Source organism: Pituophis catenifer, unplaced genomic scaffold, assembly GCF_029215685.1.
Source record: "Pituophis catenifer annectens isolate HBS135680 unplaced genomic scaffold, rPitCat1.0.hap2 SCAF_1, whole genome shotgun sequence".
Lineage (NCBI taxonomy): Eukaryota > Metazoa > Chordata > Lepidosauria > Squamata > Colubridae > Pituophis > Pituophis catenifer.
In genome coordinates, this window is record NW_027256881.1 from 297,535,958 (window position 1) to 297,672,144 (window position 136,187).

At 38.3% G+C, this 136,187-nt stretch overlaps 3 protein-coding genes across 5 annotated transcripts; 2 read left to right on the forward strand and 1 right to left on the reverse strand.

Moving 5' to 3' along the window:
- Window positions 1-24,502: 24,502 nt before the first annotated feature.
- AREL1 (apoptosis resistant E3 ubiquitin protein ligase 1) lies at window positions 24,503-47,319 on the reverse strand. The gene is made up of 20 exons (XM_070940806.1): window positions 47,109-47,319; window positions 41,638-41,837; window positions 40,879-40,938; window positions 39,217-39,446; window positions 38,384-38,621; window positions 36,499-36,668; window positions 36,239-36,419; window positions 34,824-35,071; window positions 34,409-34,486; window positions 33,862-34,003; window positions 32,923-33,044; window positions 31,996-32,071; window positions 30,325-30,434; window positions 29,832-30,011; window positions 29,586-29,711; window positions 29,152-29,281; window positions 28,903-28,961; window positions 27,891-27,980; window positions 27,342-27,517; window positions 24,503-27,129 (listed from the first exon to the last, which is right to left on the reverse strand). The coding sequence occupies exons 3-20, from the start codon at window positions 40,892-40,894 to the stop codon at window positions 27,027-27,029; spliced, it is 2,475 nt and encodes an 824-aa protein (XP_070796907.1). The 5' UTR covers window positions 40,895-40,938; window positions 41,638-41,837; window positions 47,109-47,319; the 3' UTR covers window positions 24,503-27,026.
- Window positions 47,320-47,414: 95 nt separating this feature from the next.
- Window positions 47,415-57,707, forward strand: FCF1 (FCF1 rRNA-processing protein). The gene is made up of 8 exons (XM_070940820.1): window positions 47,415-47,706; window positions 51,010-51,077; window positions 51,247-51,318; window positions 53,039-53,187; window positions 54,270-54,342; window positions 55,304-55,391; window positions 55,644-55,738; window positions 56,929-57,707. The coding sequence occupies exons 1-8, from the start codon at window positions 47,704-47,706 to the stop codon at window positions 56,975-56,977; spliced, it is 597 nt and encodes a 198-aa protein (XP_070796921.1). The 5' UTR covers window positions 47,415-47,703; the 3' UTR covers window positions 56,978-57,707.
- Window positions 57,708-60,026: 2,319 nt separating this feature from the next.
- On the forward strand, window positions 60,027-121,048 carry YLPM1 (YLP motif containing 1). 3 transcript variants are annotated; one of them, XM_070940833.1, is made up of 22 exons: window positions 60,029-61,074; window positions 67,053-67,283; window positions 67,729-67,923; window positions 68,720-69,999; window positions 73,461-75,950; window positions 77,077-77,262; window positions 79,220-79,340; window positions 88,719-89,400; window positions 90,038-90,130; window positions 90,799-90,976; window positions 91,218-91,351; window positions 94,142-94,296; window positions 96,036-96,098; window positions 96,448-96,567; window positions 98,336-98,512; window positions 101,221-101,304; window positions 102,449-102,532; window positions 103,204-103,287; window positions 111,485-111,536; window positions 117,630-117,760; window positions 120,222-120,402; window positions 120,655-121,048. In XM_070940833.1, exons 1-21 carry the CDS (start codon window positions 60,073-60,075, stop codon window positions 120,366-120,368), a joined length of 7,689 nt encoding a protein of 2,562 aa, XP_070796934.1. In that variant the 5' UTR covers window positions 60,029-60,072; the 3' UTR covers window positions 120,369-120,402; window positions 120,655-121,048. The 3 variants fall into 3 exon arrangements, with proteins under 3 accessions (XP_070796952.1, XP_070796934.1, XP_070796943.1); XM_070940842.1 differs by lacking the exon at window positions 77,077-77,262; XM_070940851.1 differs by lacking the exons at window positions 111,485-111,536; window positions 120,655-121,048 and having other exon boundaries at window positions 60,027-61,074; window positions 120,222-120,311.
- The last annotated feature ends 15,139 nt before the right edge of the window (window positions 121,049-136,187 follow it).

The window sequence follows — 136,187 nt, forward strand, 5'->3', positions numbered from 1 at the left end:
GAGAAAAGTTCCTTAAAGCACAATACAATACACAGAATGCATTCAAAAACATAACACATATTCAAACAATTCAACCCTTCCCACTGCCTCATTAAGTCACAACTGCCTTGCCAAAAATAAAAATTAAAAAGTTTCTCCTCCTCCTCATTTTGGCTCTGTTGGATTCCTCTTGGATTCCTCTTGAATTTCTTTCTCTTTGTAGTTGGTGCTGCCAGAATCTTGTCGGTTCTGCTTCTATGTCAACCACTGTCCACTCTCAGCTGTCATGCCACACAGGGTTTTCTTCTCTCAGTCTTGGTCCTCCCCCAGCAACACATATTGGGCAATGCTCACTGATAAAACATCCTAGTCTAAATCCAAAACCTTTCCTTATAACCCTAACCTGTCTGTTCTCCTATGATTTCTTCCTTTTACTTCTCGTAAGTACCGTGTTTCCACGAAAATAAGACCCTGTCTTATATTTTTTTGAACTTGGCCTTATTGCCATGAGCTCAAAAGCCTGATTGGGTTTATTATCAGGGGATGTTTTATTTTGGGGAAAACAGGGTACTTCCTCTACCTTTCCCTTAACTTGAATGCTTCGTCTCTTATTTCCCTTTTTCAGTGATACATCACTCACACTGTAAAGCTTTGACTTCTTATACTCTCTTTATCTCTTGAAGCTGCCCCTTTTTCTAGATTAACCATTTTTTTCTCTCTCCTTTCCCATTCAGCACTTCCAGACTAATTTGTTTCTCTCCTTTCTCCCCCGTGTCTTACCAAATATCTTGCACGCACAGCTTCATAAAATCTTCTGAATTTTCACTTCTTTCAAATTGAGGGGATAAGTTGCTTGAAAGTTTCACATGATCTGCCAACAGCTCCTTTATTTCTTTCCGGAATGTATTTACCTCTAGCTCCTTCTAATTCACCTTATTATGCAAGGATTTGGTCTCTTCTATTCCTGATTCCTACCACTTACAAACCTGTAAAGCACCCCAGTTAATTTCTTTGCTTCTCATGGAGAATCTCCTGCCAATTTACATCACCCCTATATATTTCCAAGTTCTCTGAAATACTGGACAACCATTTGTAGTTTTTGGTTTATTTGTTTCCTTGAGTCCTATGGAAATGGGTAGTATATAGTGCTGTGTAATAAATATATCTGTAGACAATGAGGGAAATAGTTTTACCTCATTTGCACTTTTTTGGCAAAATAAGAATCTTAGCCCCTTCATAAAATGTGAAAGGTTAAGTGAGACTTTAATGCACTACTTCTGACTATGTGGAGTTGCACCAACATAGGATAAAAAACATTAATTTTTAGAGTCCTGGGACAGTTTTAGTAATACATGTACCGTTTGTTTGTTTGTTTGTTTGTTTGTTTGTTTGTTTGTTTGTTTAAATTTGTCAAACAAAAATGAAAACAAGAATAAACGGTTTCTGGAATGTAGGATACATTTAGGATACAAATACAGAATTTAGGATACAAATACATTTCTGGAATGTAGGAACCTTTAGGCTCCTACATCTCATCTCAATCTGGAATCTTTGACTTGTTTTAAAAAAAAGATAGTAAATAAACAGATGGTAGATAGTAAAAGAAAGATGGTAATTAAGAATGACAATACACAATGACAATACACTTGAGGTATGGCAGGAACAAGATAAAAGCTGAGTCAAGATTCAGATCACAAGTATGTACAACTGCAATGCTAATTGAAACCCCATGTAAGGGAAGAGATTAACAAACCACTTTAAATCTCTGACTACCCAAATTATAGCACTGTTATTCCATTGTTCTCCAATTTGACCTCTTACAAATATTTTGGATTACAAGCCCCAGAAATTTGGCCATGCTGGGAATTATAGTGGATTTTCCTCCACCACTACCACCTAAAAAAAAAAAGGAGGAGAGGGTGCAAGAAATAGAAAACCTGTCAGTTTGACATCCATATTGGCATGTTCCTTGAGCAAATTATTAAACAGTATGTTGGTGAACAGTGGGATAGGAATGCAACAATTAGCAAGAACCAGCATGGGTTTATAACAAACAAGTCATGCCAGAATAATCTTATTTCATTTTTTTTTAAAGAGTAACTGGTTTAAGAGATCAGGGAGATGCAATTGAAATGACAAAGACTGTTCATTATATTATCATTAATAAAACAGATATATATTAGATTAATTCATAATTAGTTGAAGTAACCCCATCCATAGAACACTCATAAATGGTTCCATATCAGCATGGTTGGCAGCATTGAGCGTAGTCCCAAGGCCTTTTGTCCTAGGTTCTGAGCTATTCAAATTTTTTATTCATGATCTGGTTATCAGATTTGCAGATGGACAAAATAAGGAGTTAATAGACTTCACACATCTGTCTCTAGGACCACCAGAGATGGGGGCCCCAGAGGGTTGGAGCAATAAGCAAGTATACAAGGAGATAGATAGCATGGATGTTGATATTGGGGATGGAGCCAGCCAGAATAACTCTGATTTAACTTCCATGTGTTAGTTAATATGCGAAGGCTTTTCTGAACATAACAATTCTTATAAGAATCCAGTCCTATGTTATGGCCATAAAATAGAGTGAGATGAAGCTTTCTGCTGAAGTGTTTTGTTTTGGTTTTTTGTCAATGGGATGAAGGACTAAGGAAAAACACCTGCCACTATTTTTGGCTCTTCTGCTAGCAAAATTATACATTTTATAGTTACTGCTAACATGTTCATGTTATTATTTCTTCTAGTCCTATTCAGCCAGTATTAACTTGTTGGAGATGCAGTATTAATGCAGGCCCCATGTATTAACCACACCAAGGACCTTCTCTTTAATATTTCTTCATCTTTGCTCTGATTTGCCACAGACTGGTATTCTAAATTATTTATTTATTTATTTATTTATTATTTTTATTTTTTTAAAAAAATTTATACCACCTCCTCTCCCGAAGAACTCGGGGCGGTGAACAGCCAAAATTAAAAACACACAATACAAACATTAAAATGCTATGAAACAAAATTAAATTGATCATTTGGCTTCCCCAATTTAAAAACCCCTTACCCATAAAATTCCCCAATTAAAAGATGTTTAACCCAGCCTGGCTTGCTGAAATAAAAAAGTCTTCAGGGCCCGGCGGAAGGTACAGAGGACTGGGATCAGTCGTATCCCTGGGGGTAGCTCGTTCCAGAGGGCGGGTGCCCCCACAGAGAAGGCTCTTCCCCGGGGGGTCACCAGCCGACATTGCCTGACCGACGGCACCCTGAGGAGACCCTCTCTGTGGGAGCGTATTGGCCGGTGGGAGGTTATCGGTGGCAGAAGGTGGTCTTGTAAATAACCGGGCCCTAAGCCATACTAAAGAACCTAGGGAAGTCTGCATAGAGAAAAGAGGCAAATTATCAAATAAAGAGATAGAATGAGAGTTATTGGAATTAGAGTTCTTCTAAGATAGAAACAGCAGTTATCGGAGCCAAGAAATCTGAAGAAAATGGAATAAATATGACTGCATAAAGCAAGTTTGGTGATCAATGGCATGGCTTGATATAATTGTGATTATTTAATTCTCTTTCCTAGAGCTCAAAAGACATTTATACACAGATGCCGCAAGGCTGCCTTTAGGGAACATTTCAAGAGGCACTTGGTAGTCTTCATACCATCTCTAGTAACTCAAGGAGATATGTCATCAAATCTCAGAGGCAAATCCAGGTTAACCCAGCCTTGGAAATAGCAGACCCAGAAAATCAGCCATGGGTCACTGACAGTCTGCTGTCAAAACAAGGAGTGTGAAAAGCTTTCCAGCTATTCCCAGTTTACAAATTGGGTTCTGTTTAATATTTATTCTGCTTTCATTTAAAATGGACAACTCAAAGACACAGTGAGGGACAAAGGTAAAGGCCAACTCTATGGGTCTTCCCAGGTCAGATGTTTGGGGAATAGTGTGGTCTCAACATACACACTCATATTAACAATAATTTGGAGGACCACACACCGTGAAGGCTGATGTTCACCTCTGTGTGTAAATATATGAACATAAATAAGACAAACTTGGGGTAGAGCTAGGGTTTATAGAATAATTGCACTCAAAAGTGCCAAGGCTGTAAAAAAAGAGATCTACAGAGAGGGGATTCTGTGGCTTTTAACAACAGGTTCAAGTCCATGGATATTAATCACATTAATCTTATTCATCTGTTACTATACCAAACTAAAAATATTTACTATACTACTAAAATTATTTATAATATATAATTTTTAATAATAATAATATATATACTGATGCATACCATGCACTGGTCTTCATCCCCTTCCTTATTCTCATACACACACACACACACCTTAATCAGAGTCAAGAATAAGTTTTATATATGGAAGAAAACAATAGATACGGTAGACATAATCTTCTATCAGTTGGTCTGGTCATTAGTGAATTTGTGTATCAACAAATATATTTGGTTGCAAAGTTCTAGTCAAAGTAGTTACTGATGCAGCTCTGTTCTACTAAACTATTCAATGGCACCATAGAAAATGAGAGAGGTCAACAAATCTGAAGCAAAACAGTAAAAATGTAGAAAAAATTACTGTATATGCAAGGAATGACCAAAAGCAGTAAGGGAGAAAATTGTATAATTTGGGGGATTTGGAGTTAGTAACCATTTAGAATGGTGGGTTTTCTTTAATTAATTGTTTTATTTAAAGGTGTGAGAGAATTTAACTGACCACAATTAGCAAGAAAGAAGAAGAAAATAAAAGCTGCCTCTCATCAGACATTGGGACTGCAGGCTTAGCCCTACCATGCTCAAAAAGTGTCATGTTACTTTCTCTTATACAAATAATTGACAGTCGTTCACAACTTTAGAAAAGTGGACATTGTAATGTGGACAAAACCTACATCAATCTCTGTCTAATAAGTGGGTTAACCTCCTTTAAAAGAGATTCTCCAGCTCAGTTTGTAATGTGTATCTAAAGGATTTAACAATGTGTTGTATTTGCAGGAGTTCTATTACTTTATACAGACTTTCTTTCAAAGCTTCCCCCCAGGCACACTAGTTTGCTAGTTGAGATTAAAGATCAAAGTGACAGTGGGCTAAGTCTCTGCCATATGCAGAATGATTCCTGGATCATCATAGAAGGAGTTGGAAATCTGCAGGCCAGAAAAATATAAATTACACAGACATTTGCTTAAAGCACAAAGATAAATACAGAATTTCAAGGTGGTCCTTTTTTTGACAGAGTGGACTGTTGTATAATCCACTGGTGAACTAAAGTAATCTTTTACATACTTCCAGATGCTCTGGGATGAGAAAAAAGTCTACCAAATTATTAGAAGATGATGTGTATGTATTTAAATCATCCTGCACTTCCTGCCTAAGCAATCTGGCAAGAATACTTTGCAAGTATATGGATACTGAAATCATCCAGGGGAGAAAACAAAACAAATGTCACAGAATGCTACCGGTGATATTGGCTTATCTCTCTGTATACTAGAAAAACAATCGTCTCTGATTTTATTTGGAAACAGTGTTGGTTTCATCAGAGATCCTGTCCCATCTCCTAACGTTTTGATTTATTTCAAATAGTTTTTCTACAGGTTTTTCCCGGCTATTTTATCAGCAAAAACAGCCATTTCCAAGGTTATGTGAGATGCATTCTTTAGGATTGGAGATGAGGGGATCATCTGGTGGGTAAAGAGGACTATAAAGAAGAAGATGGTACAATGAATCCACCAGGAGACAATGTAGCAAACCATGGGGCCGTGTCTCATCTTGTAAGGACAAAGCAGACAAAGCTGCTGGAAAGAATATTATACTGGGAAAATGTTTGTCTGCCAGGGAAGACCCTGGAAACAATCCACCCTAAAGAGGTTAGGAGAGGAATGTTGAACTCCTGGGAGCTTTTGTATGGACCTTCTTTCTCCACCCCACCCCCGCCCGAGCACAAGACTCCTCCAGGCTTCCAAAGGAGTTCAATCTCCCTATGCTGCTGGGAAAGGGGAAACCATATTTAATACAATAGAATTCTACACAATACACATTTCTAATTCCCTTTCATGAACAGAAGGAAAGGTCTGACCCCAACAGCAAGAGGGAACACAATGATGGCCACTATAGCTTCATTGACCAGAGAAGTCCCATAGGTGAATCCATTCTATTGGGAACTCACAAAGACATTAAGGAGATAAAAGCTGGGCCTGATGGGAAAGTATTCTAGAAGAGCCTCACAAAAATAAGACTCAGGACTGGTATTCAGTCCCACGGCTTGCACTGAAACATAATGAAGTCTGAATCAAGTCCAACTTTGATCGATGTGACAAAATAAGACAAACACTGATGTGTTTCACTGATAAATATCTATGATCTGTATTGTGTTTTAACATGGTTATTGAACTCTGTCTGTAGAACTGAGCCCATTTGGTAGATCTGTGAATGATATACCTGCTTTCTTCTTAATGCAGAGACTCTGGGGTATTTATAAAAAGCTTTTTATACAAACTATGACTGGTCACATTTTCATGCCTTATTTTAAAATATATCTATTTCTTAATTTAATATTGATAAAAAACCAAAACACCCTATCATGGCACCTATAAGTAGATGTAGCATAATGGAAGCCCGTGGGAGTGAGGAGGCATATTGAACCACAAAAGTCCTACTACTGCTGTGTTGCAACACTGCCATTTTCTTTTTTCTTTTTTAAATGATCTTTATTAGTTATTTATAAATAAAAAAACATATACTATAATTATCAAATTGATATAAGTTATATATGTATAGACAACACAACACATAAAGACAACTACAAGGAAGGACTAACCGGGAATCGTAACGATCCCCCAAATATCTATTCATAGTTACATCCCGGTAAATCTTTTTGTTCAGATAACATTGACTGTTTTAAATACCAAACGCCATCTAATTATAAAATATATATTTAATACTATATTATTTACTCTATATTTGTCCTTTTCTTTATCCATATATATCAGCGTTCCCAGTTGCTGTAGTATATGGATTCTTTTTTCTCTCTTAGGATATATGTTAGTTTGTCCAATATGGCACAATTCAATATCTTATTTATTATAAGTTGATCTGATGGTGTATTTGCATTTTTCCATTGCTGGGCAAGTGCCATCCTTGCTGCTGTTGTAATATGGATGAATAAGTGCCAATCTTGTTTGCCCACGTCTTTTAGTTTAATTCCAAGTAAGTAAGAATCTGGAATTAGAGGGAAGCTTGCACCTGTTATCTTGTTCAACCATTTTTGAATCTTTTCCCAAAACTTCCTAATCTGAGGGCAGGTCCACCACTGGTGAAAAAAAACACTGCCACTTTCATTACATACTTGTCTCCCCAGAATGCATATGATTGTTTCATTACACAAACTAGTTAATATCATCAGTGACTAGCACTTATAATGTTATCTAGTTTGGGTAATGAAATGTCTGAAAGAAACAACCAATTTCAAAGAGCACCAAGGACCCCTCATTTCAACACTGAACTACAAATATTCTCCTTTTAATGGTGTATATATGATGAGTGGAACTGGGAATGAAACTGTACATCCTGGAAAAACCATATCATTTTTATTATCCTGCAGAAAGGAAAGGAGAATTAAAGATTGCAAAGTGGACAGAATAATGTATATACAGGCAATACTCAAAGATCAGGGCTGTCAAACTCATGGGCCGGATGCATCATGTGCTGGCCATACCCACCCCCGGTTTAGTGAAGGGGGGGAAAGTCCCGATACGTCACATGACACCACCATGACAATGCATGTTTGACATCCCTGTCATAGATGATAAACCAGGATTTTAAGCCCATGGTTTATGAGGTTATACATACTTCAAAAATGATTTGGAAGAAAAGCTTCAGACTTTGTGCCAACACAGCATCTCTCTGCTATTCAATAAAGTAGCCCAACATTTTTTCAGGATCTGGCATAAGCCTGAAAAGAAGATGCCACTGTTTCAAGAGTTAAATTAATCTGAATGGCTGAATCTCTTGAAGCATCATTGAATAAGGAAACAAAGTTGCTTTCATATAATATTAAGCATAGGGGAGAGGTTAACAATATCAGGCATAGTCAAAAACAAGCAAATTGCATTGTAGCTAGCATTGTACGTGATATTGATCCAAATGAATAGAGATGGAAATCATATAAAAACGTTATCTATGGGGACATGATATAATTTAACATCCAGATCTCTCTATTCTGAGAATTTAAGAGAAGATGGACTGTATATATACAATTCTGATAGATTCTATATATTCCTGTCTGAAATTCCACTGAGCACCAGGATCTGGATAGCTCCTAAAGCTGATGGACTTTACATAGCACTCCGTGGCCCTGATAGAGGGTAAGAAACCTACAGAAAAAATATTTGGCCATGTATATATGGCGAATCCTAAAGAGGATGAAATTGCTTCCTGATAGCTAATCTGGCGGTTTTGTAGTTGCAAAACAGAGTCATTATTATTACAGAGTTATTGCATTTATACCACAGCACCAGACAGTACAATAAGATTAGTCTTCCTTGTGGCCCCTTCCTTGTGAAGAGTTACTTCAGGAGCTCAATCCCCACAATTCCCAGTAGCAGAAATTATACTTTTTTTTTCAACTTTATATTTTCCCTTTGTATGGCTCTCGTGTTATTTTCATCTCCCAATTTCTCTGGTTTCAATTACTTTTGAAATGCTGATGCCAATTCAAACATGGCATAATCCTGACTGTTCTTTCAATATAAGTTCTGGCTTTTCAGATGTAATTTAGGAGATGTATGGCTGGAGTGGGGCTACCAGATCTGGATTGCAAAAATCCATTTAGCAGATCTTCCAAATGTTTGCAGCCCAGATATGGTAGATCTACTTCAGGGTAATAAACTCTTGTTAATGTAGTGTGTTAGCTTCTAACAATAATCCATACTTAGAAAGGATTTCAAATCATATCTGCTGAGTTCAGCATCTGATCTCATTTCTTTCTTGCTCAGGTGCAAAATAGCATGTTTTTAAACAAACATTTTGCAACAGTGAAGTTCTGTGGAGCTTTTGGACACCAGTTCCATACTAGAAGGCACTCTTGGTTTATTACCCCTCTTGAAATTCCCAGCATGTTGGTAAAGAGAAATTCCCAGCATGTTGGCTTGATTTAACAGACCATCACAAGGTGTGCATCAGTGCCTAGTTGCTTGAAGTTTTGATTCCTGCTTCTTTCATTTTGGGTTCATAAGGGGCAAGGAAATGTGTTGATTCCAATGTAATGAAAAAGATTATCCCCTTTCCATCATTTCATCTGCTGCTGTATCTCATTACCCTGGTGAGGGGGCCTTAGATAAAAACTCTGGTTATGTACTTGTTGGCATAATGTGAAGTTTTCAGTACAGAAGGAATTGATTGCCATATGTTTTACCAGATTGCAAGCAGGACATTGAGTAATGATTTCATATGCTCCTATTGACCAGCTGAACAGGGGAAACTGACCGGCTCATTAGTTTTATGGAGATATTAAAGAAGTAGACTTGTTCTGCAAGTATGTCTAGATTGAGATTGATGATGGAGTGAAAGTCGTTGATGGTTGTTGAAGTCATAATGGAATCTGATGAGAGATTCATTTCCATGTGTCTAGATGATGAAAATGTCATAATCTGAGAGGCTTTAGGAAGCGAGAATTAAGAAAGTGTTGTTCTGGATCAGCCATGAAGATGTTGGTACATTTAGGACCTGTACATATTGTTTCCAAAAAGTGAAATAATGTTATCATCATTACCACTACATATAATTCACTCTGTCCCACCCCCCTGTAATCACTGTTACGTTCTGGGTGAAGAATGGAGGTGAGGCCAGAGTGATTTCTAACAGCTCTTTATTCAATACTGCCTGCGAGGCAACTGTTGCTCCCTGGCTGACACAGCTCCTTTTATAAGGAAGCTGATCAGCCCACAATCAATCAGGAGAGAATGTTTTCCCACTCCAACAGAGGACCAGACTGAGAACTTCAACTGACAACTATATATAATACATAACAATCACCCTCAGAGATCACAAGCTTCTGGTCTTTTAAATTCTTAATTGTGCTATAAAATTCAAGTTTTTTTTTTTTTTTTTTTTTATTAAATTTCTATACCGCCCTACTCCCGAAGGACTCAGGGCGGTGCACAGCCATGAAGTAAAACACATAAATATACAAAATTTAAAATCGAATAAAACGGATTAAATAAATTTGGCTGAATTAATACCCATTTAAAAATACCCATTTTAAAATCCATTAAAATTTAGAATTTACATTTAAAAGGGAGAAGATTTAGGCGAGGCCAGCTTGATGAAATAAAAGTGTCTTCAACTCGCGGCGGAAGGTGCGCAGATCCGGAATCCTCCGTATCTCTGGGGGGAGCTCATTCCAGATCGTCGGTGCCCCCACAGAGAAGGCTCTCCCCCTAGGGGACGACAGCCGACATTGTTTGGCCGATGGCACCTGGAGGAGCCCCTCTCTGTGGGAGCGTACTGGTCGGTGGGAGGCTGATGATGGTAGTAGGCGGTCCCGTAAGTAACCAGGTCCCAAGCCATGGAGCGCTTTAAAGGTGGTAACCAGAACCTTGAAGCGCACCCGGAAGACCACCGGGAGCCAGTGCAGCTCACGCAGGAGAGGTGTTACATGGGAGCTCCATGTTGCTCCCATAACCACCCGCGCGGCCGCACTCTGCGCCAGTTGGAGCCTCCGGGTGCACCTCAAGGGGAGCCCCATGTAGAGAGCATTACAATAGTCCAGACGAGAGGTGACGAGGGCATGAGTGACTGTGCGTAACGAGTCCCGATCTAGAAAGGGACGCAACTGGCGAATCAGGCGAACCTGATGAAAAATCCTCCCGGTCACGGCCGTCAAGTGCTCTTCTAAAGACAGCCGTGAGTCCAGGAGGACGCCCAAGTTACGAGCCCTTTCCGTGGGGGCCAATGATTCGCCCCCAATAGCCAGCGATGGCACCAGCTGACTATATCGGGACGTCGGAAACCACAGCCACTCGGTCTTGGATGGGTTGAGCCTGAGCCCGTTTCTCCCCATCCAGATCCGTACGGCCTCCAGGCACTGGGACATCACTTCAAGGGCATCGTTGGGGTGGTCCGGGGTGGAGATGTACAGCTGGGTGTCATCAGCGTACAGATGGTACTTCACCCCGAAACCACGGATGATCTCGCCCAGCGGCTTTACATAAATGTTGAACAGAAGGGGCGAGAGAACCGATCCCTGCGGCACCCCACATATAAGGGGCCTCGGGGTCGATCTCTGCCCCCCTGTCAACACAGACTGCGACCGGTCAGAGAGAAAGGAGGAGAACCACCGTAAAACGGTGCCTCCCACCCCCAACCCTTCCAGCCGGTGCAGCATGATACCATGGTCGATGGTATCAAAAGCCGCTGAGAGGTCTAACAGGACCAGGACAGAGGAACAACCCCTGTCCCGAGCCCTCCAGAGATCATCAACCAACGCGACCAATGCCGTTTCCGTGCTGTACCCAGGCCTGAAGCCCGACTGGAACGGATCTAGATACGACGCTTCATCCAGGTACTGGGGTAGCTGTCGCGCAACCACACTCTCAACAACCTTCGCAACGAAGCAAAGGTTGGAGACTGGACGATAATTAGCCAATACTGCCGGGTCCAGGGAAGGCTTCTTGAGGAGAGGCCTTACCACCGCCTCTTTCAAGGCGGCGGGAAAGACACCCTCACCCAACGAAGCATTTATAATCCCCTGGAGCCAGCCTCGCGTCACCTCCTGGGAAGCCAGCACTAACCAGGAGGGACACGGGTCCAACAAACATGTGGTCGCGTTCAATCTACCCAGAATCCTGTCCACGTCATCTGGGGTCACAGGATCAAACTCATCCCAGATAACAGTCTCAAGACCTGTCTCCGTCACCCTCGCTGGATCTATCCCGTCGGAGTCCAGACCTGCCCGAATCTGAGTGATTTTGTCATACAGATACTGAACAAAATCCTCGGCTCTTCCCTCCAAGGGGTCCTCCCGCGCTTCCTGGTGGAGCAGGGAGCGGGTCACCCTAAACAGGGTGGCCGGGCGATTATCTGATGACGCAATAAGAGCAGTAAAGTGAGTACACTTTGCTGCTTTTATCGCCACTAGGTAACTCCTAATATGAGATCTTACCAGTGTTCGGTCAGATTCAGAAAGACTAGCCCTCCAACAGCTCTCTAGGCGTCTTTTCCGGCGCTTCATCTCCCTCAGCTCCTCGGTGAACCAAGGAGCCAGGTGAGATCGGCGCCGGGTCAGAGGCCGCAAAGGCACGACTCGATCCAGGGCTCCAGCCGCCGCCCTATCCCAGGCGGCCACTAGGTCCCCAGATGAGGCGTGAGCCAGAACCTCCGGGATTGGCCCAAGCTCCATCTGGAACCTATCAGGTTCCATCAGGCGCCTGGGGCGGTACCATCTTACCGGTTCCGCCTCCCTGCGGCGGGGTGCTGCGGTTCGAAGGTCAAGGCGAAGGAGCGAGTGATCTGACCATGACAAGGGCTCGATGACTATATCCCCTATCTCGAGATCACTCAACCACTGTCCAGAGACAAAAACCAAGTCCAGTGTGTTTCCCCCGGTGTGCGTAGGGCCATGAATTAGTTGGGTCAGGTCCATGGCCATCATGGAAGCCATGAACTCCCGAGCCACCTCAGACGCCTCACCCACGGATGGCAGGTTGAAATCCCCCATGACCATAAGTCTGGGGGTATCAACCGCCACCGCGGCAATAACGTTGAGTAGCTCGGGCAGGGCTGCCGCCACGTGGCAGGGAGCCAGGTACGTGATCAGCAAACCCATCTGAACCCCGTGGCCCCACTTCACAAGGAGGGACTCACAACCAGCTGTCTGAGGTACAGTGGTCTCCCTCGGCCTAAGGCCTTCTTTAATAATAACCGCTACTCCCCCCGCCCCTCCCCTGTGACCTTGGCTGATGGAATGCGTGGAAACCTGGTGGGCACATTTCTACCAGAGGGACCCCTCCCTCTGGGCCCAACCAGGTCTCCGTAATACCCGCCAGGTCCGCTCCCCCCTCGTAAACAAGATCACAGATGAGGGGGGCTTTATTTACTACAGACCTGGCGTTGCACAACATCAGACGAAGGCCCGGGCCCTGAAGGTCTGTACTACCTGGAGAACGGGTGGAGCCTTGGGGGCCGGAGCACTCTACCGCTTGAAGACAGCGGGTGCGTGCTCCCTTAACATGATATGGCCCCCTGCTCCCGCCATATCTACCCCTCCCACACACAGTACCGATGGTGAAAGCATAGTCTGGACCAGCTCGACCCCCTCCGGATCCCCTACCACCCCCGCCGAACGTCCTGGCCAAGCCCGACTCTCCCCCTAGTGGGTTATCCCCCAAACCCACAATCCTAATTCCAATCCCACCCCCCCTCCCCCCTCCCAGAACCCCTTAAAAGTTTAAACAAGGACAATTTTAAAAAACCCCGCAACCCCCTCTTTGCGGCATGCCACCTCTCGGGACTCCAGAGCCCGTCATCGAGGTAGGCTCTTGATAGAATGGAGGGCCAAGCCTGCGAGAGGGGGGAGTCTCGCAGACCAAGAAGCTCCGCTGCTGAGTACATTAATCATAATGGGTAACACGACCATATCCTGAGGGTGTATATAAAGGACCAAGGAGAAGACAAAGGAATGGGGGATCTCAAAGACATATTTGCAGGACCAAGTCCCCTGTCCCCTCACAACAGAGGACATAGTCCAAAGCCAGGACGACCACAGTTCCAAGGGGGAAATAGATCTAACCACCCTCTCACGGTGGTTAGGTCAGCTGGACAACCCCCTCTTGTGGTGGGGTGGCAGTAATGAACCGATGCATATAGACAGCGTCCGGGGGTCAGGTCCAGAAATCGCCCTCTCACGGCGTTTTGTCCGGTGGTAAAGACCGATGGTAAAGTCCCCTCGCTGGTAAAGTCCCCTCGCTGATAAAGTGCATATGTGTAGAAAGCTGGTAAAGTGCATATATGTAGAAAGCGTCCCGGTTCAGCTCTCTGTAGGTGAAGTCCCATTACAGGCTTCTGAGTTGTAAACACCCAAAATCCAAACTAAAACACTTTTAAATGTTAATGAAAGGCATGTATGATATACCAATGCAAAGCCCAATTAAGTTTTGCAGGCAGTATAAGAAGGAGATTGAATATCATGCAATAAAGTGCCAATAGTTCATATCTTTCAAAACAAGCAATAGGCCTGTGTGCTCCAGTAATGGTGAGCAGGAATGAACAAGGCATTAACAGGGCACTGGAGGGCCAAAATTATCCAGTCCTATCTGAGTCGAGAAGAGTGCCAAGGTCACAAATGAGAGCGCTGGGAAGAACTGTGTGAGATTTGTGATGCTTGTTTTCCATCATATATGTGAGAAAGGGCAAGAAGTAGAAGAGATGCATTTACAGTACAGTGAAACCTTGCTTTTATGAATTAATTGGAGGGAGTCCATTATTAAAAAATGTTCATTAAATTGTAGAGTACAAAATTGCAGCAATTTTATACCATTAGCATGACATCGTCACTAACATAATTATACAAAGGTACATTGATGCAAATGACATATTTTGTGAAAAATTAATGCAAATTACATTTATGTGATATTACATTACCTGAAGTGACATATTTCAGCAGGATTCAGCTCTCTGTAGGTGAAGTCCCATTACAGGCTTCTGAGTTGTAAACACCCAAAATCCAAACTAAAACACTTTTAAAACCTCTACCATAATTACTCTTTAATTTATAAATGTAACCTAGAAAGTGAAAGACATCTGATTCTGGCCACAGCTGTTACTATCACAGCTATCTTACATTTAACAGCAAGTTCAGTCTAGTGACCTTGGAGCAAAGAACTTCTAGAGCCAAATGCTGGTGCAATTGTAAGAATTATAATTATAATGGTGAAATTTCCTGTGCAAAATTACCTACATGGACAGATGCCTTGGCCATAGAAAATGAGTTAAGGATTAAATCAATCTCATTATGATTTAATCGGTCTCTTACTATATTCTCTTTTATCAAGAAATCTACCAAACAAGGGACAAGATTTAGATTTTCATAATGAGTGACTAAAACATATTTGTTCGTATGTGTTTGTGTATACATATACACCAGGGGTGGGTTCTACTTACCTTTACTACTGGTTCACAACGGGGCATGCTCAGAAGCGTTCTGATGATGATGGGGTTGGTGGGCAGAGCCTCCTGCTGGTTTTACTACCGGTTCTATAGAACCGGTGTGAACTGGGGGCAACCCACCACTGATATACACACATTTTTATTAAAATATATATAATTTCCAATGAAGTAATTAAAACAAAACTAGTTTTACTCTAGGCCTGTTAATTTATTTATTGTTATAAACCAGTGATGGCAAACCTATGGCACGCGTGCCACAGGTGGCACGCATAGCCATATCAGTGGGCATGGCAGCTCAGCTCTGGTGCGCATGCGCGCACTGGCCAGCTGTTTTTCGGTCCTTCTGGAGGCTCTGGAGGCTAGGGACAGCAAAAAACATCACTTCCTGTCCCACCGGGAGTTGGGAAATGGGCCATTTCAGGCCTCCAGAGGGCCTCCGAGAAAGTGGGGAAAGCTGTTTTCGCCCTCCCCAGATGCATAGAGAGGATCTGGAGCCAGGTGAGAAAGAAAAACAGGCCTACCAGACCATCGCGAGCCAGGAGCGGGGCGGAGGGGGGTTGCGCATGCATGCGCAGGACGGGGCGCATAAAAATATGGTTGTGGACACGCATGCATGCGAACCTCCCCCATCCCCCCCCCTTCCTGGCACGCGATGGCAAAAAGGTTAGCCATCACTGTTATAAACTATTTCAAGCATCTGCAAATTTTAAAGCAGTGGATACACTTATACAATTTTGCACTATGTAGTAAGTATCAAGAAATAAAAACTTTAAAACTTGAATTAACAAATTATCAAAACATTACAAGAATTTTGTATGAAATGTAATTTATTGTCCATTTTTAAAGACTTAAAACCATTGTAATATAGCAAATTAAGTACTTTCCTCTTTTTAGCTGCCAGATTAACTAGCATAAAACACTGAAAAATTAAAGTGCTTAATTTTTTGGATTAAAGGCATTTAGGGATAAGAAAACGCACAGGCTAAAAATGAACACAATGACTTTTGAAATCTATAATAAAGAAAAACTATTCAAATCTAATAATCATTTCTTAGATCATTAACAATTATTTTTTAGCAAAATATCTTTGTATGAACAGATGTCTTTGACAGAAATATTGAATAAAAATGTTATCTCCCATTTCTCTATAAGAAAGAACAGTATATATCTGTGCGTGTATTCACCTATATACATTTCCATATCAAGTTTTTATTTGATTTTGTTCTTCATTCATTTTCTCTTTTTTTTCTTATTGTATTTCCTTCCTTAATTTTCAATGTGCTTTTGCTTCAATGAAAAGCAATAAATATTAAACATTAAAGAATTATGTAAGAAGTGGTCAAAATTGCAAGATATTTTTTTTTTTGCAAGAATATATCCAAATCTCTCAAGAGCTCTCTCTCTCTCTCTCTCTCTCTCTCTTTCTCTCTCAAGATTTCTTCCTTTTAAATTTTTAGTAGTGAACAAGCGTCATCTAGTGGTTATATGAATGCCATAGCATCCACAGACATTATACAGTATTATCCCCAGGTTATTCCATTTCTATCATCAAAGAAAGTTTATGTGAAAGCTGCTAGTTCAAAATATTCTCTCTTTCCAAGCCAGTGTACTGCTACTAAGGTATCTATCTATCTATCTATCTATCTATCTATCTATCTATCTATCTATCTATCTATCTATCTATCTGCCACCCATCTCGCAGTTCAGGTGATTCTAAAGTGGTTTACATCAAGATAAAACAAACATTCAATGGTTGTAAATGTAAAAATGGATTAAAATCACAAAAATTAAAACAAGCTTTAAAAAACCCAAAGGGTTTGGAGTGGAGAGGTGGGATGCTTCCTCTATTAGTTTACTAACCAACTCCAGTCAATAGCTTCTCCTTCAGGACCCCATGCCACTTGGCATACTCAGATTTTAAGGCTTTTCCCGAAGGCTAAAAGAATGGGGGCCGATCTTACCTTCCGAGGCAAGATATTCCAAGGGGCTGGAGCAGTGGCACAGAAGGCTCTTCTCCTGGATCCCACCCAGTGGTGAAATCCAATTTTTTTTACTACCAGTTCTGTGGGCATGGTTTGGTGGGAGTGGTGTGGCTTGGTGGGCATGGCTTGGTGGGTGTGGCAGGGGAAGGAGACTGCAAAAACTCCATTCCCACCCCACCAGGGAAAGGATATTGCAAAATCTCCATTCCCACCCCACTCTGGGGCCAGCCAGAGGTGGTATTTGCCGGTTCTCCGAACTATTCAAAATTTCCGCTACCAGTTCTCCAGAACCTGTCAGAACCTGCTGGATTTATCCCTGATCCCACCAGTCAAAATTCCTTCGCTGATGAGATCCACAGTATGCCCTTTAATAAGCAATATGTAGGAATATTCACTTTGTTTGATTGTTCTTTAATACCAGCTCAAGAAAAGTTGCTAATATCTGCAGTCTATCTGATAGAGGTATCTACATAAAACACATTCATATAACCTAAGTCAATCCAGTAGCAGAAGAAACAGGAATAACAGTTTTGTGGCAGGAATTAATGCTCAGCATATTTGATGGCTTAATTATTAGTTCTGATGCTGAAGTCAGAGAAGTAAAATTACATCTAATTATATACTGGTTGGATTGACACATTGGTTTTAGCCTTATGTAATGTAATTTGGCTAGGTAGGATCTATGGACCCTGCCATGAATCATTAAGCAAACTGTCTTAGCATAATTTGTTATTCTAGCAATAAGAGAAATAATTGGGAAAATTTTTAAAGTTCATATTCCTAACTGGTCCAGTTCTAAAATTGTCCCATCATTAATCACAATTAGGTCTATTTTCTTATTATCATTTCTATTGGGAAGAAAATTGTTTACTTATAACTGCTAGATTAATGGTTTTGATATTTTTTTTCAGGAAATACTGAAGCTCACTGAAAGCTGATTACACCCAAGGAAAACAATAATGGCAGGCAAGTATATCCAAAATAAAACCTTCCTGCAAATAACTGAAATATACCGAACAATGGGGTTTAGCTTCAGTTTCTATTAATCAGTGATAAGAACAGTATTCCAAATAAACAAAACCAGTGTTTTAAAACATGCTCCACTGCCTTCCTCAATATTCAAGGATTCAGTAGTTCAATCCTTAGGTTACAATCACTCATTCAGCAGCACTGAAAAAAAGGGATGTGTGATTGATCCTTAAAGCTCTGGCTATTGCAGCACACCTATGGTCACAATTGTGATACAGGTGTTTGGCAACTGATTGATTCAGGTGCTTGGCATTTGCAGTGTCTGGCAGTTATGCAATCACCATTTTTGACCTTCCCTGTTGATTTCCTACAAGCAATGTTAGCACAGAAGCCGACAGGAAAGTTTGTAAATTGTTCCTGTAAGTCACTCCCACTACTTTTTCTCCTAAGAAGTCCTGCCAAGAATCTCATACTCCATAGCAGTCTCCTGCCTGCCTACACTGCGTAGCACCCACCAGCCTGCAGCAACTCCCATCACCCTGGAATGTCTGCCAGTCTACCCATGCTACATATCTGCCCATGATATCCACCAACACCCCATCCCACTCCATAGTGCCCACCATGGCCCCCACTGGCCTATCCATAGGCCCCACCAACCCTTTGTACTCTGTAGCACCCACCTACAATGCCACACCTCCCAGTCCTTTCCTGGGACTCCTGGCTCTTTCCAGTTAATAGGCCTGGGGTTACAATGGCAACTAGAACTGCCAGGTTTGTTGTGGCTAAACGATGTGGTTACATCAGTGGTGGGTTTCAAAAATTTTTTACTACCGGTTCTATGGGTGTGGCTTGGTGGGTGTGGCAGGGGAAGGATACTGTAAAATCTCCATTTCCTCCTAATCAGCTGGGAATTGGGAGGCAGAGAATGGATGGGGGCAGGGGCAGTCAGAATTTTTACTACTGGTTCTCCGAACTACTCAAATTTCCACTACCGGTTCTCCAGAACTGGCCAGAACCTGCTGAAACCCACCTCTGGGTTACATGATATCATGCTTTATAACTGCATCACACAGCAACACAAATTCCAGTTCCAATTGTTGTTGTAACCTGAGACTACCTGTAGACAAATCAACATAAATCATAAGACAGAGCATTTGAATACTGTTTTTCAGTGATGGATGCAGTGGTGGCATATTTTTTTTCCTGAAAGTAACTTTTGCTTTGCAGATTGCCAGTGTAAAAAAGCAGGAAGACATCACTGAGCTTATGAAAAGATGTTGCAGAAGTAAATCCCAACTCTTGAGTAAAGGCGAATTCAAACTCTATTGTTTTGCGAAAGCTGGGTCAGAATTCCAGGAGTTGTGCGATACATATATCCTATGGAAACACAGTAACTCATAGATGTTTAGCCTTATTCCAAGCTCAAAAATAACCAGCCAAGGAACATGCAAGCGCCACCAATGCTTAGTCCAAGATAAAATTAGAACTCAGAAGAACTTATGACCTGGCCAGACTTTCTTGAATTGTTTTGTCTGAAATTTAAATTTACAAAATGAAAAGGGCTCTTTATAAGCTTTATTATGTAATCCTACCTACCAATTCTGTGCAGCTAGAGTATAAACCGTTTCCTTATATGAGCATGATTATAAAACATAATTCCACAAGTATGTGGGCAGCAGTACAGTTTAATATGTTCTAGTTTAGATGCATCATAACCTTGGCTACGTTTAAAATACCAGAGGCCTGGTATTTCATGTGACCTTGATAAATGCACAAAGCTGGCAGTTCCTCTTACAGCCCTCCTCACGATCTTTTCTGTTATTGGTTTTAGATAATTCCCCTAAATTAATTTAAAGGATGGCTTTAACAAAACCTGCAAACCACTTTACCACTCAGTGATGCTATTTTCATAATAGAAATTATTTTTATTTATTAAATTTGTTAATTAATTAAGCAGAAGATGAGGATTCAGAGAAGCAGAAATTCAAACTATATTAGAAAAGTCCTTCATTTTTCATCTACTTAGCATATTAGTGTAATTTAGGTCATTATTTAGAACCATGGATTCTGTAACCCAAAAGGAAATCTTCAACTTTATTCTTCTAAATATTTTCCTATGCAGGAAGTTAGCACCCACCTCTCTCCTAGGAAAATGAGATATTTTGGGAAATATTAAAAGGGCAGAATATTTCCCCTAAAAGGGAGGCAGAAACTCAGCCAACCCCCCACCCCTTTGTTAATGGGCCATTAAGGCCTGGGCCCGTCTATTCTACATAACTAAGATCTACCTCCTTCAAGCAGAGCCATAATAGGAATTGCCCAAAGCCCCTTTATTACATCATCACCCAGCAAGGCTCAACCAAGCTTGGGACTCAAGACACAACCTACAGAGTTGCCTCTGCATGGTGCCATGGGAATCTTGACAACCAGAATACAAGCTCAAATTCAAAGCCCAACAGAGGGTATAAATCAATCTCTCTCTCTCTCTCTCTCTCTCTCTCTCTCTCTCTCTCTCTCTCTCTCTTTCTAAACAGTCTCCATGTTTCCAGTGTCTTTTTCGCCACTTGGAACTGACCCCAGATGGACATTTCTTCCAACATCTACATTGAACGATGAAGTGCTTGCAAGAGAGGAAATTTAAAACCCACTTTATAAGACAGTATGTTAGCAGCCACTCCTAGGGGAAAAGTAATCAGTTATCCTGGGAGGGAAAAAGTTTCTCACTAAGTCTACATTGCTTTCTTGATCTGACATAGACACTCTTCATTGGCAAAGTACTGTAGGGAAGAAAATTGCTCCAAGTGTCCCAACCATCTGTAACTGATTTAGTAGTTGGGAACAAAATGAGGAACAAAACCTCAGAGAGGTCACCGACGCTTCCTAAGTCATAACAGGATGTCTTTTTTTCCACTGCTTTAAGTCCAAGACATGTGTTTGTCTTTTGTGATTATGTTCTTCAGGACTGAGTTCCATTTGCATTTATTTTCATCCTCATCTTAAATTACAGAGATCCGTAGCATTTTATCTTCAGAATTAGTTTACACTGCTTGCTAGATTTCCATATTCAGGGACATCCACAGGGAGGGTCAAAAAGTCACGTGGTGGAAGCTCCAACTTTTTTTACATTTATTGTACACACTTTGTCCTACTAAATTAGACTGTGGAATGTTGTTGTTTAAACAACTTGGAGATTCGTTTTATTTTCAGAAGGCCTGCGTTTAGCTGTGCTTTAGACAGAGAAAACATACATACAAGTGTTGATAAGATGACTCCTAAAATACATCTCCTTCTTGGATTGCAGTGATCTCTAGGGTCAAACAACTCCACACAAGCTCTATTTAAATGTAATCCTAAAGCTCTTCTTTAGCATACTGCATAACCCAAAGCAAGCTTCACACAATTTCTGATCAGCCCTTGACACAACTGCTGGTCAAAGACTTCTTTTCAGTTTTTATAATCACACTTTAGTTTCTTTTAAATTCTAAGTTGTGATTGATATCTTTTTCAGTTTATTAAAATAAGGCAGTTTTGCTCATCAGCCAGAAACTGCCTTGCTTCTGTTAAAATGAAGGATATGTATCAAAGTTCAAGCCAACCATTACACTTTATTTTTTTATTATTTTTAAAAATCATACTATGTTGAAGATGTTGTTAAAACAAATGATATTACAACTTAACCACACTCACTCATACTTGGATACGGCCCCACTCTTTTAAAACAAAACCAAGAGAAATGCATGCTTCCAATCTGCTTCACTGTGGAAGTGCCATGGATGTTTGAACAACCTAAGTTTGGATTGCAATAGTAAATATATTGTAAAAACTGCATAAACTTTGGAGGGATCAAACATCCAGTGCCACATCTTTTCCCTGTGGTTTGAATAGAAATAGCCTTGGCAACCTTTATGGTTACCATAAATGTTAACTTTATTGTAAAATTTACGATTCCTTTTTTTTTACTGTATAAGCAAGAAAACATAATATATTATGGCTATGCAAGGCATTTATCAGAGTTGCTTCACACAGCACGTGTGGAAATACCTCTTTGAAGCAATAAAGCATCTGTGTCTCTTGCTTTAAAAGCTATCGTGTCATCATACACACGTATATCCTCAGACAATTACTGTCACTAAAATATGCGAATGCATACACATGGAGAGAGCGGGAATAACTTTTGAAGCAGCCAAACAAGCCTTCCGACAGCTCTAATTCTTCAGCCATAACCTGTATGGGAGAGAGTTGATTTGATGTAATGGATATGGCACCAGGCAGCAATTCTTATGACACACCAAGCCAATAGGGTGGACTTTGGGCCACTCTCTCTTGGTCCTAGGAAGGAGGTAATGACAAGGCACTTCTGAAAACATTACAAAAAAAACTGCAGGGGAGGGGAAGAGGGAAGAGGGAAGAGGGGAGAAGGAAATGAAATAATGAAATGAAATGAAATGAAATGAAAGGAAAGGAAAGGAAAGGAAAGGAAAGGAAAGGAAAGGAAAGGAAAGGAAAGGAAAGGAAAGGAAAGGAAAGGAAAGGAAAGGAAAGGAAAGGAAAGGAAAGGAAAGGAAAGGAAAGGTCATGTAGAGTCCCCTTAAGGAAGCATTGAGAATCACAATTCACATTTATAATCTCAAATACTGGACGGAATAGAAGCTATTTTAGATTATTGAGACTTTTGCTTGCACCACTTTGATCAGGCAATAATTTTAAAGTACTGATCTCTCCCTAGTGGCTATACTGCTGTCCATAAGTCTTCCAACAAAGCTAGCAATAAAATGCCTTCTGGAATTACCTCAGAATATTTCCTGTAAATAACTTAATGGGATGAAATCTGCTCCATAATTATTACATAAAGATTCTCATTATTCTATAATCCCAATTCAGTCTGTAGAGCAAACGGTGTTGTAACATTACAGGTGGCCCTCAAGTAGCAATAACAATTGGGATGGCAACTCATTCATTAAGCAAAACAGTTGTAAATGAAACTGTGACTCTGCTTACCATCTTACTTCACCTTTTATCACCTGCAAAGATGATAAATATAAGGATTGGTTGTAAAATTACTTTTTTAATCAGTTGCAGCTGCAAATGATTGTTAAATGAGGCAGTTACTAAACAAAGATTACCTATAACACATCGCATTTGTTCTTATTTAAGAGACTGATTTTTGTGTTAAATACTGTAAAAGGCCCATGTAGAAGTTTATTGTTACTTTTAAATAGACCCTATTAGCTATTGTTGGACTCCCAACAGTTTTATCTGTAACTGAGTTTAACATCATTCCCAGCACCTACCAAAAGGGTACAAAATAATTTGCTATCTTAACTTTTGTATGATTCTTCATCAGAGGAGATAAAGAAAATGAAAAAGCAAAACTTAGGCCATGAGCTTTATCCATGAAATGGAAAGACAGCCTGAAGATAGAGATTGTAGCCTACCTGCCCTTATTTATGGGAGGTATTATTGTCACTGGGTTACACCTGGTATTTATAACAAAAGTGATGGTGTGCCCTTTTCTAAATAGTGAACACACAAAGAATGCCATTTTCATTCTGTTTCCTCTTGAAAATAGTGGATTTTTGTCCTTAGGATCCAACATTGATATAATTTTTAGATATTTTTAATAACAATGTTTTGAATTGAAGCATAAATAGCAATAATAGCAAGAGCTTTTATTAATGCCATTTATTGGTTTGGTTTTTATGAGTATTTGTTTTATTGTGTTTACTGTAAACTACTTAGAATCTTATGATCAGGCAGCATATACATGTTGGTAAATGAAATAAACAAAAAATATACTACTATTATTACTCAAAAATGATAATTTTGTTTCATCAAATACAGTTCCAAAATAAATAGAACTCATTTTTCATTATGAAAAATCAACTGCATGTTAAATTATCTAAACAATCTACACATTCCTGATTAAAACACATTGTAATCTCTCTGGTTATGATCTTAAGGAAATGAGATTCATTTTTAATCATAAAAGTAACTTAATTTTAGCATAATGACAGTAAATTATCCAGTACATGTTGAGATGTCAATTAATATGAACTCAATTAAATGAAACCTAGATCAGTGTCAGACAAGGAACTTGTACATTTCCTAGAAGGGGTGACAAATGCATGGTTGACTGTTACTTTACTTGTGAAGTCCAGAACAGGGGTGTCACACTCGCAGGCTGCGAGCCGGATGCGTCACATGCTGGTTCCACCCCCGCCCAGTTTAGTGAAGGGGAAAAAAATCCTGATACGTCATGTGACGACGCGAGTTTGACACCCCTGGTCTAGAATTATATTACAGATATTAGCAAACCAAAGTATGAATGAAGAAATACCTAAGAAAGTATCTTCCCTACCCACCTGCTCACACATATTCTACTTCATTATTTAAAGCATCCTGTCTTAGAAAAAGTGACAGACAAATCATATTTCAAATATTTTATTTATTGTACAAACTATTTACATTAGAGACTTACATAATCTTGCTGAATCCTACCTGAAACTGGCCACTGGGAACTGGCCCTGACCAAGCTAAAGTAACAGGCCTTGATATTAAAGCATGCAAGATAGTCTCATATGTAGGGTATCCTATGGTATCCAATCCAAGAGACAGAGATCTATAGGAGCCTATATCACAAGCTAAATCTCTATCCCTGGAATTATTCCATATTAGGTGAAACAAACAAGGACCAAAGAAACATAAAACTTATTCAGCACTCACATGTGTGTGCACACACACTAGAGTTGGTTACAGCACAGCCTGCAGCATGACACACAAAAAGAACTGGAGTATTATAACTGGTTTAGGGAAGAATTAAGCAGCAAGGATTTAGGAAAACGCACTGAAACTATAAAGTACTGGAACAAATGTGACCCTGTTAATTAAGGGAATTCTGAGACTATATTTTTAGCTAAGAACAAGGGGCATCTACCACTGTTTTGACTCTGCTTACGTAAAAAGAAAATCCTTGGCTTCTGCAAAGAGGCAAGAGTGCCAAAAGCATTTATTAATAGAGTGGTTTCAAACAGAAGATGTCTGCTGAATATCCAGCCACTCAATCCTCAATTTAAAAAACAACAACTGAGCTCTAAAGAAGAAAAAAGAGGATTCCTGAGGAAAATGTAGCAGAGCCAGCCTCCAGCCATGCCGGAGAATGCCCTTGGGAGGTCAATGGAGCAAAAAAAAAGACTGGAACAGCATCAAGAAACACCCCACCCTCTAAATCATCACCTGGCTGAGCTATGCAGCATAGACTTTGTTTGGTCCCCTGATGAGCAGTGGCAATGAATGTTTCAAGGCATTTACAAGCCTTAATTGCACTGACCAAAGAATTTATTCTTAATACAATCAAGATGGTACCTACATGCTTTTTTTAAAAAAAAAAAAAGCAATTACTTAAAGGAGAAAAAATGGCTGCCAATGGAGAAAAATACAGTGTTGGTCTCTAAGAATGCCTCCCAAGGAAGGGATCCCTGAATTATTTCAATACTCAATAGTCCAACATTTTTGGCAAAATAATGGCTTGAATTTCTTTATAAATGCAATACACATTCAAACGAAGAAAAAGTTAACAATATTTAATGAGGCAGATTTGCAAACTGTCTTTTTATAATTTGCAAATGATTCTATTGATGATGGAGAAGTAAACCACAATATTAAATAGTATCATAAGATATACCTATTCTTCTCCAGAAAATTAGAGCCTCAGTGTGTAGCAGAATGACTTATTTAGTAGGTAATGACACTATAATCTCTAGTCATTGGTATCTGTCTCCTCTGACCAAGATAAATGCACTTTAGGTGCCAACAAAATACTCAGCTTTATTATCCAATCAGATTTTGGCTTTGTTGACAAAACTTGGTTGAGCTGCCAGCTGGGACCCCTCAATTCCCACTCATTATTGCCAAGGAAATGGGAGTGCTAAAAGTGTTGTAATTGAAAAATCAATAACGTAGGACAACTCACACAGCTGTCCACTTCTAGTTCAAACAGTAGTCCACTGTGTTGCCTTGCAAGCCCACTTCCTCCATGTCAATAATAAACAGCTTCAATATCAGCTCCTAAAAATATCATGGAATGCTTCTGATGCAGAACACAGAAAAGAAAAATGCTGGAATAACTGCCTTGTTTAACTGCCTGACTCAAGACAAAGAAATAAAATTTTTGCTACCATTACCTGAACAGAGGTTGCTAACAAGAGGCTCCCCAGAGTTTCTGAACTCAAACTCTCATGAGCCTTAATTTCCAGAATCAATTAGTGAGCATCCACAGGAGAGACTGCAGCATTTGGAAGGCTACACTATTCTTTAACTTCACTGGCAAAAATCAATGGAAACTCTTCCATTGTTTTAACAGCTCCTCCTCCATCTACTGGGTGGAGGACCAAAATCACTGTCAAGGATCAGCACTTGTGCTCCAGTAATAGAGTTCTTGTTCACCAACCAGAACAAACAAGTGGCATTATGCAGTGCAAGGTGGCTAAGAAAATTAAAAGCTTTCCTGTAACATCCAAGTAAAAAGGGGATTGCTTACATGAAAACTTAGGTCAAGGCATGGAAAGATATGAAGACTTCCTGTAATCTGGGGATTCAGGGCTCCCAAACTCATCTAGTCATCTCCCCAAATTAACAAGTTATATAACTATCCTAATTGTCTCCTGTACCAAGCTGCAACACTGGTTTGCGTGCTTCCTCCCATCAGAAATCCCAGACAGATCATGCCCATGAAATACAACTCCAATCTCACTCCACAGGGGAACCCCATTTCATGGACAGGTGCCATACTGAGAAAGGAGTGATCAGCATAAGACTCTGAATTGTTCCAATTCACATGGTGCCTTTTTCTGCTCTCTGCTGCCTTTCGGATGGGCGACAGAAGGATCTGTGAAGTAAGACTGAGCCTTGCCCTGAAGAATTAAGGAAGGTAGTGGGTTCCTCCGGTAGGTGTCAGAGCATACCAAAGCCCTCACAGCCCTCACTGATGGCCAGCTGCAGCATCTTGTGCACCTCTTCATAAGAATCATAAGTTGGGAGGCACAGCTGGTTAAAACTGAAAGAAAGAACACAGTTTATAGTATAGAATGTGAAACATCGAAATCCATGCTTTCAATTTTTCCTATGCAAGAGAATAGGTATTTAACTATTCACAGTACAATAAACAACTGCAAATCTCTAGAAACACTCTTAGCAGTGAAAAACTTCTGATTATCAGAATGATGTTTGCTACAGATAACAACAAAGAATCTCTTAGAAGATACTTACCAAGTATGGGCTGTAGGAAGTGTACTATGTGTTGGAGCTGCAATAATTTGGAAAGATGGACAAAGTGCAGCAAATCCTCCAGGAGGCAGCTGAGAAGAACCAGTGGTAAATTGCAGCAATCTAGCCAGTTCCTCTTGTGTAAAACTAGACACTACTGTCCAAAACCAGCGCATCACCTAGAAGTTACAGTAAAGGTCAGAGAAACAAGAAGAATGCCAAATTATTAAGTGAGGAGATGGGTACATTGCTAAATTTATAGCAAAATAATCCCCCTAGGTGCCATAGATAGCCAATTCTGAAGATGATTTAACAAGTGAACTAAGGTATCATACAAATATATTTCAATTACAAAGAAAGTACATGTTTAAAGAACATTTTTAGGTTTACACAGAAAGATGAAATCTATAGAAAATTCAGCCAGCTTATACGTTTAATAATTATGTTTTTAATTATGCCTCTCCTAATATATGAAGCATTATTCTCTTTTTCATAGAAAATCAACATTGCTATTATCATCAACACTGAGATGGAGGAAGGAATTCATGCTACCTTCTCTCGGAAGTGCCATGAACCACCCACTACCACAGCATGTGCTTTGAAATCACAGACATTGATATCTCCTGTGCCACACATCAGCAACTAGAAGAAAAATAAACATTGTTTTCTAAAAGAAAAACCCTTCTGATGTTTTTCTTTCAAACCACACATCATTCGGTTAACCTTAAATGCTCAGAATTAAGAATAGAAACATTTAATAGCAAGCTCAGGTGTTGAATTGATTATAGCATAATGACACCAACCAATGAGCAACAAGGATGTTCAGCATTTTCACAAATATCTGTAATTTACAAAATATTCTTTTACAAACATTTTTTTAAGTATAAAGACCAAGTTAATAATCTCACTTTCTTCCTTACTGTAATGTTATAATGTTAACATTACAATGTTAACGTAACATTACATTATAATAACATAATAACATAATGTTACTATGTTACACAGTCCCCTGCACTTTTTTCTGCTAAATTTCAACAGTACAAATTTTAAAATTGCAGGATGGAGGGCAAATGGCCAGAACAGGGAAAAAAATTTCTATTTGTGAATTAAAGCACAAAGAATGATTCCATTTTCCAGCTAATAATTTGGAAGCCCCTGGCTCTATTTGAGTGAATTTTTTTTTTCAAATCTCTTGGTCTTTCAGGAAACCCAGGTTCTGTGGAATATAATTTCAAACACCCGAATAAATTTACAGTATGAAAAAATACTATTAAAAAGCAATGCAAGGCACCATTTCTCCAAAATGCACATAGCCTATGTTTGCAACTTCCTTCTCCATCTTAGATTGGAAAGATCTTTTAAGCAGGAAGCATATTCAAGAACGGAGCTCGGTTCATGAGCAACTTTACCTTAGCCACAAAAATATAATGTTGGTTAAGTTATATATTTTATACAAACAAGACAATCATTCATAAATGGGATGCCAGCACCAACTATTCTACTGTCTCATATTTCACTGAGAATATGCTCCTGTTCTTAATGACAGCAAAGTCCAATTTCTCACCTCAAGTTCATTTTCATCAAAAATAGCCAAGAGGTTTTCAGGAACCAATTCATTGAGACCTAAAAGAAAGCAGCATAATAGATAAACAACCACAACAACCTGCAATGGGGATTAAAACCCCAATCAAATTTCCTGATTTTCTTCTTCTTTTAAACGAATAATATTCACTTTGGAAGAAACAACAAAGCAAAAAAAAAAAAAAAAACAAAGCAAAACAAAATAATTCAAAGATCATATTTTGTTCATTACCTTTCAAAAAATGTTCCACTTCTTCTCTAACTTGATTGGCTAATCGATACTGTGCAAGCAGATTCAGGTACAATATTTTATTCTCATTGGTCACTGGCATTTGAGCACCCCCTGTTAACAGTTCAACTACCTGAAAAAAAATTGAGAGAATGTCTGGTGGGTGAAAAAAGTACATCTTTTCATATGATATCCTTTTCCCATTCTAAATGGGAGACATCTAAATTGTATCTTGTTTGTTCGCTTGTTCGTTAAATTTATTTACTGTTGATCTCACCATGGGGCTACTCTAGGCGGCTTACAACAATAAAAATGGAGAAATGAAAAGAAGTGTAAACAACAGTAAAGGAACCATAGAATAAATGATGAAAAAGAAAGCAATAGTACAGCAATATGAGAATAAAAGATCAATAACTTATCAACAACTGATTTCTCACCTTCTCGAGCTGTCCACCTCTGTTGTATTTTTCCTCAGCAAAAACTAACTCCATTTCATTCACATCATTATTCAGAATAAAGCAAACTTTAGATTTATAGAACTCTGGGTCATCTGTCTCAAAATACTGAAAGAAAAACAAAATGGAAACAAGGACAAGATAGTAAATAAAGTTAAGACACAGTGCAAAATCTTGATCTCTCCTTTATTTTCTAAAAGAAAATGAAAAAATTAAGAGCTATTTTACCTTGTAATGCATTCTTAATCCTATGATCTGAGCCAGGAACGATCGTGTGAATCGAGCTTTCACCAACTGCTTATAAGCTCCTCCCAGAGATGACTCATAAAGACACTTTCCAACTAAGCGTCCTGCAAATTCATATATCTTCAGTCTTAGATAAGAAGGTCGATTAGGATTGGGGTGTACCTACAAACAAGAAAGCTCACAATGAGAATGATAATCAGTAGAGGAGAGGTGGACAATTAAGTTTCTTACATAAGAAACTAAAAATGTTATGCTGCCCCACTGCCCCGTCATTGCTGCCACAGACTAGACAGGGACAGTCAAAGGGATGGATGTGCCCTGTGGGCTGTAAAATGCCCAGGTCTGAACTGGGCATTAGAGTGACATTTTAAGACTCAGAACTTGGAAAAATATGCAACTGTTTTGTCATAAGCCTCTAAACAGAAGAAACAGACAAATACTCTATTTCCACTATGATCAATAGAAAGATACCCACCAGTGCTTGATTATTATCACTGAAGCGAGTAAATAGTTGGTTGGTTGTATCAAACAAAACTTTACAAATCAGTTCAAACCACTCTCTACGAGGACCTCCCCAATCCAAGGCTGCAAGGAAAAAAAACAAAAATCAGGTAGATCTTAGGGAAGCCTATGCAATCAAGCTTAGATGGACTCCAGAGGATGGTAGAGGAGAGTAAGGCCTGGAGGAATGTTGTCCATGGGGTCGCGATGGGTCAGTCACAACTTCGCAACTAACAGCTAACAACAACATGCAATCAAGAATACAGTGATCAAAGAAAAATATATTTCTAAACATGATGTCTTTTATTACACAGTGCTCAACTGTAACATTATGTTCCAAATTTTTATCACTGTGGGCTTAAGTTTATAACTGTTCTTTTCATTGAAATAAATGAAATAACATAGTTGTAAATAAATTTTTCAAACCAAATTCATTAAAAAAACCAAATGTCAAATTAAAATCTATTTCAGTAACAGGTCAGTTGACTCACCAAACATCTGTTTTAGTAACAATTTTCTTTTCATGCAGGTAGAAGGGCAACAGAGCTAGTCTAGCCTTCCATGACACAGAGTTTCAGAGACTGGGAAAGCCAATATGAAATTTTCTGTTGTATTCCTCAGAAAGTGTGGCATGAAGAGAATATTATTCTATATCCTCCACATTCAATGAACGTAGCAAAAAGATTCATGTAATTAGATTAAAGAAACTTGGATGATTATTTTATTCAGCATCATACTTTGGGTATGATTTAATGGGCAATTTTTAATGTACCCAAATATTGTCTATGGAAATTCTCAATCATCCAAGTCATGGTTGTCGCAAAGGTGACAACTGAAGAAGATTCTTGGATGAGAAGTGAAATGTTTTCAAGGAAGAAAGCAAGAAAGTCCAGTTGCCTTTTGGAAAAGCACCTTTGAGATACTCAAATATTGTTTTATTTGTAAAATAAGAATTGTTTATATTGGAGAGTACATCCAAAAATGTTTGATATATACTGTATAATTAAATCTATAGATGTTTTGGCTTTTGTCAGTCATTCAGGCTATTCATCTCACGGTTGGACTGTTGTAATTTGCTCTACATGGGGCTACCCTTAAAGAGCATTTGGAAGCTACAACTAGTGCAGAATGCAATGGTGCGGGCAGTTCTTGGGGCCCAAAGAATGGCCCATGTAATACCACTGCTTTGCAAGTTGCATTGGCTGCCAGTCTATTTCCAGGTGCAATTTAAGATTTCGGCATGGGTCCAGGCTACTTGAGGAACTGTCTCATCCCATTGCCTCTCCCACCCATACCAGCAGAGGAGGCATGATGTTATCCTGTCAGCCTGATTATTCTGGCTAGCAGGGCCCAGGAGAAGGGCTTTTTCTGCTATTGCTCCAGCCCTGTGGAACACTGTGAGCCCAGCTCCAATCCTCCTGAGCTTTTTTAAGAGCCTAAAGAACTGGCTCTGCCAGTTAGCTTGGGGCCCCAATGGGGATCCATCACAGTGGAGGTATTTGATCAATTAACAACAGTTCCCCTCCCTCCCTCTCTCTCTCTATATATATATGAAATAAATAATAAAATAAAATAAATAACTGCATTGCAGAAAGCCAAAACAGACAGACTTTGCTTTCTTCAATATCTCAACAAATTAACATACCTTCTTCATCCTGAAAAGTCACTTCAAAATTTTTGCTCCAATCAGAAACAGAAAAATTCCGTGTGGCTTTCAGAGTCTATGAGTAAAATAAAATCAAGACATAGCATGAAATCTGATATTTCATCTATAAATACTGTCAATGTATGGCTTTTGGAAATAGAAGAGCACATCCTGAGATTTGGATGGCATGGACAGTTGTGACATGATAATGTCAAAGTTAATGTGGACTTTATGTTAGATGTACCACTTTAAGTATATAGAAGAGATACAATCCAGGTGGGGTCCTAACAACTTTGTGGTTCTCAGCCCAAGAACATTTTATAGAGAAGAAATAATAGGCAAACACAATTGCCTAACTTATTGTGATGTGAATTTTATCAAGAGGAATACAAAATAAAATCAAGAGAACAATTGGAGGCAGAGGGATATAGTTGCCAATGGGTTTTTTTATTTAGCAAAATTTAAAATAGACAACAGTTTTGTGATAATGAACATTGTAAGACTGGTTTTGAAATAGAACTGTGTACAGAATTTGTATAAAACAGAAAAAAATAAACTTATATGATTAGATAGATTATAGAAAACAGTCATGATGCAACTTTAGAAAAAGAGGAAAATTTATATTTGTACTTATAACTGCTGTAAAAACAAAAGTCATTTCTTTGTATCTTTTTTTCCTAGTTTTTTATTGTTTCTTTCTTTCTTACACTTTTATCTTTCTCTTTGATTTCTTTCTTTTTCTTTTTTCTTCCTTACTTTCTATTAGTTTGTATTACTTTTTACTTTTATTTTTAAAACTTTTAATATAATTATATATTTTAAAAAAGAATTTGTATCCTAAAGGGTAATATATTTTGAATTATATATTGTTGTTATTTCTACTCTAGAATAAGTATTTTCCAACACTTCTACATTAGACATACTCACTGAATCCAGAAGATTAAGGCGGCTAACTTTCAAAGAAATTTTGGAATGAGGTTTCTTCATATGCACCTGACGTAATTCTCTCTGGAAGAAGTTGACTTTGTCTTGAAAAGTCTCTGAGCCTCCTGAAATGAATAGGCCCAGAATCATATCTGGAACTTTTCAAGGTCCCCATGAACATTTTTAGTGTACAATAAGAGATTTCTCGGCCATAACAACCTTAAACTAACAGTTTTGCTTTATCTCTGAAATATATTACAGATAACCTGCAGCAGATCATGCATAATTGTATTTATTTATTTGATTTATATAGCTGCCCATCTCAAGTAAATGACTGCAGGAACCTCACAACATTAAAACAATTGAAACATATACAAATATTAAAATAAAACATAATTGTACTTAAATTAACAAATTCTGTTTCAAAAAATTCATTATATAAGAGAAGCAAATCATGACAAAAAGCACTATCTTATAGAATAGGGAAATAAAATTTCTATTTATTAAAATTTTCTGTCCCTTTTTTTTTTCTCTTTTCCCATCTGAATTTTTATGCACACAAACATATATTCACACACATACGTTCCACATATTAGAGCACTGTTTGCATTCCCTATTGTGGAAGCACAAGATTTTTACAATTGCAGAGAAGAGATAAATAATCTCTCCAAATAAAGAAATATCCAAATGGATTAGAAAGCTTATATGGTATACAGAAAGATATATAGTTGCTCTATACTTATACATACTTTAGTTAAAGCATTCTATTCATCTTTCACATTTATGAATTAATGTCACACTAAGTTTCGCGTTGCAGCAAAATGGGCGGCAAGCAAATTGAATGAATGAATGAATGAATGGTACAAAATCTATCAGTGGCACAAATGCTTATGATTCATTACACACCAATCAGTAGAGCCTTCTGCTCTTGACTCCTTTTACCTATATTTTTATGCAGAGAACGAATAAAAGTGGCTGCCAAGATGTTCCTCTCTTTGCAGCTCAGCTCCACAGGAGGCTGGATCCCATCATCCACCACCAATGTCAGCAATTTGTGTACAGGATCTGGCCCATGATAAGAAAACTAACACCAAGAAATGCAAGAAATGGGGGAGGGGAAGGAAGAAGGAACCATCATTCTCCAGAAAGCACAGCACATGAAGCAAATGCAATTAGCAGTGTTTGTGCATATTCCCTTGTCCCACCCCTTGTTCTGGACTGGCTTGCAAAAAAAAGGTGATTTATAAATTCCATTTCCCACAGAGTGAATCTGTTTGCTCAGGGAACAAAGGAAAATGAAGTTGAATGACAGGTTGCAGGATGTAGTACAGGACAACACCACAGTAAATTCCCCAGAATAATCTAAAATGCCAACTAAAAATCTCATTTAGGCCTGCAAATGAAATATAGTATTTGAATCCCCTCATGCCACAAACTTTCTCAAAACAAAACATGCCCCACCACATAGCAAGGAGTTCCACAAACTCACTTTGGTGCCAGGACATACTCGGAAAGTAAAGAGACGCCAAGGAATAATCTTCAAGTAGAATTCTTTCACTGAGAATTGCTTTGAGGCAAAGAAAACAGAAATCATATTTTCATGAATGCATTATTCTGAAAAGATGTCAACAATGAACAAATCCATTTTTTTTTTAATATAACAAAAGTAAGCTTTAGCCACAATTCAGATTTGTCACTAACATAGAGATGAGCCATAGCAACACAAACATTTCTGCCACCTTGTAGAAAAGCTCTGGAGCACAATACAACTGTCCTCATAACCATCACATTGAGACCATTCTAGAAGATGACCGCTAATTAGAAACTTACCAAACAGTGACAATGAGAACTGTGCAAACGTAGTTATTGCCTGAATGGAAAACTGATAAAAGAAATATTCTTACTTTAGGTGAAACATAGCAATAAACTTTTTTGGGTTTCTTCAGTTTTTCAGGGGTCGGGCTATCAGAAGGAGAGTCTTCATCCTCATCCTCAGTAGCAGTGGAAAGTCGTCGCTGAAAGGAGCCCAAATTCAGGGGTGGAAGATGCCACTGAGTGTTGGTATAGCTATTAGCATTATACAGGTAGGCTTCAAAGTAGATACTGACCCCTGAGGTAGAAACATTACGCTCTACGATGTTCTTTTCATCCTCTGCAGGACAGACAGGTATAAAGTATAACACAAGGCAAAGCTCAGAATAGAAACACAAGTTATTCAGCTGGGTTTTTAAAATGTTGTGGATCCAAAATATTATTTTGCAGTGCATTTGTTTTGTTCTTAATGATTAGGATATTTCATAGAGAGCCAGTTTGGTCTAGTGGTTAAGGCATCAGGCTAGAAACTGGGAGAGCAGTTCTAGTCCTGCCTTAGGAACAAAGCCACCTGAGTAACCATGAGCCAATCCTTCTCTTGGAAGTCTAGGAAACAGGAAGCAAAGCACTCCTGAAAATCTTACAAAAAAACCCTGCAGAGGTTTGTTTAGGCAGTCACTAGGAGTCAATACTGATTTGAAGGCACATGTGTATTCAAGATTATTTCATTGAGGCTTAATGCTCAATAGCACTTTTTGAGTGGGTTGGTTTTAATGTGAGTCGAGTGACAGGCTATGCCCACTACTTCTGATTCTTCCAGTCATTTTCTCTTTTAAATCTTGCCACTCCATGACGAATGGGGCAGGAATAAAACATGACGAATGGGGCAGAAACAACTATGGGGCATTGCAAATATTTGCAGCCCAAATATATTACATTTTAAATTTCATGTGTTCAGTCCTAAACAGGACTGATATCAATTGAACATATGTGTACGTTTCAATATTTTGGAAGATGGATTCAGAGAAGCAGAAGAGGGAAATGACATGGAAATTCCTCAAGCCTATTGCTTTTCTACTATAAATAAATTTTTTCAAACCAGTAAACTATGTGCTGGAATGGTTCATTTATAATTTGCCAACTTTTCTTCAGATTTCATATGCTGAGATTGCATATCTACTATAAATTCCAAAACACTTTATGTATATAAAATTAAATTATTTATTCAAGGAATGCATGCATCAAAGTCTATAATGTTTTTATTTAAAATATCTTTCTTTACTATTAACAATTTCAAAAAACAAGCAAGGAAATAATGACATTGCTATTTTCAGTTTAAGATGCTTATAACAGGACACAAGATAATGAGATGCCAAAAAGCAGAATACAAGGATTACATTTGAGAAACCCAGATTTTTAACTGTAGTATGAAGTGCACAATGTTGTTTTGAAGACTACATACCAGGTTGAAATTCTATACACAAAATATAAAAAACAATTCACTTACCACTGAGAACTATTATGTCAAACTCTCCATTACTAATAGGCTGGTTTTGGTAAGAGATGCAGGCACGGAAACAACCCCTATGCAGTAGGGTGAGTCTCAGGAAAACTTGGCAAGTCTGTTGATTGGACATCACAGACTTTTCAAACAAAACATCAGAAGGCTCTTCTTCCTGAGGGCCAAGCTAGACAAAATAAATATGAGTTAGGAGACATTGGTATGGTCTGAAGTTTGATGTGAGAAGATATACAGAGTTCACTTACTTCATGGATCAAGAGGCTGTAATTGTGCTCATCTATCAATGATACTGAGTTGCTAGTAGGGTTATCATATTCATCTCTGGGAACTATTTGCAAAGTATGTGGCTGCCCACATGTCAGCACCAGAGTGGAGAAATGGCAGGCAATTTTGGTTTTCGAGGGAACTACCATCCCTGAAATAAGAAATACATTGCACAAATCCCTTATAAAAATACAAGGAGGGTATTTGCAAAGATCTAATGATGTAGAAATAGGATTGATACTAAATGAAGCAACCAGTGTTGGCTAACAAACAAACATTTCTACACCCCAAAATGTACAGAGTGAAGAAATCACTATTTCTGGGTTATGGCACAGAGTCAACCCAATGTTTCATGCAGTAACACATATGACAGAACTAATTTCACATTTACATCGCTAAAAAAGAGATTGTTGGAACATGGCAGAATTTTTCACTTGGATAAAATTATTCATGATGAAATGCACCATAAATATTTAAGGACAGAATATGTACCAGGAGACCAACTGGGTAAATTATTATTTCCAGACACCTATAGTGAATACAATGACTCAGGTTATAGTTAAGTTTGCTTTTGAACCTCTTCCCACTGGATTGTGTTTATTCCATCTTTTTAATTTACAAGATATTGGAAGCAATTAAAAACAGGTATGTTGACAGGCAAAATACAGTGGTGAAAACCACATGAATGTCTGTAGGGTCGTTGGTGCTCTCTGAACTTGTTTTCTTGCAGACATCTTATCACCCAACTAGGTAACATCATCAGTGATGGGAGTGGGGTCTGCTCTCTGTTTATATAGTAATGGCTTGTCCTATTGGTATTGGTGATTCCTTGAAATCTATATTGGTGTTTCTTTGTTAGCTTGTTTCTCTGAGTTGGCAATTCCTTGACTGAGGTATTTTTACTGTTTGATTGTTGGTCTAGTTTAATCTTGTTTATTTTTATTTATTTATTAAATTTATATGTGCCCATCTCATTCAGAGGCAACTCTGGGCAGCTTAAAAACATAAAAACTGGTAAACATTACAATAAAACAATAAATAAATAACACCAACAAATAGAAAGGGAGAAGAGGAGCATAAAGTACACCATCTCGGTGTTAATTTCTGCTTATCTGGATGTTGACTGCTGGCAAGGTGTTTTGTTTGTTTGAACACAGAAACAAAAATATGAACTGAAAGCAAATCCCACTCTTTTCTACCACTAATGATAACTAGTTGGGTAACAAAATGTCTCCAAGAAAAGAGCCAAGTTCGGAGAGCACCAAGGACCCCACAGTTCAACTCTGAGCTACAATATATTCTCTTCTATTGGTAATATGAATCTCAATGAACACAAGTTAAGAACTCATTTTAGGGTTTGTTCTATGAGTATGATGGTAGCAGCAAAGAACCAGGATTTTACTATTGCTCAATCTTCTAATATAATTAGTGTACTATTTCCCATGTGCATGGAATATTTTCTACATTCATCAAAGGGAAAATATTAAGAAATCTTGAATTATGTGCATCAGTTGGATTGAGGCTATGATTTGATTCTAATATGTTTATCCATGCAGGACAAAATGGAGTACAAAGCTATTTAAAAAATTTCTAGAAACTGGACTAGTAGAACAGATGAACAAAATTTGTTATTTTATGACTTGATACTAAAAATAGGGGTTTTTTTCTTAAATAGGCATTCTATAGGAATTTCAGTATGTCCATTAATTAAATTTTACCATAAATTAATAGTTTAATCCCAAAGCTAGTAAAGATGTAATCTACTCAGCATCATTTAATATAGCCATGGCACCAAAAAATATAATACAGACCAACATTAGGGTATATTATTGCCAACTACTTGTTTTTGCTTTAAGAAACACTTACCTGGTTGAAATACTTTATAGTAAGGACTATACGCAACATTCAAGCCTCCAAGTTTTACGCTTATCTCATACCGCCCAGCTCTGCGCACAGTGAATGCCACCTTTACCACATTGGAACTGGGTTCTTGAAGCACTTCCTGGGTGACAGGAATATCTATTGCTAACTCCACATGGCAGATGTGAATTCGCAGTCCAACAGGATGATGAGCAGGGAAAGGCTGGCCATTCTTATAAAACAACTGTATGGGAATTAAGAAGCCAAGTGAACAGCAGACTGCAACAGCATTAAGCTCTTACATCAGCCATTAAAAGATGCAGTAAATTAAATCATCTTGCTGACATTACGAGTTGTGGTGGAAATCTTTGCTTCAATATACATGCATATACATACATACATACAGTATAAGATCCAAATCTGAAGTCGCCAATTAAGATAAATTAATAAAGAAAGAATAAAGAAACAAAATATTCTTACAAGGGTTTAATAACGTCTAAATTCAGCACACACAACTCTGTAACCAAACCTGAGGTTAAAAATATTTGCAGTACAGAGAATGATCAACACATATAATGATACCAAAAAAGGAGGAAAAGCAGGCTGGGGAGGGGGGGGGAATCACCCTTATTAGGTTTTTTTTATTAGTTTTGTTGTTGTTCAGTCAATAACTCATGTCCGACTCTTCACAACCCTATGAACCATAGCAGCATGCCAGGTCTCCCTATCCTCCACTGTCTCCAGAATTTACCCAAATTATTTATGTTTTTAGCTCCGATTGCCTGGATTTTTTGTTCTGCACTTTCTCAAATTATCATAAAATGGAAATTTCCTCTTACATGCACTCGGAAGGCCATACTACGTCCCACCTCACAGGGATCCTTCCAATCCCAGAAGACTTTACAAGAGCGGGGGTCCAAGTAATTGCCTCGCACATAGTCATAAATGGTCCGTTCTCCTCGACGTTCCCGGTCTTCATGCTGGAGGAAGCTGACTACACGTGCGGCAAGCTCAAAGAGGAACTTAATGGTGAAAAAGAAAGCTACCACAGATACCACTGTGATCCCACCTGTCAAACAGAAAAGATATAATATTTATAGGGCCCAACAAAACTCTCAAAATCCATCACCATGGCTATTTCATATTACAAGTAATCCTCAACTTACACCACTTTGTTTAGTGACCGTTCAAAGTTACAACAGTGCTCAAAAAAATGACTTATGAACGTTTATCTCACTTAACACAGTTGCACCATACCCACAGGGTCAAATGATCAAAATTCAGACACTTGGCAATTGACTCATATTTATGATGGTTGCAGCAGGGTCTCTCTGACAAGCAAAGACAATGAGGAAGCAGATTCACTTAATAACCGTGGTACTAATTTAACAACTGCAGTGATTCACTTAACAACTTTGGCAAGAAAGGTTGTAAAATGGGGCAAAATTCACAAGTGTCTTGCTTAGCAACAGAAATGTTGGGCTCAATTGCGGTGTTATAGTTACTTTGGATGAGAATTTATAATATTTAACCTTGAAGTAAAAAAAAAATATAGGGAATCGCTTCAATTAACGGGATTAAAATAAAAATAAAGCCTTCTGAGATATTAAAGTTCCAGATTATCAATTTTGTATTTGATTATTAGATTTTTATTACATTTTTATTTATATAGAGAGAAGATAACTCTAAGTGGTAAACTTATATAATACTCCTGCTTCCTGTTTTACCCACAACAAGCAGCTGGCTTTCAAGCCTATGGCAGACCTAGAATTCACAATGACCTCTTAATCACTACACCAAACTGACTCTCCCTATATATGGCTAAATACACAACGTTACACATGAGCACCATTTGAATTTTCAGCCTGTTACTAAAATATTTTTGGCCATTACTGGCATCATTACAAAGAAACTAGGGAAGATCTGTGGATTACTTTGCAGGAAAAAAGGAAATAGAATTGAATAGGCTCAATAGTGTTATGAAAACAGACACCATTCAAAAAACTACAAGTAGTCCTTGACCTATTACCACAATTAGCAATTCATAGCAAAGGTATGAATTTTGGTCATTAAGTGACTCTTCAAGTGACCATTTTTACAATCATTTTTACTGCAGTTGTTAGGCGAATCATGTGACCATTAAGGGAATCATGCAGTCATTAAGCCAATCTGACTTCCCCAATTGACTTTGCTTGCCAGAAGCCAGCTGAGAAGTTCACAGATTGTTGTGATTATAATCACAACAATCATTTGACTACAAACTGGAACCATTGTAAATATCAGCCAGTTGTCAAGCATCCAAATTGTGATCAAGTGACCATGGGGGTGGTGCAATGGTCATAACATAGAGGATGGGTCGTAAATCACTTTTTTAGAGGCTGTTTTTGTAACTTTGAACAGTCATTAAACAAATGATCGTAAGTTGAGGACTACTTGTAAGTTAAAAGAATGAAATCTTGAAGGTTCCTTTTAGATTCTATGAATAGATTGTCTTTCCTTACCAATAATGTAAAACATTAGGTCCTTTCAATGAGACACACAGCCGAGGATTACAGCTGCATCTAGAAAGAAAAAAACAGATCTAGCACAAATAAAAAAATCTAGGTAGATCTACAAAATGTTTGGTCTCCACAAAAAACACTAAGCATTCTTTGGTTCTTTAACTTCCATTTTTGAAGAAAGAAACAAGGTGAGGTCAGTCGTAGCTTTTGGAAATACAAGAAGTTAATAGTTTTAAACATTAAAAAACTGACTACTAGCAATAATCTCCAAGAACTCTTTTAGTTATTTATTTATTGCTTTTTACATACTACACTTTTCCAAGAAATGGCATCATGATCCTCCTATTCTATTTTCAGAAAAACAACCTTAAACCATAATGTGCCACTCATTCTTCATTCTACCAGTTGGAAGAATATTCAATGATTAAGAAGGTTTTAAGATGATAACAATTACCCAATAGACTTCAGAAGCCTAAATAAATCTTGTAAATCATCATTACCACCTAGAATATTAATACTTAATATGCAGAAAGGTCTGCCAGGATTGCTACCAAGAGAGCAGGGTTCAGAAGTGTCAAATCAGGGGACAGTAAGACTTGCTAATACACTTTATAAGCACAATAATGTCATCTAGTAACAGTAACACTTTTTATTATGTTGGAATTCTGTACTGGACCTATCCCTATTCTCTTTACCATGCCTTACTTCACAGCCTGCACAAGCATCTTCCACATCCTTCCAGCTAATTAAAAGAATTACCTTTATTCAAACTCCCATGTCCAGAAAGCCAAAGTGGGAGTGCCCATTCCTCTGCACGTTTATTCAGGGTAGATACCAGGCATATCCATAGGATCCTGGAAATCACAATAGGAGCTCAGAGCCAGGAAATCAAATGAAGCAATGAAGTGACCATCCCAAGAAGTGACACTCTGCATTATCAGACCATGAAGCTCTCAAACCTGAAATGAAAACAAGCAGTAGCAATCATTATGTGTATTATGTATGATTTAAAAGCATTTTGGGTGGGGCAACTAAAAAGGTTAAAAAGTCCCACAAAAGGGCTATAGCAAACCACTTCAAAACTGTTACCAAGATACCTACAAGTGAGTCAAGCTTCAACTGAAGGAGACATGGATTTAACAAGCTGACAAATGTATTATGAACTGAACAGGAGAGAAAGGCAGTTACAATGATATGTATGTTCCATGTAAATAAAATGAAATGGCAATGGTTCTTCTCCAAGCCATCAGCAAAGTTAACAATTTAGCATATAAAACAATTTAGTTAACAATTTAGCATATAAAATGATGCAGGGCAGAAGAAAGCTATGGTGCCTTCTAAATAGCATTCAGAGTACAGGCAATCCTTGACTTACGACCAAGTTCATAATTTTTGTCGTAAGTCATGAAGATTGTAAAGCAGGTCACTGCATGATCGCACCCAATTTTACAACCTTTTTGGCGGCAGTCATTAAGCTAAGAGTCGCCTTGAAGGGAGTTAGGTGGCAATTAAATAAAATAAATTAACAAATAACCCTATAATCTTAAAGTAAATGCCACAGTAAGCAAATCCATTGTTCATTGTGGGGCAGTTTATGTTGGAAATTGGAAGTAAACCCTGGTTTCCTACAAAAATGTCATAAATTGCAGTCTCATTATTGCAAACGGCCATGAATGCATACAGTTGCTCAGCACCCAAAATGCAGTCATATATAGGGGGGAGGGGGTGTCTGGATATCAGAACTTTGAATCTGGGTCATAAATCCCTTTCTGGGGGTCCATTGTAACTTTGACCGGTTTCTTAGCAATCGGTCATGAGTTGAGGACTAGCTGTAATCAACTGTCAATTCCTTTTCCAAACCTAGTGAAATAATTTTTGCTAATTCTAGCTTTTCTTAATGTATATCAAGAATTTCAATTAGTTATCTAGTATTATCTAATCTTTGTCATTTTCTATAAAACCAGAAGGCACAAGATGGATTATTGTAGATAATACTTTGGAATCTTACATAAGAGTCACATGCTAAAGCTTGTACAATAAACAAACTTATTCCCCCCAAATATGGATTTTTTTAACAAAAAAGTACTCTATTCCTTCAAACAATATATGTTCAATACCACTAAATAGGATAAGCATAAGGTCAGGAAGCTTGTCCTGTTCTCACAGATTTCACAGTATTATTATTAAAAAAAACCCTGTCATATATGATCTTTAGAAGAGCTATTTCATTTTAAAATGTTAATTTCTGTGCTACTAACTATTGTGGTCCACCAGCAGCTTGCGGAGCTGGCAGTGGAGTCAGACAGTGAGGAGGCTGGAGAGGAACATGGACCAGTCCTGGAGTCTGGGGAAGGCCCTGAGGTTGGCTCTGCGTCGGAGGCAGAGATGGGGCCAGGGCCATCTGGGAGTGATGCGCGGACACCGGAGCCCCCAGAGTCGGACAGCAGAGAGGCAGAGGAACAGGAGGAGCCTGTTCCTAGTGTACGCATGTGCAGAGCTGCCAGAAGGCAAGAGCAGCTAAAGCAAAAGGGACGACTCGGGAGTAAGGCCAGGAGATGATTGGCCCCTCCCATAAGGCTTGAAAGAGAAACAGAGGCATTTGGGCCTTTTTGCAAGAAAGCAATGTTGCTAACTCTGTTTCCAGTCGGCATCTTGTTTGTGAACTTCATGGGGCTTTAAAGTAAGGCCTTTGCCAGGATGTCAAAGAAGATAAAGGTTGGTGATAATCCCGAAGAACTTCTTCTGAAGGACTTGTTTTGCAACTAATTGGGACTCAGCTGGGAATGAACGTAATTCTCAGCTGTTACAATAAAATAGGTTTGTTTGGGACTTATTGTGTATTGTAATGATTTAGTAAGCCTAGGTCACAACACTAACCTCTTTCTCAATTTAATAAAGTTTAAAAAATATTGATTTGTCAAAACAGAGTTATTACATGCTTTTCTCTAAGCATCCTTAATAGTACAAATGATACTTAGTTCTTGCTGTTTCAATAGAAAGGCCAATAATTTATCAAATCTTTTCAGTTGCTTGCTATATCTTTGGTTTAGGTGGTTCACTGAATATTCTGTGCTGACTGTCCAAAGGAATTAAGATCCAATTTAACAGAAACAAGATGTCTTATATATAACTCAAGAATTCTTTACCTTAAGTTTCTTCCAACTAACACATTTTATCCAAAGGCATCAGCATGTATACATATATTTATTCAAAGTTATATGTTCTGTATGCCTATATGTGTACACCACACATGCACACACATACAAACACAACTTTGAAGGTTATTCTTGAATGCCAAAGATGAATGAAAGGTCAAATACCTGCGATGCCATTAGAATGATTTAAAAATTAAGATTGTGAACAGAAAAAATAAAGAATATAAAGTTAGACTATTGGATCTGGGATAAATTATTTGTTTATATTTCTGGTAACTTCTTATGGATTGCATAAAGATAAAAGTAAGACTAAGGGGAGAAAAGGTTTTTTCCTTTGTAACTTTAGAAAAGGGTGAAAAATTTATTATATAAGCTTATGCTCATGTGTGATGAAGGTTGGAAGTCACTTCTGTATTATCTTTGTTGCCTTTTTCTTTTTTACATTTTTGTCTTTTTTCTTTTTTCTGTAACTTCTGAAGTTCCCTTTTTTATTCTACTTTAGTTTATATTACGTTTTGCTACATTTATTTTAAAAAATTGAATAAAATTGCTTTTTAAAAAAACAAAGTGCAGAGATGAGATCTGACATCTCTCCAAGCAAGAATGATCATATATAGGCAAGTTATTCCAGTTTGCCTGGAAATCTTTATGGATGTACACATAACCAAGGAAGCTAATAAAATACTTGAATCATTAACAGAAACAGAACACATTGAAGAATGATTCAAGATAAGCAGAAGATCAAAAATAGATGTTTGCAACTCTTATTTCATAAGTTTAATTGACAATTGACCTCATGGATCAAATCATAATATAAACATACTGAATAGTCCATTCAATAGGGAAAAATCCTTTACTATATGTAGAAAAAAAGTTGATGTACTGGTATCCATAATACAACAGATAAGAATCTACAGGCTTTAGATAATCATAAACAAAACCAGAATCAGCACTGTGATGCAAAAGCTTAAACAAATACACAGTTCTGGACTGCATCAACGAAAACACAATGTTCATAGAAGATAATAATTAAATTGCAAAAAACAGAATAGAATATTATCAAGAGGACAAAGGTCAGGCCTGTCATGCCATGTTTTAATTTCCTGCTACCTCAGTCATAAACATTCCTATTTTTTCCCTCTTTGGAAGTTATCAAAAACTAATAGAGTGATGGCTTTATTTTTACATGAATTATTTTGAATGACATTGCACAGATCAACCAATTGCCCAAATTCATTTCAAATCTGACAAACAAAAATGTAGGTTTCAGTCACATGGTACAAAACTCACAGAATGAGAAAGAGATTATTTAGCCCATCATATCTAATACCTTGGTCAGTGCAGGAATTCAAAATAAAATATCTACAACAGATGGTTTATCAGCCTTCTTTGAAACACAACCAATGAAGAGAAACAGGTTAATTTTCTGAATAATAGTTTCCACTGTGAAACTGCTTTTACTTTTAGGAAGTTTGTTCTAACTCTCAATTAGAATTTTTCTTGTTAAAAAGTATCCTTTGGGTCATACACTCTGAAATGACAGAGAATAGATCTTTTAAAGATTACAGTAACTGACAGTTTCTATTGAAACAATATTTATAATCAATATCTACAAAAGAAATAATCTGAAATAAGTGTGAAATAACCCAGATGTTTTCTTCTACACATCTATTTTCTCGTTGACAACACAATACACTTTTCAATATTAAGAGTTCTTCACAATTTTTGATATTATCTCTCAGTAAATATTTATTTTACATTACCACCTGCTTATTAGTAGCAAGCAGTTTGACTCAAGGCAAAGTTTCTCACCCAGAAATCACTACCATACAGGGAATGCTGAAATCACAAGCATACTCTGAGATATGCTATTCCACCATGTTACACCAGATATGCTGGGAAATCCTTTTGATTGAGTTTGTACAGTGATTAACATAACATTAATGCAGATTCCGTATTAAAAATAAATTCCCTATTAAAAATAAATCAATTATTATTCATTTAAAACCAATTATTTAGTTTGAGTGGATTAGCATATACAGATACTGTAAGAATAACTTTACAAGAAAAACAAATATGTATCTAAAATTACTATTTTATGAAGTAATATCTGACAAGAACCAAGCTAATACCTATATTATACAAGAATATAATAAATGAAAGTCAATTATAAGAAATCAATTGGAAGTGATCCAATAAACTAACTTCCTGCAATTTGTATGCTAATTTTCCCGAAAATTTCACAAAACCAAGATCAGTGTAGAACAAATTCTAGAGGGCAAGTCATAATATACTTCATACAATGAAATACCACCTCCAATTGTAACTTAGCTTGTTGACATTCCATATATTACTTTAAAGAGGGAGAAACCCTATAACACAGTGGTTCTCAACCTGTGGGTCGCGAACCCTTTGGGGATCGAACGACCCTTTCACAGGGGTCACCTAAGACCATCGGAAAACACATATTTTCAATGGTTTTAGGAATAATTTTATGGTTGGGGGTCACCACAACATGAGGAACTGTATTAAAGGGTCACAGCATTAGGAAGGTTGAGAACCACTGCTATAACAGAACTACTCTTTTAGTAGATTTTTTTTCCCCTCCATTCACATACTAAGAAGTAACTCTTTACTAGCCTGATAGGCAGGGCAATTTTGGCACTAACCAAATTAGAATTTAACACCACTTTCCAGAACAATTAAAAAATACCTCACTGCATGAAACAACATTGAAAACTAAAACAACACCTGACCAGGCTATCTACAAATCATAAAACGTTAACTTCCCAAATCAAATAATGAAAAATATTAAATAGCCGGCCAGGACAAATTTTAGAATGGGGAAGTGATGGAAGAATTGTAAACCAAGGGAAAATTATGAAAAAGATAAATTTAAGGGCGCCTCCACTTTCCCCTTTTCCTCCTTTCCTAACACCCGAGAGGGAGAGGATATTCATATATAGAGTATTGTAGGAACACGCCGCTTTTTCCCTCTTCTCCCGGACGGAGGGGAAAAAGTACCCTCGTGCGAGGGGAAGAAAAAGAAAAGAAAGCGAGAGAAGAACCAAATACCCCCCGAGTCAAATTTCCTCCTTCTTCTTCCCGGCTGGTTAGAGTGAGAGTTTGGAAACAAACGAGCCCAACTGGCAGGATTCCCATCCGCGGCTGAGATCCCTGCAGCCTATTTTAACTCTGTGGTCGCTCTTAGCACCTGTTGCTTCCTCAGCGTTTCCAGCTGTCCTACTGCCTGCACTAACGAAAGCAAAAACCCAGACTGGGCTGCCCGTTTCTTCAAGGAGGGGCAGGATTTTCTGAGGGGACCGCCCCCTTCCTGCTGCTGCAGCTACTTCCTTCCCTCTTCCTTCCTTCCTTCCGTCCCCGTACCAGGTCCTCCTGCCTCTCGCTTTCCCCTGAAGGGATTTTCGGCGCCTCAGAGGAACAGGCGAAGCGGAGCAGGGAGGGGGAAGTCGAGCTGAAAAATGCCAACAGTCGATCGCGACTCGGTCGCTCCCTTAACAAAAACGGAACCAGGCCGCTCTAGCCTCCCCCTGACAGCGATGACCGGAAGTGATGTATTAAAAGCGGGACACGTGTGCCGCGCAGCGGAAGTAGCTCGGGAAAAGTTTAGCGGTGTTGCCCGCAGCGGCTGCATGGTGGGAACTGGGAGATGGTGAGTAACCGATTTTCTGTCTTAGAGATATAACACGCAGAGCTTTAGTTTTAATGGCTCGGGTGGCTGGACGTAAGCTGTCACCTTGTGGTAGCGCCTCCGTGGGAAAAGAAAGGTACACCAAAGCAGTTCTCTTTAATTTCTTTTGCCTGATTTCTACAGCTCGCTATTACATCAGGTGGCTTGGTGTGAACTCAGCTCCCAATCTCAGTATTATACACTGCTCAAAAAAATAGAGGGAACACAAGCAGAAGACATCTGAGATCTGAATGAATGAAATAGCCTTATTAAATACTTTGTTCGTTACATACAGTAGTTTTCTGTTCCCTTTAGTTGTTTGAGCAGTGTATAAACTACTGAATGTAAAGAACAAAGTATTTAATAAGGCTATTTCATTCATTCAGATCTCGGATGTCTTCTCCTTGTGTTCCCTTTATTTTTGTGAGCGGTACATTTTATGGAGGCTCATTAGCACCGAGAAGGAATGTGAATAAAAGAAAGAAATGAATGTATATAAAGAAGAGAGGGTTTCCTAAAATTCCCATGAGCGACGTTCACCAACTCCCATCCTACCAGCCATTGTGGAGAGTGCGGAAGGGTGTCATTCTAATCAGCTAGTTTCCAAAGTATGAAGATAAAGGTGGGATATAAGGTCTATGACAATTCACTATGGCCAACTTGCCCCCGCAATCTCGCCACAGGACAAGAGTTACACGAATATCAAAGAATTGATGGAATAGAATCATTAAAGAAAAGATACAAAAGGAGGGACAGAATGAAATGTGAATGGCAAAAATTAAAATAATGTTTATTTATTTTAAATAATTAAATAGAATTGGTAAATTGTCCCGCGGCGAGTTGGCTGTGGCAAGTTGTCCCATTCCCTGGGATATACGTCCTGGGCACATTATGCCAAGATCAATTGAAACAATGTCCTTACTTTTAATAGAGAGTAGTATGGGCATAATTAAGAATGGTAATCTAGTCTTCATTTTTTTTATCATACTCAAAATAATCATGCAAAAGCTTCAGTTGACCAAAACCATGATGAGTGGCAGAGGTCAATATTTATTGGCCCTTCTGATGAGAAACATGGAAAATTATAGTTTGTAATGGAAGACAAATATATGGTAAAATACACAAATTAATGAATGAAAGGAAGAAAAAAGATATAACACTGGGTGACTAGGAGAAAGACGGATGGACTGTTCTTGTGAATTTCATTAAACTTCCAGGAAAGAGAAAGACTTTTTGTTCTTCAGAAGATCACTGAGAAATGTATGAATGTGAAACGTTTCTAGCATGTTTGGTGATTTAGAAAAAAAAGTGACAAATGGTATGACAAATTGGTTTGAATTGAATTGTGCATGCAACCAGAAACATAAAAGTTTGCATACACTGGAAATAAATAACAAGGAATGTGTGTGAAAAACAAGAAGAGCTACTGTCAAGAATGAACAACTGAATGAAAATACAGTTAGGGTGGCTTGGTCATATAGAGAGAATAAATAGGATGTGAGAAATAAGAGTGAATGAATTGAGGGGAAGGGTGATTTCACTGATGCTTCAGATCTGATCTGGGCAATTTCTTAAAGCTCCGGAGTGAATTGGGGGGCGTGTACATAGTATGATATTATCAGTTTAAACTATACATAGAATGGAATACTATATCTTTTGTTTGTATTTATATAAATTAAAAGATTTAACAGTAACAATAAGAACTAATACAAGCTAAAATAGAACAGAGGAAATGAAAAGAAATAACAGAAAAAACTAAAAGTTCAACAAGAAAAAAAGAATAGTAATAGTACTTAGGCAGTTTACAATGTAAGCTTTGTTTGCATATTGCCCCCAACAATCTGGGTCCTCATTTTACCAACCTCGGAAGGATGGAAGGTTGAGTCGACTTTGAGCCCCATCAGGATCAAACTCCAGCTTGTGGGCAGTTTGCCTGCAGTATTGCACTTAACCGCTGCTACATCACGTCTCAGAAAAAAAATAGATAAAGAAAAATATAATGGTATTAAGAAGGGGCTTCTAACATCATGACTTTCTTCAAAAATTCATGAGGGATTTCTAGTCACTAATAAATGTAGATATTGTCCTTTCTCCAATCAAAGCACATTCTGTCAATTTCTCCATTTGGCCGTGGTGGATAATATCCAATCTTTCCACCTTGTACATATAGTAATCTTATCACAGTATTGAAATATTCTGGCATGCCATGTGCATGCGCCCTGGCCAGCTAGTCTTCACGTGTGCATGCACGTCAGAAATCGGAAAACCAAGTGACCGGCGTGCATGCCAGAAACCAGAAGCTCAGCTTTCCATTGCGCACATGCACACTGGGGAGCAGCTCTTTCGATTTCCGGGACTCCCCCGCGTGCACGCATGCTCCCATTTCAGCACTCAGTGCTGAAAAGGCACCCCAACACTGCTCTATACCATAAGTGTTTTTATTCATTTTGAATATTTCTGATAACTGTAAATAAGAAAAACATTGACAACTATGACCTGATAAACTTGTTAAAATTCTAGTATCTTACAATAACATTTATCTTTGTCTACCGCTATTGTTTCTTGTCTTAAATGCTTCTTGTGTTCAGAGGAATAAAAGTATTTTCATGCACAGCTTAGGTTTCTCGATGTGGTACATCTAATAAAATGATTTTTAAAATGCACATTTCAGCTTTATCACCAAAGGTATCCATGCCATCCAAACCTCAGGTTGCAGTCTTCTAACTCTAAAAAGCTCTTGTTTCTCAGCTATATCCATTCTTTTATCCAAAACAAATCACAAGCTGCAAAATACAATTTCAATCCTTTTTCCTTTGCATTTTATAACATTTTGGATTTAACTCGCGGCTTTTCCCCTTGCCATATAGCTATAGCTTTCTGCCATTGTTTGAACTGCACATCAGTTGTCAAAACAAGTATTGTTTGAAACAAAAATTTCATTCTAGCAAAAGCATTCATCTTTACTACAGAAATCCTGCCTAAAAATGAGTTTTAATTTCTCCTATTTTATTCTGTCCTTAATTTATGTCTTAAAATAAAATAAAATTATTTTGAAATAACATTTCATAGTTTTAATAATAGTACTCACATTGTATTTCTCAATCTTAAAACCATTTTGATATTATTTCAAAGGATTTCATTTCTTTATTATGAAATTGAAGAATGGAGTGAGAATCCATAATTAATCTACTAGGTAAAAGCTTGACTTTTGGAATCAAGTTGAGAAATTTAAGCTTTATATTGTAACAGTAGTGAAGACTTTCCATCATTTCTTTCTCTTTCTAGGGGAAACAGAAGAAAGCACGGAAATATGCTGCCATGAAACGCATGATCAGCCTTCGTGATCAGCGCATGTGAGATTTTTGTTATCACTTAATGGTGACAATTGTTGAAGTATTTAATTAAAAATACTCAAATTTTTATACTAATTATTTGTATGTTCCTATTTCTTCCCAAATTTTGCCTCTGAGTAATTTAGCCAAATTTCACAATATGCATTTGTAAATCTTTTTAATATTTTAGTAAAGAGAAAGACCGAGCAAAACGTAAAGAAAAGAAGAAAGAAGATCCCAGTGCCATCAAGGAGACAGAAGTGTGAGTACCAAATTATTCCTACTCTTATTGAATAGTCAAAGAATATATTTTAGAAGATATATTAAGATATATTCCTCCCCCCCACGCCATAGTTCGTTGGTAAGCTGTGAAAGTGAAAGCAGCATGAGCACATTTCGAAGCTTGACATCTAAGTTCAAATGATTTCATCTGCAATTTTGGCAGTAATATTTCAAACTCATTATTTTAAAGAGCTCATGATACACTGCTTAGATCTAGCACAACAGTTATTCTTTCGCCTAAAGAATTATCCTGCAAGATTAGTTAATCTAATTCCCATTTCAATGTATGAACCATTCATGTAGTAATTTAGCTCAGTGGTCCCCAACCTTTTTATCACCGCGGACCAATCAGCCTTTGATAATTTTACCGTGGCCCGCTGAGCGCGCGCAGGGGTGGGGGCTTTGGGCCACACGTGCGTACCTGCGCGGGGCTCTCTTCCCTGGAGCCTTTGCGCACGGCCCAGGAGCTTTTGCGCACGGCCCAGGAGCCTTTGCGCTGCAGCGTTCATGTCCCCCGGCCGCTGCGCGGCCCGGTGCCAGGTACTCCACGGCCCGGCACCGGTCCGCGGACCGGGGGTTGGGGACCACTGATTTAGCTCATACAATGAATTGGGGTACCCTGTAACTACGAACTACATTATGATTTAATCATAATTAAGAACTAAATGAGAACCAATTTGGTGTAATGGTTAAGGCAGCAAGCTAGAATCTGGAAGACCAAAAGTTTTACTCTTACCTCAGGCAGCTGAGTGACCTTGGGCCAGTCATTTTCTCTCAGCCCTAGGAAGGAAGCAATGGCAAACTCCTTCTAAAATACCTGCGAAGAAAATTGCAGGGACCTGCCTAGATAGTCTCTGAGAATTTGACATGGTTGAACAGAAGTAAAAAGGAACCACCACTTCTGAAATATGCTGTTCAAAGTAAACGTGCAATGTATCAACCCTTCGAAGGTATTAGAAATGGCAAATAGATATTGTGAAATAAAGGTGCTTGAAAATAGATAGATTGGAATGGTTTGAGCAGCTATCCACATTGTACGTTGTAAGAAAAAAAACATTTCATCATTGAAACAATGAAGATGTGAAGATGCATTGTTCTTGGTTTTGGGGTGAGATCTAGTGGTGAACTAGATGTCTCCGAAGGAGTTGAGATGGCATTGTGACAGAGACTGGCCAGACAGCAAATTCTGGTCAGCAGAGTCCCTCTGAACAAGGATCAGGAGATAGCTGCTTCTTGTGAGACCACAGAAATCATGGCTTTTGTGATTGACTTGTGAATCAAGTGGCTGGGAGTCATGGATTTCAGTTGTGCTTATAGCCACAATCAGGACTGTGATGAATATAAGGGTTGCAAAAGCTTCACCTTTTTAATCACTAGGGCCGGAATTTCTGTCACCAAGTGATGTGGTTGTTAGGCGAAACATCACATGACCACATGGCTTAATGAAATGACATTTTTCAAAAAGTATTCTTATGCACTTAGGAAGAAGAATAGAGACCCCATTCTTCAGCATTTTAATACTACATTGAATTCTGATACTGTAATTGTGCTTGAAAAACTTCCAATTAGAATACTGCAATGACAGATAATATGAATGTGTAAAAAATATTTGATCAATATTACTCTTTGGTTTACACTAATACAATAGGGTATTTTGTTTTATGTGAAAAAGTAATAAAATCAGTGTTTCTCTTTTTCAGCCCCAAATATCCTTCATGTTTATTCTTCCAATATAACACACAACTAGGACCTCCATATTACATCTTAGTGGATACCAATTTTATTAATTTTTCCATTAAAGCCAAATTGGATCTAGTGCAATCAATGATGGATTGTCTCTATGCCAAATGTAAGTATCCAGATCTGTATCATTTGTTAAGATTTACATTGGCTTTTACTGGTTGTTTTATTATTAAATTCGCAAATATTTCTGTTTCCTAAAACAATTAGATTTAAGTATTATAAAATATCCTGATTGGTCCTAGGCAGCCCCTAGGAAAATGTTATTAGATAACTAAAAATAAAGAATATGCACTGGCTGGTAAGCAGAACTGTTTTGTTATTCATTAAGTTCTGATTCTTTATGACAAGATAGATATTATTTTCCCAGGACTATACAGTATGTGTGAATTGCTTTTTTCAGCAGAGGTGGTGCAGTGGTTAGAGTACAGTACTGCAGGCTACTTCAGCTGACTGCTAGCTGCAGTTCAGCAGTTCAGATCTTACCAGGCTCAAGGTTGACTCAGCCTTCCGAGGTGGGTAAAATGAGGACCCAGATTGTTGGGGGCAATATGCTGACTCTGTAAACCGCTTAGAGAGGGCTGTAAAAGCACTATGAAGCGGTATATAAGTCTAAGTGCTATTGCTATTTCAGTTCTTGCAAGCTCAAGCTTCTGTCATCACTGATCCTATCTAGCCATCTTATATTTTCTACCCTTTTGCCAATTACCTTTGATTTCTCCAAGTGTAGGAACTTCTTTGGTCTCTCTTGCCCTTGAATTACATACCTAAATACTTAAGTTTTAGATTCTTTATTGATGCTGTCAGTGAACAGACTAATTTTAGATTATATGTTTAATTGTTCATCTCGTGCATATTCTCAATAATTTTCTTCATGCCCAAACCCCTTTTCTTCATTTAGCCTTTCTGATGTCCAGCAATAACAATTCAAGCACTACTAACAAACAGTTACTAATAAACTTAATAATAAAAAGTTTTCATTTTTAACCTAATTCTATAACACTTATAAGTCCCTCATTTTTCTATGTACTTATTATTTTTTGCTTGTTTTTTATGTTTGGGTCTGTATCTTTTCCTTTTCATTAAAATGCTTACTAAAATTATTATTAAAAACAATGTTACATAGGAGTTTAAGTATATCATGTAAAAAAAAATTCAGTGCTAGATAGTTATACATGTGCATTTCTGCAGGCATTCCTTGTATCACAGATTGTGTCATGGCTGAAATTGAGAAACTGGGACAGAAGTACCGTGTAGCTTTAAGGTAAAAATGTAATAATTTGACTCTGTTCTTTGATATGATTTATCTAAAGTAAAAATATGAAGACAAATTCATAATTTGTTTAGAATATAAATCCTATACTCCATTATGTCTTAATATTTTTCCATCACTTTGTTTTCCCATGGATTTCAACCTTAGAAATTTCTTAAAGAAAATAAGCCAAGGGAGTAGATGTTCCTAAATTCCTGTAGTACAGAGACTCAGTTCTGCTTTCAGCTACATTTGAAAGAATATTCATGCCTGTGGAAAAAAAGTCTATTTTTTTTCTGGTGCAAAGAGAAAAATGAGAGCATTCAAAACATACAAAATAAAATATATTTCCATCTATTTTACTTATACAATTGAGATATTTTTATAGATATCACTGAATTCACAGGTCATTCATAAAAATAGCATTGTATTAGATAACAACCATTTATATTGGAAGAAAATAGGATTGTGCCTTTCTTGAAAATAAATGGCAGAGAGATGTTGTGCGTATACGAATTTTAAAACACTTTTTCCTAATTATTTTCAAAGCATGCACTGTCCTCATAGAAAAGTACCTATGTCTCTTGAGAAAACAAGGAGCAAACAAGTTTCCATCTTCAAATTATATAATACTAAACCAGAAATTGCCATGTGCCCCTCCCCCCTTAAGGTTGTACTTTAATAATTTTCTTAAGTCTTCCAGGACCCCAGGAGGTATGTCATAAAGTTCTAAGCCTTTTTCTTAGTTTGGTATAGTTGGAGTGCAGAAAATAAATGAATTAAGCTCATATTTGTTCATGAACCTCACAATTTCTCAAGAGGGGGAAAAAAAATCAAATTATGTTCCCCAGAATTCCTATTTTCCTGATGAATGTATAGTAACCCGTTTAATGAAAAAAAGACAAAAATGTGATTTTTTTAAAGTCTGTTTTTAATCATCTACCCTAATTTTTTTTCTGTTATTACTCTGCAGGATAGCAAAAGATCCCCGATTTGAGCGATTGCCATGTACTCACAAAGGAACCTATGCTGATGACTGTTTGGTACAGAGGGTCACCCAGGTACATCTGTTCTATGAACTTCTCTTGCTGTTCTGTTGACAAAGAGCTTCTTGGTTTGTTTTCATTTCAGTGACCCACAAGAGAAGCTAATATTTAATTGGGCATTGACTCTAGTTAATATTTCACCTACCAGAGAAGGCCATCTGGCATACAAATAGTTTAAGTAATTCATCATAGCTCTTGACGGTTGCTTAAAAAATGAAAATATTTGATTTGGTGTTCTTATAACCAGATTGTCTCTTTCTCTTACAGCACAAATGTTACATAGTGGCTACTGTAGACAGAGACCTGAAGCGAAGAATACGAAAGATCCCAGGAGTACCAATAATGTATATATCCAATCACAGGTATGTGAGAAAGCATTATCTGACCAAATAAAATGTAGTTTTTGATGTTGCTTTGTAATAATCTGAATGTTCAAGAGCATATGTATATTTATGTGTATGTATGTACGGACGCGTGCGCATGCACACATGCATTTGTAGACAGCGAAGCTACAGTTCAAACACACACACAGACACAGAGGATTACATGTGTACATGAACTGTATGGCCGAACTGCATACACAGCCCTTTATGTCAGAAACATTCTGCTTAGATGACTAAACAAGAGGTTATATAGCAGTGATGGCTAACCTTTTTGCCATCGCGTGCCAAAAACGGGAAGCTTGGGGGGATTATGTGCGTGCATGCCCACACCCATAATTCAATGCTCCCTGCCCCCCCCCACACACACACATGCGCACACGACACACACCCCCTCATGCTCCTCCTGCTTTTGGCATGCAATGGCACGGTGGGACCGGAAGGCCTGTTTTTCGCCCTCCCCAGGCTCCAGAGGCTTTCTAGGAGCTTGTGGAGGGTGAAAATGGCCTTCCCCACCACCACCCCCGGAGGTCCTCCGGAGGCTGGAAACAGCCTGTTTCCTGACTTCCTGTGGGCCCGGAAGGCCCGAAAATCAGCTGGCCGGCGCACACATGAGTGCTGGAGCTGAGCTAGAGCAATGCTCGTGTGCCCACTGATATGGCTCTGCATGCCACCTATGGCACACGTGCCATAGGTTCGCCATCACGGTTCTATAGTAATAAAAGCCACAATACAATCACATTTGTACATTAACTGAGAAAACTATGAAACTAGCTCACATACACAAACACACGCATACACTCATACATACTGGATCAACTTCATTTTATACCCTTATTTATTTTATATTTCTATACTACTTGCTTCAAATAAATGTATATTTATTTATTACATTTGTGCACTGCCTGATTCACAGTGAATCAGGATAGCTGATGGCACTGAATAAGCAATAGTATATAATACTCTTTTATAATGTGTAATTTTTCCTACAAGTATTTAGTAATATGTTGTTCTTCCTCTTGCTTAGCCTGAATGGTGCAGCACCTTGAACTACTGTCTTAATTGCATAATGATAATAGGTGCTTCTAAGATTCTAAACTTGTACCGGCTTAGTACAATGAGGGAAATACAGTGGACTACATAATTTTTCATTTTTTTCTTTCTAATTTTAGGTATAACATTGAGCGGATGCCTGATGATTATGGAGCTCCTCGATTTTAAATATGATAGAAAAAATGCCTGCCATGTTGAATTCCAGAACACTGAGCCAGTTATAATGAAGTTATAATCTGGGTTAATTTCTTATAGTGCTTGGAATTTGAACTAATTTGTTAAACAAATCTCTTTCAGATAAAATGGACATTCTATTCCAGGGGTGTCAAACTCATGTCGTCACGGCAGCATCATGTGACGTATCAGGAGTTTTTTCCCCTTTGCTAAACCAGGCATGGGCCTGGCCAGTACATGACAGATCCGGCCCATGGGCCAGGAGTTTGACAGCCCTGTTCTATTCCATGTTCTGGGATCTAGTATAAACATTTGTACTGCTTGTAAATGTGTTTCTGAGAATTTCTTCTTTATTATTAAGAAATTTTCTCATGATACAGCCATTTTACAAATGTTCAATATTCATATATGAACTGTTGAAGGGAGCATTTCTACAGGATTTATGCAGAAATTCAAACACTTGCTTAAAATTGTCAAAACACTCAATATTTTGAAATTTGGGTGCAAAACCCTCTATTCCATACATAATTAATAATTTAATATAAGTGGAAAATTACAAGTATTGATCCTGGTATTAATTCTAATATGAAGAAACCAATTTGTATATAAATAAAAATTTCCAAACCTAAAATAGTTGTGTTCAACACAGGCAGTTTGTAAAGAAAAAAGTTTTTAAAAGTGACCCTTTCAAATATTATAGAAATAAAAAATAATTACAAGAACATCTATCCTATAACATAGTGTTTATATTTTAGAAAATATTAAACAATGGTATAAAATTGTACAGATAACTTTTTCATTCATAATACTAAATAATTCAGTAAAACAAAGGTTTAGATTTTGTTAAAAATTATTTCTGTGATGACAATAGAAGACAAAACAAAAGGGGAAAAATTGAAATTAAATGTAGTTGCTAAAGAAAGCTGTTTTGTTAAAGATCAGGCCTGCATGCAAAAACAATTGTTTTTCAAAAGGCAGATATATTTGCTGTATAACATGCAGACGGAAATTAAATAATTTTTTTCTCTGAAAACCACTGTCAGCATCTTAAAGCTATGGATTAAAAATGTCTTCCCACATCATACCTTTTTTCACAATACAAGGTATCTGTAATTATTTTTTCCTTCCTCAGCTCTCTTAGGAAGAGATGGAACATTATATGATGGAAACTAAAATTAAAGATAGCTGCCAGAAAACAGTGTCTCCAAACTAAATTCTTCTTCTTAAATGATGTCATTAATCTATTGAATGTTGAGGTGTGCAACATTCCAAAAAGATTTTCCAGCATTGCCACTTGATCTAAACTGCAGTTGATTTGCAGCGTCTTCCAGCAACCATCAATGTTTTGAAATACTGTACAATTGGAGGAAGAAGTTGCAAAATACCAAAATAGTTTTTGATAGTTACTGAAATTCTCTGTCGGCCATCTCAACTTGGTCAGTTAGAAAAGAAAAACTCATATCTATTGTTAACGAAAATACACTTTAGTAAAGCCAAGTGGTTACAACAGAAGCAATGACGGATCTGAGTTTCGCGCCCAAAACATATGGTTAATTTTTCCCTTGTTCCCACCTTCTCCCCTGGTTATCTCTGAGTGTCCAATTAAATTCTAACGAATTGTTTGGGTAACAGTCCCTGGCTTCGCAGGCTGGATGGTTCTGCATTCCATAGTGTGACCTTGGAATGGCTGGCAGTTCACATGAGATGGCACAATGCGTAGTTTCAATTTCTCTCATGCTAGTTTCGCCCTCCCTTATCCCACCTCTCAGTACCCCCCACCTACCCCCGATGAGTATGGCAGGCTGGCAGCAAGCAAAATATGGCATAGCAGGATTGCAGTCCTGACACACTACCTCAGCATGAAATAAACAGCCAGGTAGTAGTAAACCTGATTTAAATTGGGAGAAAAGAGATGACTATTTTCCAATCTTTATCCTTGTGACCTACACCCCATATCTAACTCAAGATTAGGCTAAGAAATTAGGCTCACTTGTCCTGCTCAAATGAAAAGCATCTTTGTAAATTTAGCAGCAAAGAACAATTTAGGATCTTTGTTACAGTTGGTGTGTATTGCATGCAGTATCAGTGTATATGGTAAGGGCCATAAGCAGGAAATGCTACAATATTCACTGAGGAATTTTCAACTCACAACCACAATTGAGCACAAATTTTGTTAAGTGAGTTTTGCCCCATTTTATGACTTCTTGTCACAATCACTGCAGTTGTTAAGTGAATCCAGCTTCCCTGTTGACGTTGCTTGTCAGAGGGTCACAAAAGGTGATCACATGACCCTGGGACACTGCAACCATCATAAATGTGAGTCAGTTGTCAAACATCCAAATATAAATCACGTGACCATGGGGATGCTATAATGATAAGTGTGAAAAACAGTCATAAGTCAATACCACTATAACTTCTAACAGTCTCTAAGTGAAATCGAAGACTACCTGTATTTAGCAATTAGAGAACAAGATGCTGGACCACATGTACTCTTAATCCAAGCAATCTTTATTTTAGTCAGCATTTTAAAGAACAAGTTTTCAACATGTCTATAATCAACTAATTATCCTCGTCGTGGAAATTTAAAAGCTATGCCTCAGATGTGAAAAAAGATCATATGAAGCATTTATTAACTGAACGAAATTAAGTTCCTTATTCTCCGGCAATAAACTTCCTCAGCTTCTTTTGATACAGAACGGGTCTCCAACTTGGCCAACTCTAAGACTTATGGACTTCAACTTCCAGAATTCCTCAGCCAGCTTTACTTTGCTGGCTGAGGAATTCTGGGAGTTGAAGTCCACAAGTCTCAAAGCTGCCAAGATTGGAGACCCCTGATATAGAATCCCACCTCAACGCATTTGGCCGGAAATCAATGGCGAGCACCAATGCCATGCTTGTGTCGTCATTCCCTTAGCTTAGTTCTGAGCCGGAGACGCTCTCGTTTAAAGGAAGTCGCATCTCTATGACCGGAGCTCGTCAGGCATTTTGGTACGCAGGCGCAGAAAAGCGCACGGACTCCGTAGCTATTGCGGCCTGCGAAGGCCGCGCTTTGGCCAGGCGACGCCCTCGGAGACCCGTTTCTCGGATCCATGTTCCCGTCGTGGGGTCTGTATGGGGCAACCCCGGGGCATTATCCTCCGCCCCCTACAATGCTGTTGCCGCCGCCGCCTTTACCGGGCGTGCTGCCTACCTCCATGCCGCCGCCGCCGCCTCAAATCCCGCCGCCTGTTTTAGGTGGTTACTCGACCAGCTCGGCGACTACTGGCGGTACCGGGACTGGGGGATTTCTGAGCCTCCAGGAGCAGCACCTGGTCCAACTCCAGCAGCTCCAGCAGATGCACCAGAAGCAGCTGCAATCGGTGTTGCTAGGGGGGCCCCCTCCGCCCGTCCCGCCTCCCCCGACTATGCCGCCTCCTCTGCCCGTTTCCTCCATCGCCAGCACTTCCTGGCAGCCGCCGGTGCCCGCCGGGCCTCCGCCCGCGCGGAGCTATCAGAAACAGTTTAAACACCGCGATCCCCTTCCCCCGCCTTTGCCTCGGGAACCCCAGTTCCGAAACCCCCCGATGCCGCCGCTTTCGTCTACAGATGAGGTTGCCGAGTCATCGCAGCCCCGCAAGGAGTGGGAGCCCCTGGTTCCCTCGTCCAGTCCTCGCATGGATATGGACATGGATCTGTCTTCGCCGCCCCAATCGCCGCCCCAGACTTTCATGCCCCAGTTAGAAGCTGAGCCCTATGTACCCCCGCCTCAGCCTCTGCCAGCGCAGAGCCAGATCCCGCCACCGCAGGCTTACCAGCCCCATTTGCCCTTGTCTCAGGCAGTTCCCAAGACATTTTCGGACGCCCCCTCTTCGACCCTCTCTCAGTCTTACCCAAACCAGGCCCAAACTTACCAAGCCAACTCCCAGTCCTCCTCCCAGCTAGGCCAGCCCATTGCAACATCAGCCTCCCAGCCCGAATCCCACTTCACTTCATCCCAGATTACTCAGAGTGCTTCCGAACCACCAGAATTAAGACTCAGCAGTGGCCCAGAGAAAGAGTTTGAGCAACAGCAAAGCGGCTCACGTGCAGATCTATCCGCAATGACTCCCCAGGTAAGGATGAAGTAACCATTGCAGTTTGTCTCTGGACTATAAACGTTTTTTCCTTATTTAATTAAGTGTTCTAACTAGGAGGTGTGTATGTATAGCAGTAGGACAAAATGTTACAGTGGCCTTTATTATGAACTAGCTGAATACCTGTGCTCCACTACGAAACTATGTGATCAGGCTTGATAAATTGACACTTACAGCTTGAAAATTAATGAGTACTTACAATCAGCCTCTTCTTTCCCTCACCCTTGCCCCACAGAAGCCTATCCTATCCTATCCCCTTCTCTCCCTCACCCTTGCCCCACAGAAGCCTCCCCTATCCTATCCTCCGCTTGCTGCTGTGAAAGTAAAAATGAAACTCCTCTCCTCTGCTTGTGTCTTGCATTTGGAACACAATTTTTTCAGGTGGGGAGGGGGAGTAGAACTCCTTAGCATCAGAGGGTTGTTTGGAAAGTGAAACAGTACTTGCTGTGTGAGCAAGAAGGAGACAGGAAGGAGCCTGGCCATGGCTTAGCTCATTTGTTCTGTAGTAAAGCTGTTTGCTGCTGTGAAAGTAAAACTGAAACTGAAACTCCTCTCCTCTGCTTGTGTTTTGCATTTGGACCAGATTTCTTTTCAGGCGGGGAGTGGGAGTAGAACTCTTTAGCATCAGAGCGTGTTAATAATAATATAGGAAATACTAATGCTCTGATGGTCATTTCGAAAAATCTTTTCTTAATGAGCACCTAGGAGGCAAGAGGAACATACGTGGCAAATTTCAAGTTTATAGGCTTTACGGTTCTGGAGATTTTGTGATGATACATGAGTGGTATTTCGCTTTTATATATATATATAGATGGGAGGGAAGCATGTGGAGTCCTTGGCGCAGCCTAACTTTGGTTGTTTTACTTGCAAACATTTCATTATTCAACTAGATAAAATCAGTGCTCTAGTGGCACTAATCTATTACAGTGCTCTGATGTCACTGATCATTGCTCTGATGGTACAATCAGGGCACTGATAAAACATCTGCAAGTAACAACCAAGCTCAGAAACCACCAAGGACTCAACCCTGAGGTACATATATTCTCTTCTTTTGGATATGCTGTTTGCTCAGTGGTTACTCAGACTTTTTCAATAGCATGGCCTCAATTTTGGAATAACCTATAATAATGATAGCTGACATATGTACTGTGCTGTGTTTGGAGAGGGGAAGGTTCTTGCACAATGAATACCTTTTTATTTTCAGACTTTGTTTTTATCTTGCCTTTATTATTTTTGTAAATAACTCAAGGCAGCAAACATGCCTAATACTCCTTCTTCCTTCTATTTTTCCCCCACATCAACCCTATGAAGTGGGTTAGGCTGAGAGAATATCTGGCCCAAAGTTAACCAATGGCTTTCATGCCTAAGGCAGAATTAGAACTCACAGTCTCCTGGTTTCAAGCCTGGTGCCTTTAACTACTGGCCCAAACTTAGTTTTTATTAAAGAGTGTGGCATACTATCTGCTGTCTGCTATTTGTGATGTCTGCTACTTTTCTACACATAAATAGAATATCTATAATGCTATTTGTTTTTAAGGTAAGCGACACTATATAAAGCACAGAAAATAATTACAAAATAGTGAACTAAAGAATTAAGGGCATGAAGAAAAGGAAATACAGTTTAACATAGTTTATATAGATAAGATTCACTACATCTCTATTCTATCCTTGCAGACCATCCTGTCTTCTAATATGTTCATAAACTGCTTTGTACTTTGCCTTTTCATTTTTAAACATCTGACTTCTGAGGATTCACCAATTCAATCGAATCACAAATGCCATAACTTTCTTGATCATTCTTCCTTCATATATTTATTTTGCAATTTGCTCCTCTTTCATTTTCTTTCGTGTTTCAATGTATTTCTTTTGTACTGACCACTCTTATATTCAATCCATGCTTTATTGAACACCCATTAATTCTTGACTCTATTTTTTCTTTGTTTATTCCACATACTTCTTATTTGGCTGCAGTCAACTTACATTGATGTTTCTCTTCAGGTATCCAACTCTTGCTTCTATGTCACAAAACAGCAGAAGCACACAACTGTACATAACTTTGTTTGACAAACATTTATCTACTGCAACAGACTATTCACTTTTCACTTCCTTTACACCATTTGCATGTCTCAAATGTCTCCCTCCATTTTCCACATTGAGTAAACATTCTACCAAAGTGTATAATTGACTCTCCATTTTCTCTGTCAAACAAAATTGCCTTGGTCTTTAAAATATTAATTTTCACATCTGTGTTATTTGTATGTCTTACAGTTCAACATATGTTGCAAGGTACTTGGGTTCTCATCTAGCAAAATAACATCATCTGTAAACAGAAATACTGCCTCTTATCTACCCAGCCAACACCTCTGCTGTCAACACGAAGCAATCCTTATACATTCATCCATAAATATATATAAAACAACTATGCTGTTCAGTAGGGTTTTGGCTGGGTTTATAGAATTTAGCCTTGAAAGCTATTGCTATAATCAGTTATTTTGTATTAGAAATCAATTCACTTCTAAAGCAGGGGTCCCCAACCCTGTACAAGATTGCAGCTCATTCAGAACCAGGCCGCACAAAAGGCAGGCAAGTGCATGTATATGCACACAGCTCCATTTGGGTGAATGGTGGGCAAGCACCTTCTCTTGCCCGCTGCTCGCACAGAATCATCACACCCCCCCCCCCCCCCGGTCACTGCTGCCAATCTACAAAGTTGGAAAGGTTGGGGACCACTGCTCTAAAGAGTCTCATACATACTTAATATATTGGGACTTTTCAACAAGTATTCAGGAATTAGCTTGCTAACTTTATTTTCTTCATTATTTCTTGTTGAATTCTAATCTAATACATTATTAAAAGCTTGTAACTATCTTGAAAGAGAACAGTGGAATGAAAAATTATTTTTATACTAGCTATGCATTATTTGGTTATAGTTGCTAGTAATTATTGTAGTGTTATTTACATGCTTATGCCTGGAATTAATATAAATTCATGAATTAATAATTTATTCTTGAATTAATCCTGTTACAGTCAGATTTCGGGCCAGGATACAGAATCCAAATGGCATTGATCGCACTTGTGGATGACCTCTGGCGAGACTGGGATGGGGGTGGTGTATCCATTCTAGTGTGGTTTGATTTCTCAGTCACTATCAGTGCCATATTATATTATATTATATATTATATATTATATATTATATTATCCTGAGTTGACTGAGGGGTTTGGGAGTGAGAAGCATTGTTATTCAGTGGTACTTCTTCATCCAAGACCAGTTCATTTGTTATTGGTAGCAGGGAGAGTTCAGCCTCTTCTTCCCCACTCTTATAAAACCATTGAGTTAGGTCACTGATCAATGAGCTAAGTGAAATATCAGTATGATGATGATACTCAGCTGCACAACTCTGCCCCAGGCCATTCAAATGATCCCATCAAAGGGTTTTCCTAGTCCCCGGAGGCTAAATGTTCCTGGATGTGAAAGAACCAGCTTTGGCCCGACCATGACAAAAATGGTAGGCTATGGGTTTTAGGGTCCCCCGTGTCTATTGGTTTGCCATCTTTAACTCTGGCTGGGATGACACTCCTAACCATTGGGTCCATCTTGATGAGAGGTACTAGCTGTGTCCAGGAGGACCTTGTACAAATACCAGTTTGCTCTTTGCTAGATTAGGAGGCCTTGCTCACACTCATTCATGCACTCATGCCTTAGTCTCCTCCCAATTGGACTATTGCAATGCAGTCTCTATAAGGCTATCTTGAAGAACATTTGAAAGCTAAGCTGGTCCAGAATGCTGGACAGTTAATAGTAGCTGCATGCTGATATGCTCCTGTAACATTGTTGGTGTGTAGGTTTTGGGAACAATACAAGGTGTTGGTGTCACTTTTAAAATCTTACATGGCATGGGACCAGGTTACTTGTGGGACTGCCTATCCCTGATGGTTTTCATACATCCTATTATCTCTGGCAGAATAGGCAGGCTCTGGGTCCCCTCAGTGAAAAATATCACTTGATGGAGCCTCAGAACTGTACATTTCAGGGTGGATAAAAATCAATGATTTTTTTAAAAAAAAATTAAAAAAAACCAGATTTTTTTTAATTTAAATCGGATTTTTTTTTTATTTAAATCAGTTTTTTTTTTATCGAATTTATTTTAATAAAAAACTTTTGGGGTAAAAATCTATCGTAAGATAGTTTTCTATTTAAGATACATAAATAATTTAGTTTATTCAGCATGAAATGGAGCTTAGTTATGTAGCATGAGACTGTATATTCTGCAACACTGGGACTATCGGTGAGTCAACAGTGGGTCAAAGGAGTAGCAGAGATGACAGTTGCTCTTTAAAAATTATGATTTAAATCGAGTTGATTTTTTTTTAGTAGTGATTTAAATCATGATTTAAATTGTGATTTAAATCAACTCGATTTAAATCAAATCCACCCTGGTACATTTTATATTATGGTATCTGTTTTATGGAACAGCTCCTCCCAGAAATACAGATTAACCCCAAATCTGTTGGCTTTTAGGAAACCAGTGGAGATCTGGCTTTCCCAGTGAAAATCAGACACTGGGGCTAGAATGTTGATGGAACTGGCATGAGGGTATGATGGATAAATGTTATGGATTTCATTTGGGCTCATTGTTACTTTAAATGTTTTTTTGTTTTAGTGTACTGTGTTTTATTCAGTGCCTGAAATTTCTTCTAATAGAAGGACATCCCTACAAGTTTGTTTATAAATCAAATAAATACATTGAGAAAGCTATTACTTTGATTTATACTGCACAGTAATTTATACTGTAAAAATTGTGAAGTAGGCATAAGAATCAAATAAGAGATTTTGCAGAAACTGATACTTAGAAGTCATTCTGCTTAGCTGCTTTATGAGAACAAAGCCATACTGTTAATAGCTGAGGAAGTTGTATACAAGTAGTCCTCATTTAATGACCTTAATTGGAACCAGAATTTCTGTCACTAAGAGAAATCATTGTTAAGCCAAACAGCATGTGCTGCCCAATAATTTATAGGGATGAACTTGGGAGACAAAGAGATGAGACACAGTCAAGGGAACAGTCACATAAAATGCAGCTTAGCCCACAACACAGAGTTGGCTCAGCAGACTAAAAACATTGTGATTAACACCAGCTGTCTGCAATTACTGAAGTTCGAATCTCACCAGGCTCAAGGTTGACTCAGCCTTCCATCCTTTCTAAGGTAGGTAAAATGAGGAGCCAGTTTGTGGGGGCAATAAGCTGACTTTGTATAAATATACAAAAGTATGAAGGCTATTGCTTAATGCATTGTAAGCCGCCCTGAGTCTCCGGAGAAGGGCAGCATATAAATCAAATTAAAAAAAAAAAATTAAAAAAAAAACAGGAATGTGGGAAGGGCAAACAGCTCAGAAGGGACCCATGAAATAAGCGATATTTGTTCTCCTGCTTTCTTGGGTTTTATCTGTTTATTTTTATTTTTTGGTCCTGTTAGTATGTTATGGAGTTGTTTTAATTGTTACGTTGTACATCTCCCAGAATCACATGTTTATAGTCTATCTACATAAATATGCTAAATAAATAAAACAAATTTCACAGTGCAACTTTAATTTTTAATGCCTTCAAGTCAATGTTGACCCTCTGCAATTGCCTGGAGTAGTCCCTGCTGTTTTCTTGGCAAGATTTTTTGAAGCAAAGTTGAAACGGCTTTCTTCCTAGGACTGAGAGAGATCAACTGGCTCAAGGTCACCCAGCTGGCTTTGTGCCTAAGGCAGGACTAGAACTCATATCTTCAGGCTTCTAGCCTGGTATCTTAACCAATGCATCTATTGGCTCTCTTGTTTGAATTAATTATCAATATTATTTTTAAAAAATATGAATTTATTCTCTGTTTTACAGTAAATACTGTAGCTTTCTTCAGATTCTAGGATATTCTGTTTCTCTATGAAATTGCTATGCTTCCCCTACTTATTGTAGGAACAACAGCAATATTGGTATCAACAGCATCTACTTACCCTTCAGCAAAGGGCAAAAGCTCATGCATTGGGACAGCAACAGCCACCTATTGTGAATGATGCCCCTGAACAGAGAAAAGAAAAAAGAGAAACATCTGTTTCTAGTGGCCTTTCTGAACCCAGTTTGAATTATGATCCCATGTTACCACATCCAAAAGATGAAGAGCCTCCTGCATCATCTGTTGAACATAAGGTATGCTATTCACAGAAGTGTCACTATACATAAGTGTTCATTGATAAAGATTTCCATCTTTTATTGATTTCAGATTTCAGTATTTTTGATTAATGGAAGAATGGTTAGTAAATCTTTTGGGGATCAAAAATTGCAGCAAGAGGGCAACTGGCAATGCCAATCTTTTTTATTTGGGCTCCCTTGAGCCTGCCCTGATTAATGTTGTTGAGATTTATGGTAATATTTTTCATAATTTTGAGACATTGAACAGAAAACTACAATCTGAATCCTATAATAGTCTCAACGGAGTTTTAAAACAAATATTAAGCCTCCCAAAACAAGAGAAAAGCCTATCTTCTTTGTATTAGTTTTTCTTCGATTTTTAAAAATGGTTTTAATCCTTATTTTTCTCTGGAATTCTAATCACTGATTGAAAAAAAAATATGACTGATTCCTTCTACTCTAGCTAAGCATTGATCCTCCAGAAGATCCTGAAGAAAGCTTGAGATTACAGCAGCTACAGGCAGCAGCGACACAATGGCAGCAACATCCACAACAAAGAGTGGGTTTCCAGTATCAAAGAATAATGCAAAAGCATTCACAGTTGCAACAAATTTTACAACGCTATCAACAGATTATACAGCAACCATCACATTTGTCAGTAAGTTGTTTAAAACAATATAATTTTACTTACTTCCAAATAAGTAAAATTGTTATTGGCTTTTGTTTTTGTCCCTTTGAGTTAGTGTTGATTCTTGGCTATTGCCTGAAAAGTTTCTAGCAGTTTTCTTGATAAGATTTCAGAAGTGCCATTGCCTGCTTTTTAAGGCTGAGAGAGAGTGACTGGCCCAAGGTCACCCATCTGGTTTCATACCTAGGACAGTACTCATAGTCTCTCAGTTCAATCACTATATCAAACTGGTTCTTGAGTGAAATTGCTGCTATATTTTAATTATGAAATACAGCTTAATACTTATTTACTGTTTTACTTATTTTTCATAGTTTTTTTTCCTGTATCTAGGTACACACAATTTGTCACCCCTTGGCTGTCTTGGATCTCGGTTTACATAATCCCATACCAATAGGGTTATTTCAGGTTGAAATGTATGGGAGTTGAATTTTAGCGCTTGTTATGTTAGAGAATGCTGACAACATATTTGCCTAACAGTGAAATGTTAGTGTTCTTGTTCTTATTCTAGAAATTATACATCAATCTTAGAAGTAACACTATTGATACTAATAACGCTTCCTAAGGAAAAGAAAACTAAAACAGTTTTTACTAGAAAATAGTAATACAATGTTGGTTAAAACAGTCGGTGAAATTGTAGAAAGTATGAAATTTTATTTAAGTTTAAAATGATATGCTGATACATTAGGATAACTGTGAGTACAGATCATCGACTTTAAAAAAAATCCAAACACACAGTATCTTCATTATTACTTTCTTTTCCTGACAGGCAGCAACAGTGGATGTGCAGCTAAAGCATTATGAGACTCAGAATAAACAATTCCAGCCACTTTACAAAGAGTGGGAACGTGAATTTCAGCAGTGGCAGGATCAACTTCAGACCTATCCTCACAAAGACCAGCTTCATGAGTATGAGAAACAGTGGAAAATGTGGCAGGGACAAATGAAAGCCACTTGCGCTCACCTTCAGGAGAAGGTGAAGTCTTTTAAAAACCTGAATAATACTCAGTGTCCTGGGAGCACGTTTCCATTTTCTCCATATTCTCAAACAGTGCAAAGCACCATGCCTGTTTTACCTGCAATTACTCTTCCTCCACCAATTCCTGGATTTTCTGCTGACCCAGCGATATCTGACATGACGGTTTCAAAAGAATCTGGACCTAAGAGCACTCAAACCACAGAAACAAAACCAACTCTGTTTCCTACTTCTAATTCTTTTTCTTTTAAAGTTGGTGAATCGCTTTCCAGTTCTCAGGGGACCGAAGGGATCAGGCCAGCTCTTCTTCCTATCCCTTCGTCTGGTTCTTTCATGTCCAAAACAGAAGATTCTTCTACCACTTCCCAGAGCACGGAGACAACGAGGCCAACTTTGTTTCCTGCTCCTACCTCTTTTACATTTAAAGTTACAGAGTCAGCTCCCACTTCTCAAAACACAGAAACAGCTAGACCAGGTCTTCTTCCTACCCCTGCTACTACTACATTTGCATTCAAAGCAACTGAATCTCCTGCTACCTCCCAGACCGTGGAGACAACCAGGCCAGCTCTGCTTCCCACCCCTACCCATACTTCCTTTCCTTTTAAAAATAGTGATTCATCTGTCATCCCACAGGCAACTGAAACAACTAGGCCAGCTTTGCTTCCAACTCCTACTTCTGCTTCTGCTTTTTCATTTAAGATTAATGATTCAAATGCAGCTACCCAAGTCACTGAAACCACCAGACCGGCCCTTCTTCCTACCCCTTCCCCTGCTTCTTTTTCTTACACTGATACATCAGCCACTTTGCCTTATCATTCAAACGTAACAGCATCTGAGAGCTCTTCAGACCAAGGTGACTCTTATGCTCCTCTGGGCAAACAGGCAGTGGCATTTGGGTCAGCCTCATCTGACTATGCTATTGTAAAAATGAAATCAGAATCGACAATAGCTTCATCATCTGTGTCCACCACTACTATCACTACCACCACTGCTTACCAGAACAGATCACTGAGGTCAGCTGAGTTTCCTGATTCCCCCAGGGCACCATTCTATGAAGGTCCCAAGAGCCCAAGGTAGGTATTCTTTTTGTTTTATTTTTACTTGACAAACTCTATATTATATATAGTTAGATACGTAATATGCTTAAAGAAATAAGAATATGCTTATCTGATAATCAGATTGACTGATCTGATTATATTAACTATTGTACATCCCTCCCAAGTCACTTCTCATGAGATGGGCTGCTAATTAAATTTTATTAATAAATAAATATTCATTGCCATATTCCCACCTTGCCAAATTATGCTTTACATATGTACACCTTAGACATCCCTAAGTAATTTAGGAAACTATTCACCCAGGTACTCTGTTTACTTCTGATAATAAAGGATGCTTCTTGAAACAGGGCTGTGAAGTCAAGAGTAATGAGGGTGAAGGTTCAGTCTTTGAGCTTGTGGGTTGCTTTCCCAACATTTGGTTTCCAGGCTAGATAACATCATCTGCGGAGTTTAGGGGATGTCAGTGTCAGTGGTCATTGGGAAGTGAACTGCTGCTGGGGGGGGGGGAATTGCATGGGTTGGTGTGGGGTTAGCGCTGTCTCTGGTTGACAGCGGTTGATTTGGATTCTGAGGGGTTCGTAGACTGCTTGTAGGTCAATGTGTCTTGATGAAGTTGCTTGTGAAGTGCCAGGCTTCAATGAACTCTCAAGCATGGTGAGTGGTAGTGTGGCCAATGATTTTTATGTTGCTCCAATCGAACTGGTGCTTTGCCCCATTTTATGACCTTTTTGCCATAGTTGTTAAGTGAATCACTGCAGTTATTAAGTTAATAATATGTTAAGTGAATCTGGCTTCCCCATTGACTTTGCTTTGTCAAAAGGTGATCACATGACCCCAGGACACTGCAACTGTCATGAGTATGAGTCAGTTATCAAACATCTGAATTTTGATCACATGACCATGGGAATGCAGCAACAGTTGTAAATGTGAAAAATGGTCATAACTCATTTTTTTCAATGATGATGTAACTTTGAACAGTCACTAAACAAACTGTTGTAAGTCAAGAACTACCTGTATAGAAAGTACATAAATTCACCATGGTAACTGCAGAACTGAAGCTAATGTATTACCGTATATACTCGAGTATAAGCTGAGTTTTTCAGCACATTTTTTATGCTGAAAAAAGCCCCCTTCGGCTTATACTCAAGTGAGGAAAAAATGCCTTTTTTCCTGCAACCGTTTTGGCTCCCAGGGGCTGCAGGGAGGCTTGCTAAAGGTAAAATGGGGCGTGGGGGGGGGTGCGGTGCCCCTCCCCCGCGCCCCTTTTTGGCTCCTTCTTGCTCCATTGCAAGGAGGCAATGGGGCATGAGGGGTGTGCCTAGCAAGACTCCCTGCAGCCTCCTGGAAGCAAAATTCTCTTGTGTAATTTTTTTATAGTGTAAAACTAGTCTATTTTTCAAAATAAAAGGGAGATCAAAAATCCAATTCGTGCCATGTAAATTCTGGAATCCCCAAAGACCTTTCCCACTGTATTTATTAAACAAATTTATATAGATACCCAACTCATATACAGTACTTTTAAACTTATTGTTGATACCATATTATTTTTGTTGATCCTCTTTTCCACTTACAGAGCTACTTCACTGTTTTTCTTTGAAATCAATATTCAAAAACATTTAACCTACTGATGCCTCAATTAATGTAATTTTATTGGTATCTATTTTTATTTTAAAATTTACCAGTAGCTGCTGCATTTCCCACCCTAGGCTTATACTCGAGTCAATAAGTTTTCCCAGTTTTTTGTGGTAAAATTAGGTGCCTCGTCTTATATTCGGGTCGGCTTATATTCGAGTATATACGGTATATCAGATGATCCAAAGTATCTTGCAGCTGGAGTACTCGCAAACCAAATACAAAGCCTACCTCAGAAACAACTCTAGCAATATTTGTTATAAGTCCCCTCTTATTTAAATTAGTGGCCAGAATTATTTGATAATCAGAAATACTCTGCAGTCATTTCAAGTACTTTCTGGTTTCATTACATTAAAGGCGTTTGTACAAGTTGTGTTTGTATTTAGATTTGATGCCTTTAAATATTTTGTCATTTTATCTGACTTGAAGTTAAATTTTGCACTGAAAGAAAGAACACAGCTAGAATAAATAATGCATAAAGTAATATTTTCACAAATGTTTATTCAAATATCAAATCCCTGGAGTGATCATTGCATCTATGTGCCACAAATTTTATCTTTAATACGTTTTTATCTTATCTCAAGTATCAGGTGTAGGGTAGTGTATTGTAAATCGTATACTACATAGATATGATTTATAACATACGACTAGATTAACATGACAAGGATGAAAAATGTTTGATGAAAAATCAATTTGGAATTCCCAATGAAAAATATTTAAAAACTGTTATCTAGAAACATAATGAAATATGCCTATATGATACTTTAATGCTCAAGTTGACGTAGAGACAGTTCTTAATATCAAATACTTAAAATGGCTGGCTCAGAACAAGAAACCATTTTCAGTTAGAAAAACACATCAAATTATGGGCCTGACACAGAACAGCCCTAACCAGAGCAAGATTGGAGTTTCTGGATTCTATGATAAAACAAAGGCTAGCTTCATCAAGTACCTTATTCAGAGAAAATATGTGTATATGAGACAAGACATTACTCATATCTTCTTTGACTGCCAACTATATGCTTTAACCACAGCACAACTTGTAAAATCATTAATTGATAAGCATATGAGCCACAGTGATGCAGTGGTTAGAATGCAGTACTGCAGGCTACTTCTGCTGACTGCTTGCTGGCTGCCTGCAATTTGGCAGTTCTACTCTCACCAGGCTCAAGGTTGACTCCATCCTTCCGAGGTCAGTAAAATGAGGACCCAGATTGCTGGGGGCAATATGCTGACTCTGTAAACCGCTTAGAGAGGGCTGTAAAGCACTGTGAAGCAGTATATAAGTCTAAGTGCTATTGCTATTGATAGCTCATTGGGACCCATTAATAGCTTATCTTACCTTCTCCAAGATACAAACATATAGGTAGTAAAAAAGGCTACCAGGCTTATAGCTGGCTAAAGCCATCCAACTCAGAACTTCCTATCTTTTATCAGATTGGAGCCAACTGTCCAGGAGATTATCTTATCTGATTTCATAGTTTACCCTATTTTATTTAATATAGTTGTTTCGATCAATAAACAAACTGAACTGAAACTTTAGTTTGTTCTTATGATTAAGTCATAAGACAGACAATATTCCCAGTGGGAAGAATGTCAAGGTAGAGCAAACTATTCCTGCAGTGAATAACGGGAAATGGAGAGCTGAGCAGTTAATAACAGAGTTAATTTTCCCCCACCATCCAATTCTCCCAACTGTTGTCTCACTCAATACAGTAAGTATGCACTGTTTTATACACTTAATTTAAATTTTATATTTATTTCTCTGACCAGGATAATTGTTTTATAGAAAAGCCTTACCAAAGCTGTTAATTGAAAAAAAAACATTCTGTCTAATCCCACAGATTCGATGAACCCCGGGGAAGAGGCTATGAGCCTCCAAGGCAAAGAGGTCCTAATTTTCAGGGCCAACGCTTAGAAGGTCCAAGGGCAAGACAGAATCAGCACATAGATGGATCTTCAGGAAAACAGGGGACAATCCCTCGGGGGCCAGCAGCAGCCTTTTACACTTCTTCGGTAGCATCACAGATGCAGTCTTCTCAAGCAAGTGGGCCATGGTGGGGGGGACCTAGACCTCCTCTGGGACAACAGAACAATCAAGTAGAAAATAAAGAACTACTTACTGATACTGTCAATAAATCTAAATTTATGTCTGATGTAAACGTTTCTGGCCCAGTTCAGCCAGATAAGGGTCTGCCTAATATACAGCAAAATAAATCCAGGAAGGAGGCCATAAAAACAATGTCAGAAATAAAGAAACCAAGTGCCATGGATTCCAGATTACACACAGAAGCATCCAAAACTTCTTGCACTTCCACAAGTCTGCATCAGATACCACTTTCCAATATTTCTCAAACACCAGGAGGGAAGAAAACATTACTGTCATCACCTATCATAGGAAATAAAGATATGAAATCTACAGAAAATAAACTGGTTTCTCCAGACAATAATCAGAATAAGGAATCATCTAAACTAGAAAACAGGGAGAAGGGACAAATGAAGCCAAGGGATAACCAGGGAAAAGGGCCAGCTGGCAAAGGCCAATATAGAATGGAAGATACTAGAGGCAGAGGACGGAGCCAATCAGAAGATATGAGAGGAAGGGAAATAGCAAATCGAGGGAGAGATCAATCAAGGGATGTTGTTGGTAGAGAGATAAGCAGCGGGCTAAGAACCCAATGCAGACGTCCAGGTCGGGTAAGCAAGTGGGATTCTGTGATAGACAGACAGGGAACTAACCAGGAAAGAGTACAGGACAAGCAATCAAACAGCCAGGAAAGAGGATTACCAGCTCCTCGGACGGGCAGCAAGGAAAGAATCCAAACAAATAGCCAGGAAAGAGGATTACCAGCTCCTCGGATTGGCAGCAGGGACAGAATCCAAACAGATAACCAGGAAAGAGGATTACCAGCTCCTCGGATGGGCAGCAGGGACAGAATCCAAACAAATAGCCAGGAAAGAGGATTACCAGCTCCTCGGATGGGCAGCAGGGAAATAATCCAAACAAATAGCCAGGAAAGAGGATTACCAGCTCCTCGGATGGGCAGCAGGGAAAGAATCCAAACAAATAGCCAGGAAAGAGGATTACCAGCTCCTCGGATGGGCAGCAGGGAAATAATCCAAACAAATAGCCAGGAAAGAGGATTATCAGCTCCTCGGATGGCCAGCAGGGACAGAATCCAAACAAATAGCCAGGAAAGAGGATTACCAGCTCCTCGGATGGGCAGCAGGGAAAGAATCCAAACAACTAGCCAGGAAAGTGGTACAATCAGGCCTCCCAGCAGTCAGGAGAGAGGACTGGACTGGCAAATTGGAAGTAGGGAGAGAGCCCTGGGTCGACAACCTAGAGAGAGGGACACAGATAGACAAGGTATTGGTCAGGAAAGAGAACCCATTAGAAGCAATCGGGAGCAAGATCTACATAGACATGATACAGGACTTGGAGGAAATGTTGAAAATTTACCACCATTTTGCGAAGAACCACCAAGGGCTCCATGGAGTTATGAAGAGCAAAGCAGAGAAGAGGGTCATTCATTTGACTACAGAGATATTCCTCCTTTAGAATACAGACAATTAGATGATTGGGAAAGAGATAGATATTGGCACGATCAAGACCAGAGGTTTGATGATTCTCTTGATCCATATGAGATAGATGATGGGGTACTACAACATCATCCCTTACCCCCTCTTTCACCACTTCCCCCTCTTCCTCCTTTACCTCCTTTGGTGGATCAGGAATCATTTTGGGATGATTGGGAAAGACCATTGAGTAGAGACAGAGTGGAAGACATAGATCTTGGCAGTATCAGAATACCCTTGGATGTGTATGATTGTGAATTGGAAAGAGACTGGGACATGGATTATATCAGATCATCGGGGGACAGAGATACATTGAATTGTGATATGGACATACCGCCTCTACCTCCTTTGCCACCTCTGCCTCCACTTCCTCCAATAGATAGATATCATGAGGACAGATGGTTAGAAGAGAGAGACAGAGATTTCTACAACAGAGATTCTAGAGACAGAGGCGAGATTAGAATTCGTGAATATCCAGAAAGACATGATACATGGAGAGAACAGACTGATTTCCCTCCTGACACAGGAGATTGGGAAAGAGAAAGGTTTTCAGAGAGGTGGTATCCTGATGAAATGGATAGATTTACATCTTTAGACAATCGTCTGGATCTACCACCCATGCTACCACACTCATCTGAATTGTTGGAAGAAGAGCCAAATTTAGCTTCTGATCCGTCATTAGGAGGAGTAATGGTTCTTAGTCAAAGGCAACATGAAATAATCTTGAAGGCTGCCCAAGAACTAAAGATGATACGGTGAGTTGATTTTTTTTCTTGTCTTATTTTAGAATAATTATATTTTCCTCAGTCTTCTGTTTGTATAAATTATCCTTACAAAGTGCTTTAAAAATATAGTCAGGCATCAGCAATACATCTTTTAATCACTTTAAATGAAAGGGCATTTTATACAAGTTGAGCTTGCTGTTGAATCCATTGGAATAACTACTTTAAATAGTATACTATCTCTCTTAAGATAAAGGAGTTAATCTTTGTTTTAATTTGTACCCTCCATTAAATATATAAACAGAAGAAGTGTATGACAAAAGAGTTCAGATAACATAGTCTGGTAGTGATATTTTTAAAATTGTGATATGAAGAAAGAATCTTATCTTGTATTCTCAAAGTGAAGGGCATAAGGGGAAAAAAAGATCTGGAAAGTTTACAGAATCATTCATATAGGTTTTCTTTAAGAATGCAGTTCCATCAACAAACTCCATAAAAACATTTGAAAAGTAAGCTGAGATAATTCTGAGGAAGGCTACCAATTAATAGTTCTTCCAAGAGAGTTTTATCTCACACCTGTGAATTATATCTTTAGATCCAGTATCTTAAAAGGTTTATGCAGTAAATAAACAGTCTATTAGAAGTCTTCTTTTGCTTTGCTTAATTTTAAACTACTCCTGCTTAAGTGTGTAATTATATACCATGTTTTCCCGAAACTAGGACATGTCCGGATAATAAACCCAATTGAGCTTTCGAGTACATGCGCTAAAATAAGCCCCCCCTTTGAAAATAAGCCCCCCCAAATACTTAGACTCATGCGCAGCTGCCACGCAAATAACACGTCTGAGATAGCGAGGCCGGAGAGGGGGGGAAGGGAGGGGGAACATCAGAGCCGCTGCCGCCCAAGATCAGCATGCCAGATTCGGTGAGTCGGACACACCACTGCCACTCAGGAAAAGAAGAGAGAGAGGAGGCGCTGTGAGAGCGCCCATTTCTCACGTTCTTCTTCTCCCAGATGGCGGCAGTGCGTTCAGCTCCCCGAATCTGGCTTGCCAATCTCGACCAGCGAGGGGGAGTGGCAGGTGGGGAGGGGTGGGGCGGCGGAGAAGTGAGAATTCTGCCGCTCGCCCAAACCCCAGATCTCTTGTTTGCCCTGCAGGCTCTTCAAGAGGAAGGCGATCGAGGCAGAGCAGCTGGTCGGCACTCCGGCACCAGTCCCCCTGCCGGGAGCCGAGGTTTTGAGGTCCTGCACCTCAGAAATAGTAAGACCCCCAATAATAAGGCCAAAGCCATATTTCGGGGGTCAAAAGAAAATAAGACCCAGTCTTATTTTGGGGGAAAAACAGTAAGTATGTCAATACATCTTCCTATCCTATTCTTGAATAGATGGTATAATATATTTTTAGAGCTGTTATGGAGGCAAGGGAGTCACATTTAAAGATTCCAGGCTTACTTTTTAGCAACTGCTCTTTTTAACTTACGGCCTGGTAGGGCCATAAATCTGAAGTAGGGAGGTCTTCTGGAGGCAGCATTCCACAGTGTTCAACTAAAAATGTATATGTTTATATCCTTTTTTAAAAAAAGTTTTTTATTTTTATTTTTCATCAACATATTTAAATATACAGTCTCTTATTCATCATTAATCATTCATCTTATCCTTTTACTTTCATTTGTTAATTGTTCGGGACTGCTCTTTTACCATTTCCTCTCCTTTATTTTACCACAACCTTTCCTCTTCCCTTCTCTTCCTTCTTCTATCTCTTTCTACTTTCCTCATTCCTCCTCTCCTTCTCTTTTCTACTTCCTCTCCCCTTTCTCCATTCCTCTCTTCTTCCTCCCTTTCTAACCCTCTCCCCTACTCTTCTTTTCTCTCCCTTTTCTTCCTCTCCTTTCCCCTTTCTTCTATCCATCTCTCTCCTTACCTCCCTACTCCCCTCCTTTCCTCTCTCTACTCCTCTCTCCTTTTCCACTCCTTTGTTGTTTCCGTTTTCAATTCAATCTAAAATGGTATTCGAGCAGCCCCGATTTTCTATTTACATACATCTTCATTTCAAATTCTTTTTTGATTTATAATTACATCTCTTCTATCATTTCTGTACATCATTAATCCATGTATATCTGGATACAACATATTTGTGCCATCATCTTCAACATTTATTATCATTTTCGTAATGCGTACATTTATCTTTCCTCATTCATTTAATTTTAATGTACTATAACATATTCTTCCCAAAATTCTTACTTTTAGAGTATTTATTATCTATACTCACTTTCTATCCATTGATAAAATTTCCCCCATATATTGTAATACTCCGACTCTTCTTTCCCTTTAATTGCCAATGTCAATCTATTCATTTCTGTAAATTCCAATATTTTCTTAATTACCTCTCCCTTTGTAGGAATTTTTTCTGCTTTCCAATTTTGTGCAAATACTATTCTTGCTGCCATTATTACATGTATTATCAAATATATATATTTTCTTTACTATACTTCTCTGATAGGATACCCAACAGGAATAGTTGTGGTTTTAAATCAATGTTACTTTATCATTTTTTCTAACCATATTCTAATTTTTGCCCAATAATTTCTCGCTTCTGGACATGTCCACCACATATGATAATATGATCCCGGTATCTGATGGCATTTCCAACATTTAGCTGATTTATCTTTAAACATTTTTAACAATCTTTCTGGTGACATGTGCCATCTACAGAAGATTTTGTACAAGTTCTCTTTATATGCTGTGGCCATTGTTAATTTATAATTTCTTTCCCATAATTGCTGCCATTTATCTAACTCAGTTGTATAACCAAAATTTTTTGCCCGTGCTATCATTGTTTCTTTAACTTGTTCTTTTTCCAACTTTACTTCAAGTAAATAACTATATAATTTCCTAATCATTTTCTCATCTGTTCCTGTGAATATCTCATCCAATTCTGTAATTTCCAAAAACCGTATAGCTTTGCATCTTTTTCATATTTCGATTGTATTTGCAGCTGAGTATACTACTCCATTTCAATTCCTTGTTCATCTAGTTCTTGTTTCATTTTCAATTCCCCTGTTGCTGATAAAATATCTTTATATCTTATAATGTTTCCCATATTAATAATATTTGGATGTACTAATGCTTCCATTATTAAAACCATGTTGGTATTTTCAGATAATGTTTTTCTCTACTCTTCTCCCATACTAATAATAATAACGCATTTATTTTATAATGTCTTTGAAAATAACTATGCATGTTTATGTTTATATCCTTAAAAAGGCTATCTAAGACAAACAATATACTTCTGTGATTTTAGGGAACAAAAAGAACATATGAAGAAGATGAAGGAATTTGTTCCTGACGTTCAAATGTCTGAACCCCCACCACAAGAAATGTCTAGGTTACAAAGTACACCTGCTAGGAAAGATAAATTTCAGGTAAATTAAAATATTGCTTATAAATGGCTTTCAGATAGATGGTATGTTTTAAAAAGCACTTATAGTCTGGTTTTCCTATAAAAAAATCCTCAGGATAATTTGTAAAATGTCCTAAAAAATAGAAAAATACATAATAAAATATAGAAAAATACAAGTGCATACATCCACTCCTCATTTAGCAACCAAGTTCCATTCTGACAACCATATCATTAAGCAGAATGGTTGCTAACAGAATATGTAAGAGAGACATGCCACAAGGACCACTGGATGTTACTATTTTATTCAGATTAAGTTCTCTCATACAACTATCCAAGCAATACTCCATCTGTTGTCAGCATTTGTTCTCAAGAGTGCTAAATTTGGTCATACATGTGTGCATTGGTTGGAAAATAGTGTTTTATTACTGTCATATATGCAAATGGTCGCTAACCAAGGTAGTTGCTAATTGAAGAGGGCGTTTAAAAACAAATCAACACAAAGCATGAAACATGAACGACCTTACATATTTGACTGAAACAATTTCTTATTGTTTCTTAGCAGTTGCTTAGCAGTTTTTAGCAGGTGGATATACTAAAGGAAAATTTCAAATCTTGATTCATAAACAAGGGTGTGTTTCATTTTCTGGTAGAATTTTGTCTTAAATTTTATTTCCAGATTTTTTAAAAAAAATTATATTCAATATAGCATTTGTATAAAAGCAAATGCTCGAGAGGACTTCCGGTTGGTGACCCGCGGCGATATGGCGTTGAGTGAGTGACCGCTGCTCCTCAATACCTTTAGTCACCGTGTTTTGGGGTCCCCTTGAGGGGCGTGGAGCCCGGAGAGCCCCACGGACGAGAGAGCGAGCCGGGTGAGCGTGAAAGCGGGGGGCAAAACGCTGATCGCAAGACCGGGCGGCTCTGTCAAATCCAACACGCGTGAGTCAGCCAATTTAATGGCCGACACGAAGCCGCGGTAACCAGCAACCAGATTGGAAGCAAGGAAGATCGGATGTTGCAGTGCTGATCAATACACACCTTCCCAGCATCGCGGAAAGAGGACATCAGGAAAGGGGTCGGTGAAGTCGGGTGGAGAGTCTCACTAACGAGAGAAGCGGCGATTGAAAGTTTCCGAAGTTCCTTGACAGAGAGAGAGCCCGACAAGCCGGCATTGAAATAAGAAATAAATTTCCACTGACAGTGTGCATGCCAAGTGAGGATCGGTGAGAAATTCAAGACCAGCACTTATTTCCCCTTTTTACTGTGATAAAACTAGACCTAGCTGAGGCTGAAATTGGGTGGATCGAGTCTGGCTTCTTTTTTTTTTTTTTTGTGTAACGAACAGGAAGCTCAGCCATTAAAGTGACTTGACAGAGGAATAAACTGCTTAGAGGTGGACAGTCTAGCAGCAAGAAACATGATAGAGTGCTGAACTCGGAGGAATGTCCTAAGCTTGCAGAAGAACAGAGACTGAGCAAAAAAAAAAAAAAAAAAAAAAGAGAGACTAGAGTATATCCCAAGGAGGGAAATTTGAAAATTTGAAAAAAAAAAAAAAAAAAAAGAAGGCTTTTGAACCTCTAGATATTCTGTCCTCAGTATTCTGACTGTTAAAATTGTAAATATCTCGATAAATTGTTTTTGTTTGGACTAGATATATATAATATACCCTCAAATTATGAAATCTTAAATTTTTCTATATATATTCCGCTGCTCAGCATTTACAGTATTTACAGTATTTACAGTATTTATATTATTTTTATAGTATTTAAAATTATAATTGTATCTAAAATCTAAAATCAAGTATTTAAAAATTTTACATTTACAGTACTTATAGTATTTTAACCACTTAAAAAGTACAATATTTAGTCAAATTAATTGCTATATTGATATATTGAGTGTGAATTGCTGATTAATTGATATATTGATTCCATATCATTGAATTGTTTAATTTATATCCACTAAACTAACATTTAATATATTTAAATGGTACATTGAGTATAAGGTATTGTGACAAATTTGAATCACCCCATAGATATTGATACTGATTGTCTATCGGAAATTTAGCTAAACTTGGTTATAAATTTAGAAGAAAAAATTAGATTATAGAATTATAGATATATAAATATTTATAAAAAAGGAGAAAACAGAGGCGCTAACTGGCGAATGAGAATTTGGAGTAATATTGATAAGATAATTAGAGAACAAAAAAAAATTCTGAAAGAAATGACAAGCATGTCATATACAGCGGGGAAAACAGGAAAAAAGACTCCCTCAAATCCTACCATAGCGACAACTTCTCCGGCGACACAAAAATCAACAGAAAGCCTGGCAATGCAAACCTTGCAAGCATCATTAACCCTGATTCAAGAAACGATGTTGGCAATGCAGGAAAAACTGTTAAATAATCATGTTGAATTAAAATCAGACATACATGCATTGGACCAGAAAATGAATGAAATCCAAACATCAATAGTTAATAATGAACAACGAATCCAAAAAGCTGAAACAAGAATTGACCAAACTGAAAAGAAATTGGATACGGTGGATCAAACATTGACAAGTCAAAATAAAGAGCTAGAAGATTCAATTACCCAATTGGAGATGGACCGGGCTTCCTTCTATTTGCGATTTCAGAACGTTGTCGAGGATAAAGAGGAAGACCTAGGTGAAAAGATGGCGGAGCTGATAGCTGATGCACTCCACCAAGACAAACAGGCGATAATTAGGGAGTTGGACGACGTATACAGGGTCCAGACAAACTATGCAAGAAGGAATAAGCTTCCTAGAGAAGTACATATTCGCTTTGCAAGGAAAAAAGTTAAAGATATCTTATACAATATGGCAAGAGACGAACAGATAATGTACCGAGGAAAAGAAATAATAATCCTAAAACAGATACCAAGAAGGGTTCGGGAGATGAGAAAAGGATATAGATTTTTGGCCATACAGCTGAATAAAAGAAAGATATTATTTAGGTGGCTTCTCCCAGAAGGGATGCTAATAACCTGGCAAGGAAGGAAAATTAAAATAGAAAGCCTGAGTACAGCACAAGATTTCCTTGACCAGCTGAGAGGTGTGGAAGAAGAGCAGGGTAGTAAGGAAAACCTAGAAACAGTAGCTGTGGAGGAGGAAGCCTTACACCAACAGAACACGAACGAAGCAACCGTAGAGGAGAAGACAGAAGAAGAAGAAGAAGAAGCCAAAGAGAAGAAAGTAAGACCAGTAAGGGCCGTAAGAAACAAACAAGAACCAACAACCAGATAGGGGTATAGCGATGAATGACTTGAAACTAATATCTGTAAATGTCAATGGTCTAAATGACCATAAAAAGAGGAAAAGAATATTAACAAAACTAGGTAAACAAAATGTTGATATAATGTGTTTGCAAGAGGTGCACATAAAAAAAGAAGAGAGTAAATGTTTAGAATATAAAAAATTTGGTCAAACATTTGATTCATTGGCAGAGAAAAAGAAGAGGGGGGTGGTAATCTATGTTAAAAAAGGAATTAAAGCAGAACTAAAATTTAAAGATACAAAGGGTAGAATCCTCATGATCGAAATTAAGAGAGGGAATTCTAAGGTATTATTAGTGGGTATTTATGCCCCAAATAAAAAACAGGGAGAATTTTTCAAGAAACTTCATGAACAATTAGTGAAAATGGCATATAATGAAATCTGTATGATAGGGGATTTTAATGGCATTGTGGATTCGGAGAAGGACCATAAGAGCAATAAAGTAAACAAAAATAAAAGGACAAATCTACCGAGAGCTTTCTTTGAGTTAGTTGATGAATTAGATTTAATTGATATTTGGCGTACCCTGCACCCAAACGATAGGCAATACACCTTCTTTTCAAATGCACAAAAGTCGTGGTCCAGAATTGACATGGCATGGGTCAGCAGAAATTTGGGGTTAGAAATCAGAACAGCGGTAATCAATCCAAATGATTGGGCAGACCACAATCCACTAGAAATCAGATGGAAGCCTGTTCAGAGAAAACACCAACGGAGGTGGAGATTTAACTCTAAATTACTGAGCGATAGAGACTGTATACAAAAACTCAAAGATGAAATAAATTTTTTCTTTAAGGAAAATGAAAACAAAGGCACACCTCGCACAATAGTTTGGGATACAATGAAGGCCTATTTGAGAGGAGTCGTGATTTCATATACCGCACACAAAAATAAAGAAGAAAGGAAGACCTTGGAAGAATATTTAAATCATATAGGTGAATCAGAAAGAAAACTTCAAGATAACCCAGAAGATGAAACAGCCAAAGAAAACTGGATGATGTGGAAGCATAAAGTAAATATCATGGAGCAAGAAGAGCTGGCACAAAGAATGAAAAGAACGAAACAATATCTTTTTGAGAATACTAACAAATCGGGCAGGTGGCTGGCCTATAAATTAAAAAAGGAAAACGAAAGGGGAATAATTCATACCTTAGAAGACTCTAAGGGTAAAATATTGACAAATGAGGAAGAAAAACTGGATAGGGTGAGAGAATACTATGAATCCCTATATAAAGAAGAGGAGGTACCGGATGACAAACTAGAACAATATTTGACAAAAGCCGAGCTCCCACAAATAACTGATGATGAGAAAGAAATGCTTAATAGAAAGATTACAATTGAAGAATTAAAAGTAGCTCTTTCCAAACTGAAAAATAACAAAGCTCCAGGACCCGATGGATTCCCAGGGGAAATATATAAAAAATTAGAAGAAACACTCCAACCGAAATTAGTAGAAATTTTTAATGATGCACTGGTAGAATATAAAATTCCAGAGTCATGGAAAGAGGCGCATGTTACACTTGTGCCGAAAGAAGGTGCCGACCCAAAACAAATTCAAAACTATAGACCAATTTCGCTCCTAAATACTGACTATAAATTATTCATGGGCATAATGGCAGAAAGAATGAAAAAGATTTTAAATAATTGGATATATAAAGATCAGAATGGATTTCTCCCAGGGAGACAAATTAGGGACAATTTGAGAATCGTGTTAGACACTTTAGAGTACTATGAAGAACACCCCGAGAAACAGATGGCCCTGATTTTTGTTGATGCTCAAAAGGCATTTGACAATCTAAATTGGAAATTTATGACTAAACAAATTGAGATTATGAAATTCGGAACAAATTTTGAAATGATGATTAAATCCATATATAATAACCAAAAGGCGAGTATTCTGGTGAATGGGGATAGGACCAAAACATTCCAAATTAGTAAAGGAGTAAGGCAAGGTTGTCCCCTATCCCCACTATTGTTTATTTTGGCCCTAGAAGTTCTTCTACGGAAAATCAGAACCAATGAGGAAATAAAAGGATTGAGGATCAGGAAGGAGACCTACAAGACGCAAGCATTTGCAGACGACGTAGCTCTAATCCTCGAAGATCCCATAGAATCGGGACCAAAAGTATTAGAGGAACTAAATAAATATGGAGAGGTGGCAGGTTTCATATTGAATAAAACTAAAACCAAAGTATTGATCAAGAACACAACAGAGAGCCAGAAAAACGAGATAGAAGAAGTATTAGGATTACAGGTTGCCAAAAAAATTAAATACCTAGGAATTTGGATTACATCAAGATGTTCGACCCTGAAAGATGATAATTATACCCCCCTAATTAGAAAAATGAAACAAGACCTAGACAGATGGAAAAAAATAAGATTATCACTATTGGGCAAGATAGCCACAATTAAGATGAACATCCTCCCTAGAATATTATTCTTATTCCAAAATATACCGATATATTTAGATAAAAAAATTTTTTTAGAATTAGACAAAATTATCAGAGAATTTATATGGGAAGGGAAAAAACCGAGATTTTCCATTAAAATTTTAAGGGGCAAAAGAGACATAGGCGGATTTGGACTCCCGGATTGGCAAACATACTACAGGGCAGCTAAGCTAGTTTGGATAAGAGATTGGATCACCTTGGAAAATGAGAGGATACTTACCCTAGAAGGTCATGACTTGCAGAAAGGGTGGCATGCCCACATTTGGGACATGGAGAAGAAAAGGAAGACATATTTCCATAGACATAAAATCAGAGGCTCCCTGATACAAACATGGATCCAGATCAGGCAAAAATATTATAAAAAAACCCCAAATTGGCTCTCAACGTTGGAGGCCCTGACCCACCCCAATAGAAGGGAGAGGGAGAAAATGGGCAGATATAAAGATATTTTAGACGAAGGAGGGAGGCTTAAATCAAATGATACCCTACGAGAGCAAGGAATAATCTTAGATTGGTGGACTTACTTACAAGTGAAATCCAGATACCAGAGAGATAAAGAACAATACGGTTTAGAACTTGGACCAAATGGATTAGATAAAGTCCTGTTGGGAACAAATAAAAAGATCCTGGCAAAACTATACAATTACTTACTAGGCGACGATAAGTTTGAAGATGTCACAAAGAACCAAATAATTGCATGGGAGAAAAATACAGGGCGTGATATAAATTTTGGAGAATGGGAGGAGGCATGGAATAGGAATCTTAAATTGACCAGAGCGGTGACATACAAGGAAAATCAGTACAAAATGTTCCACAGATGGTATTTAGCCCCGGCCAGACTAGCAAAAATATACCCCAATATACACCCCAACTGTTGGAAATGCGGCCACGGTCAAGGCACCTTCTTTCACATGTGGTGGACATGCCAGGAAGCGAAAGGATACTGGAACAAAATTAGGAGGTGGATAAATGAAATAATAGATGAAGATATTGAATTAACACCAGAGATTTTCCTCCTGGGAATAATAAAGAAGCCATATAGAAAGGAAATGATACATTTAATGATCCATATAATTACAGCCGCCAGATTGGCATATGCACAGTACTGGAAAGAGAAAACTAAACCACCAGAAGAGCTTACAATTCAGAAAATACTCGAGTGCGCAGAGATGACTAAATTAACCTATGAATTAAATGATGAGAAGATAGTGTATTATTTGGTGTGGGAAAGGTGGTATAAGTGGTTGCATGATAAAATGAAAGGAAGACCTAAAGGTGTGCTAAATATTGATTAAAAGTGAGCTGAAATATCACCAACTATTATTTATGTAAATAGTTAAAACACTGTACATCTGATAGTAACTGAAAATATTATTATACTTATATGTTTTATGTCTTTGTTTGAATGTTTTGTTTTTCTTTTTTTTTTCTATTTTTTTTTTCTTATTTCTGTTTTGTTTGTAAAAAACCTCAATAAAGTTTCTATATAAAAGCAAATGCTCGAATGTTGTCGTAATGCTATTATAAATTATTCTACTGGAACATCTGTCCACTGAGAATAAGTTTTGAAGATATGGCAATCAGAGAGTCAGTGGACCTCACCATGTTTTCATGTTTTTCTGTATCCAAAGTCAGAATTCATTATTATTACAATAATAATCTTTAATTACAAAGCAGGAAATGCCATGTAACATTTTGTTCCTTTTTCATTTCCCTAAAAAGTATAAAATGTATTTCCTTTTCATTTGAAAAAGAAACACAAAGTAGGATAAATGATAGTCAACAAAATATATAATGAAAATGACATAGGTATATTGTAAAGTACCAGAAACAGAAATTAGTATGTGTTTTATTCTTACAAAGTTCAGAATGATGCTATCTGCTTTCTAAAAGATAGTAACAGAGTATTTGGCGTGGTATTTCTTGAAAAAGTCTTTAGTAGATGGCAGAACCAAGTTGATTTTGTCTGGACTTGGAAAGAAAGTAGGGTCAAGCATAGATGAGAGATTATTGGAGAATACCATAATTTAGGTTAGACCAATAAAGCAAAACATACGGCGGCACATGTTGTATGTGGTTTTTTTAAGTGCTTGATACTCCAGAGAATTGTGAATTTATTTTTATATATCTTTATATGGGAAAGAAGAAATCATGATTCAGAGTTCATAGCATTGGTTTGTATAAGCAAGGTTACAATTAATCTTGACCCTAATATCCTTTGTAGTTATAGAGCTGATAGGCAGAAACAAACAATTGGTTTTGTTTTTTACCACATAGATGGTTTATCTGAACCTAATTGCAATAAAACCCTTGACCATAATGCTGAGACATAGGAAGATTACTATGTGACTCCTGTTGCTAATAAAGAGGTTTTATGTATATATACATATGTATATAGCCACCCAAATTACAAATTACAACTCTCTATGGCTGTCATAGTATTAAAAACACAAAACATCTATTAAATATAAAAATCACATACAAAACATAAGGCTAACTCAAAATCATATTAACATTTATTTATTTATTTATTCTGCCTTATCAGTTTTATAAATAACTCAAGGTGAACACACCTAACACTTCTTCCTCTTCCTCCTTATCCCACAACAAGTAAGTTGGACTGAGAGAGCGTAATTGACCCAAGATCATTCAGCTGATTTAGATGACTAAGGTAGGACTAGAACTCATAGTTTCCTGGTTTTTAGTTTAGTGCCTTAACCATTAGACCAAATTGGCTCCCAAACAAGCATTTGTATGCTTGTTTTGTACCATTTTTAACACTGAACTTCTACAAAAAGTACACATTTTAGAAAAGGATCAAGGCATATAATTGTATAACATTGATTCCCTATATATGTCACATCATGCTTAGCAATACCTTCATGTAGCCTTCTCCAAAATTATAGTTATCGTGACTGGGAATGAAGGAAAATACACTGCTCAAAAAAATAAAGGGAACACAAGCAGAAGACATCCGAGATCTGAATGAATGAAATAGCCTTATTAAATACTTTGTTCGTTACATACAGTAGTTTTGTGTTCCCTTTAGTTATTTGAGCAGTGTATAAACAACTGTATGTAAAGAACAAAGTATTTAATAAGGCTATTTCATTCATTCAGATCTCGGATGTCTTTTGCTTGTGTTCCCTTTATTTTTTTGAGCAGTATAGTTTATCATGCTAGCAGCCATCATTTAGCCTAGTGAGATTGCATAAATAGGAACAATTACAATGAATACTGAAGTCGTGCATTGCCATCTCTCTTCTTCCAGCATCTCTCTTCTTCCAGGCTTAGAAATTTGACCAAATTGATTTGGTTGTTTATTGAATATCTGGATTTGAGCCTATGATTAAGTAAAAACATTAACTTTAAAAAAACAGTTTCAGATCAAGTTTTTAAAATAACCAATATCAGTCAGCCAATCAATCAATCAAAATCAATTTCCTCTTAGTTTTGGTCAATGAATCCCAACAGTCCATGATTAGATTAAAGGTGAAAGCTTCCAACCTGGTTCTATTGGAGAGAAAAAGAGAAGCATGGAATCCCATGGTTCACTGTGGTTTCTTATGGTATGCAAACAAAAAAAAAAATCATGGCTGATAAAGTTGATATAATAATTATTTTACAAATTTATTTTCATTTTTCCCATTATCTAGGCCTCTTCTGAAATGCAAGGTAAAAGGACAGCAGAGAAACAAGCTATTAAGCCTACTCCAGCTGTAATTATAAAGCCCCCTGTCTTGTTTCGGAAACCTCCTCCAACCACTCAGCCACCTCCTGTAAAATCATCTCCAGTGATAAGACCTTCTGTTTCAGCTGGAAAGGTTCCTGTCCCAAAAGGAAAGCCACCTGCTGTACCATTACAGTCAAATATTCCAGTTTCCATTTCAACTGTAGCAGCAACTCAGGTTTCAGTTCCCGTGGAAAACATATCAACTTATTCGACCCAAGAACGTTGGGATGAGGACACTTTCCAGGGACTTTGGGACACTAATGACGATAAAGGGTTGAAATCAGAATATGACTTACCTAAATCGGATTCTTCATTGCCTTCATCAACAATCTCAGCACCCCCTTTGCCTACTATGGCACCCCCTTTGCCTACTACGGCACCCCTTTTGCCTACTACGGCACCCCTTTTGCCTACTACGGCACCCCTTTTGCCTACTACGGCATCCCTTTTGTATACTACAGCACCCCCTTTGCCTACTACGGCATCCCTTTTGTATACTACGGCACCCCTTTTGCCTACTACGGCACCCCATGCCAAGCCACCAATTATTCAGCAGACTGTTGACTATGGACATGGACATGGACACGGACACAGCCATGGTCAAGGTGAATGCTGCTAATGTTCTGATTGCTGCTTAATAAAACATTAGGGAGTTTTCTAAAGAAGCCTGTCCTGGTTCTCTTAGTGTTGGACAGTATTCCCAGTCTTACCTTTGGATTGGGGGGGAGGGGGGGGAGTTGTAGAAGAGGTTATGGAATAACAACTACAAATACTCTGGAAGAAGCAGATTTAGACTTCTGGCAGTCAGGGCTCAGGCCTGACTAGGGGACTAAAATCACATGGGTCTTCCTCATAAATGACCTGTACTGGGATTTGAAAGAAGAGAATATGTCTGTGCTTGTTCTCCTAAATCTCTTAGTGGCCTTTGATATTATTGACCAGTGAATCTTTCCTGATTGCCTGTGAGAGCTGGAGATCAGAGTCACTATATAGTGGTGAATGTGCTCCTATGTGAGCAAGCAGTTGCATTAGTTCCATTATGCCACAATATTCAACCCTGTTTAATAACCCTCTATTCTGTTTAATATTTACATGAAGCCACTGGGAAAATCCACCAGTTTGAAGTGAGCTATCAGTATGTTGATCATACACAGTTCATCAAAGCCAAATTAGGAATGGGATGAAAGTTTAGTATCTTAAAACTGTCAGGGTCTTTAATTATTATCAATTTGTGTTTAACAGATTTAACTATCAGTAAAAGCGGACAACAAGTTCCTTACGGGGAGCGAATAACTCTGCATCCAGAACCTCATGAAAGGCAACCCTTTTCAAAAGGTGAGTTTATTTTTGTTGTCACAGAAATATTTCTTTGAGAAAAAAGAAATTTGTTTGTTATTTAATAGCTTTCTTTTTAAGATGAATTGCATTTTTCTATTTGTGATACAATAACTTAAATGCTTTGGAATATTTTAAATATAGTGTGCAGAATAAGTTTATATATAAAATTATCACATGAAAGGAAATAAGGTAATCCTCAATTTACAACAATTTGAAGTTACAATGTCACTGAAAAAAGTAACTTATACCCGTTTTTCACACTTACTGTCATTGCAGCATCTCCATGGTCACATGATCAAAATTCAGATGCTTAGCAACTGATTCACATTTATGACGGTTGCAGTGTCCTGGGTCATGAGCACTTTTTGCAACCTTTTGACAAGCAAAGTCAATGGGGAAAAGCCACATTTACTTAACGACCATGTTACTAAATTAACTGCAGTGATTCATTTAACAACCATGGCAGGAAAGGTCATAAAATGGGGCAAAATTCGCTTATCAAATGTCTCACTTAGCAACAGAAATGTTGGGTTGTGGTTGTATTTTGAGAACTACCTGTAGCGGGTTCAACTTTTCCTGATGTGATCCTTTTACTTGCGATCTGGTTCAGCTCAAAAATTTATTTATTATGAGGCCTAACAATTATTTTGACTTCTTTTTTCCAGAACACTTAGGCCAGCGTGATCGATACACCAAGGAGAGAGAGAGTTATTTTGAACGACAAAATAATTCCAATCCAGACCACAGGGATTTCAGGAGGGAACGAGAATCGTACAGAGAACGGATTTCTGGAGATCATGATCGGGAACGATTTGACAAAGAACGATACTCACGAGAAGACAGGTATGAAAAACAGAAATACCTAAATAAGAAAATGTGCCTTCATAATGGTTATTGATGTGCCCTTTATATGGTCAGTCTGTATAAATTAAATTAAATCATGTTATAATTAAGAATAAAATCCTGTTCTGCAATGGATGGATGGATGGATGCTGTTTTGTGAGCCACTCTGTGTTGGCACATTTAATGAGCAATCTTTTAAGTAAATAAATAAATTCACATGAGTGCTTTCTCCATTTGACAGGCCATCTCCTTCAAGAAATCAGTCTTACCGTGACAAAGATCATTCAGTCTCAAGAAGAGGAGGATTTGAAAGACAGTCATATGAGCGGAAGCCTGATCGTCCTCCTTATGATCATGGGCATTCCATGTTTGGAGGTATAATTCTAAAATCATTGAGAATTGGAATAGAAAATTAGTGAGTTAGAATGAGGCCAGAAATGTAAATTTGATTGATGTTGCTTAACAAATACAATTGAAAAGGCCAATTGGAAGGGAGGGATATCCATTACTCACAAATGTCTGTTAAATTGCATATTACATCATTTGCAAAAATTGACGTACAATTATTGAACATATTTATTATTGGGAAGACAGTATCTAGACAGAAGTATGATTCCTTGTTTATGAAGTTCAATAAATGACACTGCTAGAGAGAAGTTTCCTGAAGATGGGTTCCAGCATGAGTCCGAAAGCTCGGAAGACTAACCCTCTGGTCCTGGTGACTGACCCAGATTGGATCTTGCTATATTATCCTGGGACACATATATTTGCCTTTATTTGTGAGATGAAGTCTGTTAAATTGAGATTTCAACGTCTATTTAATTTTCTAATTAAAAAGTAATTGTAAGGATATTGATATAAATTATATGCACCAATTATATGATATAATTGAAGAGTATCTGAAACTCCAACTCCAACTCCACCATCTGCAATGGTGCAGAATGCAGTGATATGGGCAACTATGTCTGCCCTTGGATCCATACACATCACACCTCTGCTCCGCAAGCTGCCTGTTTGCTTTTAGATCCAATTCAAGGTGCTGGTTTTGACCTTTTAAGTTTTCGTGGACTGGGTTATCTGAGGGATTTCCTCTCTCCTTACATCAGCTTGACCCATTAGGTCTGCTATGGGTTCCATTTTCAAGGGACCTACATTTGACAGGTCCCAGGAGACAGGCCTTCTTTATTGTGGCACCTGTCCTATGGAACATTCTCTTTTCCTCCTTCCCCCTGAAGGTAAGTTAGCTCTAGCTCTGTTAAGGTTCAGGAAGTCCCGCAAGACCTGGTTACGTAACCAGGCTTTGAGATCCCAGAGACATTTTATAGGTGATACCTTTCTTTCCATTTGTTGTTCGTATATATTAATTTTTACTGATTTTTTTTTAAAAAAAAATAGTAATAGTTGTTTATATTTTTATTATGAGTGCTTTATAATGATTTTTTAATATTGTGACTATGTTGGTTGTACATTGCCCAAACTCACTTCTGGTGGGTTGGGCAGTTATATTGGATGGATGGATGGACGGACGGACGGACGGACATACATTTAGATATTATAGTAAGGCAGTAACATAGAATTCTGACTTAACTTGTGAATAAACAAAAGGTTCATGCACATTGCTCAGTTTTACTACTGTTGAGACTCAAACAAACTTGCATAGCTCTGTCTATGGCTTGTTTAGAATTAGGCACAAACAGGAACACCAATAGGCAGTGATAGGACCTTTATAAATAGACTAGCGGGTCAGGCAGGCTTATTCTATATATTGACTACTCAGTAATCGTTGAAAACTTCAGTGGCTTTTTATGGAAGACACTGGTCATCAATACAATGCCTGTGTTCCTTATGGCACAGATGATCCCCTCCCCTATTAATCGTTACAGAATTTGCAGAGTTAATGAATTATTTTTTATAACATTAAAAATGACAACTATCATGAGAAGGCAAAAAAACACAGAATTTCACAATCTTGCATTAACTGATCCATTATATATATACATTTATTTTCATTTTTATACCTGAAATCTAGACAATCTATAGCAGTGATGGTGAACCTTTTCGGCACTGGGTGCTGAAAAGGTCACGCAGAAACATTGCATGTACATACGCGCGCTTGTCAGGGCCGCACTCTAGAAAAGCCAAACTTCTGGATTCTAGCACACATGCGCGCTGACGCATCAGCTGGCTGCGCATGCGAAGAACTCACACTCTGGAAAAGCCAAATTTACGGGTTCTGGCATGCATGCACACCCGACAACTGGCCAGTGCGCATGTGCACACCAGTTTTCAGCACTGCCGTGTGCGCATAGGACAGCTGATCGTCATGCGCACCAGAAACCCAGAAAACAAACAGGCAAGGCCGCACATGCCGGGCAACATGGCTTTGCATGCCACTTTGGGCAGACGTGCCATAGGTTCACCATCACGGATCTATAGTATTTTGGCGACCATAATTTGAGAATTACTGACATAGACCATTCATGATAAATTAATGATTTAGCCTGTGCAGGCAGAAATGGATATTGTGTTAAAGAAGCAGTGGTGAAATGCCCCATAGCAAAATTTCTCCATTTCCCAATGAAAGCCATTCATATGCTCATATATCAGTCTTCTAATCATAGGTAGTTACTGTACCATACAATGAGCATGAACATAAGGTGCTAAAATGACATTTTAAAGAGATACAATATGGATATGAAAGTCAAGATTTTCTTTCTTTCTTGTTTTATTGTGCTGTCTTCTGGTTGCTTATACAGTATCAGATTGCTTAGTGACCGTTCAAAGTTATAGTGGCACTGAAAAAAGTGACTTATGACTGTTTTTCATACTTATGACCATTGCAGTATCCCCATGGTCATGTGATCAAAATTCAGATACTTGGCAACTGGCTCATATTTACAACAGTTGCAGTGTCCCAGAGTCATGTAATCAATCACATTTTGCGATCTTCTGACATGCAAAGTCTATGGGGAAGCTAAATTCACTTAACTTCGTCACTAACTTAACGACTGCAGTGATTCACTTAACAAAATGGGACTAAATTCAGTTAATAAATGTCTCACTTAATAACAGAAATTTTGGGCTCAATTGAGGTCATAAGTCAAAGACAACCTGTATTTATATCTGACTTCTTTCCCTATTCTCTCATGTAAATTTCATTGAAAGGTGATCGGAGAAATTATGCTGAGGATAGAATTTCTATTTCTGCTCCAACAATACCACGACAACCACCACCTGCCCCACGGGTAGAGAGAAAACCAGAATCAAAAAATGTAGATGACATATTGAAGCAGCCTGGACGAGAAAGTAGACCAGAACGGGTAAGTACTATGTCTCCGAGTTTCTAATATGCGGTAACAATTATGTATAAGGAATTTCATATTTCCATTAATATTTTTGAAGCAGTGCTTTCTAAAGCACTCATGGCTTCCTTCAAAAGTCTTTGCTGCATGCCTAAGACTATGATTGTACAATCAAAGGTGGGTTTCAGCAGGTTCTGACCAGTTCTGGAGAACTGGTAGCGGAAATTTTGAGTAGTTTGGAGAACTGGTAGTAAAAATTCTGACTGGCCCCGCCCCCATCTGTTCTCTGCCTCCCAAGTCCCAGCTGATCGGGAGGAAATGGGGATTTTGCAGTAACCTTCCCCTGGATTGGGGAGGGAATGGAGATTTTACAGTATCCTTCCCCTGCCACACCCATCAAGTCATGCCACGCCCACCAAGCCACACCCACAGAACCGGTAGTAAAAAATTATGAAATCCACCACTGTGTACAATTATTGTCATAGAATTTTCTTAGCAGATGGTTTTCTGTGAATTAAATTATTGACTCTTGATACTTAGCTATCAGGGAGGATTATAATTAGAGCAAAAGGTTGATGTGAAGAAAGAGCAGATTGTGCATGTGGACTCCTACTATGCCAATAGTTTTGTTATTCCAGCATTATGTTGATTTTCAAAGATACTTTCCTTTTCCATTCTGTAACATCTTTTCTTGTTCTAATCTGACTCTGAACTAGTTGTCTAAATGATTTCCTCATTTTCTGTTTAAACTATTAATTACTGCAACATAGTATTATCGTAGTATCCAGAATTATTGAGGTCATAACTGGTTCCTTCAGTATTATTTTGATCCTGGACTCTGGTGGGAGGAAGGTGTGAGTGGTGAGTGAGTTATATCATGCCAAATCTGAAATCTAGTCCACTATTGCTACAAATAATGTTGTCATGGGGTTTTCATTTTGTGAATATTTATGGATCTGCAGAGATTTTGAGCTTATTGAGTAACCGTTCAAAGTTATTGAACGAGGAGGATTTAACAAGCATTGTTTCAGCTGTCGCAGCATCCCCATGGTCATATAATTGTTATTCAGATGCTTGGCAACCAGTTCACAATTACTATGGTTACACCATGCCGTGGTCTTGTAATCACCATTTACAACTTGCACTTCCAGCTTTCAACAAGCAAAGTCAATGTGGAAGCCGGCAGGTGGTTGCAATTGGCAATTACATGACTGTGTGACACTAACTGCACAAGATTCACTTAACGATGGCAACTGGGACTGCCACATCTGCCGTTTTATGACAGTGTAGTTAAGTGGCACCACACTTTACGATGGTGTTGCTTAGTGACAAAGTTCCTGGTCCCACTTACCATAGTTAAGTGAGGACTAGCTATAGCTTGCCATTCTGTAATCATAAAAATTACCGTATTTTTCTGACTATAAGACGCACTTCCCCCCCCCCCAAAAAAGTGGGTAGAAATGTCTGTGCGTCTTATACAGCGAATTTTTGTGGCAGGGGGAGGGGGTTCTGCGTCGATCAGCTATTCTCAGCAATCGGCGGCAACAAACGGACCATGACAAATGGGCCATGGCGGAGGCAAACAGGCCATGACGAATGGGCTACGGAGGTAGAAACAGTTTTTTTTTTTCTTGTTTTCCTCCTCTAAAGCTAAAGTGCGTCTTACAGTCCGAAAAATATGGTGCTTTGTCTACTGAATCCTCGTTATTCAGCTTAATATGCATGGCATTATTTAAAGTGTGTGGTCTCTGTTTTAGATTGTCATAATCATGCGTGGATTGCCAGGCAGTGGAAAGACCCATGTTGCTAAGCTCATCAGGGTAAGTGGATTACTGTTTTCTTTGTCTTCAGTCTATACTGAAGAATAGAGTAAAGTTGAATTGCATATTGTTCCAGTCATTTGTTTTATCTCTTTTCTGCCAGTCACAGTTTCATTTCTTTATCCACCCGCAGGACAAAGGGAAGTTGTTTTTTTAATGGGCATTCTGGATTTTGTACCTTACATATTATTTAAGATTACCTTGTGTAACTTTTTTCCTGTCCTATCATAGATAACAACCGGGTTATCTGAACTGAATATATGGAAATAGAATGCTTTCTTAGAAATTGGATGAAAATTTAGCTTTGATGGTATAGATTTCAGGATTTTTCTTTATTTTTTCTTCTTAGGATAAAGAAGTTGAATGTGGAGGAGCTGCACCCAGAGTACTCAGCTTGGATGACTATTTTATTACTGAAATAGAAAAAGAAGAGAGGGATCCAGACACAAAGAAAAGAGTAAAAAAGAAGGTATTCTTAATGTATATTCCAATTGTTAATTAAATTATTGTAACTATTTGCCTACAAAAATGAAAACTGGCAGGCAACAGCCAAGAAACTCTCCTAATCTACACTCTATTTTAGAAAAATAAATAGATTATGGTCTGGGAGTGCAGAGTTGACAACTTTTTCAATTGAACAGATCTTTGATTATGTGTCATTAAATTGATATTGTCTCTTACTGTACCATTTAATCTGTATTTTGGGGTTAAGGAATTGGTTCCTTTAGAATCAAATGCATTTTAGAAGGCTTTGCAGAATTTTCCTGTTAGAATAGTTTCTATTCTTCATGGTTCCCTGATTACTAAGTAAAAAAAGTATTTGATTAATTTGATTAAAGGTGTTTTATTGATGGGACATTAGCTTTTTGCCTCAGAAATACAAGATAGCACTTATTGTAAGAAAGACAGTTTCCAGGTCATCACATGAATCAAGCCCTATTCCTTCATTTAAAAGGATGTGAGAAGAGAGATGGGATGTAGTCTCAGCTGGCCCTGCTGCTCTCCATGAATCTGAAGAGAATAATATGCAGCAAGCAGATTCCTGTACACTTTCAATGCACTTTAAAATTCTGCAAAATTCTGTTTTGAAATCCCACAAAGTAAATATAGCAGGTTTAAGCATTGAGGAGTTGGAAGGGTCCACAAGGATCATTTGAAACTTCTGTATTGTTCAGAAATACCAATTTCTGAACCTGGAATTTCAGTTTGGAATTAGTGATAGTTCAGTCAAGATTAAATAAGCAAAATGTAAATCCAGGGAACATAAATATAATGATAGGATACTTTGAGTGCCTTGGATTCTTTTTAAATTATCTGGTTAATAGCACAGCAGTTCTCCTGGACCAGACTGTGTCATTAAATCAATCGCAGTGTTTGTGGCGAGATAGATGGTCGGATATGTTTTTGTTCACTTCCTGATAAGATGTGGATCTATGTATTGTTTGAACTATTGTACTGTGTTCTAAGCCAATGGACAATTTCAACTTGTGTAGAATATCACTATAACTATACTTAATTAATATGATGGATTTAGTGCAGTGATGCATTTGAGATAATGTCTCATTTTTTCTGCAGGAATAAAAAGTTGGAATATGTCCAAAACAACCCTGGTTAAAGCAGAAATAGATTCAACACTCTCCAGATTTTGAATTTCAGCTCCCATCCTAACTCCCATTCCTAATTATCAGCAGTATTGATTCTTATTTTTTGGCAAAGTATTAGAGCAAGTGATAATGACATTTTCTGGCATTAGTGGACATTTCTGATCTTTTTAAGTTTGACTGTCAGAATGGACTTGGAATACTGAGAAATTCTCTGTGGAAGCAAGAATAGAACAAGCCTATTAATTTTCCTTGATTGGCCAGCATCTTTCAGTACTAAGAACCATAGTAGCCTTCTAAATAATCTTAAGAAATGGAAATTTGTGTGAATTATGCCCCACTACTTCCACACATGTCAAATGTCATTGTTATTCATCTACCCAGCATTTGTGCCAAAGGCTTCCTAAGAGACCATCTTACCCTGTGGTGTTCAGGAATCTGTATAAAACTGCTGCATGGGTTTATCCATATTCATAATTGAATGCTAATAACATGCACTTCCTCATTCCTTTTCATTTCATTTTTATAAATTTTATCAGTTATTCATTTCTAGCATAGGACAGTAATAGATAGATTTAAGTTCTTCAAGTAAAAAAGCTTGGTTCTTTGCCTAACATTCCCCTTTTTTTGGATCAGATTTTGGAATATGAATATGAAGCTGATATGGAAGAGATCTATCGTGCCAGCTTGTTTAAAACTTTCAAGAAGACTTTGGATGATGGATTTTTTCCCTTCATCATACTTGATGCTATCAATGACAGAGTACGGCATTTTGAGCAATTCTGGAGCTCTGCAAAAACAAAAGGATTTGAGGTAAGCATCCCTAGGTCATTTCTGTGGGTATTAACCTTTCTAAAACAAACTTCCAGTGACTTGGAATCATAAACATTAATATTTTGTAAGATAGGCAATAATAGCAGGTTTAGGTATAGGTCATTGTAAGATAGCACATCAAAGATCCAGTAAATGTTGAACTGACGAAGAAACAGAACTTACCAATAGTATTTGTGTTTTGTGTGCAGAAGGGTCTGGGTTCATTCCTCTATATCTCTGGGATAAATTTCTGTTTGAAACCTTGACAAGCTTTTGCCAATCTCTGCACTCCGGTTCTTTGGGTGAAAGTCTACACCTGGCTTTTGAGTGGCATGCAAGAGCTCAACATTCGAACAGCAGCACAGGATGTAGGACAAAAGTTACATTTTAGCCATATGTATGTATGTATGTATGTATGTATGTATGTATGTATGTATAGTTAATATTTCGGGTTTCTTCCCGTGTGATTGTGGATATATCCCTAAAAGGTATATCCACAATCACACGGGAAGAAACCCGAAATATTAACTATACACACATACATACCCGTGAAAACTTACATAAACATAAACATATATATATATGGGGGGGGGGGTAATTGCATGGGTTTGAAGGAGACATGCTGAGATATTATTCATTTGTGGAAACAGGTGGCTCTGGGGTCCCAGTCTGGAAGTGCAGAGTCTAGGATTTTCATAGGATTTTCTAGCAGGTTCTGTCAGCAGCTGCAGCTTCTAGTTTCCTTGGCTGGATGTCACAGTGGCGTAGGAGTTCTTTCATAGCAACTTTCTAGTGTTTGCATGTTCAACCTCAAAGTCTCTTCCCAGAGTCCAATAAATTATAGAGCAACTGGCAAGGGGTACAATGGTTATCCATTCTGATGACATGTCCCAGCCATCTCATCTGGGTTCTGATAATCATGGACTTAATGCTGATGGATTCTGTGTGATCCAATACCTACAATATCTCCAGGTTGGACAAACACTTCCCAAGATGGAGCAGAGAGTACCATGTGAAATTTCTCCAGTTTAATGTGCCTTCGGTATGGAGTCCAGGATTCATATCCATATAAGAGGGGAGGGATAACCTGTTAGCTTTCAGCTTTGTGGAGATATGGATGTGTATTGATTGAGCACTCTAGTATGCAGTCACTCCAGTGCCTGGCTGACCTTGCTGATCTTGAAGTTAATTTTTTTGTCAAAAGATCCATTGCTGGAGATGATTCGTCCCAAATAATTTGAAGCTGTTTACATTTATCAGCTGAGTGTCAGTAACACTCAGCTAATTTTTGGTTCAATGGGCTTGGTAGTTGGCATGGGCTGGTAAAGTATTTCAGTCTCGTTGAGGCTGATAGGTCGAAGAGCATAGCAACATCTGAAAATGTGTTCGGCATCAACTGTAGATCGCTATTCTTGTACACCAGGAATGCACAGTCATTAGCAAAAAGAGTTGACTGAATGGAGGTACTATAGTCTCTAATCTTTCTTTTTTAGGGAAGGTTGTTGAGGGGATGGTTGGTATTCATCTACAGGTGGCCCTAGATGTAACGCATTATCTGAACACTTTTCAGGCTAGAGCACAGTAATGAAATAGCACTGAGTGTGTTTACAGATGATCTCTGGGTTTAGAGACGGGATGGTGCAAGTTTCTTGACCCTTCTGGATCTTTCGGCAATTTTTGATTCTATCAACTGTGATATCTTTCTAAGCTGACGTTAGGGGCCAAGAGTGTTTCACAGTGGTTTCCCTTTTGCCCTGTCTGGTTCCAGTCAGTGTTGGTGCTGCAGGAAAGGTCATACTTTAGGCCCCTGCAATACAGGCAGAGCTCAGGACTCTCTTTTTTTAACTTTTTCATGAAACCACCGGGTGAGATCATTTGCTGGCATAGAGTCTGGTATCGGTATACTAAGGTTATCAGTTATACATCTCCACTTCTGGCTAGGCAGATGAGGCTGTTGCGATTGTGACCAAGCGCCTTGAGCTGTGAGAATCTGGATGGGGAGGAACCAATTTCAACTCAAAACTGGCAAGACAGAGTGGCTTTGAATCCCCCAGGGTCTGCTAATATCCCATCTGTGATTCTGGACAGGGTGGAACTTTTGAAGACAGAGCTGGTATACAATTTGGGGTCCTTCTAGACTCACGGCTACTGCTTAAGGATGGTAGGGAGGTGTTTTTATAAATTCCTCTTGTATGCCAATCGCATCCTTTCCTGGTCCAAGAGACGTTACTCGTAGTCACTGATGCAGAATGTGGAATGCCATCCTTCTTGAGATTTAACAGACTCCAACCTGTTTAACCTTATACTTAAGATCTGGCTCTGTCCCCAGACTCTGGGCTAGAGTGAGGCCAAAGCAGGATGAGAATGCTGTGGGTTGCACCAAGAAAGTATGGTTTGGGCACCAGATTTTTCTGTTTCAGGTTTTATTCGGGTTTGTTTGTTTGTTTGTTTGTTTGTTTGTTTGTTTGTTTCTATGGCTGTATATAGTTTCAATTGGTTGTAAGCAGACTTGGCTTTAAGATGGACAATTATAGAAATGTTTTAAGCAAATATAAGACAATCACTTGATCCGGACAGTGATTATGCTTCTGCACCTTTTTTATATCTTATCGGCCACATTTGTTCAGTTCATGAAACACCCATTGAAAGATAGTTCTGCCATGGAATATATGTTTTCAAAGACATTCCCTCTTTTTCATATATCTTAGGTTTACTTAGCTGAAATAACTGCAGATAATCAGACTTGTTGCAAGAGAAATGTCCATGGACGCAAGCTCAAAGAAATCAATAAGGTAACATTGTAAATAGATTTCCTCAACATTACAGTATTAAAAATTTTGTATACAGGTAGTCCTTGACTTACAACAGCCATTTAGTGACCGTTCAAGTTACAATGGCACTGAAAAAAGTGACATTTTTCACACTTAGCAGCATCCCCTTGATCACATGATCAAAGTTTGAATACTTTGCAACTGGTTCATATTTATGATGGTTGCAATGTCCGGGGGCCATGTGATCAACTTTTGCGACTTTCTGACAAGCAAAATCAATGGGGAAGCCGGTTTCACTTAACAACCATGTTACTAACTTAACAACTATAGTGATTCACTTAACAACTGTAGCAAGAAATGTCATAAAATGGGGCAAAATTCATTTAACAAATATTTCACTTAGCAACATCGATTTTGGGATGAATTGTCATAAATCGAGGACTACTTGTACTGGGGGAAATGGAGGAACAAGCTGGGTTTAAGAATTTTAAAATGATTGAATTTATTTTAGAAGTCAGTTTTTCTGTTCAGTTTCCTTCTTTTGTTCTTCTGTCATTTGGACCAGATCTGATTTGGAAGTACTTATTAATATTAATATAATATAACGCACATAATATAACGCACATTATGTTATAATTTACCAGCATTTTTAATCTGAAAACATAGGGCTACATCTCTCTCTTATAGGTAGTTCTCAACTTATGACCACAATTGAGCCCAAAATTTATGTTGCTAAGTGAGAAATCTGTTAAGTGAGTTTTGTCCCATTTTACAACTTTTCTTGCCACATTTGTTAAGTGAATCACTGCAGTTGTTAAATTAGTAACATGGTTGTTAAGTGAATCTGGCTCCCCCATTGACTTTGCTTGTCAGAAGGTCGCAAAAAGGGATCACATGACACTGCAACCGTCATAAATGGGAGTCAGTTGCCAAGCATCTGAATGTAAATCACAAGCCTATGGGGATGCTACAACGGTCATAAGTGGGGGAAATGGTCATAAGTCACTTTTTTCAGTGTCACTGTAACTTTGAACAGTCACTAAATGAACTGTTGTAAGTTGAGGACTACATGTACTTAATTATACTAATCAATTATACTTATACCCAGATAGCATATATTCCCAGTCAAGGACTAAACATTGTAGTTTTTATTTTTCATTTTCAGATGGCTGATCATTGGGAGACAGCACCCCGTCACATGATACGTTTAGACATTCGCTCCTTATTACAAGATGCTGCTATTGAAGAGGTGAGATTTGCAAAAACACTAATTTATGGAAATCGGTAAAGAAAATCTATGAATTATACTTAGAAAGGTAGAAATTGTATTTTAATATGCAATGATTATAGATTGAGTTATTATTAAATAAGATAAGCTTCTCAAATTAGAAGTTTTGAAGGGACATAATTCCCATGAGTCATAGACTTCATTCTTTTGCGCAAATACGTGCAGAATATGCTATCCAAAAATAAATTTTCTGAATAAACATTATAAAATACAAATTAGTTCAATGCTAAATCTATGCAATGTATCTGAAGTTCTACCTTTGGCGAGGTCTTTATAAGTAGTATTGCTATACCAAAGCATAAGAATGGCCATTAACCAGTGAATAGCATCTAATAGTATCTATTCACTGACAGTGTGATTCTTTCATGTTCACAGTACATATCCTTTGTGGAGGTAACCTTAGTGCCTGAGCAGAAGTCTGATTGCAGTAACCTCATATATAACCTAACAGTTCTATTCATGTTGATCCTCTTTTTAAAAAGTGTAAAATTTGAAACTATTAATTATTTAAGTGAATTCTCAGAAAGTTTTTGTGTGTTATTTTAAATTTATAGTTTATTTGATTCTCTCATAAGTAGCTAAAACCAAACTAGATTTCCAGTGATACAATCCTGCTATTATATATTGATTAGGTGGAGATGGAAGACTTTGATGCAAATATTGAAGACCAAAAAGACGAAAACAAAAAAGATGCAGAAGAAGAAGAGAGCGAATTGGTAGGAAATGCCCCTGCAACAATTTTTTATTATAATCAATAGCAGATTTTATATTTGCTAGAATTCCGTCTGCTTTCTCACTACCACATTCCCAGTCACTGCTTTAATTCTGTCATTTTAAGAGCACTGAATTGAATATATAAATTAATATTTAAGAATTCCTTAGAAAAATGTAAGTCTTGAGTACTAGGGATCAATATTCTGTCTTCTATTAATAGATGTTACAAACTTATACAAGCTATAAGTTAGTGCCTGAGAAGTCAATTTTCAGATGGAATTGAGAAATTCATGTTTAAATACCCAATATAAAAAGCAGTTAAATAGTTTGTTTCATTAGCCATTTTCATAAGAATTACAGGTGAAACTCGAAAAATTAGAATATCGTGCAAAAGTTCATTTATTTCAGTAATGCAGCTTAAAAGGTGAAACTAATATATGAGATAGACTCATTACATGCAAAGCGAGATAGTTCAAGCCTTGATTTGTCATAATTTTGATGATTATGGCTTACAGCTCATGAAAACCCCAAATTCACAATCTCAGAAAATTAGAATATTGTGAAAAGGTTCAATATTCTAGGCTCAAAGTGTCCTACTCTAATCAGCTAATTAAGCCATAACATCCTGCAAAGCGTTCCTGAGCCTTTAAATGGTCTCTCAGTCTGGTTCAGTAGGAATCACAATCATGGGAAAGACTGCTGACCTGACAGTTGTGCAGAAAACCATCATTGACACCCTCCATAAGGAGAGAAAGCCTCAAAAGGTAATTGCAGAAGTTGGATGCTCCCAAAGTGCTGTATCAATGCACATTAGTAGAAAGTTATGTGGAAGGGAAAAGTGTGGAAGAAAAAGGTGCACAAGCAGCAGGGATGACTGCAGCCTGGAGAGGATTGTCAGGAAAAGGCCATTCAAAAGTGTTGGGGACTTTCACAAGGAGTGGACTGAGGCTGGAGTCAGTGCATCAAGAGCCACCACACACAGACCGATCCTGGACATGGGCTTCAAATGTCGTATCCCTCTTGTCAAGCCATTCCTGAACAACAAACAACGTCAGAAGCGTCTTACCTGGGCTAAAGACAAAAAGAACTGGTCTGTTGTTCAATGGTCCAAAGTCCTCTTTTCTGATGAGAGCAACTTTTGGATCTCATTTGGAAACCAAGGACCCAGAGTCTGGAGGAAGAATGGAGAGGCACACACTGCAAGATGCTTGAAGTCCAGTGTGAAGTTTCCACAATCTGTGTTGATTTGGGAAGCCATGTTATCTGCTGGTGTTGGTCCACTGTGCTTCATTAAGTCCAGGGTCAACGCAGCTGTCTACCAGGAGATTTTGGAGCACTTCATGCTTCCTTCCACAGACGAGCTTTATGGGGATGCTGACTTCATTTTCCAGCAGGACTTGACACTTGCCCACACTGCCAAAAGTACCAAAACCTGGTTCAATGACCATGGGATTACTGTGCTTGATTGGCCAGCAAACTTGTCTGACCTGAACCCCATAGAGAATCTATGAGGCATTGCCAAGAGAAAGATGAGAGACATGAGACTGAACAATGCAGAAGAGCTGAAGGCCGCTATTGAAGCATCCTGGTCTTCCATAACACCTCAGCAGTGCCACAGGCTGATAGCATCCATTCCATGCCGCATTGAGGCAGTAATTGATGCAAAAGGGGCCCAAACCAAATACTGAGTACATATGCATGCTTATACTTTTCAGAGGTCCGATATTGTTCTATGTACAATCCTTGTTTTATTAATTTCATGTAATATTCTAATTTTCTGAGATTGTAAATTTGGGGTTTTCATGAGCTGTAAGCCATAATCATCAAAATGATGAACTTTTGCACAATATTCTAATTTTTCAAGCTTCACCTGTATATGTAACTAATCTTTTTCTAAGTATCAGGATATCTCTTACACATATAAACATAAATATGTATGCTCAGACATAAATCCCATTGTGTTCAGTGAAACTTATGCAGAGGAATTTGTGCTCACAATGTTAAGCTTTTGAAGAATTTGCATAGAATGCTTATTCATATGAAAAGAGCAAAGGGGTAATTAATTCTTTCTAAAGGTGGGCAGCAATTCACATTCAAAGAGAAAAGGGCAATTCAGGACTTGTGTGGGTGCTTGTGTTATACCTGTCAGTTGCTGCACCTTCCCTGGACTTGAAGACTGCCATATGCAATCCCAGCAAAATATGTATTTGATTGAAGGATGTGCAATGTCCATGGTCACATATGTTTCAAATCACCTTTTCATTTTTGAATCTAGATCAGTGCACAATCCTGCACAAAACGGAGCTCATTCCATCAATTGAAAGTTCCAGTTTCAATTCAGCTTTCTGGCTGAAGGGCAGTATTCCTCTGACAACCCAGTACAGAGGCAAAGCTGACTTACTATAATCATAAATATCATATCAGGGGATAGAAATCTGTGTTTTTCTTTCCTCTTAAAACCATGGATTTACAAGGTAAAATAGGAAGGGATATACTGGACCTCCACCAATTCTAAATTACTATATTTGATCCTTTTACTCTTTCTGGCATCCTTTTTGGCTTGAACACAAATGTAGTTTTTATTTTATTTATTATATTTATCTGCTGCCACAATCCAAGTGACTCACAGCACTTCTATTTTGTTGAAGCTACACCTTTTCAACTTGGGGGAACATGTTTCATCTTGTCAGAAGCTGCAATAAATGCTTTCAGGAAGGTGAAAAAGTTGCACTGATACAAGCCACAAGTGCTTCTTGGAAGGGTGTAAATAAGGGTATTTAGGTATATCTGAATACAGTTTTCTATATGGCTCATGTTAGCTGTTGTGATAAACTGAAAAAATATATGGCTAGAACTTGTAGCCAAATCCAACAGCAGCCAACTGCTAGAGAGAAAGTTCAATAGACACTTGTGGGGTGGGGAAGAAGGGAAATTCTGATCAATATGCGATTTTTACAACCTCAAGGAGGCTAGAAGATCCAAGCATACTTGGTCAACAAATTGGCAGTCATTAATATTGATGCCCTTCTGTCTGAAAAAGTGGATAATTACTATTTGAGTAGGTTTACTACAGCTCTTCAGCCATATGTGGGAGTTCACAACCAACGTTTATCCTTCAATAGAGTACAACTGGATTGTGCTTGAGAACTAGCTACTAATCCATAAGGTAGGTTCATTCTCCCTCTTTCAACCAAGTCAAGCAAAAAGTTTCAGAAGGTTTTTTTATGCCATTGCTTATTTGTTGGATAAAAGAACTTTCAAGGAAATTTTAGCACCACCTCCTGTCCATTCACACATACATATTTGTTTGATGTTTCTAGATTTTACTTTTTGAAACAGTTCTCCAGGAAAATAAAGAGTATACTGTCTGACATTGACTGAAATGGAATAGTTGGATCCTTCCAGGATACCCAACTGAATTCTTAGTTGGTTCATTAGGAATGGTATATACAAAGGCATCAAGAAATAATTGATGAATCCTTATTATGAAAACACGTTTCTTTGTCTCTTGTCAACATGAAACATTTTTTATCCAAGACACTATGAAATCCAAATAGATGTTTTCAGTTGCCTTCCTTGTACTGATACCATTTGGTGAGGATGTGACCAATCAGAACTGGAGTGGTTCTGTTGTTTCATGTTGACTACATAAATTTCTCTCCTCTCACTACTTCATTTGTGTGTTTCAATATGTATGCATCCATATGTACATATACATGCAAATATAACAGCTTTGAGTGAATCGCCCCTGCATCTAAAGAATTCATTTGACTGTCATGAAATAAGCTGTTCGGCACATGAGCAGCATTATCTGGAAATGACAAAATACTTCTCAAATGTTATCAATTTCTGATTAATAACATTTGATCTCAAAGCAGCAGAAAAATAATCCAATGTATTGATTGTTCTCGGAAAATAAAGTCTGAAAAAAATTACTAAAGGAAAAAAAAGAAAAGTTAACTATGTATCTTTTACGTTTAATTTATCAAGGTGCTTCTCATACATATACACAAGGAAACACAACATTCTTATTTCTTTACAATATAGCTGGACATAATCTTTTTCAGAAGCCTGCTACTGACTTGGTTTTATGATTTGCTTTTATTTTGAAATACAATTTTTGAAAAGATACAACATTTAAAATATTTTCTACAAATAAAATGTATTCGTAATTATTTTTTGCAGAACACCACCAACATAATCTTTCACCATTTTAACAACTAAACTATGAAAGATGCATAGTGAACGCCCAATTCTTTGTAGCGTGCTTATTTATATTTTATACTGTTTCCACATTATTGAATCACCTCTTTTTATTTAGGTTCTTTCATGTTAAAAGCTAATGTGTTCTTATATGTTGTTGTTTATCCTACTACAAAATCTTTCCACCAAGATGGTGCTTATTAGATAAGCCTTTTAGTGATAGGGAACTTGAAATTTTGAAAATGGAGGTAAATGCAAAAGTCTCAGGTAATATATTCCAAATCGACATACCTAGATGCATGATTTTGAATGTTCTAGATTCAAAGTTTACTGTTTACCTTGGAAGGACATCAAAAAAATTTCATGTAAATTACTCTGGAGCCAGGCTTAGAATTATACATTTCCTTGTCATCAGATTGATTTGAGAAAACATGTAGATCTTCCACATATCTAGTATCATGTTGTCTCTCTCAGAGCACTGGCATATTACATAGCATTTCCTATTCATTTTTGCATGAATATTCACTACAAAGAGTAGATAAGCAAGTATTAAAAACCCAGATATGTATAGAATTATTGAAAATATTTTTGTGGAGGAAGTTTACCAGCAGAATCAATGAATTTCTGAAGTGTTTGGGAACTATTTGATGATCCAGTGAAGAACAGAAGGACAGCCTGTCTAGGTTACTCCTGAAATATCTTCAGCTTATTAAACGGATGGCCGAAAAATAAGCTTGATTGCAAAATACCTACACTTACATCTTTGCTAAAGAAGGAAAGCTTGGATTAACCTTTTCCCGATGCAAAGAACAATAATAAATCAATCTAACTGGAAATAAGGTTTCATAACTTCTTCTTCAGATAGCTTTCTGTTAAAACGTTATGAGATCTTCATTCTTATCCTACTTCCATATTTTAATTTTTTGGAGTTTTCATTGCTTTTAATGGAGCCTTTTTTATTATTTTATAGCAACTTTGTTATCAAATATAGCTTCTATTGCTGTTCCAATGTCCTTAGAAAATGAATTTTATAAGGTGATTTTCCTCCATAATTACTTTCTAAACCAAGCAGAAGATGGAGATCATTCGTACAGTAGATTGCTTCAGAACTAGTGTATTCCTGAAAGGATTGTCCATTTTTGAACCAAAGTTACAGTTGCTGTACACCCAATAGTTGGCTGTTCTACCGTTTGAATTAGAAATAGAATCTAAACTGGTTATAAGATTCTTTTCTGGTTACATGGAAAGAGACCCATGTGTCTCAGCTTTTATCACTAAATTTCCCAAAACACAATCCTTTTATGATATCAGTTCTTCTCTTTGTAACTTTTTTTTCCTTTTAAAGGCTCATGGATTGCTAAAAGTTTTGATTTTAGGAATTAAAACCTTTTCTCCAGGATTCCGATTATCTGCTCCCAAAATATGGGCAGGAATTTTATTGTGAAAGGAGTTTGAAACGCTTTCTTCTGAATGGACAGAAGAAATACTTGTCTTCACAGGCAATTTCTCTTTAGCCGTCTAGATTTTCTTGTGCTAAATCTTTATTTTCCTCATGAGAATTATGACTACATCCTTGAAAAACTGCTGGACCACACCAATTTCTTTAAGCCAGTGTCCTGGTTCCTATAGTAGTCAAGTAAATGTTATGGAAAGCCCACAGAACATAGCCCTTGATCACTGCTGTGCTTCAGTCACTGGTCAGAAAAATGCAGTCTCTGATTCTGGAAATGGCTGCCAACAGCCATGTCTATATGCCTTTGAATTCCTGTCATCCATGAACGTATCACATTCTCTTAAAGCCTCCAAGATTAATAATTATCACCATTCAGGTGAATAAAATTTAAACATCAGTAACATGAGCTTTTTAAATTAAATAATGCTTCTTTTAATTGGACGAGTGATACAATTCTTTTCATTCTTACGCATTCTATGTTTCAAGTTCTTAACATTTTTATGTTGGAATCACATATCCGCCGGCTTGAGAGCAGGTGCTGATTTTATTCCTTCCAAATTGTACTCTTTCTTTTTAGAAGACAAAAATGATCAAGAAGACCAAATATACAAAGAAAAAGCAGAACTGTAATTGCAGTATAGAAGGGGAAAATAAACACTTTCCTGTATTGTTTTTCCATTGTCTCCTTTCCTCAAAAATCTCCAACATGGAATTTTTCATTCAGAGTTTATTCTTCCAGATGAATGTATTCTTATGAAAAAGAAAAAAATACTGAATTCAGATAATTGCTTTTCATGGAGTAAATGATGTAAATATAAATAACTAAATTTCTCAGTTACCAACATAAACACCCATCTCCAAAGCACATTATAGAACAAATGATAGTAACATGGCCATTTCAATCAAATCATCAGAAACCAGGATGATAATTGCCTATGGAATAATGCATACGAAGAAAAAAATAAATGGACAATACAATCATTCTACCCTAAAGTGCCAGGATTTTAACTAGCATCTGAGAATTAAGTACTGTGATATTCTATACTGCTGCTACCTGTAGTAAACACATCCCGCCGCTTCTCTTAGACAACTGCCAAATTTCAGATACTAAGAGCAAAAAGAACATGACATGTGTACAGGACGGCAAGAATTAGCATTTGGATCTGAACCAGAAACCAACAAGCAACCAGTGCAAATTAATCAATTTGCTGGGCCAGCAACTTTTTTCCTCAGCCTTTCCAGACATTTTTCAAGAGCAGCCTGTTCAAGAAATGAAATATGGAAGTTCACAGAACATAAGCATACAGTTCCAGAAAACCATGTTGCTGAAGTCTAAGTTGCTAAAAAGCGTTCATACTTCTTGCAGTTGGAAATGGTTTCAGATCAAGCAGTGCCAAAGAGCTGCAGTCTACATTCCAAATAGTTGACAGTCTATTTCTAAATCAGGCAGCCTATCAAACAACAATATTTCTATTTATACACATTATACTTTAAATCAATTTGAACCAACAGTTGTATTGAATAAAATGTATTAAACAATGACTGAGGTATTGGGTTATAATTCTACTATTAGTCCTTCACCCTAATTTAACTAGGAAACAAGTACATGTCCCTGGTTGGATGAGGAATCCTGCACAAACACACGTGCTTCCTTGGCCAAAGTTCAGTGGACAAAAAAGGTGAAATATACCATCAGCTGTTCAGAAGGAAAAGCAGAAATTGGATCTAATCTCTAAATAGCTGATGAGTGAAATTTCATCTTGGGAAAACGTGGGTCGCTTATGATATCCTGCCTGCTCCATTATGTACGCTTCTGGATCAGACTCTGATGAAGTTAACGAGTTACATACTTTTGATAACTAACAACGTGAGATTTCCATGAATAAATGCTTTCTGTCATTTCTACTGGTTTTAACTGGTTTTTTTCAATCAATTCTTGTATCAGTAAGATGTGTTTTTTATGATTAAGTTCTTTTCTGATTCTTAAAAAATACATATTGAGGGCTGAACTAAAATGCAGAAACCCATACTAATGAAAAAAAGAAGCAATTTTAGGATACTTTTGTAAACAAACATTTGTAGACGGTTTCCTAGAAATAAAAAACAAATAATTGCCAGAGACATTCATACTTATATAATGGGCTTCTGAAATCTTCATCCCACACTGTGTTTCCATATACAAAGATGACTTGTGAAGATACCATTATAAAATTCTATGTGGAAATCCCTGAGGCACATGAATTCTGATCATGCAACACAAGCCACACTGAGAAATATGTCATACCTTATTATTGTGAGATACATTCCTACCATGAAATTATTGTAAGATACACTTTATTGAGAGAGACACACTTGTGCTGGATGCAGAGTGACTATGAATATTTTTCATAGTGCAACATTTTATAATTCCAAATCAAGTTTATAGTTCAGATTGAATATTTTAAGAAAATGTTTGCAGTATAATTCTGTTGCAGGATAAAATGTGTTATATGCTTTCTGTATATTTCTCTAATCCTTCGAGCTTCTCTCTGTATATGATTTAGGGTTACATTCCGAAAAGCAAATGGGAGATGGATACTTCTGAAGCAAAATTAGGTGGGTATTTAATTTATTTTATTACTAAAAAAAATCCTCATATTTGCACAACTTAAGTTTCATTGCCTGATCACATGCTTGAGCAAAATATACTGAATTTGACTTTTTTGATGATACAGCTGCCTCCAGGCAGTGTAATATCCTTTTATCTCTGAAGTTGCAATGCTATAATAATCAGATTTTTAAATTTTAGTTACTTGATATACTTTCGTGATGTAGTTTTTTATATATTAATATTCAAATATATGAATGGTGAGTAAAGGGAATTATTTGTAATGGCTTAGCATTTCCTACAGAGCTGACCAATTTTATGTATGCCATTCTTTAGATCATTTTATCTATATGTTAAGCTCTGATTAGACTAACATTATTGTTCAACATTATGCCTTGCTTTGGCATGGTTGCGGACAGCACATATGGGTATCATCTCAAAGCATTGTTAATCTCTTACAACGGTGCTGGGCATGAATACGTTCTATAATGTAATGAATCTCCAGTGGTTCTCAGAGAAAAGAACTAGAAAGATGAGATTTTATATCCTTTTTTGTTCTTTTCTTGGAAGCCATTGCTTTAAAACAATTATTTGACCAGCGTAAGTATGTGCTTTTGTATTTTAAAAATACTATTTTAAATAGTTACAGACATTGAATTATAGCATTTGAAAAGTAGAAATTTTCTAGTAGAAATAATAATATATCAGATGTGTCTGGACTACAGCTGGTCATAATGAGGAACAATGTCATATTTAGAGACATCAAAGAATCTCACTAATCTTGGAGTCTTTATAGGACAATATACCAATAAGTATTCCCTTTCAAGTGCTTTGATTTTCAGAGGATTATAACATTCAAGGCATTAGGAAGGATTCACTTGGCATCACTATCAGATAAGCTCTACTTATAGATTGCATTGAATCTATCCAACATAAATAATTTATGTGATGTGGGAGAGAGAGTTATTATTTATTTATCATATTTGAATGGCTGTCCATTTCACAGAACATGACTCTGGGTGGCATACAGTAAAAAATATAAAGCAGCAATATAAAAATAAATTGATAATTAAAAACACCAATATTATGATTAAGAGGCAAAAAGAGTATCAACTTATTCCCTTGAGACTTCCAGGCCTGCTGACACAACCAAATCTGTTAGCAGGGATGGGGCCAACCTCACTTCGGAAGGGTGGAGGTGGTGTTGATGATCCATAGGGTGGATGCCATCATAGAAAAAGCCAGATTCCTGAGTCCCACCAGGTGTAGCTCTTTACCATACAGGAGCTGCAACATACCTTGTGCCAGACGTGATGGGTTGGGCAGATAAAATCAGAAAGAGATGGTTCTTCAAATAACCCAGCCCCATGGCATGATAGACTTTAAAGCTCAAAACCAATACTTTGAATTGGACCCAGAAGCATACTGGTAACCAGTGCAGCTCGCATTTTTGTTTAATGTTTTTACATTTCTGAAGGATTGGCATCAGATTATACATATATAAGGTTTCTTTACATCTCAGATCTGTTCTTTTAGTGAACAATTAAAATGTCAAAAAGAAATCCACCATCATGCCTTTACAATAGATGACCTTGTGCTCAGCAAGAAGGCCACAATAAAGTACTGAGTAGTTGAAAAAGATTTGATTAAAGCGAGTATGTGCAGTCATTGAATATAGAATTTATTGCGAAGCCGAAGGCTTAATATCATGATTTGTATCTTTTATACCAGGGGTGAAATGCTACAGGTTTGCTCCAATTCCAGCACACTGGTAGTAATAAAAGCTACCGGTTCAGGTGAATCGGTAGGGGGGGGGAAAAAAACCGCTACCGGTTCGTCCGAACCAGTATTTCCGACAATCAGCTGTGCCGCGCAATTTATATTCACTAGAAAGCAAGAAATCCTCCTTTCTAGCAAATCTAAATCGCGTGGCACAGCTGTTTCCCCCCCCTCACAGTTCTACTTACCTTCTTGAGACTCCTTTTTCCATGTGAAGTGCGCGTTTGGCACGCATTGTGCATGTGCACGCAGCGTGTGTTGGCATGCACTGTGCATGCGCGCATAGCGTGCATTTGACACGCACTGCACATGCACATGCAGTGAACCGGTGGCAAACCTCTGAGGATTTCACTACTGTTTTATACTATATAAATTAATACTTTGATTAATTCATCATAGTTATTTATTGAATGACTATAGAAAATATACATATTTTGCCATAATTAAGGAATTGTTTAATATTTAACATAGTGCTTATTTTATTTTCTATATCCAGATATACCATCTTAAATTCTTTGCATGTTCAGTCAAATCATTCTCTCTCCTCCCCCTCCCCCTCCTCCAAATACCCTGGAGGCTACATTATCTTCCTGTTGCATGATTTAGTTTCCTAGTAATGCCATAATCTGTAATTTTTTCTTCTAAGATAAGTTCAATATTTTAAGCTAAGGAGGCAAAGGGTTCTGGTGGCATTGTGTAAGATACAAAAATGAGAAACCTTAACATAACTTGATCCAATAAAATACATTAAAATATTCATAAGCAAAGAATTAGTAATATGGCTTTCTACCATATTATGGAAACATTCCTTGCTAAGTCTGTGGTGTAGACTACATATGGTGAATCTCTAAGCATTCGTGCATCGTAAGAGTTTACTTCATGCATGCATGTGACATAGTTTATTTTCATGGATTGTTCTAAATAGATATATAAATTCATAAGAATTGATATCACTTTTTGCAATATTTTTAAAATAAGAAAAAGTCCTGAAATGATTTTAAATATTTCTAATCCACTTCACAGTTGTATTTGTGATACCTTTACCATATAATCAAAATGAACACTAAATAGTTCAATGCCAAAATAAAACTATTGAAAAAAATAAAACTGTTTTAACCCGCTGGAGCTTTAGTGAAAACAAGCAGTAAAAAACTCCCAACAAAAGCTGTAGCAAAGGTGGCTTTGAAAACTATGATTGCAACCCAGCTCGCCAGGGTATATAAATGGAGCAATTAAATATGATCTAAAATCTTTGTTCTGAGCCTGCCTATTTATTTATTAGTAATTGGAAGCTAGTTGAATATAATAAAGTTATTATTATTATTATACTAATATTATACATTATTATGATGTGAGATGTTTGTTACATTAGATAACATTATTGATGCTGCACTCTGAATTAATTTTAATTACTGAATAGCATCTTAAAGTAGACCCAAATAAACCAAATCATTTTAGTTCAGTATCTGTGTTACCATGGTGTGGAAACCTCCCAAGAGGGCTACCTTTGGTGTATCAGCTGAAATTGATTTAAAGAAATGCGCTATGAAAAGTATATAGCTTTATTTATAACACAGTTTGTAGTAACACAAACATGTAGGGGATTTGATCAATTAACGGTTGCTAAACTATCCAGACCATGCTTTTATATTTTGGCAACAAATGTGCTGCAGTGTTAGCTGGCTACATTCAATTTGATGTTGGATGGCACATAAATAAGAGTCCCTTCCAACTCTGTTATTCTGTTAAATAAAATATATAAACCATAAATAAGAAAAACTACAGTTGTTAGTCGATAACAATGAGAATGAGCTATGCCTTCACTTTTAATATCATCTGACAGTTCTTACATTCCTACATTCTTGTTAACTTCTACTTACTGACTTTCTTCCAGCTTATTATCAACTCTAAACACCTGGTTCAGAGCATCTGCAGTCTTTCTAAACTTAATGAAAAGGCAGCAGAAAGGTTTCGGGTGGGGTTTTTCTTTGTTTTATGGTATAAGAATTTCCTGTTGATTTCCTGTTGACATTATTAATGTCGAGTAGTTTTTAAGTACTATCAGGTAAATGAAATTTTGTAGAAATCTGTATCATGTACAGTATATAGTGGAGCAAAGCAGCAACCCACCAACACAATGTTTTGGAACCAATTGGTCATATTGAACTGTAGGCACAAAAACCTCCAGTTTCCATGGGAGATAGAGAATATAAACATGTACTCTGGTCAGTATTGTTAAAAACTGATGAAAAGTACAAAAACACTCCCGTGTCTTCTTAGTTACATAAGTTGACCACAGTCAGACAACACAGTGATAATGTTCCCAGTCAGACAATACAATGATAAAGTTCTGAAACTCAATTGCTGTCGTTCCTGGTGCCAACAAAATCAATAAAATGTCACTAAGTATTAGCTTCCTGATTCTAAAAACATTCCAGATGTTATTTGCTTCAAATATTATCTGTAACATAATACAGCATGTTATATTAGTGTTTTATTCTGTATATTATCAACTTTTTGCATATTTGCTTGTAAAGGAATAATATGTGAACTAAAATGTATTCTGTTAATTCTTTTGATCACTTATCTCATAATAATTCCTTTCATGCATCAATTTTGCCAGTAGTAAATCAGACGATGAAAATAGACACAGTTCTACTCAGATATAATTTGGTATTTTATAGTACAATGAAAGGTTTGTTCCTTAGAACTTATTTCTTTGTTTTCTAGTCGAATATTGCATAAACTATTCTTGTATCAGTTGAACAGAAGAATTAACTTGTTGATAACTTGTGTCTGTTAACAATTTGTGGTTGCAACAGTAAAAAGCAAGGTGTTTATATACCCTTTTATATTCTCCTTCCCATTCAACCTTTCCTTCCTGAATTTGTTCTTAAAGGCAAGAAAAATTAGCAAATACAATCACACACAATATATGCATACATAATTAATAATACTTTTGGCTTGTGTGCAGGATTATTTGGATTGTGATTTGAGTTTGTGGCAGTTGCTGAATAGTTATAATATAAATCACATATAATCTGAAAAGTGCATATGGCTATATTTATTCATAGTTTTTACACATTACCTCATGCTGCTCATAATCTAAGTCTTAAATGAAATTGGTTTTGGTAAAATAATTAGTGAAAATGTTCAATAGATTTCAGTACATTTTTACTGTTACAGAAAAACTAAAGCCCTTAAACCAGAATAAATTCTTCTGTTAACGGAATAATTAAATACAGAATGTTAACTGGCTGCTTTAAAAAATCTTAAAACATAATTATAAGTTTAATAACCCACTTATTATAATTTTGCTAAGCTTTTAACTTCTTCCAGTAAAAATAACACAACAAACCATATACATTATTAGGATAGAGATAATTCTGACATAGAGAAACATAATATGTTAATTTTCAAATCAGTGCACTTTTCTGCATGTTTTGTTAACAAATAAGTATGTAAGTTATTTAAAACTCAATTCAGAAAACAGCATAATATGGAATTTGCTATTTTAATAGTCTATGATAGCCATTTTAAATACTCTTTAAATGTTTATTTTGCATTTAAATATAGGCGTATTTATAATAAATTTAAGATCGGTCTATTTCACAGTATGATGAGACTGGGATAATAATTTTAAACAACCTGTCTACTCCACAGTATGGTGAGACTGAGAAAGACAGTTCTTTTGTATAAGAGAAACACCAGTTTTACTTATAAATGCTTGCATGTAGCCTGTAGAAATGGCTTCTTAACAATAAGTTTGAAAGATACTGTTTTAGAAAAATGTGTTGATCCGTATCAAATAATTACTACAATCACATATTTCAACTTTATATCAGCTGCTGAAGCAAAGGCAAAATACCTCTGATCTGCTTTTGGATTTAATTCCTCCTCAGCTGGTATTCTGCATTACATTCAAATTCTTTGGTGATAATTCTGAAATAATGTTCCATAATGCTTGGTGGAACATCTCATGCATCATCCATGGTGTTGGCTTAAAACATAGAACGGAACTTCTAAACTGGTCTTCAGAAATGGTTGAAGTATCGCCATTGTACATGGATTCTGTTAGTTATTCGAGACAAGTAGTAGTTTCCTTTATACATATACATGTTCATATTTTGCACACAAAAGGTCGAATTTCGAAAGGGTAGAATGGGTGCTCCATTTTGAATTTATGCCACTCACAAAGACATCAACTAATGTTTGGATTTCATCACTATATATTGTCAGTGACCTGTTTAAGAAAATCTCCATGCATTGTGTTCACATATGCAAATTTTTCTTTAACCATAAGGCTATGTGTTTGTTCTCAGACAAATTGGATGGGTTGCGAACTGGTACTAAGAGGAAACGTGACTGGGAAGCAATTGCCAGCAGAATGGAAGATTACCTTCAGCTTCCAGATGATTATGATAGCCGTGCTTCTGAACCTGGGAAAAAAAGGGTAATAAATATCTTGGTTTAACATACCCAGCCACACTGAGCTTTACGAAAGCTCTTAAAACTTGGCCGTTCTGATAGGGTGAATAGTTCTATTCTTGCAATGGTGATATGTTTGTTAATGGAATGCTATTGCTCAAAAGTATACTGGATAAATCATGTTGGTATAGGATTCATTTATATCTGGAGAGAATAACCTTTCAGTATATTTAACATTGTTATGTTCGATGGAGTTACGTTAACATATGGATGGGATTGGTAAGGCAATTTGTTTTTCAACACTGAACTGCCTATTGGAAGTTTACAGTTTTAGGTGTTTGTTATCTCAAAATGGCAATGACCAGTTATGGTTAGTGGGGACTCCAAGAGCTGTGAAAAGTGACTGTGGGCACAACCTTATTTTTCAATGGAATACACATTCCTCTCCCATTCAAACTAATCAACTAAATGCAACTGGATGTAGGAGCATTGCGTTGTTGTCTCAGCAATTGAGAGTGGTCGTCAATATCTCCTTGAAATATGTCTATGGAGATTCTCTTCTTGAAATAGCTTTTCACCTTTTTACCAAGGGCATGCAAAAATTGCTTAGATTGTTATTTTTAAAAAGTTTTTATGAGGTTTTCTGGCTTTTGACTGTCCATCCTGCTGACACATTTTGTAAATTGCAAATTCACTGACGTATCTTTTCCCCCTCATTACTTTAGTATTTCGTTTCTCAGTTTCATTATAATCTAATTAGTATAGTTTTTACAAATAAATAATATGGATGAAAGAAAGCAAAATGTGAATCAAGCTAACAGTTTAATTTGTATACCTAGTGCTTGGTATAAACTTGGAAAACAGACTGGTTAGAATATTATCTGTGTCCCCTTTATTTATTTATTTATTTATTTTATTTAAATTTATATACCGCCCTTCTGGTGGACTCAGGGCGGTGCACAGCCACGTAAAAAACATCCAATACAAAATTTAAAAATTTAAAAGAATTATACCCTTTGGCCAAAAATTAAGAACCTTATGACTAAAACGCATTAAACAATTAAAAAATCTAATATCTCAAAAATGGGGGGGGGGTGTTTCACGCCAGCCCTGCTTGATGGAAGAAAAAAGTTTTTAGGGCACGGCGAAAAGCCCGGAGATCTGATATCCTCCGTATCTCCGGGGGCAAATCATTCCAGAGGGCAGGTGCTGCCACAGAGAAGGCCCTCCCCCTGGGGGTCGCCAGCCAACACTGCCTAGCTGACGGCACCCTGAGGAGTCCCTCTCTGTGGGAGCGTACTGGCCGGTGGGAGGCTATTGGCAGTAGAAGGCGGTCCCGCAAATACCCAGGTCCGATGCCATGGAGCGCTTTAAAGGTGGTAACCAGTACCTTGAAGCGCACCCGGAAGTCCACCGGGAGCCAATGCAGCTCGCGCAGGAGAGGTGTCACATGGGAGCGCCCTCTCGCTCCCATAATCCCCCGCGCAGCCGCATTCTGCACCAGCTGGAGCCTCCGGGTGCACCTCAAGGGGAGCCCCATGTAGAGAACATTGCAGTAGTCCAGGCGGGAAATGACGAGTGCCTGAGTGACTGTGCGTAGGGAGTCCCGATCAAGAAAGGGACGCAACTGGCGAATCAGGCGAACCTGATGAAAAGCCCCCCTGGCCCCCCTGTCTTTAGAAGACAGCCGTGCATCCAGGAGGACACCCAAGTTGCGAGCCCTCTCTGTGGGGGCCAATAACTCGCCCCCAATAGCCAGCAATGGCGCCAGCTGGCTATATCGGGACGCCGGAAGCCACAGCCACTCGGTCTTGGAGGGGTTGAGTCGAAGCCTGTTATGATATGATATTGGTGACCTGTATTTAGAATAGAGCTGAATACAATAGCATTTAACTTCAGTAATCAAAGTAGAAAGCATAAAAACTCCAATGGTAAAAAATTAGCAACATTCCTAAATATTCAGAAAACAAATGCATATTGAGTGCTTCTGAAGAAGGCACCAGTATCCTCAGAGCTTGTTAGAGGAATTCTAAAGTTGTGTGGAACAGTCACACCGAGCTCTAAGGAACTAAATAGGTCCTTGTCCAAAAAGAAACAGAATTTAAAATATAAGTTAGCAAGTATTGAAAAATAAAAAATAGAAACTTTTTGAAAAAGAATTCAATTATTCATCCATTTTTCCAAGTAGGAAGGTTTGTGAAAGAGGACAAGATTAAAAAGATTTAAAAATACTCTTATTCTTTTTCTCTTACAAATATCATCTTCATCCAAATGTTTGATTTTTAAAATCACAAAATTAAACATGGGTAGAAGTTAACCTTTTGTTCACCTATAAATACATTAGGAAGCTCAAGTGAAGTGATGGCTAATGCCTTTTCTAAATTGTCCGAAATCTCTGCAGGGGGTAAAATTGTATCAGATTTATGCATGTTGCTTCTTTTTCCTGAAATGACTGTTATCCAAGCAGCGCGTCTTTTTTTTAATAGGTAAGGTGGGCAGATCTTGAAGAAAAAAAGGATGCAGACAGAAAGAGGGCCATTGGTTTTATTGTGGGACAAACAGACTGGGAGAAAATCACAGATGAAAGTGGTCATTTTGCTGAGAAAGCCCTCAATCGCACCAAATACATCTGAATCAGTTGGCACATGGAAGATGTCTTCCTTTAAGGTTAGAGCTGAACCTTCTATACTTTCATATGTACTTGACAATGAGCTAATGAGCATATAGTGGATGGGGTGGATCAGGACATTATTTTAATCATTTGGTTAAAACCAGATGTCTAATCTCAGACTGCATGCAGTTTGGAGAGAATAACACAGTTCAAACATTGGGGGAAATCCAGGTTTACTATCAGCTGTGATTACTTTTCCCAGGCCTGTATACTAGCTCATCCTCTAACCTTTTTATTTTTCTCTACAGGCTGTTCGCTTTGGTGAGAGACGTACACAAGGTGGTATGGTTGGAACATGTCATTGCCCATCTAGAGAGCTTTGTGATTCTTTCCTTTTGAACTTTTTTATTTCATTGTGTTCCTTCAGTTTTAATTGTTGATATCCAAGATCCCCAAGTTATATAATATCCTCTTGCATCTAAATGTGAAAAATAATTTTATGTTAAAATCAGTAGTCTTAGAGTTTATGTGTACAGTAGAATTGCAAGACAGTACCGAAGCCATTTCCTCTGCTGTACTCTGACCCAGTGTCAGCATTACTTTGTATTGTTGCTTTGTGCTATTGTTATTTTATACTGTACAAACTTGGTAGTTTATTGTAATAGGAAACAGAACAATAAACTTTCACTCTGAATTTAATAATGTGGTTGACCATATATTTATGTTTGCTATAATCTCTGTATTTGATTTTTAAAACAAGACTTCCCTAAATAGAGTGTTGGAGATTGGCAAGAAGAAGATGAGGATGGGCCCAAAATGTTTCTGGTCATTAAAGTGCCCTATTTCCTTGTACATAAATATCTTCAAAGCATTTTTATTCTCCACACAACTTTATTCTTCACACACTCATCAGTGCATTGGCTTAAAGCTATCCCAGCTGTCTGTCACAAGAAGAGAACTTTAATTCATATTTGACTGAAAATAATCTGTCACCAAATGATTTGGTTAAGCAGCTCTCTGAATAGTATATATCTTATGGGGTGGGTTGATATATTGCTTTTTATTCTTGGCTGCTGTTTTTGTTTTGAATTGTACGTCTAGCATTGTATATTTTATGGTTTCAATTAAATTTTATGCACCACCCAGTGTCATTGTGACAAGAGGTATATCCATTTAAATTGAAATAAATAAGATATGCGTATCTTATTTATTTCCCATGCTTATTAATTAACAAATACAATTAACTTTTTTGTCCTTCAAATAGTTTCTGTTCATAGGTATATTAGTATTGATAACTGTTTTTCCTCTTGATGGAGGATTGTGATTTAGTACTTAAGGAATAGTTGCTATTGAAATACATTTATTTACATGACTTTATCCAGTTTAATTAAATATGTATAATTAGAAGTTATTGATATATCTGAATACTATATAGAATGTTAGGAGACAACAAAAACATTCATTTGCATAACTTATCTTTATGCCACACGGTAACTTTTAATATTGGTAAGTTATTTTTGAGTCTTCATCTCACAGCAATTATAAACACATTAAACACTTTTTATGATTGCCTTGCAATATTAGAATTACACTCTATTTGGTGCTAAATAAAACCCATTGGTGGATGAAATAGTAACTAGCTCCAAATATATTTTTAAAAATCTCTTGTTCAATCCAAAAGTTTTGTGCAGTTATTTGTTAATATGATCATGCTTCTCACATCTATAAAATCCTGCTTTTGAAATGTTCCACTGTTTTTCATCACAAGGGAAAATATTGTTTACTTTCTCGTAGTTAATTAAACAGGGAAATGTGAAATAAAAAAAGTTTGACATAACATATTTGGTGATGTTTTAAGAAATTGTGAAATTGCAAAATTTTCATAATGTCGATTTAATTAACAATTTTCAACTCTAAATCCTTAAATCTTTTATTTGCCTCTTGCGGAGTTAGCAAAGTCAGAAGCAACTCAGCATGACTGGAAGTTCATAACTTTGAGGCTCAAATAAAGTGAATTGTATACTGTTTTTCGCTTGTTTTACTGACATTTTTATGTGTGTTACAATATTCAGTTAGCAGGAATGGTCAGGTGTGCAGAATTATTTTCCACATAGCTGGCATATGGTATATGGCTGGTATATGGGCTTTTTAAAGTACTTCAAAGCTTATAAATGATGATGATGTTATCCATTCAGTTGTGTCTGATTCTTGGTGACACTATGGACCAGGTCTTTCCACGTCTTTTGATCTTGCACTACTTCTTCGAGTGGTTGTGTGCTCTGGCTGGTATCAGCTTTGATGGTGTCCAGCCACCATGTTCTTTGGTTCCTTTTTACCATTAATGCTTCCAAACACAGTTGCTTTCTCCAGTGAATTCCCCCGCATGACATAGCCAAAATAAGCGAGACACAGTTTTGTGATTTTGCCTTCCAAGTGATATGTCTGATGTTATGTGCTCCAGTACTTCTTTGTTAGTCACTTTTATTACCCAAGGAATATGCAGAAGCCTTCTCCAGCATCACAACTTCCTGTCTTGCTTTTTTAAGATCCAACCTTCACAACCATATACTATCTGTTGCTGGGAGTAACACAACTACATTGCGTGATAACAATAGCTCCTAACTTCATCAAAACTTTGCTTTTGCCATGCACCCCACCATTTCACTGTAGAATTTAACTTTTCTAATCACATTTTTCAAAACAAGGATTCCTTTGCACGGGTTATTCAATAAGTATCTTTCTAACAATTATGAACAATTTACTTAATTAAAATCTGGTGGTAAATGTTATAAAAACATTTTTAATAAATAATAACAAAATGCTGCCATAATAAATTTCTTGTTTTAAATGTGTTATAATTTAAGGAGAATATTATTATTTTCTCAAAAATTCTGTTGCTTACAGACTGATAAATAGACATGTATATGAATACACATGTATATACTTTATTTCAATTACCTTGTCATCAAACAGAAATAAAACTTGAGTAATTTTTGTTCTTAATAACAAAAAAGCACTACACTAATTATTCATATCATCATTTCAAGCTACACTTTTCAATAGATGCATATGTCTCATTCAGTTTGGTACTACTATACATATATATGTGAAACAGCCTGAAACTAAAAACATACTTCAGGTTTTTTAATATTTTTGAAAGCATCTTTCCAAGTCTATTTAATTTTCCACTTGTATTTTCTGTTTATGTTGGAAAATTAATATATTTATAAACATTTGTATGTCACAACATATTCTCATGATTCTGGACAGCTTGCAAAAAATAACAAAATATCTACAGTTTTTACTGTACAGTTTTTACTTGCCAGCTACAGTGATCTCTATGCTAATCTAATGCTGGAAATAATGGTAACTTAAAGAGAAGGAAGAACTTTCTCTAGGAAACTGCTCATCTCCGCAGAAAAATGGGACCTTTAAAACTGGATACAGCAAACTACTAAGAGTTAAGAACAAACTCTGGGACTGCTCTGCAGAAGAGAAGTGGAGAAAATAGGAAAGTGTTTATCAGGAGCTGCTTAAGACATTTCTGGAGGATGAAAAAAATAACTCGGGTGGCACTTGAAGAATGTTTACAACCTTTGGGGTGTATGTTTTGGATCTACAGTATAGAGTGGAAAAACTTCAGGATCCCGTCTGCAAGAAAGAAAAATACCAGTCTGTTTATGTTGGACATTCTTTAAAAGATCAGTAGAAAAAATAAATCGAATAATTGTTTTGGCAAATTCTGTTAGATTAAAGCAGTAATTAATTAATTAGTCCACGAATGAACTGCATAACAGCCTGTCTTTGAACCTGAAGGACTGCCTATATAAAGCAGCTAATTAGAGGAGCACTGAATGTGAATTAAATTATTTGAGACTCAAAAAAAACTTTTGTACAGATGAAAGAAGTTGGAGAACTGGAAGCTACTAATCAAACCATTTGTTGTGACAAAAATGTGTTACGTAATTAGATGGAGTTATTTTTTTCAACTGTACAAGCATAAGCAAATTTTACAAGCATGCATACAGACATTTTGCACCTTGTCCAAGTAGTCTTCAAAGGCAACCCCATGAAGTGCATATAGTACATAGTATATAGCTTAATATTCCCATTTATTCATACTCATTTCTTATGTATATACTTATACCTGTTTATAATGTTATGTTTATACTTATACTTGTTTTCTCATACATGCTTGACAAACTAAATAAATAAATAAATAGTAGTAGTTCAATCATATGATAAGGGCATGAATCACCATTGCTAGATCCTCCCACTTTAGGTAGAGCTGCAACTAGTCTCCAGTTGATTCCTTGCAGCAGCCTCAACAAGCTCCTCTGGCAGAAGCCATGAATCTTGGAGGATCCAAAGTTACAGATCTGCTTGAGGAGATATCCCACCCTAACCTCAATTACAACCGGAATAAATAGAAAAATCATCTGAAGAAAGAGCACAAATAGTAACTACATCTTCCTAGAGCGAACAGCAGCCTGCATTCATCCAGGTCCCAACAACCTTCAAACTCCCATTCATGACTTGAACAGCACTTTAGACTAGTGGAGATGGAAAGCACCCTGCTAATATCTCACTGAGATCCAATAGTTTATATGGATAGTGAAAAGCAAAGAGAATTTAGGGGCACCCCACCAGTAAATGCTCAATAAGGTGGCCTCTGCTTCCTCAGCACCATCAGCTTGAAATGCACACTCAGGAAACAGTGCAATTAACCTTAAGAGAGTCTCCAACTGCCAATCCTCATAGAAGACCTGAAGAATATCACGATCAATGGTGTCAGATGCTACTGAGAAGTCTCAGAAGAAGCACTTACCTCATGTCACAGCAGTAATGGGTTTCTACCAGTTCATCCCAGTTCGGGCGAATCGGTGGTGGCAGCGGGAGGCTCCACCCAGACATCATCAAAAACGCTCTGCGCATGGGCAGAAGTGCTGCACGCTACCGATAGCGAACCGGTAGTGCCGGGATTTGAATCCCACTACTGTGTCACAGCAAAGTATATCCACTAAAGCAAGTACTGTTATTTCTATACCAAGGTAAGTTGGGATCAGGCTAAAAGCTCTTCGGATAATCCTCTTCATCTGGACACTGTGTAAATGGATAGATACTTCTCAACTTTATTGACAACCTTCCCAAAGGGAAAACAGGAGACCATATGATAATTTCCCAACAGAGCTGGAGCCAGGGAAGTTGTTGAGAAAGAGGCATATCACTAGTTCTTTCAAAGTGGCTGTTCTCACTCCCTACATCCTGGACTCAGCTTCCCCTCCACTACCACTACCATCACCTGAAGGAGCCAGGAGGAGCGTGGATTTAACTCACAAGAGGCAAAAAGGTTACCTAATTTAAAGTCTACAACTGAAGTCTACAACTTTATAACATTTATAAAGCTGCCCATCTTGTATCGAATTTCGGCACTTCCCAAACAGCAATTAAACAACATCAATAATGAAAGAATATAATTATAAATATATTAAAACCATAAACATTAAAAACATTGCACCAACGTTGAACTTCTGACATACATACTTTTCATCCACCTCACCCTATTCCAGGGGGAAAAGCCAGGTCTTCAGTGTTTTTTAGAATGATAGGAGGGTAGAGGCCTGCTGAACTTCAGGGGGAAGACCAGGGACTGATACAGAAAAGGTTCCATTAACAGTGCAGGACATTCTTCAGGCCATGTTTCAGATTCCATGAAGAGACAAAAACAATGGTAAATAAAAGCAACTTTATCGGCAAAGTGTTGTAATAACCACTCATAGCAGCTGGAAGCAGTTTTTTCTGACCATCTTTCCACAACAGGAATTGGGCACCAATAAACAGTGCCACTGGGTGGCAACAGATTGATTCAATAAGTGGATGGGGAGGAACAGGCTCAGGCTCAACTCATCCAAGACAGAGTGGCTGTGGTTTCCGACGTCCCGATATAGTCAGCTGGTGCCATCGCTGACTATTGGGGGTGAATCATTGGCCCCCACGGAAAGGGCTCGCAACTTGGGCGTCCTCCTGGATTCACGGCTGTCTTTAGAAGTTCACTTGACGGCCGTGACCGGGAGGATTTTTCATCGGGTTCGCCTGATCCGCCAGTTGCGTCCCTTTCTAGATCGGGACTCCCTACACACAGTCACTCATGCCCTCGTCACCTCTCATCTGAACTATTGTAACGCTCTCTACATGGGGCTCCCCTTGAGGTGCACTCAGAGGCTCCAACTGGCGCAGAGTGCGGCCGCGCAGGTGGTTATGGGAGCAACATGGAGCTCCCATGTAACACCTCTCCTGCGCGAGCTGCACTGGCTCCTGGTGGTCTTCTGAGTGCGCTTCAAGGTTTTGGTTACTACCCTTAAAGCGCTCCATGGCTTAGGACCTGGTTATCTACGGGACCGCCTGCTACCACCAATAGCCTCCCACCGGCCAGTACGCTCCCATAGAGAGGGGCTCCTCCGGGTGCCGTCGGCCAAACAATGTCGGCTGGCGGCCCCCAGGGGGAGAGCCTTCTCTATGGGGGCACCTACGATCTGGAACGAGCTCCCCCCGGAGATACGGAGGATCCTGGATCTTCGCACCTTCCGTCGCGCGCTTAAAACGTTTTTATTTCATCAAGCTGGCCTGGCCTAAATCATCTCCTCTTTTAAATTTAAATTTTAAATGTAAATTTTTAATCTGTTTAATTATGGGGTATTTTAAAATTCAGCCTAAATTATTTAATTTGTTTTAATTTATTTTAGATTTTGTATTTCCTGTGTTTTATCTTCTGGCTGTTCACCGCCCTGAGTCCTTCGGGAGAAGGGCGGTATAGAAATTTAATAAAATAAAATAAATAAATAAAAATAAGTGCAGAGAAAAAGAAAACATCATTATGTAGGTCCGTGATGGCGAATCTATGGTACGCGTGTCACAGGTGGCACATGGAGCCATATCTGTGGGCACACGACCGCTGCCTTAGCTCAGCTCCAGCACACATACGCGCGCCAACCAGCTGATTTTTGGGCCTTCCAGTCCCACCGGAAATAGGGAAAAGGGCTATTTCCAGCCTCCAGGGGAGTGGGGAATGCCGTTTTTGCCCTCCCCCGGCTCCAAGAAAGCCTCTGGAGCCTGGGGAGGGCAAAAAAATGGGCCTTCCAGGCCCACTAGTAACCTTTTTGCCATTGTGTGCAAAAAGCGGGGGGGAGCACGTGGGGGGGAGTTGTGCATGCATGCATGGGGGGGCAGGGTGCGGGGGACATTGAATTATGGGTGTGGGCACACACGTGCATGACCACCACCCCCATGGTCCCACCGCTTTTGGCACGCGATGGCAAAAAGGTTAGCCATCACTGGTGTAGGTTCACATATGAGCTTATCGCTGTACTTGGTCCGTATTGATATTTCTCTTCCTCCACAAGTCATTCAGTGTTGTTTCTGTGGTTTCGTCTCTTGGGTGCACAGTAAATCAAGACACACTCTGGTCAATTGAGGAAGATTGGCCAACAATATATCCTATTTTTTGAAGTATAAAAAGCTCCGGACTATAAGACTCACCTACCTTTTTTGGTGAGGAAAACAAGAAGAAGAAATCTGCCTCTGCCTCCCAGCAATTTTGCCTCATTGCAGCGAACAGCAAATAGCCTGCTTTACTTTCATTTTTGTTTTCAGCATAGCTTGATTAGAACAAGAAAAAAAAAATCTGCTCCCAGCAATTTACGTCCTTGCAGCAAGCAGCAGAGGCCTGCGCAGCAATAGGCAATGGCAATTCCTGCAGCCTGAAACAGCTGAGAGTTGGGAGGCCGATCTAATGGACAATCAACTTGTACTAATTAGGCTGTGCTGAAGCTGAAATGGGCTGTTTCTTCTTGTTGCTTGCTGCAAGGAGGTAAATTGCTGGGAGGCAGAGGCCAAAGGGTGAGGGCCAGTGGGTGGGCAGGGCTACATTCGGTGTATAAGACGCACCCAAATTTTCACCCCCTTTTAGTGGGGAAAAAGGTGCGTCTTATACTCTGGAAAATACGGTTATCATGTAAAATGTGTTCCATTTCCAGGAAGCTACCAGGTGTGCTCAACAGAACTGCCTGCCAGATCACTACGAAAGTTCCAAAGTGTTCTATTGGATCCATCTCAGTTCTCTGGGCACCTGGAACTGGCCATCTTAATGGGCTGCAGTACCCTGCAAAAGTAGTGGACAGCAACAAATCTTACCTAGACCAAGAAGTGATGTGCATGATAAAGGACTTGACTCAATATAACATCTGGGACAAGGCCATACTTGGAGGACTCATATTGGCATGAAGGACTAGTATCCTATCGGGTCTAGGTAGGAAGTTTCTTTCTATGTAACTGACCACTGGAAAAATTACATTGTCGCTCCCAAAAGGACAGATCATTTGACAGTCGCTCTGTGTAGAAATATCAGATCATAAAGGTAAATTAATACACATACACACACAATGACCATGTTCAGAGATCAGTCACAGAGTTTTCTTGCTCTTGCAACTTCTGAATGCTGAAAGTAGGCAGGGGACTCCATGGATCAATCTGCATTCTTTCTCTCCTGCCTTCCAGCCAACAAATGCAAAAATAATCATTTACTCAGTATTCTGCATCTTATGATGTAATAACTCCTGAAAGGGGGAAAAAAAACTTTCACTCCACATAGAAATGGAAAATAATGACTTTGCTGTCTCTTCCTCACATCCATATTTTTAGTACATACTGTGTGCGTTTGGTACATTTACAAAAAATGTAACCTGTTGGTACAAGGGTTTTTAGTCTCTCTTCAGGGATTAATCTTTTAATTTTATTTTTTATATTATTTTTTATATTTTATAGTTTAGTTATATTATTTATATGTTTATATTGTTTATATTATATTTATATTATTTATTTTTATCTGCTTCATTCATTCATTCTAGCTTGGTATGGATGCATGTGAGAAAAAGAATGAGGTCCTCCAATGAATTTCATTATTTTGTACAGGGAGTAGAACTAAATCGGGTAGATCCTCTGTTGATTCTCACAAACTTTCTCTCTAGAGAACAATAAATTAATGGATGTTACAAGATTTTAATTCAGTGGTGGCATTCAGCCGGTTCTATCCGGTTTAGGCAAACCGGTAGTGGTGGCTGCGGGAGGTTCCGCCCACCCACCTGGACATCATGATGCCCGTTTTTGATGCTCTGCGCACACACGGAAGGCCCTGCGCATGCGCAGTGGTGTGTGTGCTCACATTTGTGAACCGGTCGTGAAGGTAAGTGAATACCACTCTTCCTTTAATTCCTCTACAGCCGTTTAGAAATCACCTATCGCAATACTGTTCTAAAGGTAAGTATTCTTTTGTCCTAAGATTTGGTCACTCTTATCCCATTTTATGCTATGTTAATTATGTTAATTATTTTCTATCATGCAACTTGATTCTATTACATTTTTTAATTAATGCAAATTAACAAACCTTTTTTTGCTCTTTATAATTTTCAAGTTATGAAACAATTGTATGTCCTATACAAAATGCTTTAGGTAGGTCTGTTGAATTATCAGACTCACCTGAAACATGTAACCATTGCACTTCATTTATTAATTCCCTTTATAATACTAATCACAATTCAAGAAGCCCGTTTTAATCTACTCTTCTAAAGGCTTAGCTCCAAGATGCTCAAGACATTTCTACCTTATGCTTCACATATTTCCAAATGGCTACAGATAGGCTGATATACAGTGTGGTGTATTACTATTTTTATATCTTGTCTGTATGGCTAAATGAAAGGACCGTAGCTTTTTAAAACTGCACTTCCGTGGAATGTTTTATTTTGTTCACCTGAGACATGGTGATGCACTTTGGTGAAGTAACAGATTTACTTTTCAGTTTCAGACACTCCTTTAAAAGTATTGCACTGTATGGCCTTTAATTATTTGATTGCTTTTAATGTTTTATGACTATTTCTTAAATATTTTGGTAGTTAATGCTTTAATTATAAGCCACCCAGTCATGAATATATAAATTGAATAAATAAAAATAAAAGTCATATAGTTCAGAAGATAAAACGTATGTTTTTTCACATGCCAACAAATGTTAATACAATATATAATGACATTTCAGTATTGTTTATGTTGTAAATTGTATTAATCTTTGTAGAATATAAAGCCATCTGGAGTATGGAGTATTTCATCATCCATGTAATTTTGCGTGGAACCTTGCATAGAATTCTAATTCATAGTGACATAGTTACTTCCAACCAAAGACGAGATAATGCTGATACTTGAAAAGGCTTAAGTCCATGTTATGATAATTGAAAATACCATACTAATTCATCCATTCTCTCCAAAAGTGCTGCTAGTAAAATTTATTTATTTATTTATTTATTTATTTATTTTATTTTATTTTATTTATTCAATTTATATGCCGCCCCTCTCCGAAGACCCAGGGCGGCTCACATACACTCAAAAAATCACAATAAAAACACTTAAAAATTAAAAACATTAAAACCCATTCACACCATTCATGGCCGGATCTCGTCAGATCGCAAGAGCGAGATCAATGGCCCCAGGCCTGCTGGAAAAGCCAGGTCTTCACTGCTTTTCGGAAGGCCAATAGGGTGGGGATGGTCCGGACCTCAGGAGGTAACTGGTTCCAGAGAGCTGGGGCAGCCACAGAGAAGGCCCTCCCCCATGGGCCCACCAGCCAGCATTGTTTAGCTGATGGGAACCGGAGGAGACCAACTCTGTGGGATCTTACCGGTCGCTGGGAGCTACGCAGTAGAAGGCGGTCTCGAAAATAACCTGGTCCTGAGCCATGTAGGGCTTTAAAGGTAATAATCAAAACCTTGAATTGTGATCGGAGACCAATAGGGAGCCAGTGCAGCTCGCGGAGAATTGGTGTAATGTGGGTGTACCTAGGTGCACCCACGACAGCTCGCGCGGCTGCATTCTGGACCAACTGTAGTCTCCGAACACTTTTCAAGGGTAGCCCCATGTAGAGCATGTTGCAATAATCTAACCGTTGATGTGACAAGGGCATGAGTGACTGTGAGGAGAGCCTCCTGATCCAAGTAGGGTCGCAATTGGTGCACCAGGCGAACCTGTGCAAAGGCCTCCTAGCCACAGCTGTCAGATGTTGCTCTAATCTTCGCTGTGAGTCTAGGAGGACACCCAAATTGCGAGCCTGTTCTGAGGGGGACAATATCCTTTCCCCCCCCCAGAACCAAGGATGGACAATCGACATAGTCTTTAGGAAGCAATACCCACAGCCACTCGATCTTGTCTGGGTTAAGTCTGAGCCTGTTGACTCCCATTCAGACCCTCACAGCCTCCAGGCACCAGCACATCACATCCACTGCATCACTGAATTGACGTGGGGTAGAGATATACAGCTGACTATCATCAGCGTATTGCTGGTACCTCACCCCATATCGTCGGATGATCTCACCCAGCGGTTTCATGTAGATGTTAAATAGGAGGGGAGAGAGGACTGAGCCGAGGCACCCCGCAAACGAGGGGTGTCTTCCTACCAACACCGACTGTGACCGACCAGAGAGATAGGAGAACTACCGTCACACGGTGCCTCCCACTCCCAGCTCCCTTAGTCGTCCCAGAAGGATACTATGGTCAATGGTATCGAAAGCCGCTGAGAGGTCAAGTAGCACCAAGATGGAGGAATGACCCCCATCTCAGGCTTGCCAGAGATCATCCATCAGCATGAGCAAAGCAGTTTCCATGTTGTAGCCAGGCCTGAAGCCAGACTGAAAAGGGTCTAGATAATCTGTTTCCTCCAATGACCACAGGAGCTGAAGTGCCACTACTTTCTCTACAACCTTTCCCACAAAGGGTAGGTTGGAGACTGGACGAAAGTTCTTTAATTCTGCTGGATCCAGGGAAAGCTTCTTGAGGAGGGGCCTTACCGCTTCCTTTAACAGTTGCGGGAAGGCCCCTTCTCTCAAGGACGCGTTAACTAAAGCCTGGAGCCAGCTTCGTGTCACCTCCCTGCTGGCCAAAGCCAGCCAGGAGGGGCACGGGTCCAACAAACAAGTGGAGGAACTCATCACTCCTACAGCCTTGTCCACTTCCTCAGGAGTCATAGGCTCAAACTCATCCCACACAATAGGACTAAGACCTGCCCCCATCATGTCAGTCGGAATTGCCCAATCAGAGTCCAGGTCCATCTGAATCTGAGCAACTTTATCCGACAGAAACTGCACAACTCCTCAGCTCTACCCTGCAAGGGCTCCTCCACTCCCCCTACATTAAGGAGGGAGGGAGTCACCCTAAATAGGATGGCTGGGTGCGAATCAGCGGATGCAATAAGTGCGGAAAAATGTGAATGTATTGCCACCCATATCGCCACTAAATAAGTCCTAATAAAGGCTCTTAAGAGTGGTCAGATTCGGAGTTACTGGTCCTCCAGCATCGCTCTAGACGTCTCTTCTGGCGCTTCATCTCCCGGAGCTTCTCGGTAAACCAGGGAGCTTTCCTGGATCCACCGCCATGGAGAGGTCGCAAAGGCGCAATCCGGTCCAGTGCCCCAGATACCGCCCTATTCCAGGCAGCTGCCAGGGACTCAGCTGGACTGTGGACAAGGGAGTCAGGTATCTCCCCAAGCTCCTTCTGGAACCCTTCAGGGTCCATTAGGCGCCTGGGGCGGAACCACTTAATCGGTTCCGCCTCCCTGTGATGGAGGAGTAGCGTCCTGAAGTCCAACCTCAGCAGGAAATGATCTGACCACGACAAGGGAGAAGCATCTATACCCCTTAATTTCAGATCATATCTCCACTGCCCCGAGAGAAACACCAGGTCAAGTGTGTGTCCCCCCCTATGAGTTGGACCCTGAACTACTTGGGTCAGGTCCATGGTTGTCATGGAAGCCATGAACTCCTGAGCCGCATCTGAGGATTCACCAAGTGACAGCAAATTGAAGTCTCCTGGTACCATAAACCTGGGGAACTCCACCGCCAGCCCAGCTACCGCCTCTAGCAGCACAGGCAGGGCTGTTGTAACGCAGCTTGGAGACAGGCACGTCAGCAACAAGCCCAACTGAACCCCGGAGTCCAACCTCAAGAGGAAAGACTCACACCCAACAATCTCAGGGGCAGGGATCCTGCGAGGGCAAAGACTCTTCCGGATAATAGCTGCCACTCCTCCACCCCTTCCCTGGAGTCGTGGCTGATGCAATATCTGGAACCCATCTGGGCACATCTCTGAGAGGGGCACACCCCCTTCCTGGCCCAGCCAGGTCTCAGTTATGCATGTCAGGTCAGCCCCCTCCTCCAGGATTAAGTCCCGAACGAGGGACTTGTATTCCTATACAAGCAAAATCCACGTGGAATGTACGCTGTAAGTCTGAAAATAACTGATCCCAAAATGCTGACATACAGGTAAGTCCTGAAATATCCAAGCAGGTAGCATCTATCACCTAAACCAATTATGGTTTCTGAAATATCAGCTGAGACCAATACATGCCTCTGCAGTAATGAATGATTTTCAAGCTTTGAACATCCATCCTTGTACATAGTGACTAGATAATTGGGTCCTAAGCTGATTCCCAACAGTTAAAATTCAGAACATGATTGCTGAAGGTAAACAGTATCACAGCAACTACTGTGCATGTATAAATTGAAAAACTAGGAATTTCTTAATTTATTATTTAAATGAAAAATGTTTAACTGGAACATGTTGATTTTGCTTTATTTCCTTGAGTTAACCACATCCCAATTGTTATTTTTTAAAAAATCAGTTTATAAATTACTAATTTATTGGCCAATGCATTTTTTTCTTCCTGAAACCCACTGATTATATTTAGTATATTTGAAAAATTAATATATGATTCACTTAACTCCCTTAAAAATAAAAATGAATGTTGCAAAACTTCCATCAAAGGGAAGTTGCTTTTTCTACAAATCCATTTTTTCTATTACAAATTCAGAAAGCTTTGTTTGTTGCATAAAGCTTGACAAAGCAAAAGGGAGAACATTATGTAGAGAATCCCTTGCAATGTGTGATATGGGATACCTGCAAGCGGAATGAGACAACTCGACGCAGCCAGCTCACCACCGCCAAGGCCCGTCTACCAATTTACTGCCCCCAAGTCGCTGCAAGACAACTCCCCGTGGCCAACTCGCCATAGGGACTACTCACTGCAGATGGTGGGAGGGAGAGCCAGGCAGGTGAGTGAGCTGGTGGGCAGAGCACAGAATGGTAGCAGCGGCCAGGGGCTTCCCATTTTCACATCGATGCCACTACTGCTGAGCTCCCAGCCAAAGAGGTCAGGGACTGCAGCGGTGGTGGGTAGGCTGGGCAGGCGGTGGTGGCATCCCATTTTCACAACCCCTGCCGCCATGCCAAGCTCTGAGCCAGAGGCCGGGGGATAGCGGCAGTTGTGGGATCTGTGAAAATGGGATGCCCCTGGCCACCACCCCCTCCCCGCTACTCACCCTATCCACTGCTTCCATCCCTGGCCCTTTTTACCTGGAGTTTGGAGGCAGCGGTGGTGGGGGTTGTGAAAATGGGAAACTCCCAGTCACCCCTCTGCACTCTGCCAATCAACTTGCTGCCCCCCCCCCCGGCTATCCCTCCAGCTGCCCAGAGTAAGTTGTCCCATGGCGAGTTGGCCATGTGTAGTTGTCCTGTGGCAATTTGGCAGTGGTGAGCTCACCATGCTAAGCTGGCCTTGGTGAGTTGTCCTAGATCCACCTGCAAGATGATTGTTTAAAACCTGTAGTTCTGCAATACTTACCTGGAGGAATGTTTTTTATGCACACAAGGAAACTGATAGTTTTTTCAATGAAGTCATTGATATTATTTTTGAAAGCTTTGTATTGAATTGTAAGTTAACATTGTATTTCTGTGGAACTCAATGAAGAATTCTTGACTATACCTGTAGTCGACTTCCGGTTGGCGCTGTGGCAATTCGGACGGGGAAATAGCAGGGCTCCTTGGAGTCCCGTGAAAACCCTGCCTATCAAGCCGCCGCCAGCAGGTCTGTGGACCTACCCTGTCCTGAAGGGACAGGGGATTAGAGAGGGACCCCTCGGATGGCCAAGAGGAACGAGCAGGTTCCTCGGGGCTGGAGGATTGCCCTCTGCGTCGGCGGCAGTGGGAGCAGCAGCCATGGCAGCTGCCCCAAGGCTGTGGCAACCGGGACAAGCAAAGTGCAGGAGGAGATGTAGGAGCAAGGTGTTTGAATGCCGGGTGAGTAGGACTAGCTCAGGCAGGAACAGCCTTCAAATAACTGGTTATCAATAATGCCCTAGCCCTAAGAACTACTTGGGCAAAGGATTTAAAACAATTAACAAAGAGAAGACCCATTAATGTCCCTTTGGATGGATTTAAATTTTGATATTTTCCTGGTCTTTAATGAGAATGGATTATCTTTGAAGAGGGAGAAGGAGAAGAGGAAATAAGCAGAATGTCTTTTTATAGCAATGAGAAGTAACAAGCGGAGGAAGGTAAAATGGCTGCTTGCTGAGAAATGAAAGTGCAAATTGTGGATTGCTTGCTATTTGAAGAAGAAACTTTGTCTCTTGTTTCCAAAATTAGATTATTTTGAAGAAAACTAAGGAGGCTTGATTTTAGATGTACTTAATCTGTTTTTGGACTACTTATGGACAGTTGGAAAGAAATTAAAATTGCTGATTAATGGCATGGCAACAAAAGGGAAGGGCGTAGCAACAGAAGAAGACATGATACCATATAGAACACAAAAGGACTAAATTCTTTAGTCTTTATAAGTTTACTGATATTGGAACTGAAAAGGAAAAAAAGTTTGGACAGATTGGAGAAAGGAAAAAATTGGAATATACTGGGTAGCAAGATGAGAAAAGTACCAGTTTGATTAAAATGGATCTAAATGCTTTCTATTTAATTG

What these genes read in the sequence shown, in the direction of transcription:
- FCF1 (XM_070940820.1), top strand. An exon ending in GCCATCAAGGAGACAGAAGT is followed by an intron (nt 51,319 to 53,038) that starts GTGAGTACCAAA and finishes TCTCTTTTTCAG; the next exon opens with CCCCAAATATCCTTCATGTT. An exon ending in ATGTATATATCCAATCACAG is followed by an intron (nt 55,739 to 56,928) that starts GTATGTGAGAAA and finishes TTCTAATTTTAG; the next exon opens with GTATAACATTGAGCGGATGC.
- AREL1 (XM_070940806.1), bottom strand. An exon ending in GAGTATGTCCTGGCACCAAA is followed by an intron (nt 34,004 to 34,408) that starts GTGAGTTTGTGG and finishes TCTTGGTGTTAG; the next exon opens with TTTTCTTATCATGGGCCAGA. An exon ending in GATTAAGAATGCATTACAAG is followed by an intron (nt 29,712 to 29,831) that starts GTAAAATAGCTC and finishes TTTTTCTTTCAG; the next exon opens with TATTTTGAGACAGATGACCC.
- YLPM1 (XM_070940833.1), top strand. Translation starts at nt 60,073, where the DNA reads ATGTTCCCGTCGTGGGGTCTGTATGGGGCAACCCCGGGGCATTATCCT. An exon ending in AAGGCAACCCTTTTCAAAAG is followed by an intron (nt 90,131 to 90,798) that starts GTGAGTTTATTT and finishes TCTTTTTTCCAG; the next exon opens with AACACTTAGGCCAGCGTGAT. An exon ending in AAGATGCTGCTATTGAAGAG is followed by an intron (nt 102,533 to 103,203) that starts GTGAGATTTGCA and finishes TATATTGATTAG; the next exon opens with GTGGAGATGGAAGACTTTGA.